The sequence below is a fragment of the Bubalus kerabau genome, chromosome 20 (genome assembly GCF_029407905.1).
Source record: "Bubalus kerabau isolate K-KA32 ecotype Philippines breed swamp buffalo chromosome 20, PCC_UOA_SB_1v2, whole genome shotgun sequence".
Lineage (NCBI taxonomy): Eukaryota > Metazoa > Chordata > Mammalia > Artiodactyla > Bovidae > Bubalus > Bubalus kerabau.
The window spans coordinates 1352479-1485805 of record NC_073643.1 but is presented as its reverse complement, the minus strand read 5'-3'; the positions used below and the strand labels follow the sequence as shown (position 1 = coordinate 1485805).

At 48.3% G+C, this 133327-nt stretch overlaps 3 long non-coding RNA genes across 4 annotated transcripts; 1 reads left to right on the top strand and 2 right to left on the bottom strand.

Annotated features, from left to right (window-relative positions):
• Positions 1–9256: 9256 nt before the first annotated feature.
• On the bottom strand, positions 9257–11805 carry LOC129634954 (uncharacterized). The gene is made up of 2 exons (XR_008706026.1): positions 11466–11805; positions 9257–10425 (listed from the first exon to the last, which is right to left on the bottom strand). It is a non-coding gene; the product is annotated as an uncharacterized LOC129634954 (long non-coding RNA).
• Positions 11806–45942: 34137 nt separating this feature from the next.
• Positions 45943–52380, bottom strand: LOC129634923 (uncharacterized). 2 transcript variants are annotated; one of them, XR_008705997.1, is made up of 5 exons: positions 52156–52380; positions 49576–49630; positions 48033–48121; positions 47323–47400; positions 45943–46693 (listed from the first exon to the last, which is right to left on the bottom strand). It is a non-coding gene; the product is annotated as an uncharacterized LOC129634923 (long non-coding RNA). The 2 variants fall into 2 exon arrangements; XR_008705996.1 differs by lacking the exon at positions 47323–47400 and having other exon boundaries at positions 52156–52379.
• A 166-nt stretch (positions 52381–52546) lies between these two features.
• Positions 52547–94909, top strand: LOC129635179 (uncharacterized). The gene is made up of 4 exons (XR_008706139.1): positions 52547–52746; positions 74456–74535; positions 93366–93517; positions 94360–94909. It is a non-coding gene; the product is annotated as an uncharacterized LOC129635179 (long non-coding RNA).
• The last annotated feature ends 38418 nt before the right edge of the window (positions 94910–133327 follow it).

Sequence of the window (133327 nt, the reverse complement as noted above, 5' to 3'; positions counted from 1 at the left end):
TGGCGCATCTCTGTGGAAGAAGAGGGACCCAGTTCACTGGAGACAGCAGTCATGGCTGAAGCAATTTCAGATTCAGTGAAAGCCTAAAGTAGGACTTTCCCCAGATTAATGGAAACCCTGTGTGTTGCAAACATATCCATCAGAGCATTAGAGGGAGGTAACGGATGACCTAACTCCTGGGGCCTGCCAGCTGAATATGGAGTCGGGAGGGGGACAATGTTCGGAGAGGCTCAGCCTCTGTACATCTGCTTGCTCTCCTGTGTTGCTCTGCCCAGTCGGGGCTGAGATAAGAATGCATGTGCCCCTTCCTGCTCCCTGTAAACTCAGCTCGTATGAGGTCTTTCTCTCACTCTCTCCCTTTCTCTGCCTTTTCTGCTCACGGCCAGATGTTGAGAAGTCCTTCCTCGCTGTGAGTTTTGGATGGAATGTCCACGTGCGACATCAGTCTTTAGTGCGCATGCCCAGATTAGCAGGGAGGGTAAACGATGGGAACTCTAGCAATACCCACCTGGTCTGAGGATCACGAGTCTCCAGGCCCAGCTCTAACACTTTTTAGCTCCTTGAATGCTGGCATTTCAACTACCTGCTCTTCAGTTTCATTTATTTGTAAAATGGAGACATTAATACCTCCCTATCTACCTCACACAGTTTCCTTGAGGCTCACATGAAATATGGGTGTGAAAGTGCTTTGGAGACAAAGAAATGTATTTATTAGGAGTGACTCAATAGTTGAGGGGTGAATGAGGGGGAAGGTGGTAAAACTGGGACATCTCAATAAATCCCATCCCGTCCTATGATTTTATAAAATTGTTTTACACTACTTTGTCGTTGGTCAGTAACTAGGTTGTGTCCGCCTTTGGCCAACCAGCCTCTCTGTCCATGGAATTCTCCGGGCAAGAATACTGGAGTGCAATGCCATTCCTTTCTCCCAGGGATTTTCCCAACCCAGGAATTAAACCCACATCTCCTGCTTGGCAGGTGGATCCTTTACCACTGAGCCACTAGGGAAGCCCTTTATATTCCTTCAATAAGTTGAATTAGATAGCTTTTCCTGCTGTTCTAACAACTCTCACTGTAGCGGTATCTTTTCTTCCTCCCTAGATCTCCTTACATGCAGAACCCAGGGCCTCCCTACATGTTCCAGCTCACCTTGCTCAGCTTCCTCACCAGCCACTGGGTCTCCCAGCCACTGAAGCAGCAACAAAAACTCTCACACAGCATCTCCAAAAGCTCTCTGGACTTCAGTCATCACCCCAGGCCTTCCAGCAGCAGCTGATGTAAAAAATGTGAAAAGAGTTTTCCAAAAACGACAAGATGCTCCACACAGAGACTTGGATGTCACTTGGCTCCTCGCTTAGAAACAGCTTAGGAACCTTATTGTGAAAGTAAGTCCTGCAGTATTTCAGGAACAGGCATTCACAACACAAACGTTGACATATTTACAAACTTAGGGATGTGATGATAGACACCGTGGAGTGGATAAAGGGACATATGATAAGTGTCCTTGGTGAGGTTGGCTGTGTGAGACCAGGTCCGAGAAGGATATAACCAGCACATCCCCAGGGCTCCACAAGTGGTTTAGTGATGGGACGATTGACCATGGTGTCATAGTTTGCTGGGGCTGCTGTAACAGAACCTTAGCCCGTTTAGGCTGCTGTAACAAAAGTGCCATTGATAAGTGGGCCTCCCTGATGTCTCAGAGGTAAAGAAACAGTATGCAATGCAGGAGACTTGGGTTTGATCCCTGGGTTAGGAAGATGCCCTGGAGAAGGAAATGGAAACCCACTCCAGTATTCTTGCCTGGGAAATCCCATGGACAGAGGAGCCTGGTGGGCTACAGCCCACAGGGTCACAAAGAGTTGGACACGACTGAGTGACTAAGCCACCACCACAATTGATGAGTGGCTTAAAAACAACAGACATTTATTTTCTGGAGGCTGGGAAGTCCAAGATTAAGATGTGGGCAGGGTTGATTTCTTTTGAGGCCTCTCTCTTTGGCTTGCAGACGGCTGCCTTGCCCACAGACTGTCTTCCTTCTCTGCTCGCCGATGTCCTAATCTTCTCTTACTGTGTATATGCTAAGTTGCTCAGTCATGTCCGACTCTTTGGCACCCCATGGACTGTAGCCCGCCAGGCTCCTCTGTCCATGGGATTCTCCAGGCAAGAACACTTGAGTGGGTTGCCATGCCCTCCTCCAAGGTGATCTTCCAGACCCAGGGATTGAACCCACATCTCTTATGTCTCCTGCATTGGCAAGCGGGTTCTTTCCCACTAGTGCCACCTGGGCCTCTTATTATATGGACACAAGTCAGATTGGATTAGGGTCCACCTGTATGACTTTGTTTAACTTTAATTACCTTTTTGAAGACACTCTCCTAAGACAGTCACTTTCTGAGGTCTTGGGGGTTAGAACTTCAACATAGGAATTGGGGGCGGGGGTTACAACTCAACCCTTAACTCACACTGTGGGCAAGGTAAAGAGAATCAAGATGAATGGAGAAGCCACTGGGAACTATTAACAGCAGAAGCTTCCATCATCCTTGGGCCTGGAGAAACAAAAGAGAAAGGGTGTGCTATTCCTAGAACCCATCCAGAGCTGTGGTCATAGGAGAGGGGCCGCCCAGCGTGGGTGCTATATGACAGAGGAAGGCACCCATGGTGGAGACCAGGCTCTGGCAGGGAGGGAGGGAGGGGGAAGACCCACCCCTCTCTCTCCCCGCCCTTCACACTCCTCTCTTCACACTCTTCTTCTACTCAAAGTGCTTCCCTTTGGTCAAGAGCCGAGAAAGAGGCACTGAGAACAGCAAAGCCTGGGGGCTGCAGCTTGTAGATGTCAGGCTTTGAGGCAGGGAACGGGATGACAAGTGTGGCCAGGGGTGGGAGGGGAGTGGTAGGATTTGAGTGGGACGATGAAGAATCACCAGCTCAGTGGAGAAAACAAAGACATTTCCAAAGGAGGAATTAATTATGCATACTCAGTAACATAAATGGGCTTTAAAGTATCATTGGAAAACAGAAAATGCTACTTAGCTGCAAAAAATATTAGTCATCCATTTGAAACTGAACCACGTATTCATGTAACCATTTCCAGTCCCAGAAGTTACTATTCTAAGATACTTGTTTGCAGAAGTAAAGCCGAATGATAGAAAAATAGGTTTGTCAATCTTGTCATGTTGAACACTTATGTTTTTAAAGTGGGATGGGAAGTATTATTGGAACGGTTTTGGAATAGAAAGCAGCTCTCTGACTCAGGAGGGTGTCTGTATGACCACACCCATCAATCGTCACAGCATGGTTATATGAACTGGGTACGACCCCTGTGTTATCGCGCTGGGTGCACCATAACAAAATACCATAGGCTGGTGGCTTTGACTACAGAAATTTGTTTTCTCACCACTCTGGAGGCTGGAAGCCTGAGACCCAGTGTTGACAGGGTGGACGTCTGCTGAGAGCTCCCTTTGGGAGCTCCTTTTCAGTGTGTGCTCACACGGTCTTTCCTAGGTGACTCTGCAGGGGGAAAAAGTGAGGGGGATGGAGGGAGGGGGAGAAAGAGCCGTCTCTTGGTGTCTCTCCTTTTTTTTTTTTTTCCTTGCTGCTGCTGCTGCTAAGTCGCTTCCGTTGTGTCCGACTGGGCGACCCCATAGACGGTAGCCCACCAGGCTCCCCTGTCCCTGGGATTCTCCAGGTAAAAACACTGGGTGGGTTGCCATTTCCTTCTCCACTTCTTTTTTTTTTTTACCTAAGTTCAAATCATCCTGACTTTATGATCACAGAAATACTATAAATATCCACAGTTGGTGAACACCGTTATAACAAATACAGATAGAAGGATGGATAGAGAGCTGCATAGATAGAGTGACTGTAACAGGAATAGGCTCAATCTGCACATGCTGTTTTTAAAGTATAGTGTTGAATTTAGTGTTACTTGAATTTTTTAAAAAATTTATTTAATCACACCAGGGCTTAGTTGCGGCAGGTACAATCTAGTTTGCTGACCAGGGATCAAACCCAGGCCCCCTGCATTGGGACACAGGCTTGATCCCTGAGTCAGGAAGATCCCCTGGAGGAGGAAATGGCAACCCACTCCAGTATCCTTGTCTGGAAAATCCCATGGACAGAGGAGCATGGCAGGCTACAGTCCATGTGGTCGCAGAGAGTTGGAGACGACTGAGCGACTTAGCACACACTCATGCATTTCCCTAAAGGCTCCACGTCCAAATACAGCTGCTCTGGGGGTTAAGACTTCAACATATGAGTTTTGGAGGGGACCCAAACATTCAGTCCATAACATCCCACGTAGTGATATGAAATAGATGACACTTGATATGTTGATACTGATAGTCATTAAATCAATAAAACTTCATTGCACACCTACTGTGCACCAGAATCTCTGCTAGGCTCTGAGATTATAGGTAGAAGGAAAAAAAAAAAAACCTGCCTCAGTCTTTAATGAGTTTATAACTTGAAGAGAGACAGAGAAGCTGTTAGAACACAGTGGTCACTGCCAGGAGAGCCTGAGCATTTGTGCTAAGTCACTCGGTCATGTTTGGCTCTTTGAGACCCCTTGGACTGTAGCCCACCAGGCTCCTCTATCAATGGGATTCTCCAGACAAGAATACTGGAGTGGGTTGCCATTTCCTTCTCCAGACCCAGGGACCGAACCCACATCTCTTGGGTCTCCTGAACTGGCAGCGGGTTCTTTTCCACTAGCACCCCTGGTGACTCAGATGGTAAAGATTTCACCTGCAATGCGGGAGACCTGGGTTCTATCCCCAGGTCAGGAAGATCTCCTGGAGGAGGGCATAGGTACCAGTATTCTCGCCTGGGATTTCCATGGACAGAGGAGTCTGGCGGGCTGCAGTCCATGGGGTCGCAAAAGAGTCGGGACATGACTGAGCGACTAACACTTTCACTTTCTGTTCAGTGCCTCCTGGGAAGCCCCAGAGCTCCTAGACAGGACGAATAAACCACTCCCTGGGGGCAGCAGAAGTGATGTGCAAGCAGAAACGGAGGATGAGGAGTATTGGATAGTAAACACGGGGTGGGACAGACAAGGGGGAGCATTCAGGATTGAGGAAGACGATACACAGAACTAGGGTGACCAGGATCCTGGTTTGCCCGGGGCTGTCCTGGTTTTAGCACTAAAAATCCCACATCTGGGAAAGCTCGGGGTCGCTGAGCCTTATATGCTGCTGCTGCTGCTAAGTCGCTTCAGTCGTGTCCAACTCTATGTGACCCCATAGAAGGCAGCCCACTCAAATGAACTCGAAATGAAAAAGGAGACGTTTCAACAGACAACACAGAAAGAGAAAGGATCATAAGAGACAATTAGAAACAACTGCATGACAATAAAATGGATAACCTGGAACAAATGGACAAATTCTTAGAAAAGTACAATCTTCTAAGACTGAACCAGGAAGAAAGAGAAAATATGAATAAGTCAAGCACCAACACCAGTCACAAGCTCTAACTATGAACAGATCAATCACAAGCACTACTAACTGGGATCAAAAGTCTCCAACAAAGAAATGCCTGGGACTTCACAGATGAATGCTCTCAAATGGTAGAGATGTGATAATACCTATGCTGGTCAAACTGTTCCAGAAAAATGTGGAGGGAGGAGCATTCCCAACTCATTCTGCGAGGCCACCATCACCATGAACCAAAAGGAAGCAGAAATGCCACACAGAAAAGAAAGTTACAGGCTAACATCACTGATGAACATCAACGCAAAAATCCTGGGGAAAATTGCAGCAAAAACCAAACAAAAACACATGAAAAGGATCATACACCAAGTTCAAGTGGGGTTTATCCCAGGGATTCAAAGATTCTTCGCTATCTGCAAATCAATCAATGTGATACACTATATTGACAAACTGAAAGATAAAAAGCATACGATAATCTTGATCGACGCAGAGAAAGGTTTTGACAAAACTAAATACCAGTTTAAAAAGCACTCCATAAATGGGCATGGAAGATACCTACCTCAACATAAGAAAGGTCATATAGGAAAATCTCTCAGCAAACATTATTCTCAATGGTGTCAAAATGTAAGCATTTCCTCTAAGATCAGCATCAAGATCATGGTGCCCACTCTATTTCTATTAATCAATAGAGTTTTTAAAGTCATAGACACAGCAATCAGAGAAGAAAATGAGAAAGAACGCATATTGGAAAAGAAGAAGTCCATCTGTCATTGATTGCAGATGACCTGTTTCTATTCATAGAAGACCCTATAGGTAGAACCAGAAAATTACTAGAGCTAATCAATGAATTTAGTAAAGCCCAGGATACAAAATTAATACACAGAAATCCTTTGCAGACTTACAGCACAACAAGAAAAATCAGAAAGAGAAACTAAGAAAAAAGTGCCATTCCCCACTGCAACAAGAAGAATAGCATAGCTAGGAATGCTGCTGCTGCTAAGTCACGTCAGTCACGTCCGACTCTGTGCGGCCCCATAGATGGGAGCCCACCAGGCTCCCCCATCCCTGGGATTCTCCAGGCAAGAACACTGGAGTGGGTTGATATTTCCTTCTCCAATGCATCAAAGTGAAATGTGAAAGTGAAGTCGCTCAGTCGTGTCCGACTCTTCGGGACCTCATGGACTGTAGCCTATCAGGCTCCTTGTACATGGGATTTTCCAGGCAAGAGTACTGGAGTGGGTTTCCATTTTTCTTCCCCAATAGCTAGGATTAAAGTTACCTAAACAGACAAAACACATGTATGCAGAAAGACAGGCTGTATGATGAAAGATAGCCAAGTTGAAACAAACAGATAGAAAGATATGCCTTGTTCTTGACTTGAAAGAAATCAATGTTGTGAAAATGACTATACTACCCAAAGCAAGCTGAAGATTCAATTCATCCCTATCAAACAACCAATGACTTTTTTTTTTTTAAAGAACTAGGACGAACAATTTTACAATTTACATGGGGGGAAAAAAGACCCAGAAGGGCCAAAGCAATCTTGGAAAGAAAGGTGGAACTGGAGGAATCAACCTTCTGACTTCAGACTATACTATCAAGACACTATGGTACAGGCACAAAAGCAGAAACAGAGGGCAATGGAACAAGACACAAAGCTGAGAGATAAACCCACACCCCTATAGGCATCTTTTCTTTGACAAGGGAGGCAAGAATGTACAATGGAAAAAGGACAGAAAAGAGAGCCTCTTCAGTAAGTGGTGCTGGGAAACTGGACAACTACATGTAAAAGAATGAAATTAGAACGCTTCTTCATACTATACACAAAAATAATTCACAATGGGTTAAAGACCAAAAGTAAGGCCAGAAACTATAAAATTCTTAGAGGAAAACATAGGCAGAACACTCTTTGCCATTTATCACAGCAAGACCTCCGAGAATGACTGAAATAAAAATAAAAATAAATGGCATCTAGAGAAACTTCAAAGTATATAAGCAGCAAAGAAAACTATAAACAAGATGAAAGGACAACCCTCAGAATAGGAGAAAGTAATTGTAAATGAAGCAATTGACAAAGGATTATCTACAAAGTACACAAGTAGATCATCGAGCCTAATATCAGATAAAAAGCAACCAATTGAAAAGTGACCAGAAGACATGAACAAATTTATCCAAAGACGACATTAAGAAGGCCACCAAACACAGGCGAAGATGCTCCACATCACTCATTACTAATGAAACACTAATCAAAACTACATGAGGTATCACCTCACACCAGTCAGAATGGCCATCATCAACAATTCTACAAATAATAAATGCTGGACAGGACATGGAAGAAAGGGAACCCTCTTGCACTGTTGGTAGACATGTAAATGGATACAGCCACTATGGAGAGGGAATGTAGGTTTCTTTAAAAAGTAGGAATAAAGCTACCATATGATGCAACAATCCCCTACTGGCCATATAGCCGGAGAAAACCATACCTCTAAAAAGACACATGCACCCCAATGTCCACTGCAGCACTATTTAAAATAGCCAGGGCATGGAAGCAACCTAATATCTATCAAGAGAACAATGTATAAAGAAGTCGTGGAACATATACACAATGGAATATTACTCAGCCACGAAAAGGAACAATACGAGTCAGTTTAACTGAGGTAGATGAACCTAGAAACTGTGATACAGAGTGAAGTAAGTCAGAAAGAGAAAAACAAATATAGTATACGAATGCATACACATGGAATCTTGTAAAATGGTACTGGTGAATATTTGAAGGGCAGAAATAGATACACAGATGTAGAGGAAGGACTTGTGAACTCAGCTGGAGAAGGAGAGGGTGGGATGAATTGAGAGAGTAGCACTGAAACATCACCTACTACCATATGTAAAATAGCTAGCTAGTGGGAAGTTGCTATATAACATGGGGAGCCCAGCATTGTCCTCTGTGACGACCTAGAGGGTGGGATGGCGGGAAGTGGGAGGCAGGCTCACCAAAGAGTGGATAATATACTTATGGCCTATTCGTGTTGTTGTATGAGGAAAACAAACCAAACAATGTAAAGCAGTTATCCTTCAATTAAAAATTAATAAATACAATCTGAAAACTATCATTCAACACTTTTGTACTGTCGTCTAAAGCTATATGGGATCATCGTCTATTCCTAGCTATTTTTCCACTATAAGTGCTTATAAATGTCATTAAAGGTTTTGAAAATATGATTTTAATAGCTACACAGTATTGCTTAATATCTCACACATAAATAACAACATTTCAGTCTCAACATAGAAACATAATACCAAAAAAGGTTTCCATTTTAAACTAAAGCTTGCATTTTAATTCAGTTCAGTGAGAATTCCTCTGAAGGCCTAAAATTCTTATGAAAAGTACATTATGTGGAGTCCTTCTTGCTTTCATCTGTTATGCCGTATCCTCATTTACTTCTAAGGACTCTTGGACTTTTGACATTTTTGCCTGAGGCTGTAATTTTTGACTGAGATAAAATCTTAAATTTAGATATTAAGAATGTCAAGAAGCACTCTTGTAAGTGTGAGTCACTCAGTCATGTCCAGTTATTCGTGACCCATGGACTGTAGCCCACCAGGTCCTCTGTCCACAGAATTTTCCAGGCAAGAATATTGGAGTGTGTAGCCATTCCTTTCTCAAGGGGCTCTTCCTGACCCAGGGGTCAAACCCTGGTCTCCCGCATTGCAGGCCGATTCTTTACCATATGAACCACCAGAGAACCCTGACCCGGGTGTACACGGATGTAAAAATCCTCAAAAGAATATTAGCAAACCAAATTGAAGACACATTAAAAAGAATCATACACTATGATCAAATGGAATTTATTCTGTGCCTGCAAGCATGATTTAGTATTTGCACATCAATCACTGTGATACACAATATGAGCAAAATTAAGAATGAAATCATGTGATCTTCTCAATAATTGCAGAAAAAGCTTTCAACAAAGTGTAACATCAATTTTGGTACAATCTCTCAATACAGTGGTTAAACATGGAACATCCTAAAGGGTATATAAGACAAGCCCACAGCTAACATCCAAGTCAGTGGTAAAGAGGTGAAAGATTTTCCTAAAAGATCAGGAATAGTACAAGGATGCCCACTCTCACCAATCTTGTTCAACATAGTAGTGGAAGTGTCCTACCCAGAATAACTAGGCAAGAAAAGGAAATAAAAGCATCCCCATTGGAACAAAGGAAGTTACACTGCCACTATTCGATTATGACAGAATTTATATGAAACCATAAAAACTCCACCAAGTAACAAGTATTAAAACTAATAAACTCAGCAATGTAGCAGGATATGAGCCATCAGAGCGAGAACAGAACAGTACCATATACAAATGCATCAAAAAAAAAAAAACAACATGAAATAAATTTTACCGACGAGCAGAAACACCTGTACAATCACAGGCTCCAAGACATAGAGTCTGGATTCAAATCCCACCTTACACTGACCTGCAGAGTGACCCAGGGCAAATCACACAATGATCTGAGGCTCAACATATTCAACTGTAAAATGGACACAAACCCAGTATCTCCTCCCAGGGCTGTGAAACTCCAAGGAAATGCTTATTTAGGCCCGGGCATTGGAGTGTCTCCGGGAGCCTCTCCTTGTATGAAACTCCTCTAGAACTGGGCTCTTCTGATCCTGTGGGTGAGGGTCAAGTGTAGAGCCTGGGAGCCAAATGGGACTGGACAATGACAAGGACAAAAAAATATACTAGTTCTGTGTCAGGGAGGGAAGCCACCTCCTTTCCAGATCTCAGAGTGGGGCCTGCACCGAAGGCCCGGGGGATGTACAATCAGATGTGAACCCCGAACCGCCCCCCCACCCCCAGCAGGGATGGAGCCTTCCTGGCAAGAAGCTTCTCTCTGGTCCGGGCTTCAGTGTGATGTGGTGCTGCTCCCTGAGTTCTCCAGGTCTCCACCAGGCAAAGAGCTCTTGGGACTTGGAGGTCTATTAAACCACAGGTGCCTGAGAGTCAGAATGACACAAGGGCTAACAACATTGAAAATTAGCTATATTTAAAAAAATGACAGAAGTACAGACAGGGCAGGGTATGAGAAGCAGAAGGATTGACTACCTCGCAAGCCTTTAGCAGAAATATCTCCACACCAGCTCAGCAGAGCCCACAGGAGGAAAATATAATGGAAAAGCAGGCTATGGGTATATCTCTACACTGCTGGACCCAGGGACCCAAGTCCCAATCCACCAACATCATTTTGCATATCCAGACAGCAAGAGGGAGAAACACAGACCTTGCCTTAGGAAGTCTCAGCCAGACTTAATATTGGGGTTGCTGAGCATGGTTACATGGTCACTAGGGTCACCCAGTCCCTCCTCTCTGCTCACATCCTCTGTCCTCACAGAAACATACATGGTTCACTACAGAGAACCCTCTGAGGGTACTTGTGTATACTAGAAACAGGCAATGGTGAAGTGTGAAGAGAAGACACAGAAACGGAAACATGCTTCTGGGGTGCTGTACAAATTTCCAAAGATCTGAAGTTCTTGATACTTGGCATTTTTAAAAGAAGCTTCTTAATGTGTAAACGCAGAAAGGATATTTCCAGGAGAAAGGACAAAGGAATCGTCCCATTGGGACAATTTGGTGTCCATGTGGGAAAGTAAGTTGGATCCCTACCTCAAAAGACAGCACCAAATCAATTAGACACATAGTAAAAACCAACAATTGAAGGAAAAACTTGACAAAATTTCGAACCATTTTTGATGAGGGAATATCTTTTCTTTAAATTGAGGTATTGTTGATTTACAATTTGTTTAAGGTTTACAGCAAAGTGATTCAGTGATTCAGCCTCTCAGGTACTTCCTTGGACAAAATTCATTCCCTTTGGGAGGCCCCTAGGCCACGCCCTCTACTCAGAACAGCTAAGAATCCTGAATAGGCAAAGCAGCATGTCGTGGTGCTCAGTGAGGGTTTTTAGACTGAATAAACTATTCTAACACGATACAAGGAACAAGCCCAGAGTTTAAGAGAGGATCTCCAAACCTACCTTCCAAAAGGAGGTCTTGCTCCCTTGAATGTCAGTGCGTGAAACAGCGCTTGGGAAGGGAAAAGGTGTGTCATGAATATTTGGTCTGCAGAGGAGACAAAGTGGTGTGTAGAGATGATGTGCAGGCATGTCCCAGGACACTGAACACACGGACAGAGTGACCGGACTCTCAGCCCTGCTCTGGGGGCATTGCACTCTCTCCATCCCTGACAGAGCGTGAGCAGCTCACACGTGTCTTGGCGAGTATGGTCACATGACCTGGACCTGGCCAATCAGTGTGCTCCATCCCTGGGCACCATGATTGGCACTGACCAATCGGGACCCAGGACCAGGCCTCAAGCTGGATTCAAAGGAAGAGGAGGGCTGGCTCTGCCGGAAGGGGTGGGGGCCTGTGAGGTCAGGCTGCAGCAGTGGGAGGGGGTGTGAGTTCACCTGGGGCAGTTGGTGACCTTCTTGCGCCCGTTAGGGCAGAGCCGCTGGCCTGAGAAGGAGGGCGCTGCTGAGCCCAGGGGTTGAGAGCGCCGGTTCCTGCTGTGGTCCCTGGGCTCCACCTGAGACCGGAGGGAAGCCGCCTGCCCGTGAGTCCTCTCCTGCTTGACTGTCAGCTTGTTTGGACTACGCTGGGTTTTCTGTCCAGCTGGCTACGTGAAGACCCTGGAAATGCACCTGTGTGGGTTTTGGCTGGCTTCAGGGAAGAAATGCCAGATGACACTGGGAGACTCCAGTTTAATCCGGATTCAGGTCATATCTCTTGAAAGTGAAGAGAAAGTCCCTCAGTCGTGTCCACCTCTTGGCGACCCTGTGGGCTATACAGTCCATGGAATTCTGCAGGCCAGAATACTGGAGTGGGTAGCCTTTCCCTTCTCCAGGGGATCTTCCCAGTCCAGGGATTGAACCCAGGTTTCCCGCATTGCAGGCAGATTCTTTACCAGCTGAGTCACAAGAGAAGCCCAAGAATACTGCAGTGGGTAGTCTGTCCCTTGTGTAGCGGATCAGCATTCCCGACCCAGGAATCAAACCGGGGTCTCATGCATGGCAGGAGAATCCTTTACCAGCTGAGCTATCAGGGAAGCCCAGTATCTCTTAAGGCCAGCTATTCATTGTAGTATCAACCATATTAGTCTTCATGGGATTTAGGTAGCAACCTGCTAAGGTAGCAATCGATGTCCTTTTTCTAGAGGACAAAACTGGGGCTCAGAGAAGGGGGTAACACAGCTAGAGCAAGGAAGTGTGTACCTAGACAAAACCCCCCGATCCTGCTGTTAGAACTCAGGGAAGCCATACGGTGGCTTGTCCATGTGACGGGGGCTAAGACACCCAGCCCACACCGGATACTGTGGGGACCTGACTTGGTAACTGCCTTCTCGCAGCTCTGAGACTCAAAAAAGCGATTTTCACTGGAGAGAGGAAGGATACGTCCCTCCATCCAACCCACCACATCCTCCAGGTACTCCCACACCCTGCCCCCTTTCTCTTTCTTTGTGAGGGAATAAGCGTCACGCTCATGTGACCACATTGGCTGTTCACTGTTCACGAGCTACCACCTGGAGCTGCTACCGGAGAGGCCAAGAGCCTTTGCCCCCGAGTACCCCTCTTTCCTTTGCACCGTGGGGGCCCTTCTCGACACCTGCACACCAGAGGCCGTTTCTGAGGCATGCAGGGACCCTCCTTCAGTTTGCAACAGACTGCATCCATCACTGTCCTTTCAATGCTTCCCTTGACACTCAGCTCCTGAGCTCCTTTGTCTGCATTGCGACCCACCTGGCTGCCACAGGAGGGACAGAGCTGACCATGAATCCAAAGCTCAGATCTGACAGGCAGGAATCTGTGTATAAAGGGCCTGATTAATCATGCCGTAGAGGCTGTAGTGGGCTCCAAGGATCCGTAAGTAGCACTTGGGCCAAAGTGATTCCACAGCTGTTTTAATGCCTGGGGAGGGTCTGGCTGTAGTGGGGGTGGGGTGAGTCTCCTGAGGTTCTGAAGGCCCACTGTGTGCAGATTCATGGCACATAGAGAAGAGAAGGCGGAGTCCTTCCCTGGAGGTGGTCAAAACTCATGGATGAGCCAGACAGGCAGGCAGGGCACGAAAGCACCTGAGCTGCCATTATGAGTGAATGGTGTGGGGGCAGAGGAAGAGAACCAGGTCTGCTCGCTTATTGGCGCCCAGGGCAGGTTGTCCCCAGACTAAACACTTACTATGGTGATGACCGTCACTGCTGTCTGCAAAGGGTTTACATTGGTGTGTGTCTTCATCGAGTGGTCAGGCCTTCTCTAAGCTACACTGGCCATGGGCATTGCCTCTCCTTGGAACTTGACATGATTCGTCTCTTCCTTATGGAACATTCATTTCTAAGAGGGTTTTTGGGCCACAAGGATGTTGGGTTTTTCTCTAGCTTTGTCTCATGAGGAACGCTTTTCCACTTGTTGATGTGGTTTGTTTTCCCAGCTCTCTTTCTTGCTTTATTTTGTCAATTTGTTTCTGCCAGAGGAAGAGCTCAGAATTTGCCTCTGGCTGATATGTGACACTTACAACAGCGACACCCACCTGGGTATTATGACCACATTTGCCGAAAGGGCTTTGTTTTGCAGAAGACATCTTGAAAGTACCTACACTGTCCTTTCAGATTCCCAAAGGCTATTTGAAATGAAAGAAAAACAAGAATTCTCAAGTTTAGTCTTACAATATGTGGGGAGTCAGAAAAATCCCCTGGAGAAGGGAAACACCATCCACTCCAGTATTCTGGCCTAGAGAATTCCATGGAGTGTCTACTCCGTGGGGTCACAAAGAATCAGACAAAATCTGATGACTAATCAACAACACCGAAGCTTCACCATATGTCAGAGATAACAACAGTATTTACACGACCATGTGCATGTTCAGTGGCTCATACGTGTCAAACTCTTTGCAGCCCTGTAGCCCCTAAGATCCTCTCTCTGTGGAATTTTTCAGGCAAGAATACTGAAATGGGTTGCCATTTCCTCCTCCAGGGGATCTTCCCAACCCAGGAATTGAACCCAGGTCTCCTGCATCTCCTACATTCGCTGTCGGGTTCTTTTCTGCTGAACCACCTGGGAAACAAGTCATTACATCACTGGGTTATCCTAAAGTACTTAACTTGGAGTCTGGCACTGGGGAAGTTCTCACTGGTGATGTGAATATTCAGTCATATATCATTATTGCTCATATGATAATGAAATGGCCATGCTCATAAAGGAGAAAGAAGAGCCTTTCCAAGTCCAATTAAATCCTTTGCCACACATATGTTTTTAAAAACTTCTTGACTTTGAAATGAACATCAAACATAAAGACATTGGTTATGGCCTCCAGAAAAGATTGAGCTGTACCAATAAGTGACGAGGATTCTTCTCCCAGTTCCAAAATGCATGCGTTGTTTCCCGGGCACCACCGAGCACTTCTCCGGTGGGCTCAGAGAGGCTGAGTCACTCACCAGAGACCACACAGCAGCAGACCAGGACTCCGACCCAGGTTGCTGAAACCACGGCTCCCTCCTGTGCCCATCTGACCTGCCCCTTGAGGGCAGCAGGAAGATCTGGGCTCCCCTGGCCTGAGCCCCTGGGCCTGCCTCCCCTCGTCCGTGCTGGGATGTGTCCATTCCCGAATCATGCACTGTGTCCCCCAGCCCTGGGCCGTCATGTCAGGCTCCAGGCTCCCTGCAGGTGAGCCCCATGCCCACCAGCACACCTCCGAGCCCTGCCCATCTGGTCTCTGTGCCCGAGTGTCCTGATCCTAACTGTTTTCTTGAGGCAGCCCCAGGACTGGGCCCTGCTTCCTCGAAGCTCCCTTCACCAAGCCCAGTGAGGCTCTGCCCTGTGGCTTCATGACAAGTATGTTGGGCTGAGTGGTGGCTCCGAAAGCCATCCATCCTTCTGCAGCCTCCAGAGGTGGCCTTATTCCGATGAAAGGTCTCAGCAGATGGAAGTAAGTTCCTGACCCCTGCACCAGATCACCCGGGATGCATGTGGACCCTAAATCCAACGACAGGTGTCCTTGGAAGAAAAGAGGGGGTGATCTGAGGCACAGAGCCACCCAGGGGAGAAGGTTTGTGCAGATGGACGCAGAGGTCGGGGTGATGTGGCCAGAAGCCCAGGGAGGCCTGGCGTCCCCCAAGGACTGGACCAGGCCAGAGGGACCCTCCTCTGGAGCCTCTGGAGGGAGCTCAGCCCTGCCCACACCTTGATCACAGGTTTCTGACTCCAGAACTGGAGGGGGGGGAAATGAATTTGTGTTAAAGCTGTCCAGTCTGTGGCCAGTGGCTGCAGCCACCCCTGGACACCGAGAGTGAACTTGCTGGCTCCAAGGTGAGAACAGTGGCAGGACCCACCCCCTACCCCCCAACCCCAACACACAATCTTGTCATGAGGTTAAATGAGTTCATACACACAGATGGCTGAATCAGGGACTGACACTTGGATCTCAGCCCGCTTCACTTCCTCCTCCTCGTCACCATCACCGTCATTGTGAGGGGCCCTCATCCACTCATTCAGTGGACATACAAGGGCCTGATGTGGGCAGCGAGGCCAGCGAGCTGGGAGGCTCCGCACAGGACTCACCCTGTCTGCTGGGGCCGCATGGACGAGGCTTGTGCGGTGACACGGAGGCCCCGGGAGAGGCTGGATCCTCCGGTCGTGGGAGGCATGGGCGCCTCAGCATCAGAGGTGGAGGGTTGAGCTGGGTTCATCCTGGGGGGGTGCAGCCCTTCACTCAAAGTGAGGGAAGAACCCCATTTGGCACCCAGTGTCCGGTAGCCTCCCCTTGCCATGGCAGGCTGCGGGCAGAGCCATGGATGACCAGGAGTCTGCATCTCACTAGGAGCCGAGGCTGGCACTGAGGGAATCCTCAGTGAGGATTTTTTTTAAAAAAAACCATCCTAAGTGACTTCAGCTCCATTGCTTTTTGCCAAAAACCTGCAATGATCCCAAGAGCTTTGTACACTCCAAGGGTGGTGACTGGACGTGGAGCCCAGCACAGACCCAAGTCAGTCCTGCCCTGAGTCCCACGGGCCGGCCACACCCTCCCCCTTCCTTGGCCTGGCTTTCTTCTGCCAGGACCCCCAGAATGGTGGAAAGGCAAGTGTGGCCTCAAGCTGAGGGGCCCAGCCTGGGCTCCAAGCCCCTGGGGGTCCCCTTGGGACGTCTGGTGGACCTAGTTCCCCCTGCCGTGGGGCAGCTCTCTCGCGGGGACTGTTGTGTTTCTTTGCTTTCTGTTGTGATGGGGCACCCCAGTTATCTCGGGGCGATGGGAAGTCTGGTGGTGTTACATGCTCCCGCCTTAGATGGGGAAACGTTATTGCTGCATTGACACTGCTCACTCGATACAGGGAATCGGTTAAACACAAATGGCAAGGGGAACAGAGCAAAACAGAGAAAGAAAAATAGAGAGTTGCTGGGTTGCTTCAGGTCTCACCTGTGATTAAGAGTGTGTACAGCCTGCACGTGAACTTGGGTTCCCACACCTGCCAACTACCAGGTGCCAGGCCCTGATTTTAGACCCCCAGCTTCACTAAGGAGTCATTGACAGATACAGTTTATGTGTATTTAAAGTCTACATTGTGATGACTTGATGCCCACAGATGTCATGGAATGATTGCCTTACATACGCATCACCTCACACGGTTAACTCTGTGTGTGTGTGTCTTTATGTTGTTCTTATAATCCGTGAACACAATATAGATAGCTCTCCATTTTTTAAGATCTTCTTTAATTTATCTTAGAAGTTTATAGTTTGCTGTATGTCTTACAAATGTTTAATTAGATATCTTGATATTTTCAGTGCCATTATAAATTCCTAATAGATACAGAATTTACTTTTCTATATTCACTTGGTAAATCCATATATTTCAAATCATTCTAATTGTATTTATTTATGTATACACAATTATGTCTGCAAATAAGTTCTTTTTTCCCCTTTGCAACTGTGATAACCCTTTACTTTTTCTTGCCTTATTGTATGGACTAGGATCTCCAGTACATTGGTGAACAGAAGTAGTGAGAATAAGTATCCTTGTCTCTTTCACATTATCAGAGGAAAAGCTTTCAGTATTTCACCATCACACATGATATTAGCTTTTCTGTAGACAGTTTAATCAAAATATGTAAATTCTTCTCTGTTAGTTTACTAAGAGTTTTTTCTTAGTCGTGCACTAAAATTATTACATTAAATTTTCTTGTTTATTTTCTGCAGATTTTGAAACAGGTAATTTTTCTTGTATGTGATTATTTTTCTTTTATGTGATTTAACTTTTAAAAAATTTTGTGATTCTAAAACGACCTCAACCTGATCTCAATGTATTCTCCTTCAGTTGGACTTTATTTCTTAGTGTTTTATTTAGGATTATTTCATCTATACTCAGAGTCTGTAATTTTACTTTCTTGTACTTCTTCCTGGTTGGATTTAGCATCAAGGTTATGCTAGTCTTATAAAACAAGGTTGGAGAGTGTTCCTTGTTTACTGCAAGAATTCCTGTGAGATGACTGTTTTCTTCCCTAGAATTTTGGAAGAATTGATTGGCAAAACCAGTTGGTTTTATTGTGGGGAGGCTTTTAATTTCAGATGTAATTTTTTTCATGCAAATAAAATTTTCTGATTTTGTATGTCTTCTTGGGTCTATTTCAGTAAAGCATTTCCCTCCTGCTAGGAAGTTATTGAGGCGAGCAGACTCTCCAGTTAGTAAGTGAACTGTGGTTCATAATATTTTTCTTATCTGCAAGATGTGTTGTCTCCCCTTTTAAAAACCCCTGATGCTGGTGATTTGAGCTTTGTCTCTTTCTCTTAATAAGTCTCTCTAGGGGTTTATCAGTTCTTTCAAAGAGCAAACTTTTGGCTTTGTTTTTAAAAAACTTCATATTTGCTTTCTGTTTCCTTGTTTTCTGCTCCCTTTTTTCCCCATCTATGTTGTGTTTCATTTGCTATGTTTTTTCCCTGGTTTCTTGGGAGAGAGGCTTAATTGATTTTTAGCCTTCCTTCTTTTCCAGTGTATGTGTTTAAGGCTTTAAGTTACCCTCTAGACACAGTCGCTGTGTCCCACAGGTTTGAATAAGCCAGATTTTCATTATCTTTTATGGAAAAGTATTTTCTAATTTTCATTGTGTTTTTCAAAATCATTATCCATGAAATTCTTCAAGCAGTATGTCATTTAACTTCGCAATGTTTGGGGAGCTTTTTCCAGTGATCCTTTTTTGATTTCTAGCTTAATTCCATGAAGAGCCCCGTCATAGGCTTTTGGGGTTACTGTTATAAATCCCATAGACTAGCTGATAAACAACAGAAAGTTGTTTCTTGTAGTCCTGAGGCTGGGGAGTCCCAAGATCACCAGCAGGTGCCACATCTGGTGAGGCCTGTTTCCTGGTTCCTAGACTGCCTCCTGCTTCTCCCTGTCCTCGCAGCACAGGAGCCCATTCCCTCCTGGCCTGACCCTTCCCAGAGTGCCTGCCTCCTCAGATCATCACCACGTGCTGGGTGAAGTTTGAGGGCCCATAAACCGTCAGCCCATTGCAATCCCTAAATATACTCTGCATTATTTCAGTCCTTTGAAATAATTCAAGCTTTCCTAATGGCTCAATACATATTCTTTCTGTTATATGTTCCTTGGGCTCTTGAATATGTATCAGTGGGAATGCAATGTTCCATGTGTATCAGTCAGATCAGGCTTGTCACTCATGTAATTCAGATTCCGGTAGCCACATTGAATAAAAGCAGAAGTAGGTGAAATTACCTGTAATATATTTTATTTTAACACACCCCAAATATTATCATTTCCGTGTGTCATCAACATGATAAAACCTAATGAAATAGTTCACTGCCGGGGTCCAGCCCCGGCTGATCCAGGGTATTCGAAGGAGAGACGGCTAGGCGACCTATTCAAATGTTAATTAGAGATAATAAAGAGGAATAGAATGAGGATAGCTCAGTAGGAAAATTCAGTGGAGAAAAGAAGCTGAGTGGCTTGGTTTATGCGGAAAATCAATATAACCCGTGACACCAGGTTAGCTCTGACCACGGAGGCCGCAGGCGCCCTCTCGAATAGCGGAAGGTGCCCCACCTTAGACACCTTCTCGAGTGGGTCTTAGAAGCCCAGGCAAATAAATGGTCGCAGAGGACATCCACGCTCCAGATGGACACTCAGCTGGAAGTTAAAGGGAAGAATGACATGGGGAGACCAAGCGTTGGTGAGCAAGGCCCATAGCTTTATTTTCAACAGGGGCTTTTATACCCTAAGTTACACATAGAGGACAATAGGGGATGCAAAATCAGCAGTCTTTGATGCTTATCAAAAACCAGGGTTTCTTTCCTGCAGATTTATCGTATACAAATGGTTTAGGTGATTTACATCATCTTCTGGCCAGAGGCCTATTAACATTTCATGACTCTTGACAAGCACTTATCAACAAAGACTTATTTTCTCTAAGAGTAATTATTTTAAGGTTTGGCGCCATCTTCCGAAGATAAGATTACGTTCCTATAGGGTGGATGTGTAATGGGTTTACAAAGGAAAGAATTTAGTACCTTAAGGGTCTAAAGTTACTAACACCAGGCCACTACTTATTTTTTCTAGATACCAACTATATTAATTAATGCACATTCAAGGATACAATTCAGGGGATGTGAAAACTTGGCAACAAACATTGGCTCATCAATGAAATCTTTTACTAGTTTTATTCTGACAGTTTCTAATTCTCTGAGAGGCTCTAAGCTATTTGAATATCTTAAGCTTCCCGTGCCTCTGGAGGCTGGGAGACTGTAAACAATCGTATGCATAGCTGTAGGTGTCCGGGTAAACTTGTCAGGCGAGTTAGAGAGCCATCTGAGGGGTTTGGATTTAAACACTCCTAATTGCCCAGGAACTTTATTAATTGGAGCTGTAAGTTAACTCTTTGACAGAGAGAGTGAGATGGTGGTGGGGGACAGCCCCCAGTAAAGTCAGAGGTGAGAGCACAAAGCAATAAAGTAGGCAGACTCTGGTTTTTTGGGGGGTAGATGCTCGAGAATATCCGGGGGCACTCCCGAGGCTCGATCCCGCCTTTGCGTATGCCGAGCCCCCTTCCTCATGACCTTTGTCACGAGTGGAATGTCTCTCGCCGGCTCCCGGCAGTTCACGTTCTTTTTTTCACACTAAGTCTTTAAAATCCAGTGTGTGTTTCATGCCTGCAGCGTATCTGATTGTAGAGCAGCCACATTTCAGGTACTTCATGGCTGCAGGTGACTACATACCAGGGGGCCCAGTTCCACGAGAGATGTGTCTTTAACGTCTCCCACTGGGATTATGAACTCGGCTGTTACTCCTTTTCTATTTCTGTTGGTTTTTATGTATTGATATTTTGAAGTTATGTTATTAGGTACATTCAAATTTAGAATCCTCATCTTCTTGCTAGACTGAACTTGTATCAGTATGAGATGCTTCTTTTTATCGCTAGAAATGCTTCTTTTTTAGAGACTATTTGACAGTGATATTGCCACATCGGTTTTCTGTCCTTGTTGGCCTGGGTATCTTTTAGGTTCACCTGTCTAAAAGATATTCCATCTTAACATGTAGCTCTGTGAATAGTGTGTAGTTTTCATTGGAATCAGTTTGACACTTTATCTTTTAATGAGAGTATTTGCTCTGTTTATAATGTTGATATTCAGTGTGTAGACACCATGTTGCTGTGTGTTTTCTGTTTGTCCCACCTAGTCTGTGTTCTTTGCTCTTGCCTTCTTTTAGAAGTTTGAAATGTTTCTCTAGTTCTGTGCTCCTCTGTCAGATTGTTGGGTGCACATTCAGAGACACAGCGTGTGTTTTACATTGAAGTCTAACTTAGTACTTTTACTGCCTCCCTGACACGACTGTTTCCTCCTTGTCACTGTTACACTTTGAACTGTTAGATATATATTTGGCGTTAACATCATTGTTTTGTAAAGTTAGTATTTACCCTCACAGTTACCTCATTGTTGGTCTCTACTTGTTTTTTATATTTCCATCAGAGACTACTTTTTTTTTTTCCCAAAGCACTGCCTTAATATTTTTTTAGTGCATGTGTGTGGGTGATGAGTTGTCTCATTTCCATTTGCCCTAAAAGTCTTTATTTTGCTTTCATTTTCAAAGAGTGTTTTTCTTGGGTATAGAATTCCAGGTTGGTGGTTATTTGTTTTTCAGCATTTTACAGATGCCAGTCCATTATTTTCTGACTTCCTTGCTCTTGGAAAGTCAGCTCTCAGTGTTGCTGTGCCATTAAAAGCCACACCATTTTTCCTCTGAGCACTTGAACATGTTCTTCTAGCCTTAGGCACCCACAGAGCTGCTGAAACCAATGGGTGATTTTCATTTTTGAGTCAGTGGTCTGAGTCTTGAACCAAATCTTGCCACTGTCCCTGTCAGCCAGTTCAGTCGCTCAGTATCTGCCCCGTTGCGACCCCATGGACTGCAGCACACCAGGCTTCTCTGTCCATCACCAACTCCGGAGTTTGCTCAGGCTCATGACCATCAAGTCGGTGATGCCATCCAACCATCTCATCCTCTGTTGTCCCCTTCTCCTCCTGCCCTCAGCCTTCCCCAGCATCAGGTTCTTTTCCAATGAGTCAGTTCTTCGCATCAGGTGGCCAAAGTATTGGAGCTTCGGCATCAGTCTTTGCAGTGAATATTCAGGTCTGATTTGCTTTAGGAGTGACTTGTTGGCTCTCCTGGCAGTCCAAGGAGCTCTCAAGAGTCTTCTCCAACTCCCCAGTTCAGAAGCATTGATTCTTCGGCATTCAGCCTTCTTCATGGGGCAACTCTTACGTCCATACCTGACTACTGGAAAAACCATAGCTTTGACTCAGTGAACCTTTGTCGGCAAAGTAATGTCTCTGCTTTTTAATATGCTGTCTAGGTTTGTCATAGGTTTCCTTCCAAGAAGCAAGCATCTCTTAATTTCACCATCTGCAGTAATTTTGGAGCCCAAGAAAATAAAGTCTGTCACTGTTTCCATTGTTTCTCCATTTATTTGCCATGAAGTGATGGGGCCGAATGCCATGATTTTCATTTTTTGAATGTTGAGTTTTATGCCAGCTTTTTCACTCTCCTCTTTCACTTTCATTAAGAGGCTCTTTAGTTTCAACCCCTGGAGGCATTTCTTATTCCCCTTTCTGTCTTTTCTCCACCATGAGAGTCCCCATTTATACTTTTTAACAACGTAGTTTAACAAGGGGCTCCTTCAATATATTCTATCCTTTTTTTCTCTCTCTCTTATATATATTTTTACCTGACCAATCCTTCAGTTCACTGATCCTCTCTTCAGCTACGTCCAATTTGATGTTAAGCCCAGAGACTGAGTTCTTAAATTCAGTCACTGTTATTGTAAAGTTCTAGAGTTGGTTTTGATTCTCAGAAATTTTTCCTTTTGTCAAGTATATTTTTGAACAGGTGACATTTGCATCTGATACCTCTAGCACACTTCTGATATGCTGATATACATCTGATACCTCTGGATCTGGTTCAGCTCTTTTTCTCTTGGTCCTGTTTGTTGTTACACCCTTTTTTGCTTCTTTGGTTGCATGTTGGACATTATGTTTGGAAAACCCTAGAGGTTCTGAGTGATGCTGCCTTCTCCAGAGTTTCCTCTGACACACACGTCCAGTGGGAACAGAGCTGTCTGTTCACTTAGGGCCTGAGGGACTTGAGGCTGGGGAGGGGGCGGTGTCCTTGTAAGCTCAGTCTCAGCAGCCTTCACCCACCTTCCACCACCACCCCAGGGAGGAGCTTTCCAGCGTCTCGGTCTGGAAGCCTGGGCTGCCCCATAGGGCGCCCTCCTTCTCGGCAGGTCCTGAAGTGGGGGGCTGACCCCATCCGCGAGGCTGTGTAACAGAAGGGCCCGCCTGTGGGCACTTTTTCAGTGTTGCAACCCCAAGGCAAAGACCAAGACCAGGAAGAACTTGGCCTCGGCCCAAGTCCTGGAAGCAGAGTGGCCTGAGGTGAGAGCAGCCGGGGGCTGGGCCCGTCAGATTGGGCCTCACCCAGCGAAGCGTTGGGGTTGTGTTTCATTTTGTTAGCATGGTTGTGGGCCCTGCCGGCCAGGGCGCTTTGGCCTTAGTGGGCAGGATCGACCCCAGCAGGATTACCTTGTAAGAGGTTGTGCAGGTGCCACGTGGAGGATGGGCAGGGGGCCCCACAAGAAGGGAAACACTGGCTGGAGGAGTCACTGGGGCACGTGGACTAAGCTATAAAGTCAGTCCTTGAAGCAGAAAGGCTAAGCCCCTTAACGTCTCCCTTCTTCCAAAGAAAGGATACACTGGCTGGAGGAGTCTCTGGGCATGAGGATCGAGCTCGAGAGTCAGTCCTTGAAGCAGAAAGGCTAAGCCTGTTAATGTCTCCCATCTTACAAAGCACAGACCAGTGTGTCCAGTATTTTAATGATGGGTACCTACTGCTTACATGTATGACATACACCCTCATAGCTACACATGTCTACTACATGCCTCTTACAAGTGCTGGGCACTGTTCTGGGTGCTGGACACTCAGTATGTAGTAGGGGATACGTAGCCCAGGATTTTTTTATTTCTGCAAAGAAAAATAGAACGAAAGATTCCATGTGGTTCAGTTTGAGAAAGTTCACCATGTGGAGGGCCCCATGTGCACGCAAATTGTGGTAAAATACATATAACATAAATTTAACATTTTAACCACTTGATTGAATGACTGGGTGGCTTCAGTGGAGTCAGGCTAACAGATGGCCCTGAGGTGCCATCCGCCTTTCTCCCAGAGGAACACTCCAAAGCTTGGTGGCCCTGTAGACCTTCCCTTTATTCTTCACTCTCCCCAGTGGCTCTAGGTCATTGGTCTGTGTGTCATTTAAGAATCTCTTTATCCACTTTGTTGTTAGATTTATGTTTTGGAAAGCTTCTCAGACCTCCCTGGGTCTTGAGAAGGCAGGCTTGGATTCCAGGTGCTCCCTTGCCACGTGCCTGCCAGGTCGAGGTGGAGGCCGAAGGCTGGTCTGAGTTGTGGTGGTCTGTGTGGTCGTGGGGTCAGTGGACCGCCTCTTCTGTGGAGGGGCAAGGAGATCCTTTGTGTGGAGCCTGGAGAGACTTGACAGGGTCAGTCTTCACAGTCTCGCTCTCATTTTTAATTTATGTTTGCATTTAGTTTCTCATTTAACTGTTTTCTAGGAGTTTCCAACTGCTACTGAAGAACTAAAAATATGCAGGGAGCAGCTTCTTGAAAGATTAAGAAGAAATCACTGAGCTTAGAGTGGAAAGAAGCAATACCAGGGTCAGTAAGGGGATTCTCAAGTGTTGACATTTGCCCCACGGGGGGTCACCACTGGCCTCCGTTTTGGTGTCTTTAAACTCTGTCTGATTTTCAAGTCATTTTTCACACCTTCCCACTGAGCAGACCAGGGTGGATCAGTTCGGGATTCTCATACCTTGCTTCAAATTTATGATGAGAGCTAATGTAATTTTAGAACATTTGAGGGGGGAGTTCTCTTAACTTACATTTTTGTCCATGCTACACTTTGTGTGGGATCTTAGTTCCCTGATCAGGGATTAAAACCAATGACCCCTGCAGAAGTGTGGAGTCTTAACTACTGGGCCCCTGGGAAAGTCCACTCTAACTTTAGCTTGAACTGGCGGGATTCCGATGTGCCTTAGCATGCTTTCCGCTATAGGGTGAGTCTGAGAGGAGTTATTGGCCCTGAATCAAGCATGAGGTTGATGGTGCTCCTTTGGCCCTGCCCTGCAGCTGCTGCTGGAGCACCTGGAGTGCCTGGTTTCCTGGTATGTGCCGTCCCTCCAGATGACGGTGGGCAAGCAGCAGGTGCAGCTGCTGCTGGAGCTCCTGGAGTGCCTGGTTTCCTGGTATGTGCCGTCCCTCCAGATGACGGTGGGCATGCAGCAGGCGCAAATAGCAGCAAGCTAGCCAGCATTACCAGCGACGTGGAGGTGCTCAGGGCACCAAAATTGCTGTTTGAGCACCACAAGACCCTGGACGAGAAGGTACCAGCCACCCAACCATCCTGGATTTGTACACTTGCTGTCTTGTTAGGTGGATGATGCATGTATTTATGTAACTACTTGACTTTTGAGCTTCTTGAATTCTTGTATATATATTTTTTTCTGTAAGAAGTCAGAGTTTTATATAGTTAAAAAGCATTGCCTGTGTACATGCTCAGTCATGTCCAAATCTTTGTGACGCTGTGGACTGTAGCCCACCACGCTCCTCTCTTCATGGGGCTTCCCAGGCGTGAATACTGGAGTGGGTGTCCATCTTCCACTCCAGGCAATCTTCCCGACCCAGAGATCGAACCTGCCCTCTTGTATTGGCAAGCGGATTCTTTACCACTGAGCCACCTGGGAAACCTCCAGTTAAAAAGTATTCGTTGGCATGAATGTCTCAAGATTTATTATATTCTGTATATCAACTTGCAGTTAAAAACTGGGTAATAGAATTAATTTAGGATAACATTTTGTTCTCTCAAATTTAGAATTTAAAGCTGTTAACAAGCAGATTCTCTTGACGTTAAGATCAATGAGAGACATTAAAGGTATTCTGTGACAGTATCTATGTATTAGGGTGAGTATACACTAAGAAGTGTACTAACGTATATACACACATCAACACAAAGTGACTTGGCCCCTTTTATTTGAGTTGAGAGCGTGATTACAAGTAGCACTCGAAAGGTGTAGTTTGTTAGAAGAAGAATTAGGTGCCACACATAAAGAGGTAAGTTTGATCAGTCATTGTGTAATTTCCGTGAAGGGTTTGTCATTTGAATCCTTTGATTTTAAAAAAGAATGAAAGCTGTAGTGGTGGACATCAGATGTTATTTATCGTTCTGATTGAGAACCTGCCCACCTGGGTTATTTTAATGACTAGTAAACTAGACTTGTGGCTCAGAGCTGCAGGATCTCTTAAGTACCCCCTTTGTCCAGCAGAAGACAAATTCTGACTCTAATCACCTGGTGGTATTCGGGATGGATAGCATCACCATGTATTTTCTTTATATGTTGCATTTTCAGTTTAGACTTGAATATTTCCAGGTGTTTTGCTGTCTTTACTTATTTCTTTACTCTAATTCAACTTTTTGGTTTTAGCAGATGATTCTTAAAGAGGAGAATAACCAGGAAAAGCTACTAACGCACAGGGTGCTAGATGTAAATCATGAGCAAGAAAACATGCCAAGCGCCAATGGAAAGGCAAGTCCTTGGTCTCACCCTCTGTCTGGTTCTTGTCTTACCATCCAGTCTGTGTGGGGCTGTCGGGACCTCTCACCAACATACCATGTAGGTCTGAGTGGCTGTGAGGGTCTTGTGAGCTCCCAGAGCGCAGAAGGCAGTTTTGACCTCACCGATTGCCCGGAAGTGCTGTGGTCCCTCCCTCTCAAAACAAGGCTGTCTAAGGCTTCCTTTCCCCCTTAGAGACCCTCTAAGCCACGAGGAGGACCTGGCTAAGGTGATCAACCTCCAGGAAGTCATAGACAAGCAGGAGCAGAGCCAGATGGAGGAGCGCCTGGCAGCCCTCTTTGCCCATGTGACAGAGCTGAAGGAGGACCTGGACACGGCCAGGAAGGACCTCCTCAAGTCCGAGGACGTGAACAGGAAACTGCAGCAGGATGTTCACGAAGTAAGTGACGGCAGCTGTGTCTGTTGTCCTGAGGTGGACTGTGGGTCCCTTGTTCCCCGGTGATCTCAGCCTTGGCATGGCTGCGTGAGCAAGAGCAGAGCTCTGGCGAGACCGCAACTGGCTGCCTCCCCGCCTCTGCGTTGAGATCTCTGGGGTAGAAGAGGCCTGGTCCAGGCAGTCCGTTGGCAGTGAACCAACATGAGGGCAGCCCTAGCGCTGTGCTGCACCCTGGGTGTGGACTCCTCATTTCTACAAGTTCTAGGGTGCCCAGTGTGTTCCTTTTCTAAAAATTCATTCATCCATTCATTCATTTATTGGCGTATAGTTGCTTTACACTGCTGTGTCAATTTCTGCTGTACAGCAAAGTGAATCAGTCATCTATCTATCTATCTATCTATCTATCTACGTATCTCCCTCTCTTTTAGATTTCCTGCCCATTTACTTCACCACAGAGCACTGAGTAGATTTCCCTGTGCTATGCACTAGGTCCTTACTCGTTGACTTTATGTGTAGTATCGGTGCTGTATATATGTCAACCTGAGTCTCCCGGTTCATCCTCCCCCACCCCCACCCCCACCCCTCTGCAACTCCCTGTCAAATGTGTTCCTGATGATGCTGAAATTTCCTTCTGATTCACTCAGGCGAGTCTGGTGACGTCTGTGGAGCCCGTTCTCTCGGAGAGATGGGAGCATGCTGTGTGGGCTCTGCTGAGGCAGCTTGCCTGGCCATCTTCTCTAGTTTTCTGAGGTTCCGCTCCTTGAAGGGATGTGTGACAGTGATACCGGCAGCCAGACAAGTCAAGTGGCATTTGCTCACCCTCAGATCCTCAGGCCCGAGCTGTGTGACCATGTGGAATCATGATGTTTCTGGAGGTCGTGTCTGCGGGTGTCATGATTTATGAGAAACTACCTATAACGGTCACTGTGAAAACAGAAGAGTGCTGGGGGTTCAGGCCTCTTCCTGTGAGCCTCGCCTCTCCTCTGTGCACAGACAGACAGCGCCCACCCTGCCCACCCCTCCCCCGTGAGACCATCTCAGAGAGAACCCCTCCAACATGTGGTACAGCAAGTGTCCTTGTTTAGTAGCTTGGTGTGAGTAATTCTGTGTGAGAACTCAAAACAGAAATATTTGCACAGGTTTGTATAAGCTATTCACACTACTCTTTGGCAACAGGAGATTAGGTGGCAGAGTTTAATACATACAGAATTCTGGGAAAAGCGTTTTTAAGACCTTTCACTTTTAATGTTAGGACTTTGCCCACATTGGTTACTTAATGACCAGGGAGGGACCTGAAATGGATTTTGAACTGGCGCACAGGAGTTGTACCAGCAGCAAGTTCTGGTCCTGGTTTGAGCGTTTCATACATATGGTGTAACTCTGCTTTAGAAGAACTAGGCTTGAGAAATCTGCGCCCAGTTGTGTTACACTTTGATCTGCTTGCCTCATTCACAAGCCAGGTGATTCCTCCCACCGTAGTCAAGGACAAGTCATGTCTCAGTCTCCATTCACGTAAAAAAGACTACAGGTTATTAACCTTCTGCGACTCTTAAGAAATAGCACTGTCACAGTCTGTCAGGCCCCTCAAATGAATACGCCCAAATATCAACTTGTCGCCCCCCCCCCCACCCCCAGCTCCAAACCTCTGCCTGTGCTTTTGAGTGTTGTCAATCCTGTGACTACCACTCCGTGGTACCATGTTTGACCCTAAGGAACAATGTTTGTCTCTTCTCTCTCGCTGGCCACGAAGCTACAGGCTCCTTGAGGTGCGACCATGAGCAACACCCAGTCATACTGTCCACACACCAGACAGGCCCTTGTCACACTTGACAGCACTGAGGGGAGCTGCTTGGGGGAGCGGCCTACCCATGGTGGAAGGGAGCCCCTCGTAGCCTCGTCTGGTCCAGTTCGGCTCTCAGGGTTTCCAGGCTGGTCCTATGAAACAGCAAATGACACAGCCTGCACTGCTTGCTTTCTGGATGTAAAATGACTTGCACCAAAATGTGCAGAACAGGTTACAGGAGTAGTTATCAACTCCGAATATTTTCATTGTGAGAAAATATTCTCTAAGTGTCCCATAGCAAATAGAAGCACTCAGAACAATAGTAAACCCTATAAACCATAATGAATAAGAAGTTCCATCTCAGGTGTAGAAAAGCTTCTGGAGGAAACACGGCAAGCCATTAACAATGATGAAGTCTGTAGAGAGAAGCTGGACTTGGGGCGGGGGTTCGGGTAGGGGGGCAGGACTCACTCTATTGCCCTCACTCCTCTCATTGCTTTAAACTGTATCCATGGAGCTCACCTGCATTCCTGGGCATTCCTCACATTCATTCCTCTACACCCCCCTTCTTCACGGGGTAAAACAAGTCAAACGGGCCAAGTTTCTGAGTCACTTGACTCAACCTGGCAGCTCTGTGCTGTCGGCCACGGCAGTCACTCGCCTCGTGCAGCCCCTGAGCACGTGAGACAGGCTGGTGCAAACCTCGATGAGGAAATCACACAGGATTTCAAGACTCGTAGTGAAAAAAGGACGTCAAATAGCCTGTTGGTTTTTAAGAAAGTTTAGATTGCATATGTGGCTCATATTATCTTTCTAACGGACAGCACAGTCCACGTGAAAGGCTCACGCTTTGTCTCAGCTTTCGGGTGAACCCAGAAAGGACTACTCAGAATTCTGAACCACACACAAACAGAATTTAGCCACACACTCTAAATCCATCTACAATGCAAACACATTCAGTGTTCAAAGCCAGAAATGCTATACGTGTTACAGCAGTGGATTAGCCATAAGGAAAATGTAACTCGACATCTGCTAAGCATCTTTAGTGACTGGAACAACGAACCCAGCTCAATTCAGCTCTTAGCAAATTTCTAAACGATTTAGAGATTTATGTAGCTTGTTGTTTTGCATTTCTTCTAATTGCTTTTTAGCATTTTCAGCTTCCCATAGGAGAGAATTCTGAAAAAGATACAAACAGCTTTAGTGTCCATTCTTAACGGACGTTGCATGGACTGTGGGATGGCTACTCTTCTGTCTGAAAGTATAAAGCACCTCGGGATGAGTGGCGGACCTCGCGCCCAGAGTGAAGTGCCAGCACGAGGCTGGATGACAACTTTTAACATCAACTTGTACGCAGACAATCTCCTCCTTCCCCGACTGATCTTCTAGATACAAGGAGGCCAGGTCCTGGGAGAAGTGAAACTGCTTATAGCTTTTTGCAGTTCAGTGGTCACTCAGGAAACTGGCGCAGGTTTCACATGCCAAATTCAAACCTGAGACAAAACTATCCCACCTCAGGGCCAGCCCACAGGTCAGGGTGAAGTGAGGGGACCACACTGTGTGGTCTCTAGTGAGGTGTGTGTTTCATCTTGGGTTTTGTGGGGGGAAAACATGCCACAGAACTTGTAGTGACCATTGGTCTCTCTCAGACAATCGTTGCCCAAACGCCAACCTCAGGGAAGGTTCTGGGCCTTGTCTTTAGGGCACTGGTGCAGCTGGGACAGGTTTTCACCGAACCTGAACCAGAGTGTTGCCCACTGAGCTGCTCTGGTGGAGGTTCTCAGCCATTTTTCAAAGCAAATGAAAAGAGAGAAGGCTGGAGTTGGAATATGAGAATACTTGCTTTTAGTTGATTCAGTCTTTTCTATCACTTTATGTAAAAGATCCTGAACTAAACTTATTGATTTGACTGTGTCAGGCCTTAGCTTAGCTGCGTCATGCGGGATTCCTTTGTCGCGGTTGCCACGTGGTCTGTGGGATCTTAGCTCCCCAACCAGCCATTGAACCTGCGTCCCTGACCTTGCAAGGCAGACTCTCAGTCACTGGACTGCCAGCAAAGCCCCAGAAGTAAACTTCTAAGAAAGAAACGAAAGGGTGAGGGTGGACCTAGAAGAAAGTTCTAGCATGGTGGCTGGTAACACTGGGGCCATCAGTGGATCCGGCTCTCTGGTGCTTTCTGTAAAGGTTGCAGGCACACATCTATGTCTGTTCCTTTACACACTGCCTGTGGATGCTGTCACGCTTATTCACTAGCATGAAATGCTGCTACTCAATTATTCATACCAGTAAAGACATTCACTCCGGGGCCCTCTATGGGAAGAGTTTTCCAACTCCTATCCTGGAGATTTCCCACACACAGACCAGGCCAGGCCAGGCCAGGCCAGGCCAGATGCGCCTCTTTCTAAAGAGGCCGTGGGGCTGGCTCACCTTATCCTCCAAAGCTGCCATTCTCTCCTTCAGATGAAGCTGAAGCTTCTCATCTGATTCGGATAGAAGCTTATCCACGGTATCTGATAAGTGTTTATTGTGCTCTTCATTTTTAATCTCTGCATCGCCCAAAACAGGAAAAACACAAACTCATAAACTTCAAGAGCAAATATGGTCTTTCTTTTAAAACACCAGGGAGCCGTGACGTGAGCGGCCTATGTCCTGGTTCCCGAGGCGGTCCCCTCCCATGGCCACCTCTGGTGGGCTCTTAAGCATCACCAGAGCAGACAGGCAGGTGCAGAGGGAGGCAGGGACTTCACTTGTCAAAGGTCACTCCCAATGCTTCTCTTTGGCAGAGCACCTGGTGGACCTTACTGTCACCAGACATTACTCGTCACAGGGGCTTGGGGAGCAAGCAGATTTACACTCAGAAACAAACAGACTTTAAAGGGGATCAGCTTACACACATGTTGGTGGAGGAATTTCCCAGTATACAAACAGAAGCTTGAGTCTGGATTAAGGGGGTAAAATGAATTCAATTTATAAAGCAAAAGGTGAGAAAATTCATTTTGGAAAAAAAGCCAGTGGAGATAGGCTTTCACATATTTTTCTTTACATACAACATCACTTGAATTCTTTGAAATAATTGCTGTTGTTCAGTTGCTCAGTCATGTCTGACCCTTTGTGACCCCATGGACTGCAGCACGCCAGGCTTCCCTGTCCTTCACTATTTCCCAGAAGTTGCTCAAACTCATGTCCATCGAGTCAGTGATGCCATCCAACCATCTCGTCCTCTGTCGCACCTTCTTCTCCTGCCTTCGCTCTTTCCCAGCATCAGGATCTTTTCCAAGGAGTGTGTTCTTCACATCAGGTGCCCAAGTATTGAATCTGCAGCTTCAGCATCAGTCCTTCCAATGAATATTCAGGACTGATTTCCTTTAGGATTCATTGGTTTGATTGCCATACAGTCCAGGGGACTCTCAAGAGTCTTTTCCAACACCTCAGTTGAAAAGCATCAATTCTTTGATGCTCAGCCTTCTTCACGGTCCAACTCTCACATCCATACATGACTACTGGAAAATCCGTTTCTTTAAGTAGGTGGACCTTTGATGGCAAAATAATGATCTTAGTTTTTTTTTTAATGTTCAGTTTAAAGCCATCTTTTTCACTCTTTTTCACCTTCATCAAGAGGCTCTTCATCAAGGTCCTCGTGGCTTTCTGCCATAAGGGTGGTGTTATCTGCATATCTGAGGTTAATGATATTTCTCCTGATCATCTTGATTCTAGCTTTTTCTTCATCCAGTCCAGCATTTCTCATGATGTACTCTGGATGTAAGTTAAATAAGGAGGACGATAATATACAGCCTTGACTTACTCCTTTCCTGATTTTGAACCCGTCTGTTGTTCCATATCCAGTTCTATCTGTTGCTTCTTGACCTGCATACAAATTTCTTAGGAGGCAGGTCAGGTGGTCTGGTATTCCCATCTCTTGATGAATTTTCCACAGTTTTTTTGTGATACACACAGTCAAAGGCTCTGGTGTAGTCAATTAAGCAGAAGTATGTGCTTTTCTGTAAGTCTCTTGCTTTTTCAATGACCCAATGTATGTTGGAAATTTGATCTCTGATTCCTCTGCCTTTTCTAAATCCAGCTTGAACATCTGGAAGTTCATAGTTCACATACTACTGAAACCTGCCTTGGAGAATTTTGAGCATTACTTTGCCACCGTGTGAGATGAATGCAATTGTGCAGTAGTTTGAGCATTCTTTGTCATTGCCTTTCTTTGGGATTGGAATGAAAACGGACCTTTTCCAGTCCGGTGGCCACTGCTGAGTTTTCCAAATTTGTTGGCATATTGAGTTCAGCACTTTCATAGCATCATCTTTCAGGATTTGAAATAGCTCAACTGGAATTCCATCACCTCCACTAGCTTTGTTTGTAGTGATGCTTCCTAAGGCCCACTTGACTTCACACTCCAGGATGTCTGGCTCTAGGTGAGTGATCACACCATCGTGAATATCTTGGTTGTGAAGATCTTTTTTGTACAGTTCTTCTGTGTATTCTTGCCACCTCTTCTTAATATCTTCTTCTTTTGTTAGGTCTATACCATGTCTGTCCTTTACTGTGCTATCTTTGCAGGAAAAGTTCCCTTGGTGTCTCTAATTTTCTTGGAGAGATCTCTAGTCTTTCCCATTCTATTGCTTTCCTCTATTTCTTAGGATTGATCACTGAGGAAGGCTTTCTTATCTCTCCTTGCTATTCTTTGGAACTCTGCATTCAAATGGGTATATCTTTCCTTTTCTCTTTGCCTTTCGCTTCTCTTCTTTTCACAGCTATTTGTGTGGCCTCCTCAGAAAACCATTTTGCCTTTTTTGCATTTCTTTTTTTGGGGGGACGGTCTTGATGATCTTTTCCTGTACAATGTCACCAACTTCCGCCCATAATTCTTCAGGCATTCTATCAGATTTATTCCCTTGAATCTCTTTTATCACTTCCACTACATAACTGTAAGGGATTTGATTTAGGTCATATCTGAATTGTCTAGTGGTTTTCCCGACTTTCTTCAATAGAAGTCTGAATTTAGCAATAAAGAGTTCACGATCTGAGCCACAGTCAGCTTCCGGTCTTGTTTTTGCTGACTGTATAGAGCTTCTCTATCTTTGGCTGCAAAGAGTATAATCTGTCTGATTGTGGTGTTGACCATCTGGTGATGTCCATGTGTAGAGTCTTCTCCTGTGTTGTTGGAAGAGGGTGTTTGCTATGACCAGCGTGTTCTCCTGGCAAAACTCTATTAGTCTATGCCCTGCTTCATTCTGTACTCCAAGGCTAAATTTGCTGTTACTCCAGCTATTTCTTGACAAATTAAGGTGCGTGAGTGTAAAGTCACTTCATTCGTGTCCCACTCTGTGCGACCCTATGTGCTGTAGCCTGCCAGGCTCCTCTATCCATGGTATTCTCCAGGCAAGAACAATGGAGTGGATTGCCATGCCCTCCTCCAGGGGATCTTCCTGACCCTCATAGTGGCACCTGTGAAGCTGCACAAATTAGGGGGGGGGTCATATGTATTTTCATTTTGTAATCTATGGCTTTGTACTATTAAAAGACTCTTAGTTCTTGGAGGATCTCTTCAGTATTGAAATGTTGCTGCGATGAGCTGTGACAGATGCCAGGATTCTTGGCCTCTGGAGGAAAGGAATTCGATCCAGGGCCAGTGATGAGGCTTGATTGCTCAGAGCTTTTTATATATAAAGTTTTATATATATAAAGTTTATATATATATATATAAAGCTTTTTATATATAAAGTTATAAATAAAGTTTTATTAAAGTATAAAGGAGATAGAGAAAGCTTCTGATGTATGTCGGGAGCCACCATGAGAGATCCCAACCATGACAAACGTCATGTGGAGAGGACCTGACAGACAAAGGCGAAACAGGACTCAAGGGATTCCCTGGATCTGCTCCAGCATCTACCCCAAAACTAAAATCTGTCTGTCTACTGTTTATTATATTATGCTTTTCACCAACTTTTTTGACATTTACAGGGGGCTATCCCTGACCACCTTTTTCTGAAACAAATCAACTTAAGGCTCTAGTTACTAAGTCTCCTGGGCTTGAAAGGAACATTTTTACTTTAACCCCTCTGTTACTATTTTAGCTTGTTTGGCAGGTTTATCCACATTCTTACAACTAATGCACATGATTGTTCACAACACCCCAAGCATAACCTTCGAGCAATAAAAAAGCTTTATTAAAATAATACTGCATTGTTGAGCCAATGTTTGCTGCTGAGTTTCCTTGTCCTTTACCCAATGTGTGCCTGGGAGTACATTAACAAAAATAGTTGGTATGCAAGAAAAACAAGCAGTAGCCTTGGCATTAGCAACAGAAAACCCTTGAGTTGGTAAGTTCTTTCTTTGTTGTAACCCACTGTGCCTTTGTTCCATAAGAATGTATCTCTGTTTCTTGAGGGGGACTGCAGACTAAAAAGATAAAGGGAAAACAGGTTTTCTGGGCGACCAACCTTTATCACAAAAGAGTTACAAAATGTTAACAGGCCACAGGGCCAGAAGATGGTGTGCACAACATAAGACCCTTGTTTATAAAAAGCTATGCAAAAAATGTCCTGCTTTTGATAAGGGTGAAACTGATGTAATGTTGAGCTGACTCGATATAACTCTGTATCTTTCACTTCTGGAAATGTGTAACTTAGGGTATAAAAGCTCCTTTTGAAAATAAAGCTACAGACCCGGCTTCATCAGAGCTTGGTCTCCCTGTGTCATTTTTTTTTTCCTTTTCACTCTTTTTTTCTCTCTGTTCTTTTTTTAGGATGACTACTTAAAACACAGGGGCTCTCTGTTCACTTTTTGCCTGGGCTTCTAAGACCCTATCGGGAAGGCGCCCTGCGTCTTCACCAGGGAGAGGGCATCCTGCGTCCTAACCCCATCTGAGAGGGCGCCTGCAGACTCCGTGAACAGAACAAGTTCTGTGTCAAGAACTTTATTGGCTTTCTGTGTAAACCAAGGAAGATTAAGCCTATTTTTTTCCCCTTTTATCTCTCTTCTTTACTTTCTCCATTTGCCGACACCGTTCTCCTGAGAGAATCCCTGGATCCAACTGGGGCTGGACCCCGCAAAGTGGCACCCGAAACAGGGTCCCGAAGGTAAGTCTCCCCCATTGTACAGTTTTTCGGACGGCTAGGACCCCACTCAGGATGCCGCAGACCCCCCTGCATAAAATAGGTAGAGTAAAAAACAGTGGGAAGTAAAAATCTTTTTGACAAAGAGGTAAAAAAGATAATTTTCTGATACGGGTAACAGTGAGTCAAAAGAATGACAACTCTTTATAGGAGTAATCTTACAACTGTTAAACAAAAGAGGAATTAAGTTTAAGAAAGCTAATGTTCAATCGTTTTTACATTTGTACAAGAGCAATGTCCTTGGTTTCCAGAAGAGGGCACTGTTAACCTAGATATCTGGGAAAAGGTAGGGAAGCCCCTAAAAACTTACTACACTTTACATGGCCCAGAAAAGGTCCCCACTGACACCTTTTCTCTTTGAAATATGATTAGAGACGCTTTAGACCCTGCTCATGAATCTGGTTAATCCACTACATTAATTGCCAACGTGATTTAGTAATAAAATATATAAATAATTTACATTAATTTATTAAAATGTATTGTTATTATTTTGTAATTAAATAATATAATTTTAATATTAATAAGTGTTTATGAATCTAATAATATATAAATGTATTACATTTATTAAATAATGCTATTATTACATTATTATATATATATTCATTATACTTATGTATATACATATACATTATATATGATTAATATTTAATAATAGCTATGAATTACATTGTAATCATTTACATTACATACATAATATTACAAAAATTTATTGTAAATACTTATATTTACAGTATATTACTTTAATTAATTAAAATGTACAATTATATAAATACATATATTTATGACAATGCATAAATAATTATAAATTATTAATAAAAGCAATTTGTTAATTGTTTATAATTAATATACTTCACCTCAAGATGAAAAAGATTTAAAAGAGGCAGCAGCCCGATACCATTCTAATAAAGATTGGTCTTTTTAAGCTAAAAATGCTCCTAAGAGCTTAAGAGAAACATCCCCAATCAGACCATCCATAAGATTCAGTCACCAAACAGTTAAAAGATCTCCGGAACAGGGAAAGAGAAACATGGGCCAAAAAGGGTTCCTGTAGATGCTTTTGCTCTGTGGAATGTGATTAGAAATGTCCTGGACCCCCGTCATGAGGCTGTTAGAGAGCCTGTGGGGGAGGCTATGGCGGTGGATGGTGGTGGGTCTCCACTTTCTGCGCAGATCATATTTTTCTGCCATTGATGAAGAAAAGGAGGGAGACAGTGCTTTACCTCCTGAGAAAGGAGGGGGCTTACAGGGCACTGCAGCTGGGTGCCCTGGCGAGCCCCCTGCCCCTCTGCGCAAACCTTTAAAAACTTATCCACCACTTTCTGATTTAAGGCGATCGCCGCCGCCTCCGTTTGCGCCTCCCAGGGCCCTCCCAATCTCTGAATCGGGAGGCACCTAACAAGTCAAGAGTCTTCGGAATAGTGTTTTATGTAGTGGTATCCGAGCCAATAACGAAACTTGTAACAGTAGTGGCCTGGATTCTTCAAAAAAAATGATAATAATCCTGCCTTTAAAAATCTGTCTTATCTCCTGGTAGGCCTTATCACACCTCATCACTGGACCTGGCTTTTTCCCCTCAGGCTTTCCTAGGTATTCTTGCTCATTTTTCATGTGAAACTTAGAATCAGTTTATCCTGAAAATCAGTCTGAATGGCTGTTAATTAGGATTGCATTAGATGTTAGACTAACGAGAAGTGACATTTATATGACATTCAATCTGATCATTAAGAACACTGCGTGTCTTCACAATGACCCAAGTGCTTGCATGTGTGTAGTTTCCTCCAGATGGTGTTGAAGTTTCCTTTATGTTCCCTCTGGAAACACTGGGCATCTATACTGGAGATGCGGCATGAACGCAGCAGACACAAATTCCTGCCCTTGGACTTTTGGCTACCTGAGGTCATGAAGATATTCCCCTATGTCATCTACCGGTTTTTCTTTCCTTTCCACTTAGGTTCACTATTCACTTGGAACTGACTTTTGTTGGATCGATTTTATTCCATCTAGATGGGCAGTTAATTAAGCAGCATTTACTTTAAATCTACTTGCCTGCTCACTGGTACTGAGTCAGTGAGTGAATGAATGAAAGTCACTTAGTCGTGTCTGACTCTTTTCAACCACCTGGACTGTACACTCCATGGAATTCTCTAGGCCAGAATACTGGAGTGGGTAGCCTATCCCTTCTCTAGCGGATCTTCCCAAGCCAGGAATCGAACTGGGGTCTCCTACATGGCATGCAGATTCTTGACCATCTGAGCTATCAGGGAAGTCACTGGTACCAGTAGTGTAGTAAAGCAAGTACTAGTGTATGGGCAGAACTAGATATGTCTCAAAGACAGAATCAACTTTGTTTTCTTCAATTCATGTCTGGAGCTGGTGGAAGGAAGGAGCCAAGAATGGAATCGTTGTTTGGGCCGGAGAAACAGTAAGCAGTGACTACTATGGGGGGAGGTGTGGGGGTGGGGGCACCTGCAGGAACAGAGTAGAGGCGGAAAGTCATGGCTGTGGCCCTGCTGATACTGAGGCAGATCTTAGACTTCAGAATGAAGGTGGGAGGTAGGCAGGTGGAGATGAAAGTATCAAGTTATATCTCTGAGCACCATTCCCTTTACAAAATTAGTTCTCTGAAAGCAAAAAAGTATTAAGATCCTCCATGTAGTCAAAAATCTGTGTACACTTTACTGTCAGCCCTCTATAACCTCGGTTTAATGTCTGTGGATTCAAAAACCATGGGACATGCCATAGATATATTTATTGAAAAAAATACAGGTGTAAGTGGACCTGTGCAGTTCAAATCTGTGTTGTTTGAGGGGTAACTGTGTTTGTAAAGCATTTTGATTATCCATTGCCCATGGATGAACGTTTGGGTTGCATCTCCCTTTTGTCTGTTGTGAATGGTGCTGGTATGAATATTCGTGTACAAGTGTCTGTTGGAGTCCCTACTGGCAATTCTTTGGGGTTTAGACCTAGAGTAGTTTTGTTTCAGGAAGGAGGACCCCTTCCGGGGCCCGAAACTGGGCTCTTGTCTAACACTCAGAAATGAATTGTCCAAGGAGACACATGTGCTGACAAAGCAAGAGATTTTATTGGGAAAGGGCACCCGGGTGGAGAGCAGTAGGGTAAGGGAACCCAGGAGAACTGCTCTGCCGCGTGGCTCGCAGTCTTGGGGTTTATGGTGATGGGATTAGTTTCTGGGTGGTCTTTGGCCAATCATTCTAATTCAGAGTCTTTCCTGGTGGCACACGCATCGCTCAGCCAAGATGGATGCTAGCGAGAGGGATTCTGGCAAGTGGACGGACACACGGTGTCTCCTTTTAACCCTTCCCGAACTCTTCCTGTTGGTGGTGGCTTATTAGTTTCGTATTCCTTATCAGGATCTCCTGTCATAAAACAACTCATGCAAATTGTTACTATGGTGCCTGGCCAGGGTGGGCAGTTTCAATTAGTGTGCTTCCCCTAACAGTTTTGCCAGCTCATAGGTCAATTTTAACTTTTTGAGGAATGTGTGAACTTTTTTCCACAGTGGCCACATCATCTTCCATTCTCCCCAGCAAGATACAGGGTTCCTGTGTCTCCACGTTCTCCCACCACTTGTTAATCCTGTGCACTCTTGTCATATTCTGTTGTTTCTGATCTTTACATTGAAGCTATCTTAGATGTGAGATAGTTTCTCATTGTGGTTTTAACTTGCATTTCTCTAGTGACAAATCATGTTAAGTATCATTTCATGACCTTAGTATAATCCACATGCAGTAAAATTTAAGGGTATAGTTTTATGATTTCTGACAGATAAATACACCCATGTACAGCCACCACAAGCAAGATACAGAATGTTTCCATCACCACAAATCTTCTCTTGTCCTTTTCCCAACCATTTTGATCAACACCAGGCAGCCAATGATTTGCTGGTTTCGAGAGATTAGATCTATTGTCTAGGATTTCATAAAAACCGGATCATGGGTTTGCATTTGTGTCAGACTTCTTTTGTTTGGCATAATAGGTTTTCTGTTGTTGCTTTTTGTTTGTTTTTAAATTTCCTTAATTTATTTCTAATAACCATCAGGACTTTTCCTGAAAAGGAAATGTCCCCATTTTTTACAACATTTATCAGAAATATATGGATACTATTTTATTTTTTATGCTGTCTGTGGCATTCGTAATTTTTCATTTTTTTTTTTTTAAATTTGGCTACGCTGGGTCTCAGTTGCAGTTTGTGGGATACAGTTCCCTGACTATGAATCAAATCTGGGCTCCCTGCTTTGGGAGTGCAGAGTCGTAGCACCAGGACCACCTATTTGTTTTCTCTCTTTTTTAAATTGTGTTATAGTCATTTTACAATGTTACATTATTCTCTGCTGTACAATGAAGTAAATCATTTATATGTGCATATATATCTGCTCCCCTTTGAGCTTCCCACCCACCCCCTCATTCTTCTTCTTTAGGTCAATGGAGAGCACCAAGCTGAGCTCCGTATATTAGACAGCTGCTCTCCACTAGCTGTCTGGTTAAAGACCTGAGGATTATTAGAAATAAATAAAGGAAATTTAAAAACAAACAAAAGCAACAACAGGAAACGTACATCCTAGCAGGGCATGCATGTCCCTGCTGGCCTCTCACTTTGCCCCTCCTCCCTCCCCTGCTGCGTCGTCGAGGTCCTTCTCTGTGTCTGTGCCTCTATGTGGGCTCTGGAGATAAGAGCCTCAGCACCATTTTCCATATACGCTGTGCTTAGCTGCTCAATCCTGTTCATTCTGTTGCCTGCAAGGCTCCTCTGCCAAAGGGGATTCTCCACACAAGGATACTAGAGTGGGTTGCCATGCCCTTTTCCAGGGTGTCTTCCCAAACCAGGGATCAAACTCAGGTTTCCCACACTGCAGGCAGATTCTTTACTCTCTGAGCCACAAGGGAAGCCCAACAATAGTGGAACGGGTAGCTTATCCTTTCTTAGGGGATATTGCCAACCCAGGAATTGAACCAGGGTCTGAGGCATTACAGGAAGATTCTTTACCAGCTGAGCTACTATGGAAGCCTATAGATAGACAGATAAACATATAAATTCATATATACGAATATATATATATGTGTGTGTGTATATATATATATATATATATATATATATATATATATATATGAAGATACAATATATGTTTTTGTTTTTCTGTCTCATTTCACTTTATGACTGACCGTCCATCCACATTTCTTCAGAGGACCCACTTTCATTCCTTTAATGCTTACATAATATCACACTGTATATATGTAGCACTCTCCCTTACCCATTTCGCAGTTGCTGGACATTTAGGTTGATTCCATGTCCTGCTGCTGCTAAGTCACTTCAGTCGTGTCTGATTCTGTGCAACCCCATAGACGGCAGCCCACCAGGTTCCCCCGTCTCTGGGATTCTCCAGGCAAGAATACTGGAGTGGGTTCCCATTTCCTTCTCCAATGCATGAAAGTGAAAAGTGAAAGTGAACTCACTCAGTCCTGTCTGGCTCTTCCTGTCCCCATGGACTGTAATCTACCAGGCTCCTGCATCCATGGGATTTTCCAGGCAAGAGTACTGGAGTGGGCTGCCATTTCCTTCTCCAGATTTCATGTCCTAGTTATTGTAAATAGGGCTGCAATGAACATGAGCGTGCATATGTCTTTTTGAATTATGGCAGTCTCAGCAAACCCAGTGGGATTACCGGGTGGTATGGTAGTTCTCTTTTCAGTTTTTTAAGGAACCTACATACTGCCCCCCAAAGTGGCTATGTCAATTTACATTCCCACCAACAATTCATGGGGTCACAAAGAGTCGGACATGACTGAGCGACTGAACTGAACTGAACTGAATAGTGATAGAATAGTGAGTGATGTTGAGATGCTGTTGTGTTTGGTATTCCATCCTATGACTTATTTATACAATGAGTAAGTACATTTGAATAGATTCTGATTGACCCTTTGCACTACATAAAGTGACAGGCTTCGACAAATGCATATTGACAGGTATCCATCCTAAACGATCACTTCCAATTCCCCACTCCGTGATCTGCTTATCATCTATGTAGCTTTACCTTTCCAAGAATGTCACAATGGGGTCATACTGGGTGCAGCCTTTTCAACTGGATTCTTTCACTTAGCCATGTGCATCTAAGGTTTATCCCTTTCAAGGGTTGATGTTTCATTCCTTTCCACTGTTGAGTGTTATTCCTTTGCATGTATATAGGAGGAAAATAAATTTCCCTCTCCACTTCCAGGTTCTTGGTTGAGCCCTCCTTCTCCATCATTAAACACAAATTATCAGGAGAAAGAAGTTTAATGAACATGTATACCTTTTGCATAGAGAGGAGATGCCAAGGAAAACTGAGTCCTCCCTGAAATGACCAAAGACTTCACCATAAATAGCTCTTCAACCCCAAACAGAAGAAAGACCTTGAGGGGAAGGCAGAGGCCATTTATGGCAGGTTATCATGCAAAGCACAGTAAACAAACAGATGATTGTTTGCAGATTTAAGTCCTGACTTCTTCACTGATAAGTGTTCCTTCCTTGAGATGTAATTATTCCTCTCCTAGGTTCAAAGGGGGACACCCTTACAAATGGAGATTTCTCTCATAAATGTAAATGTACCTCACAAAAGGGTAACCTCAGTCTTCCCTGGTGAGCTAGCTGCTAAAACTCTGCCTGCTAATGCGGTGGACACAGGTTCTATCCCTGATCCAGGAGTATCCCACATGCCTCAGAGCAGCTGAGCTCATGCACCACAACTACTGAGCCAGCGCTCTAGAGCTGGGGAGCCACAACTACTACATGCAGGCACCACAACTACTGAAGCCTGCACACCTAGAGCCCATGCTCTGCAACAAGAGCAGAACTAGCTCTCCACAACCAGAGAAAGCCCTCTCAAAGCAACGAAGACACAGCATGGCCATAAAGAAATGAACACATTTAAAAAAAAAATAGGGGGCAACCTCTACTCAGATTCTTTTATTATTATTATTATTTTAAATTAAACTAAACTAACTCATGTCAGACATAATTCGGGGTGGTGTGTTCTGGTCCCCTTGATATCTGTGTACACCAATTTGCTTGCACATTCATCTACTGAAAGATATCCTGATTTCTTCAAGTTTGTAGCCATTGTGAATAGAACTGCTGTGCAAAACTGCATCCTCGTTTGCATTTGGATGTACAATTTCAGAGCAACTGCGTAAATACTGAAAGCATGATTGTTGGATCCCAAGGTGAAACCTGTTGAGCTTTGGGGAAAACTACCAGACTGTCTCTCATGGGGGCTGTACATGCATTCCACCAGCAATGAGGAATTGCTGTTGTTCCTCACCCTCCAGCAATTAGTATTATCTTATATTTGGAGTTTAGCAGTCCTAAGAGGTGTGGTGTGATAGATCACGATTTTAATTTGTAATTCCCCGATTGTACATGATGGTGAGCCTGTGTGCTGTTTATTTTTAACAACTAAGGAAATTCTGACATGTGTTGCAAATTGAGTAAAGTTTGAAGTCATATGCAAGTGAAACAAGCTAAACAGTAATGGACAAATAATCTATGATTCCACTGTGAGATGTCCAGATAAGTCCACTGCAAACACAAAGTAGAATAAGGCTGCCAGGGGATAAGGGGAGTTGGACCTGTTGGACTTGAACAAGGGCCAGTGACCGTGCACGATGATGGTGGTGGTCAGTCAGTCAGTCAGTCAGTTCAGTCGCTCAGTCGAATCTGACTCTGCGACCCCATGAATCACAGCACACCAGGCCTCCCTGTCCATCACCAACTCCTGGAGTTTACCCAAAGCATGTCCATTGAGTCAGTGATGCCATCTAACCATCTCACCCTCTGTGGTCCCCTTTTCCTCCAGCCTTCAATCTTTCCCAACATCAGGGTCTTTTCAAATGAGTCAGCTCTTTGCATCAGGTGGCCAAAATGTTGGAGTTTCAGCTTCCACATCAGTCCTTCCAATGAACACCCAGGACTGATTTCCTTTAGGGTGGACTGGTTGGATCTCCTTGTAGTCCAAGGGACACTCAAGAGTCTTCTCCAACACCACAGTTCAAAAGCATCAGTTTTTCTGCGCTCAGCATGAGACACAGGACACAGCCAGCAGTAACACCTTCTCACACAGATTTCCAGTCAGTGCCTGTCAACCTTCTACACCCTTGGTTTCTCTCCTTTGGGTCTGAGAGCTCAAGGCCTCATGAAATTGAGGTGTTCTCCTTCTCAGAAAATGGAACCTAGCACACAGCCCCATGCCTCATTCTGCCAGCCAAGGCTATCAGCTCCTCTTACTGAAGCGCCATGTGTCACACGTGTCCTATAGAAATCCTCAAATTAACAACAATGCCAACAAGAAGACCTAGGGTGGGGGAGGGCTGAGCTTAATGAAATTATCACCAGATGCACCAGACTGCCAGCTGCTAAGGTATGTGGCATCAACTTCCCACTGGCCTGACATCTTGGAGGTCATGCCCTCAAACTGGTGACAAGACACCTATGAGGGACACTCTGGCAACATGATCAGCAGGTAGTGAGACCTGCAGGGAAAAGTGGAAGTGGACAGAAGGTGGATCCTGCAGCAAGAGCAGGTTCTCCGAGTTGCTGTGCTTGGCATGTGCTACGCTTAGTTGCTCAGTCATGTCTGACTCTTTGCGACCCCATGAACTGTAGCCCTCCATGCTCCTCTATCCATGGGGATTCTCCAGGCAAGAATACTGGAGTAGGGGATCTTCCCAACCCAGGGATCGAACCCACATCTCCTGCATTGTAGGCAGATTCTTTTACCGTCCAAGCCTTCCCAGAAGAGAGATTGTAAATGGAACTGAGTAAAGGTCAGGTTATTTGACCAGAGACCAAGCCCTTGGCCTCTGAAAGCTCTTGAATTTTCATTTGCTTTGCTCTCACTACTGTTTCTTGACTTTCCAAGAACTTCAGAAGGTTAGGGGGTAGGGAGAGGAAAGCAGTGAATCATCAAGGAGAATTGTAGTCCTACAACTAAACTATGATCCTAAGATATTGTCTTATATCTTATATAAGACTTATATAAAAAGACTTCCACCTCCACGAACCCAACTCAGGAGATATTCAGAGTTTGAATGTTGCCAAAGAAATTTTCATTTCCTTCTTTCATATTGCATAATGCATCCTCCTTAATTTTCAGTCTCTAAAATCTAAATTAATGGGGACATCTGCTTCTAGCAAATGCAGTCAGTGTTGTCTTGCCACCACCAGTATGCAATCATAAAACCAAAAGAAGAAAAAGAGGAGTAAAAAGGACAACACGGCACAGCTTCCAGAAACCAGACCCTTTCCCAAACCACCCCCTTTCCACACCCATCTTGCTTCTTCCCATGTGTCGCAATCTGCTGTCATAATTCAACTGCAAATACACGTGTGTGCTCAGTCATTTCAGGCATGTCCGACTCAGTGCATCCCTATGGACTGTAGCCCACCAGGATTCTCTGTCCATGGGATTCTCCATGCAACAATACTGGAGTGGGTTGTCTTGCCCTCCTCCAGGCGATCTTCCTGACCTAGGGATCAAAGTTTTATCCCTAGTCTTCGGTGTGTCCTAAATTGGCAGATGGGTTCTATACCACCAGAGTCACCTGGGAAGCACCCTGCTACAAATATACTTAACAGGAAATGCACTCCAGGCCTGTTTGGTCTCTCGTCAATCAAAAACCACCAAGATTTGGTCAGAACTGAAAAATTCAAACAATAAAATCTTTGTAAAGACAAACTACACTCAAGGAATCTGTATGCCCCCGACCAGTTCAGCCACAAACGACTCCAAAGGGGAGAGTCTAACTCTTTCTGGGGAGAGGGGTGCCCCACTCCCAGCCCGATGGTCGTTAGGTCCCCCAGCATGGCTTTTGCTCTAGGCCAAAGCTGTCCAGTGAAGTGTACTATGGACTACAAACTCAAGCTCCATATAATACCTTAAATTTTCTAGCAACCACATTTAAAAACATAAAGAAGCAGATGAAATTAATTTTCAAATTATATTTTAATCCAGTAAACAAAAAGTATTATCATTTCAACATGTGATCAATATGTCACAAGTCATGGCTGGCGTGCAGGTAAGTCTGACCTTATTTTGATGACTAAATACATTCCTTTCTAAGACAAAGTGCCACTCCTAGGATGGGAAGCTAAAATGGGAACCCCTTTACCTTGGGAGTAAGCCTGTCAGGTAAAACACAAGACATCTAGTTAAATTTGGTTCTCAGTGAATAATTTTTTAGTATAAATACATCCCAAGTATTGCAGGAGATGGACTTCTACTAAAAAAAGAAAAAGAAAGTTTTCATTGTTTCCCAAAAATTCAAATTTAACTGGGATTCGTGTATTTCTGTTTGGTAAATCCAGCCACCTAAAAAGCATGATTAGAACGGATTCCTTCTTTAGCTAAAAGAGAGTACAACAGTGGTGAGTGAACACAGCTCTCTCCCATCAGGGCCAGAGTTAACGATCACGGGAGGATGACGTGTCATCAGGTGGCCAGTAGGGTTCAGAAGTGCAAACGTGCGTCTTCCTTGGCCCAGCACAGACCACAAGGTACTGGCAACCCCACAAAAGACGAGGCGATAAAGGCAGAGGAGATGAAGGCAGAGGGAGAAAACATGGCCAGTTCAGGAAGCAGCAGAAGGTGATGGTGCCCAGGAGGTCACAGGCCAGCCTGCTGGGGAGCCTCACAGTTCAAGGTGTGAAGCGCTCTTCCCAGGGTTCAGTGGTGATCACACCTGCAGGAAGGTGCACAGCTAAGCAGTAGGGGGTCACTGAAGCCCAGTGGCTACTCTGCTCCACCCTTGTTTCTTTTCCATGAAGTTTACAAAATATCTGTACATCCTGTACTCCCATGAACCTTGTACAAGACCTTGATCTTAATGCAGCATCTTCACCTTTCCAACCTGCTGTAGGATTTTCTTTACCAATCAAATTGTTCTTTATTTTTACTTTATGTACTAAGAACTCTCACAATGGGTGACGAGAGAGAAGTATCGTGTCCAACTTATTAGATATTCCTTAGTATCTTCCAAGTGAGAGTGGTGAAACATGCCCCCCAAATTCCTAAAATTCCTCAGAATTGCAGAACAGTAGTGCCTGGTTAAAGCTAAGGGGCACGGTGGGCCCAGAACCTTGGGGGAGATGTGTTTCAGGTTAATTTAGGATTGAGCATGTGTATGGCTTGGAGGAATGATTCAGAGCATCTCATACAGTAGATCAGGGTGGACCTTAAGAAACTCCAGTTTTAACCACTTCCCAGGTGATGCTAACACGGCTGGTCCAGTGATGACACTTTGAGAACCACTGACTTACACAAGGAGACAGCTTCCACAGAAACTGAAACGGCACTTTTTGAGACACTTACTCTATTTTATTCTGAGAGCTTCCTCACATGGAAAACCCAGATGCCAACTTGAAAATTAGCAGAGTAGCTCTTCCACAACTAAGGTTGTAAAGAAAAAACAATATGGAGATGCATTGGAAGGGAGAGATAGAGTCTAGTCAGGACCCATACTCCTGATGGGTGACCCAGAATTAGGAGGGGACATTACCAACTTGGTATCTTCCCTGGGAGGACATGCTGAGCACCTGAGCCCCGGTGACCTGAATGAGGAAGACAAGCCCCCATATCTTGATTTGAAACCAGCAGAGCTACGTCTGGGAGAGAGCTGGGGGCTGTGGTAAGCCAAGACCCCATGCTTAATAGGTTAGTGCCAAACTTACTGACGCTGAATGTTGCCGGTAATGATGCTCAATGTAGCCACAGGTCACATGGGAAAGAGAATTATATACTAATTTTAGGACACGTGCCAAAGGGGCAAGGATTTCTTGAAACTTTATCCAGGGATGAAATCACTTGACATTTAAAAAAATCCTCCCTGTACCCAGCTGTCCCAGTGCTAGAAGGAGACTTTTCTGACATTCCTCACTTACCTTGCTAGCACTGCTTGCCCTGCTATGTCTCTGTGTTCCCTGTGGAACAGACATACCCAGCCCAGCCACGCCCACAACGCTCCTCCAAAATGGCTTTGCCCTCAAGGGCCTGGATTCCCACACAATCGCCTCCTTTCCTACCATTCACGGTGGGTGGACTCAGCCGTGACTTGCATCCCCTCAAGGTGAGTCCCACTCCAGGTCAGCTCCAGCCAGAAGTACACCTGCAACTGTTGAGGTGGGGCTTACATTCAGCTGCACTGGGGGCCAGCCAGACCCACCAGCATGCCCAAAGCAAATGCAGGTCCATCTAACAGAACACCAAACTCAGCCTACACAGGAGACACCCTGGATTTCCTGTCTCTGGTGACCTGGGGGAGCTGTTCCTTTGGGCCGCCTAGGAGACACTCTACAAACATCCACTTATTCAACATGGAGACATAGTTCATCTACCTAATATTAATGCATCGAAACAAAAAGGCAAAATAAAGAGACAAAGAATCTATGCTAAATGAACAGCTAAGACATAAACTCAGAAAAAGAACTAAACAAGATGGAGATAAATAATCTACATCAAATGACTGCAAAGTAAGGGTCATAAAGATATTTACTGGGTCTTCCCTGCTGGTTCATTTGTTAAGATTTTCCGGACAATGTAGGCAACAAGGGTTCAACCCGTGGTCTGGGAACTAAGATCCCAGGCTGCGGGGCAAGTAAAGCTGCATGTCACAGCTGTTGAACTCATGTACCCTAGAGCCTGTGCTCCACAAGAGAAGACAGAACGATGGGAAGCCCACGCACCAAAACTGAGTGCAGCCCCCACTCTATGCAACTAGAGAAAGCCAATGACACAGCAAGCCCCAGTGGACCCATTAAATAAACGAATAAAAGATATTGACTTCTATCAGGGGAAGCATGAAAGAACAGAGTGAGAACTCCACAAAGAGGCAATAAGTATAAAAAAGAACTGATTATAATGGAAGAATACAATAACTGACACGAAAAATACAGCAGATGAGTCAAGAGATTGGATGATTCAGAGGACAGATCAGTAAGCTGACACACAGAGCAGTGCCGGTGCACTGGGCTGACCCAGAAGGAGGGGGCGGGGCCTCAAGACGGGGAGCACATGTGCACCCGTGGCGGATTCATGTCAATGTACGGCAGAACCACTACCGTACTGTAAAGTAATTAGCCTCCAATTAAAATAAATATTTATATTTTAAAAAAAGACAAAGAAATACAGAGTAGTGGAAATCACCTGATCTGAGCACCAAAAAGAAGAAAATAAGCCAAAAAATTGAGGATAATTTAAGGCCATTTGGTGGATATCAAACATACTAACATTCACATTATAGGAATTCAAGGAGAAGAGAGAAAGATAAACTCTCCCTTGAAGAAACAATGACTGAAAATTTCCCTATATTGTTGAAGGAAACACACCCAGGTCCAAGAAGCACAGAGAGTCCAACACAGGGTAAACCAAAGGAGAAACATGCCAAGACATATACTGATCAAACTAAGAAAAACTTAGCAAAAAGAGAAAATGGTAAAAGCAGAAAGGGAAAAGCAACAAATAACAAGGGAATCCCCATAAGTTTAACAGCTGATCTTTCTGAAGAAACGCTGCAGGCCAGAAGGGTGTGGCATGATATACTTAAAGTTATGAAAGGGAAAAACTTACCAGCAAGACTACTCCAACCAGCTACGACCTCACTCAGATTCAAAGAACTCAGTACCTTTACAAATAAGCAAAAGTTAAAAAATTCAGCACCACCAAAGTAGCTTTACAACAAATATTAAAGGATGCTCTCTAGGCAGGAAATAGAAGGGAGTGAATAGACATGGAAAAAAAACAGAATAATAAAGTAAATAATAGTATCATGCATAGCAATAATTACCTTACCTATAAATGGATAAAATGGTCCAACTGAAACACAGACTGGCTGAATGGAAACAAAAACAAGCCCCATATAAATGGTGTCCATAATACATCCACCTCAGACCTAGGGACACACACGGACTAAAACGGAGGGCCTGGAAAAAAGGTATTCCATGCAAATAGAAATCAAAAGAAAGCTGGAGTAGCAATTCTCATCTCAGATAAAATAGACTTTTAAATAAAGACTATTACAAGAGACAAGGAAAGACACTACATAATGATAAAGAGATCGATCCAGGAAGAGGATAGTGCAATAATAATACACACACATCCAACACAGGAGCACCTAAATACGTAAGACAAATACAAATAACCATAAAACAGGGAATCGACAGTAAGAAAATAATACTAGGGGACTTTACCACCCCACTTATACCAATGGACAGATCATCCACAAAGAAGATTAATATAGAAACATAAGCCTTAAATCACACATTAGACTAGATGGACCTTATTGATATCTTTAGCATATTCCATCACCAAACAGCAGAATACATTTTTTTTTCCTCAAGTGCACATGAAACACTCTCTGGAATGGATCACATCTTGGGTCACAAATCAAGCCTTGCAAAATTTAAGAAACTGAAATCACAGCAAGCATCTTTTCTGATCACAATGATACATGATTAGGGATCATTTATAGGAAAATTTGTAAAAAACACAAACACATGGAGAAATCAAACAGGTCACTGAAGAAATCAAAGAGGAAATTTAAAAATACCTAAAAACAAATGGCAATGAATAAATGACAACCCAAAACCTATGTGATGCAATAAATCAATGCTAAGAGGGAAGTTTATAGCAATACAAGAAGCCTACCTCAAGAAATGAAAAGAACATCAAATAAACAACCTAATCTAACACCTAAAGAACCTAGAAAAAGAGGAAAATGGCCACAAAACTTCCAAAGTTAGCAGAAGGAAAGAAATCATAAAGATCAGAGCAGAAATAAATGGAAATGAAGGAAACACGAGCAAAGATGAATAAAACAATAAGATACGTCTTGGAGAACATAAACAAACTTGACAAATCATTAGCCGGACTCATCAAGAAAAACAAGGAGAAGACTCAAAGCAACTTGAAATGAAAAAGGAGACGTTACAACAGACCACAAAGAAAGACAAAGGGTCATAAGAGACAATTAGAAATAACTGCATGACAAGAAAATGGATATCCTGGAACAAAAGGACAAATTCTTAGAAAAGTACAATCTTCTAAAGACTGAACCAGGAACAAATAGAAAATATGAATAAATCAAGCACAATAATTGAAATATTATTTAAATTAAAATAAATTAAATATTAATTTAAATAAATTAATTCAATAGCTAATTTAATCAATATAATAGATTACTTTATAATATTAATATAATACATAATTTAATATTTAATGATTAAATTAATTCAATAATTTAATTTAATAATTTCCATTATTAAATTAAAAAATATTCAATTATTCAAGGACAAAGGAATCGTCCCATTGGGACAATCTGGTATCCATGTGGGAAGGTAAGTTGGATCCCTACCTCACAAAACACCACCAAACCAATTAGACACATATTAAAAACCAACAATTGAAGGAAGAACTTTACAAAATTTGGAACAATTTTTGATGAGGGAATATCTTTTCTTTAAATTGAGGTATTGTTGATTTATAATAATTTGTTTGTTTAAGGTGTACAGCAAAGTGATTCAGTGATTCAGCCTCTCAGGTGCTTCCTTGGACAAAATGCATTCCCTTTGGGAGGTCCCTGGGCCATGCCCTCAGAACAGCTGCTGCTGCTAAGTTGCTTCAGTCATGTCGGACTCTGTGCGACCCCATAGACCCACCAGGCTCCCCTGTCCCTGGGATTCTCCAGGCAAGAACACTGGAGTGGGTTGCCATTTCCTTCTCCAATGCATGAAAGAGAAAAGTGAAAGGGAAGTCTCTCAGTCCTGTCCGACTCTCCGCGACCCAATGGACTGCAGCCTACAAGGCTCCTCTGCCCATGGGACTTTCCAGGCAAGAGTACTGGAGTGGGTTGCCATTGCCTTCTCTGTCAGAACAGCTAAGAATCCTGAATAGGCAAAGCAGCAAGCATATGGTGGTGCTTGTGGGGGGTTTTTAGACTGAATAAATTATTCTAACAGTATAAGAAACTGGAGAAGGCAATGGCACCCCACTCCAGTGTTCTTGCCTGGAGAATCCCAGGGACAGGGGAGCCTGGTGGGCTGCCGTCTATGGGGTCGCACAGAGTCAGACACGACTGAAGTGACTTGGCAGTAGCAGTGGTAGCAATACAAGAAACAAGTCCAGAGGTTAAGAGAGGATCTCCAAACCTACCTTCAAACAGGAGGTCTTGCTCCCTTGAATGTGGGTGTGTGAAACAGCGCTTGGGAAAGGAAGAGGTGTGTCATGAATATTTTGTCTGCAGAGGACAAAGCGGTGTGTAGAGAGGATGTGCAGGCACGTCCCAGGACACTGAGCACACGGACACATGGACTGGAGTCTCAGCTCTGCTCTGGAGGCATCACACTCTCTCTACCCCGGACACAGGGTGAGCAGCTCGCACGTATCCTGGAGAGTATGGTCACATGACCTGGACCTGGCCAATCGGTGTGTTCCATCCTCCCTGGCCACCGTGAGTGGCTCAGGACTGGGGCGGTGACCAATCAGGGCCCAGGGCCGGGCCTCACACTGGAATCAAGGGAAGAGGAGGGCTGGTTCTGCCGGAAGGGGTGAGGCCGGGTGAGGTCAGGCTACAGCCGTGGGAGGGGAGTGAGTTCAGCCTGGGGCAGTTGGTGGCCTTCCTGCGCCCGTCAGGGCAGAGCCGCCGGCCTGAAAAGGAGGGCGCTGCTGAGCCCGGGGGTTGAGAGCGCCGGTTCCTGCTGTGGTCCCGGAGCTCCCCTGAGACCGGAGGGAGGCCATCTGCCCGTGAGTCCTCTCCTGCTTGTCTGTCAGCTTGTTTGAACCACACTGGATTTTCTGTCCAGCTGGCTACGTGGAGACCCTGGAAATGCTCCTATGTGAATTTTGGCTGGCTTCAGGGAAGAAATGCCAGATGACACTGGGAGACTCCAGTTTAATCTGGATTCAGGTCATGTCTCTTGAAAGTGAAGTGAAAGTCCCTCAGTCGTGTCTAACTCTTGGCAACCCCATGGGCTATACAGTCCATGGAATTCTGCAGGCTAGAATACTGGAGTGGGTAGCCTTTCCCTTCTCCAGGGGATCTTCCCAGTCCAGGGATTGAACCCAGGTTTCCTGCAATGCAGGAAGATTCTTTACCAGCTGAGCCCCAAGAGAAGTCCAAGAATACTGAAGTGGGTAGCCTGTCCCTTCTGTAGCGGCTCAGCGTTCCCAGCCCAGGAATCAAACCAGGGTCTCCTCATGGCAGGAGGATTCGTTACCAGCTGAGCTATCAGGGAAGCCCAGTATCTCTTAAGGCCAGCTATTCATTGATATCTCTTAAGGCCAGCTATTCATTGATATCTCTTAAGGCCAGATATTAATTGTAGAATTAATTAATTGTAGACCCTAATTAGTCTTCATGGGATTAAGCTGGCAACCTGCTAAGGTAGCAATTGATGTCCTTTATCTAGAGGACAAAACGGGGGCTCACAGAAGTGGGTAACACAGCTACAGTAAGGAAGTGTGTACCTAGACAAACCCCCCAGATCTTCTGTTAGAACTCAGGGAAGCCATGTGGTGTGGCTTGTCCATGTGACGGGGGCTAAGGCACCCAGCCCACACTGGATACTGTGGGGACCTGACTTGGTAACTGCCTTCTGGCAGCTCTGAGACTCACAAAAGCAATTTGCACTGAAGAGAGGAGGGACACCTCTCTTCATCCCCCCCACCACACCCTCCGGGTACTCCCACACCCTGCCCCCTTTCTCTTTCTTTGTAAGGGAATAAGTGTCACGCTCATGTGACCACATTGGCTGTCCACTGTTCACCAGCTACCACCTGGAGCTGCTACCGGAGAGGCCAAGAGCCTTTGCCCCTGAGTACCTCTCTTTGCTTTGCACTGTGGGGGCCCTCCTCCACACCTGCACACCAGAGGCCGTTTCTGAGGCATGCAGGGACCCTCCTTCAGTTTGCAACAGGTTGCATCCATCGCTGTCCTTTCAGTGCTTCCCTTGACACTCAGCTCCTGAGCTCCTTTGTCTGCATTGCGGCCCACCTGGCTGCCACGGGAGGGACAGAGCTGACCATGAATCCAAAGCTCAGATCTGACAGGCAGGAATCTGTGTATAAAGGGCCTGATTAATCATGCTGTAGAGGCTGTAGTGGGCTCCAGGGATCCGTAACCAGGGCTTGGGCCAAAGTGACTCCACAGCTGTTTTAATGCCTGGGGAGGGTTCTGGCTACAGTGGGGGTGGGGTGAGTCTCCTGAGGTTCTGAAGGCCCACTGTGCAGGTTCATGGCACACAGAGAAGAGAAGGCGGAATCCTTTCCTGGAGCTGGTGGGCTGCGGGCACAGCCATGGATGACCAGGAGTCTGCATCTCCCTAGGGGCCGAGGCTGGCGCTGAGGGAATCCTCAGTGAGGATTTTTTTCCTTAAAAGCCATCCTAAGTGACTTCAGCTCCATTGCTTTTTGCCAAAAACCTGCAATGATCCCAAGAGCTTTGTACACTCCAAGGGTGGTGACTGGACATGGAGCCCAGCACAGACCCAAGTCAGTCCTGCCCTGAGTCCCACGGGCCGGCCACACCCTCCCCCTTCCTTGGCCTGGCTTTCTTCTGCCAGGACCCCCAGAATGGTGGAAAGGCAAGTGTGGCCTCAAGCTGAGGGGCCCAGCCTGGGCTCCAAGCCCCTGGGGGTCCCCTTGGGACGTCTGGTGGACCTAGTTCCCCCTGCCGTGGGGCAGCTCTCTCTCGGGGACTGTCGTGTTTCTTTGCTTTCTGTTGTGATGGGGCACCCCAGTTATCTCGGGGCGATGGGAAGTCTGTTGGTGTTACATGCTCCCGCCTTAGATGGGGAAACATTATTGCTGCATTGACGCTGCTCACTCGATACTGGGTATCTGTTAAACACAAATGGCAAGGGGAACAGAGCAAAACAGAAAAAAATGGAGAGTTGCTGGGTTGCCTCAAGTCTCACCTGTGATTAAGAGTGTGTACAGCCTGCACGTGAACCCGGGTTCCCACACCTGCCAGCTACCAGGTGCCAGGCGCTGATTTTAGACCCCCAGCTTCACTAAGGAGTCATTGACAGATACATTTTTTGTGTATTTCAAGTCTACATTGTGATGACTTGATGCCCATAGACGTCGTGGAATGAGTGCCCCACATACGCATCGCCTCACACGATTAACTCTGTGTGTGTGTGTGCCTTTTATGTTATTCTTATAATCCATGAACACAATACAGATAGCTCTCCATTTTTTTAGATCTTATTTATCTTAGAAGTTTATAGTTTGCTGTATGTCTTGCACATGTTTAATTAGATAACTTGATATTTTCAGTGCCATTATAAATTCCTAATAGAGATAGAATTGACTTTTCTATATTCCCTTGGTAAATCCACTTACTTCAAATCATTCTAATTGTATTTTTTTATGTATACACAATTATGTCTGCAAATAAGTTCTTTTTTTCCCCTTTGCAACTGTGATAACCCTTTCCTTTTTCTTGACTTATTGTATGGACTAGGATCTCCAGTACAGTGGTGAACAGAAGTAGTGAGAATAAGTATCCTTGTCTCTGTCCAATTATCAGAGGAAAAGCTTTCACTATTTCACCATCACACAGGATATTAGCTTCTTTGTAGATATTTTTATCAAAATATGTAAATTCTTCTCTGTTAGTTTACTAAGCAGTTTTTTCTTAGTCATGAGCTAAAATTATTACATTAAAAATTCTTAAGTTTATCTTCTGCAGATTTTGAAACAGGTGATTTTTCTTTTATGTGGTGATTTAACTTTTAAAAATTTTGTGATTCTAAAACAACCCCAACCTGATTCAATGTATTCTCCTTCAGTTGGACTTTATTTCTTAGTGTTTTATTTAGGATTATTTCATCTATACTCAGAGTCTGTAATTTTACTTTCTTGTACTTCTTCCTGGTTGGATTTAGTATCAAGGTTATGCTAGTCTTATAAAACAAGGTTGGAGAGTGTTCCTTGTTTACTGCAAGAATTCCTGTGAGATGACTGTTTTCTTCCCTAGAATTTTGGAAGAGTTGATTGGCAAAACCGGTTGGTTTCATTGTGGGGAGGCTTTTAATTTCAGATGTAATTTTTTTATGCAAATAAAATTTTCTCATATTGTATGTCTTCTTGGGTCTATTTCAGTAAAGCATTTCCCCCCTGCTAGGAATTTATTGAGATGAGCAGACTCTCCAATTAGTAAGTGAACTGTGGTTCATAATATCTTTCTTATCTGCAAGATGTGTTGTCTCCCCTTTTAAAAATCCTTGATGCTGGTGATTTGTGCTTTGTCTCTTTTTCTTAATAAGTCTTTCTAGGGGTTTATCAGTTTTATCATTCCTTTCAAAGTGCCAACTTTTGGCTTTCTTTTTAAAGAAACTTCATATTTGCTTTCTGTTTCCTTGTTTTCTGCTCTTTTTTTTTTTTTTTCCCATCTGCCTTGTGTTTCATTCGCTATGGTGTTTTTTCTGGTTTCTTGGGAGAGAGGCTTAATTGATTTTTAGCCGTCCTTCTTTTCCAGTATACGTGTTTAAGGCTTTAAGTTACCCTCTAAACATAGTTCGCTGCATCCCACAAGTTTGAATAAGCCAGATTTTCATTATCTTTTAAGGAAAAGTATTTTCTAATTTTCATTGTGTTTTTTAAAATTATTAATCAGGAAATTCTTCAAGCAGTATGTCATTTAACTTCGGAATGTTTGGGGAGGTTTTTCTAGTGACCCTTTTTTGATTTCTAGCTTAATTCCATGAAAAGCCCTGTCTTCGTCTTTTTGGGCTACTGTTATAAATCCCGTAGACTAGCTGATAAACAACAGAAAGTTGTTTCTTGTAGGCCTGGAGGCTGGGGAGTCCCAAGCTCACCAGCAGGTGCCTCGTCTGGTGAGGCCTGTTTCCTGGTTCCTAGACTGCCTGCTTCTTCTCCCTGTTCTCGCAGCACAGGAGCCCATTCCCCCCTGGCCTGACCCCTCCCAGAGTGCCTGCCTCCTAGGATCATCACCACCTGCCGGGTGAAGTTTGAGGGCCCATAAACCGTCAGCCCGTTGCAGTCCCTAAGTATACCCTGCATTATTTCAGTCCTTTGAAATAATTTGAGCTTTCCTAATGGCCCAATATATATTCTTTTTGTTATATGTTCGTTGGGCTCTTGAAAATAATATGTATCAGTGGGATGCAATGTTCCATGTGTATCAGTCAGATCAGGCTTGTCACTCATGTAATTCAGATTCCAGTAGCCACGTTGAGTAAAAGCAGAAGTAGGTGAAATTACCTGTATATATTTTATTTTAGCACACATAAAATATCATTTCAGTGTGTAATCAACATGATAAAACCTAATGAAATAGTTCACATTCTTTTTTTCATGCTAAGTCTTTAAAATCCAGTGTGTGTTTCAGGCTTGCAGCGCATCTCATTGTAGAGCCAGCCGCATTTCAGGTACTTCATGGCTGCAGGTGACTACATACCAGGGGGCCGTTCCACGAGAGATGTGTCTTTAACGTCTCCCACTGGGATTATGAACTCGGCTGTTACTCCTTTTCTATTTCTGTCAGTTTTTATGTATTGATATTTTGAGGTTATGTTATTAGGTACATTCAAATTTAGAATCCTCATCTTCTTTCTAGACTGAACTTGTGTCAGTATGAGATGCTCCTTTTTATCACTAATAATGCTTCTTTCTTTAGAGACTATTTGACAGTGATATTGCCACATCAGTTTTCTGTCCTTGTTGGCCTAGGTATCTTTTAGGTTCACCTGTCTAAAAGATATTCCATCTTAACATGTAGCTCTGTGAATAGTGTACAGTCTTCATTGGAATCAGTTTGACACTTTATCTTTTAATGAGAGTATTTGCTCTGTTTATAATGTTGATATTCAGTGAGTAGACACCATGCTGCTGTGTGTTTTTTGTTTGTCCCACCTAGTCTGTGTTCTTTGCTCTTGCCTTCTTTTAAAGCTATGAAGTGTTTCTCTAGTTCTGTGCTCCTCTGTCAGGTTGTTAGGTGCGCATTTGCAGACACAGCGTGTGTTTTACACTCAAGACTAACTTAGTACTTTTACTGCCTCCCTGACTCGACTGTTTCCTCCTGTCACTGTTACACTTTGAACTGTTAGATATATATTTGGCGTTAACATCATTGTTTTGTAGAGTTAATATTTACCCTCACAGTTACCTCGTTGTTGGTCTCTACTTGTTTTTTATATTTCCGTCAGAGACTACTTTTCTTTTTCCCAAAGCACTGCCTGAATATTTTTTTAGTGCATGTGTGTGGGTGATGAGTTGTCTCATTTCCATTTGCCCTCAAAGTCTCTATTTTGCTTTCACTTTCGAAGAGTATTTTTGTTGAGTATAGAATTCCAGGTTGGTGGTTATTTGTTTTTCAGCATTTTACAGATGCCAGTCCATTATCTTCTGACTTCCTTGTTCTTGGAAAGTCAGCTCTCAGTGTTGCTGTGCCACTAAAAGCCACACCTTTTTTCCTCTGAGCGCTTGAACATGCTCTTCTTGCCTTAGGCACCTGCAGAGCTGCTGAAACCAATGTGTGGTTTCATCTTTGAGTCAGTGGTCTGATTCTTGAACCAACTCTTGCCACTGTCCCTGTCAGCCAGTTGAGTCGCTCAGTATCTGACCCATTGCGACCCCATGGACTGCAGCACACCAGGCTTCTCTGTCCATCACCAACTCCGGAGTTTGCTCAGGCTCATGACCATCGAGTCATTGATGCCATCCAACCATCTCATCCTCTGTCGTCCCCTTCTCCTCCTGCCTTCAGTCTTCCCCAGCATCAGGTTCTTTTCCAATGAGTCAGTCCTTCACATCAGGTGGCCAAAGTATTGGAGCTTCGGCATCAGTCTTTGCAGTGAATATTCAGGTCTGATTTGCTTTAGGAGTGACTTGTTGGCTCTCCTGGCAGTCCACGGGGCTCTCAAGAGTCTTCTCCAACTCCCCAGTTCAGAAGCATCGATTCTTTGGCGTTCAGCCTTCTTCATGGGCCAACTCTCACATCCATACATGACTACTGGAAAAACCATAGCTTTGACTAAATGACCTTTGTCGGCAAAATAATGTCTCTGCTTTTTAATATGCTGTCTAGGTTTGTCATAGCTTTCCTTCCAAGGAGCAAGCATCTTCTAATTTTACTGTCTACAGTAATTTTGGAGCCCCCAAAATAAAGTCTGTCACTGTTTCCATTGTTGCCCCATTTATTTGCCACGTAGTGATGGGGCCGGATGCCATGATCTTCATTTTTTTGAATGTTGAGTTTTGCCAGCTTTTTTACTCTCCTCTTTCACTTTCATCAAGAGGGTCTTTCGTTTCAACCCCTGGAGGCATTTCTTATTCCCCTTTCTCTTTTCTCCACCATGAGAGTCCCCATTTATACTTTTTAACAACGTAGTTTAACAAGGGGCTCCTTCACTATATTCTATCCTTTTTTTCTCTCTTATATATATTTTTTACCTGACCCATCTTTCAGTTCACTGATCATCTCTTCAGCTATGTCCAATGTGATGTTAAGGCCAGAGACTGAGTTCTTAAATTCAGTCACTGTTATTGTAAAGTTCGAGAGTTGATTTTGATTCTCAGAAATTTTTCCTTTTGTCAAGTATATTTTTCAACAGGTGACATTTGCATCTGATACCTCTAGCACACTTCTGATATGCTGATATACATCTGATACCTCTGGATCTGGTTCAGTTTTTTTTTTCTCTTGGTCCTGTTTGTTGTTACACCCTCTTTTGGTTTTTTGATTGCATGTTGGACATTATGTTTGGAAAACCCTAGAGGTTCTGAGTGATGCTGTCTTCGCCAGAGTCTCCTCTGACACAGACCTCCAGTGGGGACAGAGCTGTCTGTTTACTCAGGGCCTGATGGACTTGAGGCTGGGGGTTCCTTGTAAGCTCAGTCTCAGCAGCCTTCACCCACCTTTCCCCCCGAGCCCAGGGAGGAGCTTTCCCGCGTCTCCATCTGGAAGCCTGGGCTGCCTCCCAGGGCCGCCCTCTTCTCAGCAGGTCCTGAAGCCCACCATCTGTCTCCTGAGCACCACGAGGTGACAGATAGTGCTCAACCAGTTTGGGCAGAGTGTTGGGTCCATTTTCTGACATCCGAACTGATTCACTAGGCCTGCACTCAAATTTTTGTCTTCCCAGCCCAAGGAACCGTCCAGAGCTGTGTTATCCAGTCCCCTCCGCTTGACTTTTTTCCTGCCTTTTCTTTGCAGAGACGGCTTTGTTCAGATGGCCTGAGGGAAGGAGCGGGCCTCTCAGTCTTCAGCTCCCTCACTGGGCTTCCGTTCTGTTTGAAATCTTGGATTGTGGCTGCCTAAGGACCTCTTTTTAAACTGTGTTTAGCTTTTCTAGTTCTCGGTAGGCTGATCTACAAGCTGCTTGCATCTGTCACTGGAAGTGGGGACACCCTGGGTGTATTCTGTCATCTGAAGCCGCATGTAACAGTCACAGTACTTGTATTGATCAACTTTGATACTGGGGAAAACAAGAACCAGGGGTCCTTGCTTAGTACCCACGGTTGTGTTTCTGGTCAGAATCCCCAGCTTGCCCGGGCTGTTTCAGTGCCACGTGAACTTGGGAAGGAGGTGGAGCAAGCAGCCCACACGGCCTGGACACAGAGGAGCCGGTCTCCCCTCTTCCCTTGCCCCTGCCGGCCCAGGGCAGGCCTTGCGATGACGGGCTGCTGGCGGTGGAGGCCAAGGCTGAGGAGGGAGGGGTTACATGACCTGTATTCTGTGACATGGTCACATGTGGGTTTTCTATTTCAGTTTGGAAAAATGACTGCTTTTAGTCTTCCCTCCAGTTTCACTTTAAGGTGGAAAATGAAGATTTTATTCTTAAAGTTGAGCACAGTGATTTTACAGTCTTTTTGAAAGCAACAGTTGAGGTTTTAAAAACACATCTCAGAGAACTCCAGTAGATAAAGCCAAAAAGAGAGAACGTGTTCAGGGTGAACTGCAGGCGGGACCCCAAACTGTACTCTGTCTCTCCCAGAGTGTGTAATTCGTGAGATGGGTGGATATAGGACCCCAAGCACCCTGGGGACCGAGGTCCTCAAATGACAGCAGAGGTCCAGGCTGAGCCAGGAGCAAGTGGCCTGTGCTCTGGCTAGTGGAGAGCCACGAGGGTGGGAGTGGGGCCAGGAGAGGGGTGGGAGACTCGGGGGCGGAGGGTGGTGCAGCACCTGGTGGGCTCTGGGAGGCGCTGGCTGTCGCGGCTCGAGGCAGGGACACCCCTGAACCTCCACCTTGCAGCCCCCACGGGGCAGAATCGTCTGACAGCCCAGGGTCGAAGTTAAAAGGGCGAGTTCACAGCAGGTTGAATGAACCCCTGTACCCACTGTGGGTTCATTTTAAGTGCCTGGAGCGAGGTTGGTCAAGCCCTTGCTGAGCTCGAGTGAGGGAGTCAGTCAGGGAGGACCGAGCTCAGGGTGAGAGTGAGGGGCAGCTAGCGTGGTGAGTTCTCCTCAGCCGGGTGGGTTCTGGGGACGCCCTTGAGTTCATGGGTGCCCTTTCAGTAGCCTCACTGGAGGCTTGTTTGGGGCTTAAAGGGGGGCAGAAGCCCACTTAGAAGATGTGCTCATTCCCAGGGGTGGTGGTTTCTGAAGGAGTTCATACTGGTCGGTTCGACTGTGACCCAGTACCTTGCAGGGTCATGTTTGACTGGGGGCCTGAGCCACGGGCACGGCCTTCCTTCTCCCACACCCCACACTCACCTGTCGTCTTTTTGGCAGCCCGTCCCCCCTCTCTGCACCCTTGACGGTGGGCCTGAGCCCAGCCCCCCTGTTACCACAGAGCCCCTTGTGACTGAGTGGGTTCCAGTTCCGGGCTCGTAGGAGACGTGCTGGAGGCAGAGCCTTCATGCCATTTCTCCTTGAGACAGTGGTGCTAGTGGTCATAGTGTGAGAGCAGCGGGCATAGTGTGGGAGCGGTGTGTGTGAGAGTGGTGTGTGAGAGCAGTGTGTGTGAGAGCGGTGGTCATAGTGTGAATAGCAGTGGTTGTAGTGTGAGATTGGTGGTTTTAGCTCAGGAGCAGAGGTATCCTGCCATGAAACAGCAGTTGCCCCCTAGTGGGGGGCTGCCCCCATCCGCGAGGATGGGTTGCAGCAGGGCCCGCCTGTGGGTGCTTTTTCAGTGCTGCAACCCCAAGGCAAAGGCCAAGACAAGGAAGAACTTGGCCTCGGCCCAAGTCCTGTAAGGAGAGTGGCCTGAGGGGATGTCAGGATGCATTTAACAGGAGGCTTCCTGTGTGCTGTTTTAGATCTGTCAGGAATTCTCTGCTCCTTATTAATTCCTGAATACTCAGGAATTAAGAGGAGAGGCAAGCCTCTCCCGCGGGCTGAAGAATCCAGGCATTTCCTTCATTAATTTTTCTATACAGTGATAAGTACCCTCTTCCTTCTTGTGAACCATACGGTAAAAGTGACTGCTTACAACTCTCTCTGTCTTTAATATGGATCGCCTATGTTTTGTAAGTCTGGAATTTTAATTTTTATCTTTGCTGAGAATAACTACCTTGTAAGACAGTATATATTTCCACATCATGTTGATTAAAACACCTTTGTTCCATCAGAGCTCTGGTCCCCGTGTCTTTCTCTCTCTCTCTCTCTCTCTCTTTTTCAGGCTGATCCCTTGGAGCTCTGCAAAGGCTCTCTGAGTTCACTTTCCTGCCCGGGCTTCTAAGACCCTCTCGAGAAGGCACTCTGTGTGTTCACTCCATTGAGAGGGCACATGAGGCCTCCGTGAACAGAGCAAGTCCCGTGTCGGGGGCTTTATTGGCTTTCTGCATAAGCCAAGGACTATCAGCCTCTTTCTGTCCCTTACCTTCTTATCATCAACTCCGGACCACCAAGTTCTGGTCCATTAAAGGACCTCAACAAGTGGCACCCAGAACAGGGACTTGGTACACGTAGGCAGATTCTTGGACGGAGTGACCGCAGGGCCTATTGAGGCCAGTAAGTACTAAGACATGGGTAAAAAGGCTGGAAAGCCCCATCACTTTTCTACTTTACTTCATCACTTATTTAAAGTTCAGGGATCTAAGGAAATGCATGCTGATTTTTTAGCTAGATTAGAAACTGCTATTTCCCGTAGTGTATTTGGAGAAGCCAAAAGGCAACTAGAGAAATTATTTGCTTTACAACTCTCTCTCTCTTTAATATGGATCGCCTATGTTTTGTAAGTCTGGAATTTTAATCTTTATCTTTGCTGAGAATAACTACCTTGTAAGACAGTATATATGCCCACACCATGTTGATTAAAACACCTTTAATTACTTGCAAATTACTTGCATTATGTGATAATGCAAATCAGGGATGTCAAAAAGCTATAGCTCCAATTCGTGAGAAAGGGACTATTGATTATTTCAAGGCTTGTCGCAATCTAGGATTAGAAACTCAAAAGATGCAAATGGTAGCTGAAACAATAGCTGCTGCCTTAAGAAAGGGAAATAAAGGATGCTTTACATGTGGAAATAAGAACCATTTAAAAAGGGATGGCCCTAAGAAAGCTTAAAAAAAAAAGAAAAGAAAAATATATAAAGATAAAAGACCTCCAAAAATCTGCCCTTGCTACAGTAGAGGAATGCATTGGGCTAAAGATTGTAAGTCTAAATCTGGCATTGAAAGGAAACCTATTCCAGAAAACTGCAAGCAGGGACCCCCCAGGTCCCCTTCAGCAAAAACCTGAGACAAATTCCATCTTTTACCTGAAACCCTCAACATCTGGCAGTGTTGCCATCGATATACCAGCTTTGGTTTTAGATACTATGAAGTTAACGAGCTCTACTTAAATTCAAATTCACGTGAACTGAAAAATATTAAATATATATAATTATTTAAATATGAATATAATTTAAATATAATTGTTTGCTAATCTAATTAAGACATGTCTTAAGTCATCAACATTATATAATACTTTTCTTATGCCTAGGTTTAAGGTAAACTAAATTTGTCAACAAAAAGGTAACTCTTTATATAGATATATATATATATGTATGAGATAAAAACTTTTGGATAAACTGTTAAAAGTAATTATAGTTTTAATAGAATAATCTATTATTATAATCTGTTATTATAATCTAAAATAGTCTCTTAGGATTAGAATAACTTAAATTTCTAGAGTTGTACTAAAACTAAATAATAAAAGTTTATTAAACAGCTAGGTCATTTCCAAATAAAATAAGATTTTAAAACATTAATTACTAAATATTAAATTCCTCTTACAAAAAGTTTTTCTTACAGAAAAACTAAAGAGATTTTAAACTATTAATAAATATATTTTATAATGTATAATATATTGATATATATAAATATAAATATATTCACCAATCTATAAAATGCTAATATACAAGACACTTCATAGTTGCTAAGGAAAAGTGAGATATATGCTTTTAATAAAAAGATATAAGATATGACATACTGAGATATACATCCCACATTTTCCCTGTGGGCCACTGCTCATTTAACAAACAATACAATTATTAAAATAACTTGGAAGAATGACGAGCCTATTTGGACAGAGCAGTGGCCCCTCACGAAAGAGAAATTACAGGCGGCTAAGGAACTTATAGATGCACAACTAGAATTAAAACATATTGAAGAATCTTGTTCTCCTTGGAACTCTCCTATTTTTGTCATTAAAAAAAAAAAAAAAAATCTAACAAATGGCGTCTCCTAACAGACCTTAGAAAAGTTAGTGCATCTGTGAAACCTATGGGTGCATTGCAACCAGGACAAGATTGCTTTTTTAATATACCTTTACACCCTTTAGACGAATAGAGATTCGCTTTCTCTCTCTCTTCTCCTAATCATATTAGACCTCATGAACGGTACCAATAGACTGTACTGCCACAAGAGATGATGAATTCTCCCACCATGTGTCAGTACTACGTAGCCAAAACCCTTGAGCCTGTGAGAAAGCAATTTCCTAACTTTCTTGTTATTCACTATATGGATGATATATTGTTTTCGGCTCCATCTATCTTAAACACTGAACACATGTTTGATGTAGCTCAACTATGCTTTAAAAACTCTAGATTAATCATTGCCCCTGAAAAAATTCAAACCTCTATACCTTACTATTACTTGGGGTTCGTTGTTAATAGGCAACACATTACTCCCGAACTCACTCAGATCCGTGCTGATAAATTATCAACCTTAAATGATTTTCAAAAGCTCTTAGGTGATATTAATTGGATTAGACCTTCTTTAGGCATTGCTAATTATCAACTGAATAGTCTATTTAGTACTTTAAAAGGAGATCCTGATTTAAATAGCCCTCATTCACTTTCTCAAGAGGCACGAGAAGAACTCTGTTTGGTGCAAAATAAATTACAAAAACAATTTCTTACTCGCATCAAAATAGATTTACCTCTAGAATTGTTTATACTCCCCTCTAATTCTCCCACAGGACTTATTGCCCAACAAGAACACCCAGTAAAATGGATCTATACCCGTTTTATGGAAATAAAGTCACTTACACCCGACCTTGATTTAATTGCTCTAATCGTTATCAGTGGAAGAATTAGGACTAAAACTCTAATTGGCTCTGATCCTCATAAAATTGTAATACCTATCAATAAATACATATTACAGGTATTCCTTATAATCCACAGACACAAGACATAGTCAAAACAAACACATCACACACTAAAGTTACAAATAAAAAAAATTTTTAAAAGGGGAATACACAGGTACACTACTGTCTTCCTTATCTAAAGCAGACTTTACTAGGTTCTAACATTTTCTAAACCTATAACTATTGTTACTACAGCTTTATTTGTTTTAAAATTTTTAACCTCTTCTTAAGATTCGACCCAAGGGGGCCCCCGGCATTCAAAATGGAGATGAAATAAGAACCCCAGGAAGAAGAAATTCCAATACGGGCCATGTCTGCTCCAAAAATCTCCAGAAAGCACCACCCTCGGCGGCATCACCCCGATGATCTCCTCACTTGGAGACAAATAAAAGCCCTACTAATCAAGCTGAAAATTTGGTCTCTCAACAAGGGTTGCCTCCGAGTCCTGAATACATTCTCCTGGCAATGCTCAGTCTTTTGGCTTGTGCCTCCCCCTGCTCAAGCTCAGACTAACACCCAACCCCCCTCTATTACAGGTGGTCTAATGGACAGAGAGAGGACCAATCATTTCAACTAATGACTCTATACATATGCTTTCTCCCCTAGTACATGAAAGGGCCTTCACACCCTGGGCAGGAAAGAAAACTAATTAATATTTCTTTAGGCTATGAAGTCCTTCCCTTGTGCATGGGCCCAGCAAAATTGTGCATAAACGTCAGCCGACAAATTTGGGCTGACAAACTTGGGCTTTCGTCCTGCCTCCAAAAGAAGACTTTCAGACACTGCTTGGATTATTTACTGCCCTTTCTTCGTCTGTAAACCATGTTTATACTACTGAAACTTTAGGGAAAGAGTTAGGGAAAGAACAAAGAACTTTATGCAAAGGGTTTACGTATAAAAACTTTACTTACACTCCCATTCCTTGGGACAAATGTCAAACCAAATCAAGAAAATCAATGTTTGTGGCTAATCATACAATTGTTGATTGGGGACCCCATGGTATGTGGTTATCTGACTGCTCAGATGATATTAACAACACTGTGTGTGATATGGAAGGTCACTGACACTATGATGGAACATTACTATGACAAACGACTTCTTGAGTGGCTTGACCGTGGATTAGCCCCACCTCCTCCTAAGATCGTCCTCGATAAACAGAGTGGGTCTGAACAATGGGCCATTTGGAAACTTGCTGCGAGCATCAGAGCACCGAAGAACTTGGAACTTGGACCGGACATTTCATAGGGACCAGTCGTCATAGTAACTATTTCTTTTGCTACAGTCAGTCATATTTTATACAGGCCTGTGTCCCACTTCCTTTTGTTATAGCCATAGAAAATTTACAATTTAATAAGACTTTTACGTTCTGTAACTTGTATTAATTGCAAACTATATACTTGTATTAACTCCTCTATTTCTTTAAGCTTTTTGTGTTATTCCTGTTCACGTCAATCATAGTGCCTACAACTGGGAACAAATCAAATTTCATTTACAAAATATACGTGATAATGCCTCTCTGAATGTACAATTACTATAAAAGAAAATCTTTAAAACCTTTTCTAAAAATCTGCCCTCTTCCCCTAATTTGGAAACCTTAGCTGAACAAATTACCTGGGCTAGACCCACGAGGATGGTTTCAAAGTATTACCCACAGTATCGGGTCTGGAACTGTAGCTTTGGTGATTGTCTTGATAATTATATTTGTTGTTTACCATCGCCTTTCTATAAGGTTGGTTAATACTAACCAAACTCATTTGGTCAAGATCTTTTTTTTTTACAAATTTAATAAAATAGAGGGAATTGTCAGGAAGCATTTAACAAGAGGCTTCCTGTGTGCTGTTTTGGATCTGTCAGGAATTCTCTGCTCCTTATTAATTCCTGAAGAGGAGAGGCAAGCCTCTCCCGCGGGCTGAAGAATCCAGGCATTTCCTTCATTAGTTTTTCTATACAGTGATAAGTACCCTCTTCCTTCCTGTGAACCATACGGTAAAAGTGATTGTATACAACTCTCTCTCCCTTTAATATGGATCACCTATGTTTTGTAAGTCTGGAATTTTAATCTTTATCTTTGCTGAGAACAACTACCTTGTAAGACAGTCTATATGCCCACACCATGTTTGATTAAAACACCTTTGCTCCATCAGAGCTCTGGTCCCCATGTATTTCTCTCTCTCTCTCTCTCTCTCTCTCTCTCTCTCTCTCAGGCTGATCACTTGGAGTGCAGAGGCTCTCTGAGTTCACTTTCCTACCCGGGCTTCTAAGACCCTCTCGAGAAGGCGCTCTCCATCTTCACTCCATCGAGAGGGCACCTGAGGCCTCCGTGAACAGAGCAAGTCCCGTCTCAGGGGCTTTACTGGCTTTCTGCATAAATCAAGGAATATCAGCCTTTTTCTCTCCTTTACCTTCTTATCGTCGACTCTAGACCACCAGGTTCCAGTCCATTAAAGGACTTCAACAAGGTGAGAGCAGCCAGGGACTACGCCCATCGGATTGGCCCTCACCCAGTGAAGCATTGGGGTTGTGTTTCATTTTGTTAGCATAGTTGTGGGCCCTGCTGGCCAGGGCATTTTGGCCTTAGTGGGCAGGATCGACCCCAGCAGTTTACCTTGTAAGAGGTTGTCCAGCTGCCACGTAGAGGATGGGCGGGGGCCCCACAAGAAGGGAAACACTGGCTGGAGGAGTCACGGGGGCATGTGGACTGAGCTATCAAGTCAGTCCTTGAAGCAGAAAGGCTAAGCCCCTTAATGTCTCCCTTCTTCCAAGGAAAGTATACACTGGCTGGAGGAGACTCTGGGGCATGAGGATCGAGCTAGAGAGTCAGTCCTTGAAGCAGAAAGGCTAAGCCCGTTAATGTCTCCCATCTTACAAACCACAGAGCAATGTGTCCAGTGTTTTAATGACGGGTACCTACTGCTTACGTGTATGACATACACCCTCATAGCTTCACATGTCTACTACATGCCTCTTACAAGTGCTGGGCACTGTTCTGGGTGCTGGACACCCAGTATATAGTAGGGGATACGTAGCCCAGGATCTTTCTGTTTCTGCAAAGAAAAACAGAAGAACGAAAGACTCCGTGTGGTTCAGCTTGAGCAAGTTCACCACGTGGATGGCCCTGCGTGCATGTAAATTGTGGTAAAATACATATAACATAAATTTTACATTTTACCCAGTTGACTGAATGACTGGGTGGCTTCAGTGGAGTCAGGCTAACAGATGGCCTTGGGGTGCCATCTGCCTTTGTCCCAGAGGAACACTCCAAAGCTTGGTGGCCTTGTAGACCTTCCCTTTATTCTTCACTCTCCCCAGTGGCTCTAGGTCATTGGTCTGTGTGTCATTTAAGAATCTCTTTATCCACTTTGTTGTTAGGTTTATGTTTTGGAAAGCTTCTCAGGCGTCCCTGGGTCTTGAGAAGGCAGGCTTGGATTCCGGGTTCTCCCCTGCTGCGTGCCTGCCAGGTCGAGGTGGAGGCCAAAGGCCAGTCTGAGTTGTGGTGGTCTGTGTGGTCTTGGGGTCAGTGGACCCCCTCTTCTCTGGAGGGGCGAGGAGATCCTTTGTGTGAAGCCTGGAGAGACTTGACAGGGTCAGTCTTCACAGTCTTGCTCTCTTTTTAATTTATGTTTGCATTTAGTTTCTCATTTAAGTGTTTTCTAGGAGTTTCCAACTCCTAGTGTAGAGCTCAAAATATGCAGGGACCAGCTTCTTAAAAGAGAAGGAGAAATTGCTGAACTGAAAGCAGAAAGAAGCAACTCCAGGGTCAGCAGGGGGATTCTCACGTGTTGACATTTGCCCCACGTGGGTCACCGCTAGCCTCTGTGTTGCTGTCTTTAAACTCTGTCTGATTTTCAAGTCATTTTTCACATCTTCCCACTGAGAAGACCAGGGTGGATCAGTTTGTGGTTCTCATACCTTACTTCAAATTTATGATGAGAGCTAATGTAATTTTAGTACCTTTGAGAGGGGAGTTCTCAACTTACATTTTTGTCCATGCTACACTTTGTGCGGGATCTTAGTTCCCCAATCAGGGATTAAAACCCATGACCCCTGCAGAAGGGTGGAGTCTTAACTACTGGGCCCCTGGGGAAGTCCACTCTTAACTTTAGACTGAACTGGCAGGATTCCAACGTGCCTTAGCATGTTTCCAGCTGTAGCGTGAGGCTGAAAGGAGTTATCGGCCCTGAAGTCAAGCATGAGGTTGAAAGTGCCCCTTTGGCCCTGCCCTGCAGCTGCTGTTGGAGCACCTGGGGTTACTGGTTGCCCGGTACATTCCATCCTTCCGGATTACAGTGGGCAAGCGGCAGGCAAAGTCCCCAGCTAACATGACCAGCGAGGTGGAGGTGCTCAGGGCACTGAAACTGCTGTTTGAGCACCACAAGGCCCTGGACGAGAAGGTACCAGCCACCCATCCATCCTGGATTTGTACACTTAGTGCCTTGTTTTGACCTCACCGATTGCCTGGAAGTGCTGTGTTCCTTCCCTCTCAAAACAGGGCTAAGGCTTCCTTTCCCCCTTAGAGACTCTCCTACGGTTCTCTAAGCCACGAGGAAGACCTGACTAAGGTGATTGCACTCAGGAAGTCATAGAAAAGCAGTCACAGGAGGAGAGCCAGTTGAAGGAGCGCCTGGCAGCCCTCTCTTTCCACGTTACAGATCTGGAGGAAGACCTGGACATGGCCAGGAAGGACCTCCTCAAGTCTAAGGACACGAACACGAAACTGCAGTGGGACATCCGCGAAGTGAGTGACGGCGGTCGTGTCTGCCTGAGGTGGACTGTGGGTCCCTTCTTCTCCCGGTGATCTCAGCCTTGGGATGGCTGCGTGAGTAAGAGCAGAGCACTGCAGAGACCACAACTGGCTGCCTCCCCACCTCTGCGTCGAGCTCTCTGGGGTAGAAGAGGCCTGGTCCAGGCAGTCCGTTGGCAGCGGACTAACACGAGGGCAGCCCTGGCACTGTGCTGCACCCTGGGTGTGGACTCCTCCTTTCCACAAGTTCTAGGGGGCCCAGTGTGCTCCTTTTGTAAAAAGTCATTCATCCATTCATTCATTTCTTGGCGTATAGTGGCTTTACACTGCTATGCCAATTTCTGCTGTACAGCAAAGTGAATCAATCATCTATCTATCTATCTCTCTGCCTCTCTTTTAGATTTCCTGCCCATTTACTTCACCACAGAGCACTGAGTAGACTTCCCTGTGCTGTACACTAGGTCCTTACTCATGGACTTTATGTGTAGTATCAGTACTGTATATATGTCAACCTCAGTCTCCCAGTTCATCCCCGCCTCCACCTGCCTGTTGAATGCTGAAATTTCCTTCTGATTCCCTCAGACGAGTCTGGTGACATCTGTGGAGCCCGTTCTCTCAGAGAGATGGGAGCATGCTGTGTGGGCTCTGCTGAGGCAGCTTGCCTGGCCATCTTCTCTAGTTTTCTGAGGTTCCGCTCCTTGAAGGGATGTGTGCCAGTGATACCGGCGGTCAGACAAGTCGTGGCGTCTGCTCACCCTGGGATACTCAGGCCCGAGCTGTGTGACCGTGTGGAGTCATAATGTTTCTGGTGGTCGTGTCTGCGGGGGTCATGATTTATGAGAAACATCCCGGGGATGTGGCGCTGCTGGGGGAATCGTCCCCACTGCCAGCCAGCCAGCCAGCCAGCCACCCTGTCCTTCTGGTGGGAAAGTGTTGCCCCGCGCTGCCAGTGGGCAGTGGCTGGGGATGGAGAGTCAGGCGGGGTTGTGCTGGCGCGGCTGTTGGGAGCGTTGCCCGGAGCTCCGTGAGCAGCTGTGGGGCCGTCCGTTGGTGGGCGGCCTGCGGTGTCAGGTGCGCTCGCAAACCCTCCCAGAGCAGGGTCACTAACAGCCGCCAGGGGGCGCCCTTCGCCCGTGATCTTCCTCTTCAGGCTTGGTTTCTCCTCTCCCCTGGCATGTCTGCTGTCCCTCCCAGGTTGGCCTTGTAGTCTGACCTTTCGTCTTCGGAAGCTCTGCCTCTAAGGAGGCTAAATGGTTCGAACTTCCCTCCCAGCTTAGGAAGGTAGAATGTGTGCCTCGTGCGTCCCGCACTTGGCGCTGCCTGCTGCCTGTGCTGGCTTGCCACAGGCAGTCCGAGGAGGGGGCGCAGAGGCCGCGGTTGCAGGGCCGGGGCAGGGGGAGTACGTCTCCTCTCACCAGCCGGTCACCAGCACCCTCCGTGATCCAGGCGTCACACACAAAGCCACACAGGCTGCGTGAGCAGGCATGCGGGCATGCCCCCCACGAGCCCGGGGCCAGTGGTCCGCACAGAGCACGGCCCACTTGCCGCCCGTACAGTCCCAGCCCGCGTGCCGTCAGGACAGGGTCGTTGCGAGCGGAGCTGACGCTGTTCTTGGCCAACAGGTGGGAGAGAGTCACGGCAGCATCGAGGATAGGCTGTACCAGATGGAGGCCCAACTGGAGGAGAAGAACAAGGAGCTGCAGCGGGTGCCTGTGCTGATGGGGAGGCAGCGTCTGGGCGGGAGATGAGGCTTGGGTGGGGGCCAGTGCTGCCTTTCTTCGCTGCTCCCTTCTCTGCCTCCAAGTGTGTGCCTGTGTGGCCCCATCTGCTGATCCGGGCACCCACCTCCTCGGGAGCAGGGCCAGAGGTGGTCGCCCATAGGCAGTGGGCAGGAGCCAGGGCCTCCCCACATTCAAAGAGGCTGCTTGTTGCTCTGACCAGCCAGTCCGGGGAGCTGCTTGGGATACAGGTGGACCTCACGACTGCCCCTCAGACAAACCTGGGGTGCCAGCCCGGGGCCCATGAAACTGAAGGCATGGCGCCCAGGTGTGGAGCCTGCTTGCCTCGGATGTGGCGCTGGAGTCCCACATGCCAAACCGCTGGTCCAGACACGGTGTGTGTGTAGGATGGCTGCCTCTAGACAGGAGAACCGCAGTTGCGCTGCAACAGAAGGCGCGTCAGGAAAGGGTGATGGTGGAGGCTCGCGTCACCAAGTCCTGAGAGAGGTTTCCTGGAAAGGTTGGCCACACGGCGATACAGACCATTCAGGAAATGGAGTGGGGATCCCGGGTCCAGCCTCACATGTCAGTACTGTCCCCACCATGCCTGTGTTCTTGGGCCTGGACTGCAGAGCCTCAAAGATGGACTCCCAGGGGGCAATGGTTCTGACTCCCATAGTGAGCTCTGTGGTGAGGCGCCCTCCCGGCTTAGGCAGAGAGCTCAATGGCTCCCGATCAGGGGTGCTCTTCCTTACTTTCAGAACTGCTGTTCAGAGGCTGTTGAGATCAGGATGCTGTTTATGACTAAGCCAATTCAAAGTCAACTTTTGTTTTGCTTTAAAAATCTTTGAATGCCAATGCCTTATTGTGGAAGCTGTGACAGGTTTTGTTTCCTTGGGCTCAAAAATCACTGCAGACAGTGACTGCAGCCATGAGATTAAAAAATGCTTGCTCCTTGGAAAGCCATGACAAGACATAGACAGCATATTGAAAAGTAGAGACATCACTTTGCCGACAAAGATCCATATAGTCAAAGCTATGGTTTTTCCAGTAGTCACGGATGGGTGTGAGAATTGGACCATAAAGAAGGCTGAGCCCTGAAGAACTGATGCTTTCGAATTGTGTTGCTGGAGAAGACTCTGTTCTAACAGAAAATAAACTGTTTTTAAATGTATTATAATGGAAAATTTCAAACAGGCACAAAAGTGGATGGAGTAGTATAATAAATACCCATGACCCGTCAATTAGTCTCAGCAATTTTTAACACAAAGCCAATCTCAAGTAGATCATTCTTCTGTCTTCTCTCCATTTTTTTTTATACGGTAGGTTCTAAAACAGCTTTTTAAACCTTGAAATTGATGCTCATTTTATAAAACACAGCCTTGCCAACTTTGTTATTACTTTAAAAATTGCTTGAGGTAATTATTTCCAGTTTTTTAATATGAATTTTCATATTGGAAAAGACCCTGATGCTGGGAAAGATTGAAGGCAGGAAGAGAGTGGATGACAGAGGATGAGATGGTTGGACGGCATCACCAACTCAATGGACATGAGTTTGAGCAGATGCTTAGCAATAGTCGAGTTACATTTTCCTTATGGCTAATCCACTGCTGTAACACGTATAGCATTTCTGGTTTTGAGCACTGAATGTGTTTGCATTATATTTGGGTTTAGAGTGTGTGGCCATTATGTGTGGTTCAGAATTCTGAGTAGTCCTTTCTGGGATCACCCGAAAGCTGAGACAAAGCATGAGCCCTTCACGTGGACTGTGCTGTGCATCAGGAAGATAATACGAGCCACCTACACAATCTAAAATTTCCTAAAACCCATCGGGCTACTTGACATCCTTCTTTCACTGTGAGTCTTGAAATCTTCTGTGTGATTTCCACATCTAGTGTTGCACCAGCCTGTCTCACGTGCCCAGGGGCGGCACGAGGCGAGTGACTGCCATGGCCGACAGCACAGAGCTGCCAGGTTGATTCGAGTGACTCGGAAACTTGGCCCGTTTGACTTGTTTTACCCCATGAGCAAGTGAAGTGGGCGTAGAGGAATGAATGTGAGGAATGCCCAGGAATGCAGGTGAGCTCCATGGAGACCGTTTAAAGTGATGAGAGGAGTGAGGGCAATAGAGTGAGTCGTGTCCCCCTGACCCGAACCCCCCGCCTGAAGTCCAGCTTCTCTCTACAGACTTCGTCGTTGTTAATGGCTTGCCATGTTTCCTCCAGAGAAACCTTTTCTACACCTGAGAGGGAATTTCCTCCTCATTATGGTTTATGGGTGAATATTGTTCTGAGTGTTTATATTTTCTAGGGACACCTAGAGAACATTTTCTCAGAATTAAAATGTTCGGAGTTGATACCTACTCACGTAACCTGTTCTGCACATTTCGGTGCAAGTCATTTTGCATCCGGAAAGCAAGCGGTGCAGGCTGTGTCATTTGCTGTTTCGTAGGGCCAGCTGATTCTAAACCTGGAAACCCTGAGAGCCGAAGTGGACCAGACGAGACTGCGAGGGGCTCCCTTCCACCACAGGTAGGCTGCTCCCCCGGGCAGCTCCCCTCAGCGCTGTCGAGTGTGACAAGGGCCTGTCTGGTGTGTGGACAGTATGACTGGGTGTTGCTCATGGTCACACCTCAAGGAACCTGTAGCTTCGTGGCCAGCGAGAGGGAAGAGACAAGCATCGTTCCTTAGGGTCAAACTTGGTACCATGGAGTGGTAGTCACAGGATTGAGAACACTCAAAACCACAGGCAGAGGTTTGGAAGTGTGGGGGCGATCAGTTGATATTTGGGCGTATTCATTTGAGGGGCCTGACAGACTGTGACACTGATGTTTCTGAAGAGTCGCAGAAGGTTAATGACCTGTAGTCATTTTTACATGAATGGAGACTGAGACATGACTTGCCGTTGACTGTGGTGGGAGGAATCACCTGGCTTGTGAATGAGGCGAGCAGATTACTGAGCATTCTGATTTTTTCTTACTCGTTGTTCTAGGGGCGATAATTCTTATTAAGTATTTAAATGTTTCTTTGGCTTCTTAATGGAAAATGGTCACAAGTGAGAGATAAACTTTAGCAAAGGTCATTAAGTGCTTAACTGGTGACATTCATTCATCTGTAGGAAATCGACTACTGCTTGAAGCCTGACTTAGGAGACAGTTTGGAGCCCATATGCATATTTCTGTGTTTGTGTGCTTAGGGGATCCTCGAAGTCCAGGGCCCCAACCCAGCTTTCTTCTAGAGTAAGGGGATATCATTTGAGACAAAGGCAGAGCCAGAAACTGGCAGGTGGAGTCCGAAACCACAGTGGGTGGGGTTCAAGGAGAGCCCGTGCCCTGCAGAACGGATAGGGGACATGGCCGGACTTGCTGGTAGAGCTCCCCCAATGTGAGGGGCTGGTGCTGTCAGAAGTGGGGAACCCCTGCTCCCGGGGTGGACAACGTGAGTGTGAGGCGGACTGTGTAGACAGTGGAGAAAGAGGAGGTGGACATGCCCTCCTGCTCTTGGGGGGTTTTGGGTAAAGAGGAGGGCCCGGGTGCCAGGACCCGAGGCCTGGCATGGTTGGGGGGCTCAGATGGAGAAGCCTGGGGCCTGGTCACCAGTCCCCTGTGTGTCAGTGAGAGTGAGAGACGAGAAGAGGAAGCAATGGGCCACAGCGGCTGGTGCGAGGGAGGGGTGTCTCCAGGAGGCAGCTCTCGAGGGGTCATGGCAGTGACTTAGCAGCACAGGTGGGGCCTCGGAGTGGGGCTTGTGGGCACTGTGGGCTGGGTGGGGGGCACTATGCTGGCTCAGGAGAAAGGGAGTGGGGACTGAAAACCTGGCTCACAGGCAGGGCAGGCACGGCGTATTTGGTGGGACCTCCCAGAGGAATTGGTCACCTTGTCTCTGAAACCTTCTCCTGGAGATCAGAGCAGGCGCAGGCCGAAGAGGAGGTGGGGTGCCAAGGAGAAAGCAGAGCAGGTGCAGGCCCCGCCCTGGGACCTGAGGGTGGGCTCTGGGGCGACCCTGGATGCCCCATCCCAGATAGCCGATCCTGTCCTAGTCAGCTCCACACCCTCGCATCAGCGCTGCCTTCCCCACATACAGAAGTTTTCCAGCTGGTGGGGCTGAGCCCTCAGTGTATGTGGGGCAGTGGGCAGCCTGTTGCTGTTGGAGCCAGGAGGGCCCTCCCAGGGGCCCTTTTGCTGTGAAATTGCCGATCTTCCAAATGGACAGGCTCTGGCTCGACTGACAGAGTGAACTCTTTTCTTCTAACAGTGCTATTCTTTCCCGTGTGTTTCAGCCGACTGCCGGGGTCCAGCCCCGGTGGATCCAGGGAATTCGAAGCGCGGACGGCGTCAGCGAGGATCAGGAAACAACTGCTTAATTAAACTTTAATTAAGGATATAGAGTAATAGAATAAGGATAGCTCAGTGAGGAAATTCAGTGGAGAAAAGAGGCTGAAATAAGAATAGCTCAGTGAGGAAATTCAGTGGAGAAAAGAGGCTGAATAATTCAGCCAGAAGGTGAGAGAAAAAACGACATGGGGAGACCAAGTTTTGGTGAACAAGGCCCGCACTTTATTTTCCAAAGTAGTTTTTATACCTTAAGTTATGCATAGAGGATAATGGGGGAAGGGGTAGAGTCATGCAGCAAGCCAGGCTTTCTTCCTGCATACTTATCATATGCAAAAGCTTAGGTGATTTGCATCACCTTCTGGCCAGGAGGCCTGTTAACATTTTAAGACCCTTTCTTCAGAAGGCTTATTTTTCTCTAAAGGTGATTGGTCAGGAGCCACCCTCCAAAAGCATTAAAGTTGCATTCCTACAGAGCAAAGGTGTGGTGGGCTATAACAAGAAAAAGAATTAACTCAAGGGTCCCAGGTTACAAACATTAAAGCTACTACTTACACCAATTTTATTAATCAATACACTGCCAGGGACACAGCAGGTAAGGGATATGGAAACTTAGCAGCAAACATTGGCCCAACAAGTGAAAATCCCTTCACCAATACAATTTCTAATCAATCTTGTAACTGCTCAAAGGAATCTGTGTTTAGACAGTTTAGAACATCTCATGGCTCTCACAGTTGGGAGGCTCTGAGCAATCACATGTGGCTGGAAAAACCTATTCAGGCAGGCTAGAGGATTTCCAAAGGAGTTTGTAGGTTGAAACACTGTCACACCCAGGAATTGTTAACTGGAGCTGTAAGCCAACTCTTTTTTCAGAGAGAGGTAGTGGGGGACAGCCCCCCATAAAGTCAGAGGTGCAGGTGAAAGCACAAAGCAGAAAGTAGGCAGACTCTGGTTTTGGGGGGTAGAAGCTCGAGAATTTCCAGGGGGACTCCTGAGGCTCGATCCCGCCTTTGCGTATGCCGAGCCTCCTTCCTCATGTCCTTTGTCATGGGTGGAGCTCCTCACGCTGGCTCCCGACAGTGATAGAATTCCAGTTGAGCTATTCCAGATCCTGAAAGATGATGCTGTGGAAAGTGCTGCACTCAATATGCAATATGCACTCAATATGCAATATGCCGGCTCCCGGCATCTCCCCCTTTTTTATTTCTTAAAACAGCCAGATGCAGCTCAGTCACAAGCTTCTGAATGTTCTGCCGAAGAATCCTGACAATACAAGGAAAAATGATTATGAGAAGATTAGACAGAATGTTTTTTTCCAGAAATAAAGTTATAGAAGGTGTGAAAAAAGTCATTAGCTGCTCCAGCGGCGGTAAAATCCAGTCGAGAGTGTTCCAGGGTCTGTATTTGATTATGAAGTTTCCCTAAGTCCAGGCCAATGTCAGAGCTGTTCCAAACACCTGAGATATGATTTTTTATTTTCTCCCATTCATAATCTGTCTCATTTACCTTTAAAGATGTCACACATATCCACCGCTAATCAGCGTGGCAAGACAAAGCCATTTTCACTTTTAAAGCCTGTAACTCAGTCCCAATATGCATTATTGCCTCTTTTAAGGCGTCTACTCTCATCTCTAATTTCCTATCTATAGCTTCCTGTGTTGCTAGAGTTAAAGAAACATTTTTAGACATGGTATCAACATATTGGGCAGTATGCACTTGTTGAGTCAATGATATTGCTGCTACTAAAGCTGCTATTAAAGCTGATATTCCTAAAATAAGTAGACCCACAAACTGTCACGATCGCATTAAATCCTGTAGTTGTTGTAATACAGCAAGATCAAAATTATCATATCAATAAGTGGTTACATCATAAGATAAGGTGGACGTTGTAATACTACAAAGGAGCAAACATTATATTGAGGGTTTAAACAAGATGAGAGCATGCATTGTTCACAAGTCACTACATTGGGTCCACCAGTGAAAGTCATATGTAGATTAAGTTTTCCAGAATCGTTGGTAAAGAGAAAAACATAAGAAGAGGGTAGACAAGCCAAAACAGAATAAGTAGAATTATTTTTTGGCTGGAGTTCGCGCTGCAGCAGCCCTGTCGGTCTCGCCGGGATCTCGATGTTTATCTTGCCTCCCCTTCTGGCGGGCTCCTCTTTTGTGATCGAAGCAGTGGGGGAACTGGATGTCTGGGGGACTGCAACATGGCGAATCAGCCTGTCCCGGATGTAAATTGGAGAATCTGCATCCTGTGGAAAAATACAAGCACATCCTCGACCGCTAGTTAATAATGGGTCAGGACCCTTCCATTGTCCTGAGAGGAGGTCCTTCCATTTGACTAATGGTTTTGCATTTAATTGCTCCAGGCACCAATGACAAAGCACTGCAGTAGTTCCAGCCAGATCAGTATTTAGAATATTTATTATGAAAAGAGCATGTTGCAAGATTTGATGGGGAGAGCTATACTTAAACTCCCCTTCTTTTAATTTTTGAATTTGGATTTTTAATGTTTGATGTGCTCTTTCCACAATGGCTTGTCCCTGTGGATAATAAGGGATGCCTGTATTATGTTTAATTTGAAACTTTATACAAAATTCCTGAAAAGACTTAGAAGTGTAAGCAGGAGCACTGTCAGTTTTCAGAGCTTTTGGCAGGCCCAAATATGAAAAACAAGTAAAGAGATGTTGTATCACATCTTTAACTGCCTCTCCGGTACAAGCAGTTGCAATAATAACGTGAGAAAAGGTATCTACAGTTACATGAACAAAGGACAGTTTTCCAAATGAAGAAACATGAGTTACATCCATTTGCCAGAGTACGTTAGGTTTGAGACCATGAGGATTAACTCCCATAGGTAGACTATTAGAAACAGTAGGGCAGTGTAAGCAAGAACGCACAATCTCTTGAGCAGTCTCTCTGGGAACTTGGAATTGATACCTTAAGGCAGTAGCGTATTGATGATGAAGTGAGTGAGAGGCTCTGGCCTCCTCGATCACAGCAGCCACTGTATTTCTGGTTAACAAGTCAGCCAAATCATTAAAGGCATTTAAAGGGCCGGGCAATCCGGAATGAGCCCAAATGTGTCCAATGAAAAATATTTTATTTCTTTTCCAAATTTGTTGTTGTAATTTAGTTAACAAATGAAATATGGTAGTTTTATTTTCAGGCAAAACCGCAGTTTCAATATGTGGAAACAACCTGACAATATACTGAGAATCAGAATAAAGGTTAAATTCCTCATCTGCAAACATAGCAAAAGCCTCTATGACTGCTGTTATTTCAGCTCTTTGAGCTGAAGTTTCCTGTGTTTCTAAAACCTTTTGGTGATTTTTAGTCACTATGGAAGCTTTACTATTTGCTAACCTGTCAGTAAAGGCTATCTGAGCATTTGGAATAGGAGACTGTTTACATCTGACAGGAAAAATAACTGGATGTCTGGATATAAAATTCAGCAAAACATGCGAAGGTAAATGATGCAGAATTTGACCACAATAATTTCCTACGGCAATCTGCCAGTCCTCATCAAACATTAGAAGAGCATCAAGTTGTTCTTTATTATATGGAATTACAATTTCTGATGGCTCTTTAACAAGTAATTTAATGTTCCGCTTTTTTCCTTTAGTATCAAAGTAGCTATCAATCCTGGATAAGAAGCCGCTACTTTTTTAGTTTGAGCGGGAAGATGGACCCACTCTAGGGGGCCGTTTTGCCATAAAACCAATTTTTTGTCTGGTTACCCAAATTACACCTATGGGGGTTTTATGGCAAAGGAATTGTCAAGCAGTTGTCAATTTAATTTTTAAAATTTACATTTTAACAACATAAATTTAGAGATATGTTAATTTAGGTCTAATGCTTAGTTTAGGTCTCTGTATAAATTTAAATAATAAATGTATAACCTCCTTATCTCATTTTAGTATACAGATATACCTAAATGCAAAATGTATTTATATAGTTTATACTTGTTGCCATATAATATATATAAATCGATATACTTGAATTAATCTTTATAATTAATATATTAATTAATATATATATTACAGCAATACAACACGTACACAGCTAATACCAACCAACACAAACCAATGTACTGCAATAATACATGTCACACATATATAATTATACAGTATATAGAACATATATCATCACAGCACATCAATCTATACCAATTAATATCAGCCACACACACACATTATATTACTGCAATATACATTTAATTATACAGTATATATATAATATGCATATATAGCATACATATTAATTTATATACAAATTAATTAAGTATAGATCTAGAAATAGAATTAGGTATACATTTATTATATTTTATTTATACCCATACCTAATTAGGCAAACTGTAATTATGCAAATATATTTATATTATGTATTTATAACAACATATAAAGTCTTGTTAATTGTACCTCCTGTTGATAACTAAGAAACTGAGAAAACTCCTTCTCTGAATATCTCTTATTTGAGATAGCATGTCCCTCCCCCATAGGGTAAAGGGGAGCGTAGGAACTACATAGGGTTGGAAAGCTCCACAGGTATCCTCAAACTGCCAATCTAACATTTTTGCACTTTTAACTACTGTGGGGGCTTGAGTGCAAATGAAACAAAATTTGACCCCTGAAATCTATCAGGGCAACTTGCCAATTATCACTATTTTGTAAAAGACTTGCAGTTGATCCTTATTGAGTGAAATGATTATATTTGCTACTTCTTTTCTAAAAAGTTCCACACTTTTTTCCTCTTTTTATAATTAATTGTGCCACCGAGCTGGGATAAGATAAAACTATTTTTCTTGGAGTCACTGGTAGATGGAACCAATGGGCCTTTTTGTCACAAGCACCTTGTAGGTGTATGTTTTGTGGAAAGAATAATTTAATCTCATCTTTTGGTAATATTAATCCTAATTAACTGATCATTTAAAGTCTCATCTACTTTAACAAGAGCCGATTCTGTCTCATTAGTCAACTTTCTCTTAGAACTGGAATTAGGATCCCTTTTTAAGCAATCAAACAAAGGCTTTAAATCTGCAGTAGTCAGTTTTAAATGTAGGCGTATCCAATTAATGTCCCCTAATAATTTTTGGAAATCATTTAAAGTTAGTAAACAATCTCTCCGCAGCTTCAAAGGGGCATTATCAGTTTTTAAAACTTTTGGCAGACCTAAATATGAGAAGCAAGTAAAGAGGTGTTGCACAACATCTTTATAAGTTTCTCCAGTTATCGTTTTGTAACCTAAATCTGGTCTATAGCTTTTTAGATAACAAGCAACCATTTAATCTTTGCTTGAATACTTCCAGCAACGGGGAACTCACTACTCTTCAAGGTTTTAAACTCTCCCTCACCTTTTTCTCTACAGCATTCCCACCCTGCATACCACTTTCTCTAATCCTACCAACTCATTTTCAGTAGTATGTGTTGGCCAGGAGCTGGGTCAGTCTTTCCCAGAAATGTTAAGAGACGTCTGTTCCTGTGTCTAATAGCCCTGACATTTTATTTTCTTGAATTAAAAGATCTTTTAAAGGCCTTGGAGCTGTAATTTCCTGCACCCAAAAGGCTAGATCACTAGATCTAAACGCTCTGTGGCTCTTAGCTTGAGAAGTCAAATTTTTTCCTGTCTGATAAGGTAAAAGCAAAAACTGTGTTATTCTTTGACCTTTATTAATTTGCACAGTTTTGGTAGGCGGCGAGATCAAAACTTTAATTTCTCCAATATAATCAGAATCTCCCACACCATACACCACCAAAATTTCTTGAAAAGAAAGCGAGCTACGCCCTAGCACAAGTCCTACAATGCCCTCAGGCAGGGGGCCAGCCACTCCCATTGGAATCGGGGCATGTCAGGGGTTAATATTGTTGCTAAATCCCCTTAGCCTGGGTGAGACCCCCCTGAGGGGGTTTTCTCCAAGGAGCACGCTCTGCATATTGTGCACGCAATCTATTTTAAAAGCTCCACTGTTCAAAAACTTTTTATCTTCCTCAGGCTTAGGCAACACTTTGAGAGGCTTTGGGGGCAAAGTGGGGAACTCTTGAGCCCTGAAAGGCGCAAACGGAGGTGGCGGCGATGGCCTTAAATCAGAAAGTGGTGGATAAGTTTTTGTGTGTTTTTTTTTTAAAGGTTTGCGCAGAGCGGGAGGGAGCTCGCCAGGGCACAAAGCAGAAAGTAGGCAGACTCTGGTTTTGGGGGGTAGATGCTCGAGAATTTCCAGGGGGACTCCTGAGGCTCGATCCCGCCTTTGCGTATGCCGAGCCTCCTTCCTCATGACCTTTGTCATGGGTGGAGCTCCTCACGCTGGCTCCCGGCAGTGATAGAATTCCAGTTGAGCTATTCCAGATCCTGAAAGATGATGCTGTGGAAAGTGCTGCACTCAATATGCAATATGCACTCAATATGCAATATGCCGGCTCCCGGCAGCCGACCCTACTTGGGCAGTGCCCCAAACCTCAGATTCCCTGTGGCGGACCGGCCGGCAGACTCCTCGGGCAACAGGGCGCTGCTGCGGTGCCCCCCAGAAAGGCCAGCTGGCAGCGCTGCAGAACGAGCCATCCAAGGCAAGGACCCCGCCGCCCCCTTCCCATCCCTGGTGGGCACCTTGTGAGGCACCTGCCCCCTCACACTGTGGTCCTGAGGTGGGTTTGGAACAAAGCACTGATAGATCGCTTTACATTTTCCCATTTTCCTTTTTCTGGCTAAGAGTTTGCTTTTAAGGCATGCTTTTTTTTCTTAACCAATTTTGATAATTTGTGGCCTACTGTGAGGCTCAGCATGGTACTAATTAGCACAGTTTTGAAATCGTCCTACGAGTAAATGGATACACATATCCATCAGCTTTATAGTGAGAAGAATTCTCATTGGAAGTTTAAGTGCCTTTATCTTTTCACCTCATTCATGGCATGTATTTGTTCATACATGTCTGTGTTTTGAGCTTCTATATTGTTGAACAGTTAGTTTGGGCCAGACATGGTCAGAAGTAGGACTCCAACAGTGAATTAAAAACTGTGTGTGTTCTTTATCCACTGCTATGTAATGGATCACGGCAAACTTAGTGACTTCCCAGGGAGCAGCTCACAGTCCACAGTGCCTGTGCATTGTAGCAGGCGGGCCTGGTTCAGGGCCTCCTGAGGGCACAGACAGCCTGGATGGCAGGCTTTCAGACTCACCTGGCTGCTGGGGACAGGCCCAGGTCCCTGCTGGGTGGACCTCTTCATGGCCTGGCTTTCCTTGGAACACCCTCTGAGAGCAAGATTGTGGGGTGTAGCCCGGGGCCTTTCGCTCCCCAGTCTCGAAGCCACACACCTTCACTTCTGTTTGCGAGAGTGAGCTGCGAAGTCCTGCCTCGCTCAGGGCCTGAGCAGGAGTCGCCCCTTCTGCCTCTTGAAAGGAGGAGGATGGAAGAATTTGTGGACCCCCTTTTAAGCCCGTTGCAGCCTGTCGAACAGTAATGAGCAGGGAAAGGAGACCAGAGTGCCCGAGTTGTCTGAGGAGGAGGGGATGATTGTGTGTGAAGAGTGGCCAGTGAGGTGACACCAGGAGGATGACCTTGAACCAGAGACCCGGAGGCAGGAAAAGAAGTAGCCACTCGGAGATAGAAAAAGGGTCATGTCAACCAGCGGGGAGAAGGGAGAGAGCGGGCCGCATCAGGGAGGAGCCCGGGCTCAGGCCTCAGCAGCTCGAGGCCGGAGCCTGTTTCCTGAGGTGAGGAGGGCTGCCAGGGCGGGGAGCTAAGAGCCGGGCCTCAGCCCTGTTGAGGTGGACGAGCCCATGGGATGTCCAGGGGACGTGTCAGGAGAGCAGCTGAGTGTTCCGGCCTGCATCCGGGAGAGGACTCACTCAGCTCAGGGTGGACTGAGGTCATGGGCATACAGATGGCATTTAAAGGTACGAGCACGGTAAAGTCACCAGGCGGGTGCTGGTGGAGAGAGATGGGGTGCAAGGGTAGAGCCGTGGGGTGCCCCACATTCCAAGGTTGAGAAGGGGTGCAAGGGACTGAGGAATAACCCCAGGGAGGGCGGGGCCTGGAGCCCAGGGAGAGACATGCTGGGGCAGGCGTGGGGGAGGGCAACAGGGGAGGGGGGGTTTGGTAACGTGGGTTCCTAGAGCCCCCAGGGAGCTGCCCTGCAGGGCGGGGCACACTGCCTGCTGGCAGAGACTTGGAGACTGGGTGGGGAGGGGGACCGTAGAGGCTGCTCCCAGGGAGCTTTCAGAGACCCGCAGTGGGCGCTGCAGGGAGCCCTGGACGAGGAATCTGCTGGTTCCCCTTGGTTGATCAGAAGGCAAGAGAAGGGAGAGGACGTGCTGACCGGGCTGATGGGGGTGAACTCATAGGCAGCTGGTTCTCTGGAGTGGAGCAGGAATGATGGCAGGTGGTCCTGGAGCCAGTGATGGGGTGGCCCCGCCCTGGGGCGGGGTCGTGATGAAGACAGGAGGCGAGGGTACTGGCCATAGGGGACAGGGAGCCAACAAGCCAGCACCTTAAGGCTGCCCTTCAGTTGCTTTGAGGTCATGTCTGGGAAAAGAAGACAGGACCTGGGTTGAGATTGTGGCAGGGGGGAGATTTGCAGAGAGAAGGGTGTGAGGTGTGAGAATGGGAGACCAGCACGGGGCACTGTGGGCACTGCCCTGTGTGCCTCTGACGACAGAGCCACCCTTGTGGTGCGAGGGGCCGTCCCCCAGAACAGCCCGAGGGCCTGTGCCCTGAGAGGAGAGCCACAGTGGGGCTGGCCCTCCCATCCCCCGGCTGCCCCTGCTCGATCCTGTCTGTGGGTGTTCAGACCAGCCTGGGAAACGGAGGATGGCACTCTCCAGTGAACAAGGACCAGTGATGACCACTGAAGGGGACCCAGCAGCTGCCGAGCTGAAGGGTTCTTTTTTCCTATTTTCCTCCAGCCTGGCTGATGGAGGCAGGGATGTATTTTTGTAATTTATGGTTTCTGTCTCTGACTCCATCAGCCCACCCACGTGAAAAACCTCATAGGATTGCCTGCCGTCCACGATGAGACCTGAGTGTCACCAGGCCATATAGGAACTGGATTCTTGCCCTGCCCGTTTCTTCAGTCCTGCTCGCTTAAGAGATGGCAGTATCTCATGAGCATGGCACATTTATCCACAGTCAGGGCTTCCATGTAAAATTGGGTTCAGTTCCTGATAGACTTGAGCTGCCCTGAATGTCGCTGACGAGACCTGGTCCTCTCGTGCCCAGGTGCAGACCCCAAAGGAGCAGGACTGGGAGCGCACGCAGCAAGCCAGCATGCTGGCCGATGTGGCCCAGGCGTTTGAGAGTGACGAGGGCGTGTCTGACGGTGAGGGCGACAGGGTCACCCTCTTCAGCTTGGCCACTCAACTGTCACCCAGCGGGCAGGCCGATGCCAAGACTCTGACTGTGTTGCTTCAGGAGCAGCTGGACGCCATCAACGAAGAGATCCAGTGGGTGATCGCGAACTCAGGTCCCCAGAAACTCGGTTTCTCTGAGGAGCTGTCTTCTCCTAGGGACACCTGAGTGTTCCATAGTAAGAAACCTGACCTCAGGTCTGCTTCAAGAATTTTCAGTTTTGAGATGGCCCTTGATTACACAGCTCGGTGAGCCGGGGCGTTCTGTCCACGGTGTGGTGTCAGCGCTCTGTGGGGGCGGGGGGGGCGGCGTTGTGGGGTGTCCCCCCTCAGCTCTGAGCCCCAAGGTAGGTGAGGTGCCGAGGCGGTGTCCCCTGCGGCCCATGCACCCTCCTGTGTCCCTTAGAGCCCCCCACGTTCTGCTGAAAAGCCACCTGGTGAAAGCTGGGGTTTTGGGGTTGGCAAATTCCCACTCAGATCTGCCTTTTCCTTTTTAACTTAATGCAGTGTGAAGATTGGCTTGTTGTAAGACAGTGGTCCAAGGACATGTGTTTGAGTTTTTCTCATCTCATCAGTATATTTAAGATGTTTTCTTTAGACACCGTCTTGGCAGTTATAACAATTTTCAAAATGGGATAGAATCCAAAGGCCCGCCTGGTGGTAAGCAGGGGGCCTTGGGTCTGGGTGCAGCTGGGTGGCTGGGGGCCCCGAGGCCTGCCTGATGCCACACCCGCACAGCTATGCCCGTGTCCCGAGTCCATGTTCAGAGTGGCCGCAGGCCGGTGACCCTGCACAGGACCAGACAGAGTGGCTGCTCAGACTGTTCTCGTCACGTCAGCCCAGGCCAAGGTGCCCGTTTCTGTCGGCCGAGCGTGGGGGCTAGGGGAAAGGCAGGGGGTGAATGGGACAGCCAGCAAACGCAGGTGGTGCCGCCTGCCCGTTTGACGCCGAGACACACAGCTTTGTGGGCCGTGTTTGAGCACAGATGAGCTCAGAAAGATGGTCTTTCCACGTTCCCGCAGGAAATATGGAACGGTTATATATTATTTTTATTTTACAGCAAGTTGTCAGGTAAAAGTGATTTTTCCTTATGCGACAAGTTGACTTGATGTAAATGGTCAATTCTGTCCTTCAACTTGTTATCAACAGTGAAAAACTTTCCAGATGTATGAGTAGAAGTGAAGCTGGAGAGTTTACTTCCTGTAAGAATCTTGTATTTTAATTTGAAAATCATTTTATTCGCATAATCGTGTATTTAAACTGCTATATAAAAACATCCACCACACATTAGGGGAGAAGAGCAGAAACTGTGAATTCTAGGTTAATGCAGCACATTGACATGAATCCAGAAACTCACACAAAGCTGGTGGAGAACTTCATCGAGTGATGCATTTGTATATATACAACCTTAAAAAAAAAAATGATCAACTCAGCACTTCATCTGGTCTGGAGACTTGTGTTTAGAAACTGCAGCTTGTTTGTGAATTGCTGTTTTGATTATACAGAGTTCCTGATTCCCAGTGGAAAAGACTTGAGGCACTGACGTGCATCTCTGCCCTGAGAGCAGGGGAGGCAAGGGTTGTCAACTTGAGGTTTCTCTTCACAGGAAAGAGAGTTGCCACCGGGGCCCCTTCAGAATGTTAGAGTAAATAAGTGAAATCAAGCGTGAATGATCAGGGCCAGTTTGTAAGACTCAAGGCTAAGTTATTCTAAGTTTGAGAATATTCAAAAGAGGAAAGGTAGAACCTTTTGGCTGAGATGTTAATTGAGCAACTGTTTCTGGAATTTGCTAATCATGACACAGAATGCCAGCCCAAATTTATTGTCCAGACAGGTTCCTCTGCTGACAGAGGCAGGTGACGCCTTTTATTCTATTTTAGGTTGATCGAAGAAGAGAAGGAGAACACAGAGCAGTGGGCCGAGGAGACTGAGAGCAGGGAGGGCAGGGGGAGCTTAGGCAGCCTCCGTCGTTTTAAATCAGTGAGCTCCCTCAACCTGCTTCCCACCTCCTCGCATGCTGGCTCCTGCCCTCCCCTGCCCAAGCCCAGAAAGAGGCAGCACAGCCTCGCACAGGAGGGAGACCAGCTGGGCATCATGACTCTGGTATGTGACTGCCTCCTCCCTGCCGCATCCCTCCCCCAGCATGCTGTTTTTTGTTTTTTCTCTTTATACCCAGAAGAAAATCAGGTACATTTGCTATGCTCAGAGGTCTAAAAGTTTTTAAACTGCCTCGTCTTTAATCATTCCACAATGGCACAGCAACAAATTAGTCTTGATATTTGGACCACTACTTAGCACGTCATCATGAACTCAGCCAGAGCCTGCCTCTGTAACGTTGGGCCTGGCCTTGTGCAGGGCACAGCAGTTTCTGTGAGAACAGGAAGTTTCTGTTCTCAGGGAGCAGACAGCTTCGTGAAAGTAACCATAGGCAGCTCTCATGGCATGGGAAAGCCGTGCAGCAGATTTTCCACTGGGGATGCCTGGCTACAGGGTGCAGGGCATGCGGTGGGAACAAAACCAAGAATCTACACTGGTCTGCTTGCTGATGAACCTGGCCACGCACTCCGGCCAGCTCTGCATGTGAAACCAGGTTAAAAGCCCAGGGCCCCAGGGCCCCAGGGAAGACGTCGGGCTGCCTCACTTTTCCGAGTCTAAAAGTGGGATGACGACCTAGGGCTTTTGGTGACAAAGTGTGCAGCCCTAAAGCACATATTCCAGCTTTCTTGCGTGTTTAGCTTAGGTGTTGTGAGTGCATTGCTGTTTATCCCATGAAATCACGTGTACAACATTCTGCTTTGTAACTGGACTTGTACTGTCTCTTTTTTCTGTTACCACCCATTGCATGTTAGCTGCATTGTTAGTCAGCTTATAATTAAATTAACCGTGAATCATTTTAGCGGCCTGTGAAGTGGTAACTAGTCCATTTTGTGGTATTTTGACACTGTTTTTATAATTTGCATCATTGGCTAATTAGTTGATATTTAAAATTCTTTGATGATTTCTCTGTGGTTTCATGCTTGATTTCTTTCTGAATATTTATGAAAAGAACAGTTCTGTATGTTTTCCTTGCTGTTGGACTTCTCTGACAGTGTGTCTGCTTTCATCATTGGTTTTGATTTCCTGTCTCATCCTGTTGTCTGCTAAGTCGTCGTCAATCCAGACCCCCCCGCCCCCAGCCCCCGAGGCTGTTGTTTACCCATCCATCTCCCCTCCCCCGTCCCCCCACTGCCTCTGGTCATAGCAGTGCTGTGGTCCACAGCGTGAGTCCCCTTAGTCGGGTTTGTGCTTTGTCCTCATGTCTCATTAAATGGTGTTTTTCCCCCATAGCAGTAATTTGGATTGGTGTATCACTATGCAGTTACAGGAGAAGGCAATGGCAACCCACTCCAGTACTCTTGCCTGGAAAATCCCATGGACGGAGGAACCTGGTAGGCTGCAGTCCATGGGGTCACACAGAGTTGGACAGGACTGAAGGGACTTAGCAGCAGCAGCATGCAGTTATAAGCATAATGTAGATGGATCCTAAACTACATATTATGTGTAATTCATAAATGAGATTGTGCTTACATAAAGAAATGATCCTCTTAAGTGTAGAATTAATGGACTTTTAGATATGCAAATGACACCACCCTTATGGCAGAAAGTGAAGAGGAACTAGAAAGCCTCTTGATGAAAGTGAAAAAGGAGAGTGAAACAGTTGGCTTAAAGCTCACCATTCAGAAAACTAAGATCATGGCATCTGGTCCCATCACTTCATGGGAAATAGATGGGGAAACAGTGTCAGACTTTATTTTTGCGGGCTCCAAAATCACGGCACATGGTGATTGCAGCCATGAAATTAAAAAGACGCTTACTCCTTGGAAGGAAAGTTAATGACCAACCAAGATAGGGTATTAAAAAGCAGAGACATTACTTTGCCAACAAAGGTCCATCTAGTCAAGGCTATGGTTTTTCCAGTGGTCATGTATGGATATGAAAGTTGGGATGTGAAGAAAGCCGAGTGCCGAAGAATTGATGCTTTTGAGCTGTGGTGTTGCAGAAGACTCTTGAGAGTGAGTCCCTTGGACTGCAGGGAGATGCAACCAGTCCATTCTAAAGGAGATCAGTCCTGGGTGTTGATTGGAAGGACCGATGCTAAAGCTGAAACTCCAGTACTTTGGCCACCTCAAGTGAAGAGTTGACTCATTGGAAAAGACTCTGATGCTGGGAGGGATTGGGGGAAGGAGGAGAAGGGGACGACAGAGGATGAGATGGCTGGATGGCATCACCGACTCGATGGACATGAGTTTGGTTGAACTCAGAGAGTTGGTGATAGACAGGGGGGCCTGGTGTGCTGCGATTCATGGGGTCACAAAGAGTCGGACACGACAGAGCGACTGAACTGAACTGAACTGACACAATATCCTTTCTGTGTTGGTGCTTGTATTTAAGACTGTAAATCTCATCAGCTTTTACACAGTTAATGTCTCTATTAGACTCGTTAAAAAAGTATCTTCTATGGTTAATAAAATGTAAAGACTGCACCTGCTATTATGCTAGCTTTCATTCTTATGTATTTTCACAGGGAACTTGCTTTAATGAATTTATTGTGAGAAGTTTTAAATCAAATTCTATGTCAGGATTTTACATTAATGTCCAAGAGGTGGTTAGATTTGTTCAACGTTAAACTAGGTATTATGGTAACTTCCTCATCAGTTAAATTACTAAAGTATAACATGTTTTTGATTAAGAGAAACTAACTTATAGAGAGATTTGGCTGAGAATAGACACCTGTTAAGGCCCTTTGTTGTACAGAATGCTGTGCTTTAATAAATCATGATGTTGTAATAGAATGGTATCTTCCTGAGCAATAATTTATAGTGTTCCTCTAGTAAATCTTGAATAGCTTATTTAACTTCTGTGGTCAAAAAAAATGTTCTGTTTCCAGTCACATTTCTCTGAATCTTCATGTCACTTACATGTTTGCCATCATTTTTGCTTTACTGTATTTGCCTCTACGGATTATTGAAATTTTAGCTTCAAAGTCGCAATGAATCTGGTTTCTCTTCATTTCTTTGCATGCATCTGTCAGCCTAGTGATTTAAGGAAGCAGCGTCAAAAGGTAAACTATTGAGTAATTTAGCAGGCCTTTGTTTCTCTGTGAAGTATTGAAGAGTCCTTATCGTTTAACGTGAATGAACACTGTGTGGTTATGTCCTGGTGAATAATTGACGGTTTAATGGAAGTGATGAAACTCACCCACCACTTAAAATGTGCTGATGGTTCTGTTGGAAATTGGTCATTCGTTGGGACAATTGTAACAGTGTGCCTTTCTCCCACTTGTTGGCCTTCTGGTCATCTCATGCTTGTTTATAATAGACATAGTATTATTTATTATTTTTAAAAATTTCTGTACTTATGTTTTTGGCCGTGCTGCACAGCTTATGGGATCTTAGTTCCCCAACCAGGGATCAGACCAGTGTCCCGGCAGTGAAAGTGCCAAGTCTTAACCTCTGGACCACCATGGAATTTCCACTTAGTGTTTTCTTATAAGAAATGACTGAATCAGAGCCATAGATGTTAGATTTGCGGGAAGCCAATTTAATGATGGTGGGTAGCAGTGTGCAGGAGACTCTGTGTGCCGGGCACGTGCTTTCCGAGTCTGTCATCTCATCCCCAGGTGAGGTCCAGTCTACTGCTATCCCCATTCAGCAGACATAGACACTGAGGCTTAGGGAGGCTGGGCACCCTGCCCAGGCTCTCACACCCAGCAGCGTGTGCAGACTGGTCTGATCAGAGCCTGGACACTTAAACATGGTGCCATCCAGCCACCTTTCCTCCAGAGGCTCTCGTGTCCATCACGGCATCCCTGATGGAGGGAGCATCAGGAGGGAGCTCTCTGCCTCTCCCCTCGGGTCACTTGGATGAGCCCCTGTTGTTGGAGTCCAGTGCCCCAAGGGCTGGCCTTCCTTGTCCCTCTCCTGCTCCCAGCCCGCTGACCGAGCACTCCTGGGCCTTCCCGCAGGACTGGGGTGGCTGTGCTCCAGTTCAGGCAGCTCAGTGCCGGGGAGCCCTTCTGCTGGGCACATCAGACCAGCGCCGTCTCCCTGGGGTTGGTGACCTGGGTGTGCCGCTCGCCTGCTCTGTGGCCTGCTTTGCCCTCCTGTTAAGTGGACACGGTGCTGCCCGTCCTGGCCACGTGGGCACCAGTGGTGTGGCTCCCATCCTGGGGGAGGGCAGCCAGGCTGTGGACCCAGAGGCCTTCCTCAGGAGGAGGCCCGGGGGAAGGGGCTGGCCAAAGTCCCTGACTTTGAGGCAGGTGTTTGTCTCCACTGAGTCCATAGTCAACCCAGGTGTGTCACTTCCCTGCTCTGTTCGATGCTGTTTTCTGATTTTTATAAATGCTTATTTTAACTTTAATTTGAGATTGATCCCTGTTCAGTTCCATGTGGAAAATTTCTAGCCTTTGTAGCCTTCTGTTGTCTGAGGGTTCTTGTTAGAGCTCAGGGGAGGGAGCCCAGTTTATCCAGCTGCTGTTAAACGAGTTCAGCTGCATTTTGCACTGTCACTTTGTTGTCACCAAGTTCCCGTGGGACTGCACAGGATCAGTATTCTTTACAGAATCCCACTAAAAAGGCACAGGTTAGTTGGTTAAAACAGCACACTCATTGTTTATAAAAATACATGCCATGCATGTCTCCTAAAACCTCCCCTGGCTTAACCACACACCCAGATGTATGAGTGAGACCTGTCTGGACCCTGAGGGGTTAATCTGTCCCCACACTCTTGCCACCACTGTCTTTCCTGTCCTCACACCCAGGACCAGCAGAAAAGCTGGGAGTCCAGGAGAGATCATCTCTCTTTTTGTTTTTTTAATTCGTTTGTTTTTTAGCTGAAAGATAATTGCTTTACAGAATTTTCTTTTCTGTCAAACCTCAACATGAATCAGCCATAGGTACCCATATATCTCCTCCCTTTTGAACCTCCCACCCCTCTAGGGTGATACAAGATCATCTCTTAGTGAAGACCAGGGGGTGCTTTATGGAAACCACTGTGAGCGAATGACACTCAAACTGCCTGTAAGTACTTCAGTGGGGAGCCCCGAGTCTGTATGTTACTGAGAAATATGATCCAGGCACATGGTGTTGGTGTGGAGGGGTTAGGTACCTTTTCTGTGTTTCTCTTGTTGTCATGGGTTCCAGTAACCTGCATCATCACTACAAATGATCTTGGGTGGTGGCACAAGCTGTGTCTTTTTCTCCTTCAAACAGAAAGGTCTGGACGGCTTTGCTGAGAGGTTTCGTACTCTAGCTGTGGTGCTTCTGAGCAGCATCTGGCGATGAGCACAGTCCTGTCATCAGGGCAGTTCATGCCATGCAGGGTCCACGGTGCCAGGGTTGCTCTGCTGTCTTGCCCGGCAGGGCCATCTGGTCGCTGGATTCCAGAGAGGGCAGAGCCCGGCTGCAGGGAGGCTCCCGTCCAGGGTCTCTGCACTCAGTCGGATGCTCTCGCTGCCCCATAGCCCTGCTTCTCTTGAACAAGACAGTCCTTTAAGATGGCATTAAGCTAGAACAAGGGGGTTTTTTGTACTTGGGGGAAAGCATAGCTAATAGATTTTCAAATAAGTTTCTGGTTATAATGTAACGCCTGTGTGATTGCCATTTTCAAAACAGTCTATTGTTAGCCAATTTGACACTTACCTCACTCCCTCAGCTGCCAGCTTTACGGGAAGAGGTAGGAGATGACAAGACCGCCATCAAATGTGAAACCTCGACCCCCGCCTCGCCGCAGTCCCTTCGGCTGAGCCGCCTGCACACGGGGGCGCTGCACACAGCCACCCACGAGGACCTCAGGGACGCCCACAAGTAAGCGGCCTGTGTGCGCGTCGTCAGTTTCAGGAGCCCTACGCCTCTTGTCTTGAAGGAGTTGCAAGGATGATTTTAAAGGAATACCATTGGGTTCAGTGCCTGTATTTAGTGGTGAACTTCAGGTGCTGGGGAAGAAGAGCTCAGTGACCTCAGTGATTTTAGAAAACGTCCTTCTCTACAGATTGACTCCTGTGGGAGCTTTCTTCCTGATCTTGGTAGAGGTCTGCCCGGCCCGGGGCACGTTCCTGACAGTGACGGCCCTGTGCCTCTCAGGTTCGCTCTTGAGTGTCCCTCCTGTTTCCTCAGGGGTCTCCTCTCAGGAGACTCCGTCCCCTCCTGTGACTGACACTGTCCTCATTGAGACCACCACCTAAGCTCCGGTCCTGAGCCAGGCAGCACTCGATGGACGACACATGTGGTCACTTGGCCAGCTGACCTGCATGGTGACCGTCGCTCTCCTGCCATGGCCGGGGACAGTCACCCTGCAGGAGGTGGGGGGAACTGCCCAGAGCAGGGGAGCTTGCCTTCTGCTGGAGCGTTTTCACCTGCTGAGCAGCGACCCTGATGGAGGGTCGGAGTGCCCTCTGCACCAGCTGGCCTGGAGTCAAGCCCTCCTCAGGGGAGAGCTCAAGGCAGAGAATCTCAACTTCCTGGGGTGGTTCTCTGTGTCTCGGAGCCTGCATTGCTCGTGTGGAGTGTGTTTGGTGAAGGAGACTCCACTGTCTGCTGCGAGGTTGAGGCGCGGGTGTTGCTGGGTGCCTGTTTCTATCAGTAGCTCTTGTGGAGGGCTGTGTGTTTGCACGAGGGTGCCAGTTAAAGGTCCTTTTCTCTCCCTAAAGCTTGACAGGCTCTCAGGACAACCCCGGGAACAACCCCAGCAGCAGCACCAGCAGGCAGGACTCGCTGCACAAAGCCCCAAAGAAAAAGGGCATCAATCAAGTCCTCCATCAGCTGCTTGTTTCGCAAGAAGGAAAAGGGCCGGCTGAACACCCCAACAAGGAGGCATTAGGACCAGGTGGGTGCTTCACCGTTCAGAGGGAGGAGGGCCTGCAGGCATCTCCCTTCTGTGTCTCCCCTGTTGTCCCCACGAGGCTCCAGTCACTCACGCTGGGAGTCCTCCTGGGAGCAGGAGCGGAAGAGGGGTCTGTCTTCTCAATGAGTCTGAGATGATCAGATGAGTTAACAAGTGGATGGATGGATTGATTAGTGAGTGGTGGATGGATGAACAGATGGCTGGCTGGCTGGGTGGATGGACGGAGCATGGAATGAATAAAGCAGATGATTGTACTCCAATGCTAGAAACATATTGTACGAAATTGATTGAATAGGAGCTGGGCAATGATTGTTTTCTCCTAACAGTGACACGTGTTTGGAAACTGCCTAAGTGCTCATCAGTGAGGGGTGAAGTACAATCTGTGGACACCCCAAAAGGAATAGCCTGCCCTCCTTCCTGCCACCTTCCCCATCCCAGGAGCTCATCAGGGGTTCTGCCCATGCCCCCACCCCACCCCACAGCCACACAGGTCCTCCTGGGGTCCCCTCATCACACAGGGTTATCACTAGGCCCTCATCTCACTTGGCTTCATCTTCTTGAAGACAGGATATGTTCCTGCCTCTTCAGCCACAAATTTGTTGAGTCTTGTTTGTGCTGGGTGTGGGATTTACAGGGGTAAGTAAAGCAGATGTGATCTGGAGCACAGTTAAGTGACAAGAGAGAAAAAGGAGCAGGTTATTAAATGCGATCCCTATTATTAATATATACAACGCTGCGATGGATGGTGCATTGATTATATACCAGATGCTGTGTGTGCCCCTTCCCAAGCAGGTGTTGCCCCCTCACAATTTACAGAGGAGGACACGGTGAACGGTCACACGGTCAGGGAGTGGTGAGGGCAGGTTCACACCCACGCAGCGGGACCAGGCATTTTGCCAAACCACAGCCACCTCTCTGGTGGATGCCACCGGAATGAGATGGTTCTATGGCATGATGATTCAATGGACTTAAGTTGGAGCAAATTCCAGGAGATAGTGAAGGACAGGAAAGCCTGGAGTGCTGCAATCCAAGGAGTGACAAGAGTCAGACACAACCGTACCTCTCCTCGGGGCCCTGCTGTACTTGAGCCGCACGACCCGCGATCGCACTCCAGCCTGCTGACGCCGGCTCGGCCCCCGAACACCGCCAACACCAGACCAGCAACCGCCTGGCCGGGCCCGGGGGCCCGATGGGCTTCCAGGACCCCCCAGTGACCAGGAGGCCATGCGTGCGTGCGCGGGGGGCCTGGGGGTTGGGCTGAGGGGTGCGTAGGTCTTGGCGCCCTCCCACCCCCGGCCACTCCAGACCCGGCCGCGCTGGCTGAGCGGGGCCTCCCCCCCCCCATCCCGTTCGCTGCTCAGGGCCGCGCGACCCCGGAGGTGTCGGTCTTCGGGGCCCGCCGCCTCCCGACCCCCGCGGCCCGGGGGCCTCTGGACCTCCTGCGGGCCTAGGCGCAGCGAATCTTGAGCGCCCAACTTGCCCGGCACCTGCCCGCTGCCCAAACCCACCGGGAGCCACGGAGGCGCGGTCGACCGGAGCGCCTCAAACCCGCCCCTTTGCCCTACCGAGGCCCCCCCACCCTTGTCCCCACGCCGCCCGCCAAGCACCCGACCTTCCTGAGAGAGCAGACGAACCACAGGCAGGCACACAGACAGACAGACAGACACACACACACACACACACACACACACTTGAGTGTGGTCTTTGGAAATACTTCTGTTCCTAGTTGCTGGGTTGAGCCCAACTCTTATAGGACCCATGGAGTGCAGCCCATCAGGCTCCTCTGTCCGTGGCATTTCACAGGCGAGAATACTGGAGTGGGTTGCCATTACCTTCTCCAGGGGATCTTCCCGACCCAGGGATCAAACCCGAGTCTCCTGCGGGCGGATGCCTTGCCATCTGAACCAGCACATTGCGAATTCCCTAGGCAAAATACAAAAAAAAGAGCTCGTGTGCTACTAAGTGGAAAGATGATTGAAGAAACAGACGGTGTCCTTTGTTGGCATCTTTGAATCTTTCTTTAGTTTTCGTTGATTTTTACTCTTAAGGCTACTTGAACAAGGCAAGAGAGAAACCCCAGAATTGAAAAGCAATTGACTTTTTTGAAAGAAACCTGTGCAGGTTAAGCACTCTTCGTTTTTGAGAGATGGTGAAATGCAAAATCTTGATTCAACACATATGACTTTGGTGAACTTTATTTCAAATCTCCATGATGAACCCCTAAGGCGTCCAGGAAGAAAGGAGTAGAGCGGGAGACAAAAAGAGCAACCTTTCCCCTTGGCGCCATCCCAACGAGCTGCTTAGTTCCTTCATCTCATGAACTACCATCTGGGCTTATCTGGTTTGTCTGATTCTTGTTTCGGGGCCCGTTTCTAGTCACAAGGCTGTCAAGAGTGGGGTGGGTGTTTGGGAGGGGGGGGAAGCCCTTCTTTCCATTCCACATGAGACCCAGTGGACAATCCAGGCCCTGGCCACTGCATTGAGTATGCAGCAGCAATATCAACGGTGATGCTGGTTAACAACGCATATTCCTGGAATCCACTCCTTTGGCTACTGACTGTGTGTGGTGGTGGTCTGGAACCTATATCTGGAAGCTTTCTTTATGATTGCAAATGACACCAAAGTCTGAGGACGAAGGTAGATCTTCACATTTCTGCAAGAGCCACACACCTCTAGAAGGAACCACAAGACTTGCTTGAAATGGTCAAGGTATAAGTATTGGACTAAACGTTGGAAGGTCTCCACCTTTGCTATGGAAATCAAAATATCTTTCTTTGAAGTGAAAATGAATCATACTCAACGTTCACGTTCTTGTAGAGCTTTTGAGAAGCCCTAAATTGTAGAAATCTGCTGTACGAGTTCCTTGAAAGCAAGAACCTATATTTATGGATATGTCTTAGTGCCTTAGATTGTGCCTTGATTATAGTGTACACATCAACCCAGGAAATAAAGAATTGAATCGCCAAATATACAAAGAGATCAAAAGTGCCGAGCCAAGTGACACCTTGAGGCTTCCAAGAACTTTTCTGTCTTGCACACACTAAGTAAATCCTGAGCACCTACGATGAGCTGGGAGGCATGTAATAAGTTTCTGGAACTAGAATGCGGAGAGAAGAAGAAACAGAGTTCCTGCTTTCACTGAGACGAATCTAATGATACATCACAGGCAGATCCTTTGAGAACTTATCGAGGGGCCTCTACCCTCACCAAAACCTGGGTGTCAGGGAAGGCTTTTCAGAGTAACAATTGAGTTGAGGTCCATAGGTTGAACCTACGTAAACCAGGGTTAAGATGCAGGACGAATTTCTGGCAGGGAAAATAGCATCTTGGAAGGCTATGTGACCAGGGAAACTTAGAACATTCAAGAAATGAAAATGCCCTATGGGATGGAAGCCAAAGAGTACAGAGGGCATTCCAGTTAAAAGACATCAGAGACTAACGTGGGGAACAAGCATGAAGGGATGTGATCATATATTCAATATGATGGGAAAATACAAGAGCAGTTGGGGCAGGGAGATGATAGAATTTCTCTGCATTTCCAAAATGTCATCTTGCTCCATAACACTAATGTTTGGAGCGACTCAACTCCAAGTTACAAGGAGGGACCACTTCCACGAGTTCGAATAGTCCTCATTGCAAAGTCTGTCAATAACGAATGCTAGAGAAGACGTGGACCAAAGGAACTCGACTCCACATGCCGATTGTGTGGGTGAATTCTCTAAGAAATTAAAGGAAGGAGTGCTACATCTTGTTTATTGTATTGTGTTTGGGGGGAACTATTTTGGAATTAGAGGAGCCCATTTCTCAGTATATGATTTCCAAACTAGGCAAGTATAATTACAGTCTGATAAGATGTAACTCAAATAACTTCTGAATGTTAATTGATTTTGAAAGAGGAAATAATCTTGCAAGAGAAATATAGACAAACAGGAAAAGCATAGTTGTCAATATATTGACCTAGAGATGCTACAAATATTGTTTAAGAAATATGAAAGTTTCATGGAGTATTTCACCTGAAGGAATTATTTCCTCTTAAAAGTCAAAAGGGCTTCCCTGGTGGCTCAGAGGTTAAAGCATCTGCCTGCAATGCAGAAGACCTGGGTTTGATCCCTGAGTCAGAAAGATCCCCTGGAGAAGGAAATGGCAACCCACTCCAGTATTCTTGCCTGGAGAATCCCATGGATGGAGGAGCCTGGTGGGCTACAGTCCACTGGGTCGCGAAGAGTCAGATACTACTGAGCAACTTAACTAACTTAAAAGTCAAAAAGGATCATGAGTCCACTCATAAAAATGATTTGTTCTTCAGTTTTATTATGAATTACCTGACTAAAGGATGATTATGTATTGTATTATTCCTTCAAAATTATAGCACATTGTTCACTTTCCAGATTTTTATTTAATTGATATTTATTTAACATTGACTCTGTGCCAGCACTGCAAAACCCACCCACACACCCTACACCAATTTTGTGACTTCATTAGAAACCACTTAATCAAGCAAATTCTATAGTTGCCTCTATTTTACATCCTAAATTGGCACATTATATGTCGCCCTACTTAACACTATTAAGATTATCTCTTTTTTTAAAAATTCTTGATAAATATAATTCCTGGCTTCCTCACAAAATAATTTAAATTATATAAAAACTGGAACTTTGTCTAATTTATCACTGTATTCTTAGCTCTTCGAGGAATATTAGTACTAGATATTCAAAGGACTCGTATTAAATGAAAATGATTTCAGTGGGTCTCAAAAGAACTTGGCTTTAAAAGGCATTGGTGTGGGGAGCTGCCCGTCAGAACGGGGTCCTTTGTCCGAAGGACACAGCTCTGGGAGCTGCCTCAGTCCTTGAGGGTTTGCTTGCAAACATAGCTCTCTGTCCCGCCACCCCAGAGATTAGGCGCTTATTTACTGCAGGCACCTGGAGTTCTGTGCAAACTTCTCACGCACAGAGAAATATTATCTGGTGTAAGAAATAATAACAGGGTGCCATTCCCATGCTCTCAAGATTTCTTGTGACTGTTTGTAAGATGTGTAGGTCAAACAAAGAAAATGTTAACTGTCTTGTCTTTCTCACGCTCTTCTGTATAAATATGAGATGCTGAATAAAGTTGGTGTCAGACTGCGTCCCTTCGTGGAGACGTGTCTGAACCTCTCGACCCCATCTTTGTTGGAGATTTCTCTTGCTTTCGTTTCTTTTCTCAGCCCCGCCGTGCACGTTCTCGGGACCTGATCGACTTTGCCGTCTAGCACCGGCACATTGGTGCCATTTAAAGTAGATATTAGGTTTCCATTTTCTCATCAATGATTCGTTTCATTGGTTTTGTCATTTCAGATAACTTTCTTGAACATCAGATCATGGAAGATAGAAATAATGTTACTGAATTTATCCTCTTAGAACTTTCTATGGACAAGAAAGTCCAGATCCTCTGCTTTTTATTTTTCTTATTCTGTTACCTGGCTATTTGGTTGGGGAATTTGATCATTGTGATTTCTATTACATGCAGTCAGCTAATCACCCAGCCCATGTACTTCTTCCTTAACTGCCTTGCACTCTCAGATCTCTTCTACACCTCCACTGTGACACCCAAACTCATGACTGACTTACTGATGGAGAAAAAGGCCATTTCCTATAAAAACTGCATGACACAGCTTTTCACCACCCACTTCTTTGGGGAGGGGGGAATGAGGTCTTCACCCTCACAGGGATGGCCTGTGACTGCTATGTGGTCATCAGCAAACCTCTCCACGACGCCATCACCATGAACAGGCAAAAACGTCACTCAATTCTCATAGCATCGTGTGCAGGGGGACTTCTTCATTCTCTTGGTCTCTTTCTTCTTGCGATTGTTTTACCTTTCCGTGGCCCCAGTGAAATAGACCACTATTTCTGTGATGCATATCTTTTGTTGAAACTAGCCTGCACTGATACACACAAAATTGGCTTTTTTGTCATTGCCAATTCTGGCTTGATGGGACTGGTGCTCTTTGTGGTTTTGATGGCCTCCTACATTTTGATTCTGTATAATGTGTGCACATATTCTGCAGAAAGCCACCATAAAGCACTTTCCACCTGTAGTTCCCACATCACAGTCCGTGATCCTCTTTTTCACACCTGTCATCTTTGTTTACATTAGACCTGCCACAACATTACCAGAGGATAAAGTGTTTATGCTCTTCTACACAATTATTGTCCCCATGCTCAACCCGCTTATCTACACACTTAGAAACATGGAGATGAAAAATTCCATAAGAAGAGTTTGGTGCAATAAAAGGTTCTGGGAAGGGAGCTTAATGATCTGAAGGTCATTCATCTCTGACGCCAGTGACTGTCTTCTCATCACTCCCTCTGTTGCTGAGTCTCTCCTGCTAATGGGAAAATCAGTCAGAATGTGTAAAAGCCAAGCCTCCAACAACAGCTTGCCTTCAGTGGTTCCTTCTTTATTTTCCTCTCAATGCGTTTTCCTTGATTTCACTTTTCACTAATAATCCCCTTTGTTTAAAAAAAAAGAAAAGGAAACTTTTTACAGAGTAAAAACACACTGAAAAATCTGGAGGGAGAGTGATCCTGCCTGTATTGAAGGCTAAACCTGGGGGAGACTTCGCTCTCAAAATACTTGGCCTCAAGGTATAAAAGGTAATAATATGTTACAAGGTAAAAGACAGTTAAAGAATCCACCTGCTAATGCAGGAGACACATGTTCAATCCTTGGGCCAGGAAGATCCTCTGGAGAAGGAAATGGCTACCCACTCCAGTGTTTTTGCCCGGGAAATCCCATGGAGAGAGGAATCTGGTGGGCTACAGCCCATGGGGATGCAAAACAGCTGGACATGATTCAGCGACTAAACAAAAACAAAAAGGCAGTTATAGGAAAATAAGAACAATCACATACTGCAAACTCCTTTCAGAACTATATACCTAGCCTCGTATCCTACAACTCTAGATTTCTTTTAATCAAGTACCTAGAGATTTTTTTGTGTGTATTTGTCAACTGCTATTATTTTACTTACGTGAAAAGAATATATAGATCTAAATACAACATAGTGTAAAGTCCAGCCTTATAGTCGACATGGCAAGTCTTACAGTCTGAAGAGCAAGTCACTGTGTGATCTGTTTGTGAAGTAACATTGTAAGTATTGGGGGAAATATATGTGTATGTATGTATGCATATATATATATATATATACATATATATATATATATATATATACACACACAAACTCATGCTATTTGAACTGGGTTTGACATTAAGTATACATGATCAAGGAATAAATAAACTACAACTGACTTTGCTACAAAAAAGAAGAAAATATAAATCCTTTAGTTCCTCAAAACAGATGATTTATCTCAAAGTAAAAGACTTTCACTTACTATCTAAATTCAAGTGTAGAATAATCCTAAAATAATATTTGACAAAATATAGATCAGACTCAGTGATGGGAATATATATATATATATATATATATATATATATATATATATATATATTCTGCTGCTGTGCTTAGGTGTTTCTGACTCTGTGGCCACATGGACTGTAGCCCACCAGGCTTCTCTGTCCATGGGGATTCTCCAGGCACAAATATCGGAGTGGGTTGCCATGTTCTCCTCCAGGGGATCTTCCCAAGCCAGGGACTGAACCCAGGTCTCCCACATTGCAGGCAGACTCTTTACCAACTGAGCCATCAGGGAAGCCCAAGTATACTGGAGTGGGTATCCTATCTCTTCCCCAGGGGATTTTCTCGACCCAGGAATCAACCAGAGGTCTCCTGCATTGCAGGTGGATTCTTTACCAGTTGAGCTACCAGGGAAGTCTAATGTGTATACATCCATACCTATAGGATTTTCATGATTTTCTAGGGCAAAGTATACATTTTGTTTGAAATACATTTTTAAGATTGCTGCATTTTCTTATGAAAATGTGCATAGTTTTGGATATAAAATGTAACTATTAATAGTATAGATTTGTATTCTATATAATGAGTTAAACTATATTTAATACTATAGATTTATTTTAGGTAATAGGATATTTTCTAATGTTTCTCTCTCAAATAATGTAATATTTTTTAGAATTAATAGGACAGATGATGGATTTTAAAGAATCATATTATTACTATGTCATAAAAATGTTGTTAACTGTTCTCCACACAAAGATAGGCCATATTAATATTTGGCTATATTATGTGTGTGTCTCCAGGGATTTCTCTCCAGGCCATGCAGGAAAAGAAGGCCCTCAGCTCGCGAGGACGGGGGCGTCTCAGGGGTTTCCTCGAGCTGCGGCGCCCGAGGGGGTGTTCTCCCGAGGCACGACGAGGATCTCAGGGAGCCTCTTGTGCGGGCGCCAGGGAAGTCAGGTCTCCATGTGCATGGCGAGGGGGAGCGCGTCATGGCTCTCGAGTCACGGGAGGGGACTAGGGCCTCAAGACGCGTTGAAGAAGGACTCTCGAGGTCTTTCTCGGGGGGCGGCGGGAAACCCTCGTTTCCCTCGCCTTCTGCCAGGGACCTTAGGGAACTTCCCAGGCTGCCTCTGAGAGGCGAGGGATCCTGTGGAGGTGGTGGGGCCCCTCGGGACTCCGCTGGGTCTGGCGCAACGGAAGAGGGCCTCACCTCGAGGGGAGGCAGGAACCTCAGGCTTCCTGTCCGTTTCGGACTCCGACCGCAGGGTCCCTGCAGAGTTGGGACAGGAGAGTCAGGCCTCGTCTTGTCTGAGGAAGGGAACCCCGCTTGCCTCTCGAGTTGCTCAGGGGGTCTCAGGCCCCTCGTCGAGCTGTGTGTGGAACCCGCGGGTCTTTGCGGACGATGCACGGGAGTGTCAGTGCCCCTTCGTGTTGTGCCTTCACCCACAGGGTTGCCTTCGAAGAGGGGTCCGGGCCTCGGGTCCTTCTCAAGAGCGGACCGGGGAATCGGGGTCGTTCGGCATGTGGCACCACCCACGTGGCTCGTCTCGAATTTCCTCGTGAGACCGGCCTCCTCCTGAGGTGCGCCGGGATGGCCGGGAACCCCTTCCAGACCACGCAGGGGAATCGACTCTCCTGTCGCGATCAGGAGGGGAGAAGGGGATCAGATGAAGCGGTGCCGGGACCCTCGGTGTTCCCGTCAATGGAACCCGGCATGTCGGGGAACTTTTGGGGGTCGCATGAAGGCTGTCAGGTCCCGTTTCGCACTTCAGGGCGGAACAGGGGACTTCCCTTGAGACGCCGTCGGGGACAAGGGCCTCATCTTGGGAAGATGTGGGAACCACGTGGTTTTTCTCGAGTTGCGGCGGGATACTCGAGTTACGACGGGGATCTCAGGCTTCCTCTTGGGTTGGCCCTGGGAAGCCCAATCTTCCCCTCGAGTTGCGAGGGAAAGCTGGGGGTTGCGCTCGAGTCACTGCAGGGCCCAAGAGACCTCATCTAGGCGTGTGTCCGGGACCTAACATTCCACTCCAGGGAAGGCAGGGATCTCGGGGTGGCATTCCAGGCTCCCCCAGGGAGTCAGGCCTCATCTCGAGGGCAAGCCAAGGACTCCGCTCTCCTCTCGAGTCGCGACGCGGATCTCTAGGAGCCCACTGAGTGGCCTCAAGGGAGTCCAGCCTCCTCTTCAGTTTGGAGAGAGGACCCGGGATTGCTCTCCAGGCCATGCAGGAAAAGAAGGCCCTCAGCTCGCGAGGACGGGGGCGTCTCAGGGGTTTCCTCGAGCTGCGGCGCCCGTGGGGGTGTTCTCCCGAGGCACGACGAGGATCTCAGGGAGCCTCTCGTGCGGGCGCCAGGGAAGTCAGGTCTCCATGCGCGTGGCGAGGGGGAGCGCGTCCTGGCTCTCGAGTCACGGGAGGGGACTAGGGCCTCGAGACGCGTTGAAGAAGGACTCTCGAGGTCTTTCTCGGGGGGCGGCGGGAAACCCTCGTTTCCCTCGCCTTCTGCCGGGGACCTTAGGGAACTTCCCAGGCTGCCTCTGAGAGGCGAGGGATGCTGTGGAGTTGGCGGGGCCCCTAGGGACTCCGCTGGGTCTGGCGCAACGGAAGAGGGCCTCACCTCAAGGGGAGGCAGGAACCTCAGGCTTCCTGTCCGTTTCGGACTCCGACCGCAGGGTCCCTGCAGAGTTGGGACAGGAGAGTCAGGTCTCGTCTTGTCTGAGGAAGGGAACTCCGCTTGCCTCTCGAGCTGTTCAGGGGGTCTCAGGCCCCTCGTCGAGCTGTGTGTGGAACCCGCGGGTCTTTCCAGACGATGCACGGGGGTGTCAGTGCCCCTTCGTGTTGTGCCTTCACCCACAGGGTTGCCTTCGAAGAGGGGTCCGGGCCTCGGGTCCTTCTCAAGAGCGGACCGGGGAATCGGGGTCGTTCGGCATGTGGCACCACCCACGTGGCTCGTCTCGAATTTCCTCGTGAGACCGGCCTCCTCCTGAGGTGCGCCGGGAAGGCCGGGAACCCCTTCCAGACCACGCAGTGGAATCGACTCTCCTGTCGCAATCAGGAGGGGAGAAGGGGCTCAGATGAAGAGGTGCCGGGACCCTCGGTGTTCCCCTCGAGGGAACCCGGAGTGTCGGGGAAATTTTGGGGGTCACATGAAGGCTGTCAGGTCCCGTTTCGCACTTCAGGGCGGAACAGGGGACTTCCCTTGAGACGCCTTCATGGCCAAGGGACTCATCTTGCGAAGACGTGTGCACCACGTGGTTTTTCTCGAGTTGCGGAGGGATTCTCGAGTTTCGTCGGGGATCTCAGGCTTCCTCTTGGGTTGGCCCTGGGAAGCCCAATCTTCCCCTCGAGTTGCGAGGGAAAGCTGGGGGTTGCGCTCGAGTCACTGCAGGGCCCAAGAGACCTCATCTAGGCGTGTGTCCGGGACCTAACATTCCTCTCCAGGGAAGGCAGGGATCTCGGGGTGGCATTCCAGGCTCCCCCAGGGAGTCAGGCCTCATCTCGAGGGCAAGCCAAGGACTCCGCTCTCCTCTCGAGTCGCGACGCGGATATCTAGGAGCCCACTGAGTGGCCTCAAGGGAGTCAAACCTCCTCTTAAGTTTGGAGAGAGGACTCGGGTTGCTCTCCAGCCCAGGCAGGAAAAGAAGGCCCTCACCTCGCGATGACGGAGGCTTCTCAGGGGTTTCCTCGAGCTGCGGCGCCCGTGGGGGTTTTCTCACGAGGCACGACGAGGATGTCAGGGAGCCTCTCGTGCGGCGCCAGGGAAGTCAGGTCTCCATGCACGTGGCGAGGGGGAGTGCCTCATGGCTCTCGAGTCATGGGAGGGGATAGGGCTTCAAGACGCGTTGAAGAAGGACTCTCGAGGTCTTTGTCGGGGGGCGGCGGGAAACCCTCGTTTCCCTCGACTTCTGCCGGGAACCTTAGGGAACTTCCCCGGGTGCCTCTGAGAGGTGAGGGATACTGTGGAGTTGGCGTGGCCTCTCCTGACTCCACTGGGTTTGGGCAGTGGCAGAGGGCCTCATGTCGAGGGGAGGCAGGAAGCTCAGGCTTCCTCTCTGTTTCGGACTCCGACCGCAGGGTCCCTGCAGAGTTGGTACAGGAGAGTCAGGCCTCGTCTTGTGTGGAGGAATGTATCTCCGCTTGCCTCCCGAGTTGTTCACGGGGTGACAGGCCACTTGTCGAGCTCTATGTGGATCCTGAGCTTTTATCCGGATGATGCATGGGGGTGTCAGTACCCCTTCGTGTTGGTACTTCGTCCACAGGTTTGCCTTCGAAGAGGTGTCCCATCATCGGGTTCTTATCAAGAGCGGATCGGCAAAACGGGGTCTTTCTGCATGTTGAACGACCAACGAGGCTACGTCTCTAATTTCCTGGTGAGACTGGCCTCATCCTGAAGTGTGCCAGGAAGGTGGGGAACCCCTTCCAGACAAAGCAGGGTAATCGACCCTCCTGACGCGATCAGGAGAGGAGAAGGGGCTCAGATGAAGTGGTTCCCAGAACCTCAGTGTTCCCCTCCAGTGAGACCGGTATGTCGGGGAACTTTTGGGGTCGCATCAGGGTGTCAAGTACCATTTCAAACCTCAGGATGGAACGTGGGACTTCACTTGAGACGCTGTAGCGGTCAAGGGCCTCATCTTGTGATGACGCGGAAACCACGTGGTCTTTCTCGAGTTGCGGCGGTATTTCCAAGTTTCGACGGGTAATTCAGCCTCCTCTTGTGTTGGCCCAGGGAAGTGCAATCTTCCATTCGAGATGCGAGGGAGAGCTGGGGGTTGCGCTCGAGTCACTGCAGGGCAAAATAGACCTCATCTAGGCTTGTGTCCAGGACATAATGTTCCTCTCCATGGGCGACCGGCATCTCGGGGATGCATTCCAGACTCACCCGGGGAATCAGGCCTCGTCTCGAGGGGAAGCAAAGGACTCCGCTCTCCTCTCGAGTTGCGACAGGTATCTCTTGGAACCCACAGAGTGGCCTAAAGCGAGTCAAGCCTCCTGTGAAGTTTAGAGAGAGGACTCGGGATTGCTCTCCAAGCCATGCAGGAAAAGAAGGCCCTCATCTCGCGATGACAGGGGCGTCTCGTGGGTTTTCTCGAGCTGGGGCGCCAGTGTGGGATTTCTCACGAGGTATGACGGGGAGCTCAGGGAGCCTCTCATGTGGCGCCAGGGAAGTCAATTCTCCATCCGCGTGGCGAGGGGCAACCCGTCATTGCTCTCGAGTCATGGTTGGGGAAGAGGGATTCAAGACGCGTTGAAGGACGATTTTCGGGGTCTTTCTCGGGTTGCGTAAGGAAACCCTGGGTTCCCTTGACTTGTGCCGGTGACTTCAGGGAGCTTCTAAGGGTGCCTCTGAGAAGTCAGGGATACTGTGGATTTGGGAGGGGCCTCTCGGGACTCCACTGTTTTTGGTGTAATGGAAGAGGGCCTCATCTCGAGTGGAGTCAGGAAGCTCAGAGTTCCTCTCAATTTCTGACTCCGATTGCAGGGTCCCTTCAGAGTTGGGACAGGAGAGTCAGGCCTCGTCTTGAGTGGAGGAATGGAACTCTGCTTTCCTCTCGAGTTGTTCATGGGATGACAGGCCTCTTGTCGAGCTGTGTGTGGAACCTGTGGGTTTTACCAAATGATGCACGGGGGTATCAGTGACCCTTCGTTTTGTGCCTTCATCTACAGGGTTGCTTTCAAAGAGGTGTCCGGGCATCAGGTTCTTCTCAAGAGTGAGCCCAGAAAACGGGGTCTTTCGGCATGTGACACCACCCACGAGTCTACGTCTCGAATTTCCTCGTGAGACCGGCCTCATCCTGAGGTGTGCCGTGAATGTGGGGAACCCCTTCCAAACAAAGCAGGGGAATAGACCCTCCAGTCGCAAACAGGAGGGGAGAAGGTGCTCAGATGAAGTGGTGTGGGAACCTCGGTGTTCCCGTCGAGTGAGACCGGCGTGTCCGGGAACATTTGGTGTCGCATCAATGGTGCAAAGTACCATTTCGCACTTCAAGACGGAACGTGGGTCTTTTCTTGAGACGCCATAGCAGGCAAGGGCCTCATCTTGGGATGATGTTGGAAACACGTGGTTTTTCTCGAGTTGCAGCAGGATTCTTGAGTTACAAAGGGGATTTCTGGCTTCCTCTTGTGTTGGCCCAGGGAAGCCCAATCTTCCATTCGAGTTGCAAGGGAGAGCTGGAGGTTGCGCTCGAGTCACTGCAGGGCAAAAGAGACTTCATCCAGGATTGTGTCCAGGACCTAATGTTCCTCTCAAGGGATGACTGGGATCTCGGGGTTGCATTCCAGACTCACCCGGGAGTCAGGCGTCTTCTCGAGGGGAAACAAAGGACTTCTCTCTCTTCTCGAGTCACAACGGGTATTTCTTGGAGCCCACTGAGTGGACTAAAGGGAGTCAAGCCTCCTGTGGAGTCTGGAGAGAGGACTCGGGATTGCACTCCAGGACATACAGGAAAAGAAGGCCCTCATCTCACGATGACGGGGGGTCTTGGTGGTTTTACCGAGCTGCAGCGCCTGTGTGGGTTTCTCAGGAGGTACGACGGGGAGCTCAGGGAGCCTCTTGTGTGGCGCCAGGGAAGTCAGGTCTGGATGCGCGAGGCGAGGGGGAGCGCGTCATTGCTCTCGAGTCATGGTAGGGGAATCGGGCCTCTAGACGCATTGAAGAAGGACTCTCAAGGTCTTTCTCGGGTCGCGACAAGAATACCTGGGATCCCTAGACTTTTGCCGGTGATCTCAGGGAGATTCTCTGGGTGCCTCTGAGAAGTCAGGGATACTGTGGAGTTGGGAACGACCTCTCGGGACTCCACTGGGTTTGGTGAAATGGAAGAGGGCCTCATCACGAGTGTAGGCAGGAACCTCAGTGTTCCTCTACATTTCTGATTCCAATCGCAGCGTCCCTGCATAGTTGGGAGAGGTGAGTCAGGCCTCATCTTGTGTGCAGGAATGGACCTCCGCTTGCCTCTCGAGTTGTTCACTGGGTGACAGGCACTTGTTGAGCTGTATGAGTAACCTGCGGTCTTTTCCGGACGATGCATGGGGGTATCAGTGCCCCTTCGTGTTGTTCTTTTATCCACACTATCTTCGAAAAGGTGTCTGGGCATCGGGTTCTTATCAAGAGCGGATCGGGAAATCGCGGTCTTTCGGCATGTGGAACCACCATCAAGGCTACGTCTCGAATTTCTTCGTGAGACAGCCTCATCTGAGGTGCGCGGGGAAGGTCGGGAACCCCTTGCAGACAAAGCAGGGGAATCGACCCTCCTGTCGCGATCAGGAGGGGATAAGGGGCTCAGATGATGTGGTGCCGGGAACCTAGGTGTTCCCCTCAAGTGCGACCCGTATGTCGGGGAACTTTTGGGGTAGCATTAAGGGTGCCAAATATCATTTTGCACTTCAAGACAGAACGTGGGACTTCTCTTGAGACGCTGGAGCGGGCAAGGGCCTCATCTTGCGATGACGGGGGAACCACGTGGTTTTTCTCGAGTTGGGGCGGAATTCTCGAGTTACTACTAGGAATTCAGGCTTCCTCTTGTGTTGGCCCAGGGAGCTCCAATCTTCTATTCGAGTTGCGAGGGAGAGCTGGGGATTGCTCTCGAGTCACTGCAGGGCAAAAGACACCTCATCTAGCCTTGTGTTCAGCACCCAATGGTCCTCTCCAGGGGCGACAGGTATCTCGGGGTTGCATTACAGACTCCCCCGGGGAGTTAGGCCTCGTCTCGAGGGGAAGCAAAGGACTCCGCTGTCCTCTTGAGTCGCGACGCGGATCTCTTGGAGCCCACTGAGTGGCCTAAAGGGAGTCAAGCCTCCTCTTCAGTTTGGAGAGAGGACTCAGGATTGCTCTCCAGGCCATACAGGAAATGGAGGCCCTCATCTCGAGATGACGGGGACGTCTCGTGGGTTATCTCGAGCTGAGGCGCCAGTGTGGGGTTTCTCACGAGGTACGACGGGGAGCTCAGGTAGCCTCTCGTGTGGCAATAGGGAAGTCAGGTCTCCGTGGGCGGGGCAAGGGGGAGCGCGTCATTGCTCTCGAGTCAGGGTAGGGGAATCAGGCCTCAAGACGGGTTGAAGAAGGATTCTCGAGGTCTTTCTAGGGTTGCAGCAGGAAACCCTGGGTTCCCTTTACTTGTGCCGGTGACATCAGGGAGCTTCTCAGGGTGCCTCTGAGAAGTCAGGGATACTGTGGAGTTGGGTGGGGCCTCTCGGGACTCCTCTGGGTTTGGTGCAATGGAAGAGGGCCTCATCTCGAGTTGAGGCAGGAACCTCAGGGTTCCGCTCCTGACTTCCTGGCGCTGGATCTGACTCGGATCACAGGGTCCCTGCTGAGTTGGCTCAGGAGACTCAGGCCTCGTGTTCTGCAGAGGAATGGAACTCCGCTTACCTCTCAAGTTTTTCAAGGATGACACCTCTTTTCGTGCTGTGTGTGGAACCTGCATGTTTTTCAGAGATGCACGGGGGCGTCAGTGCTCCTCCGTGTTGTGCCTTCATCCACAGGTTTGCCTTGGAAGAGGTGTCTGGGCATCGGGTTCTCCTCAAGTGTGGACCAGGAAATCGGGGTCTTTCAGCATGTTGCACCACCCACGAGGCTACGTCTCGAATTTCCTCGTGAGACCGGCCTCACCCTGAGGTGCGCAGGAAAGGTCGGGAACCCTTTCCAGACAAAGCAGGGGAATCGACCCTCCTTTCGGGATCAGGAGGAGAGAAGGGGCTCAGATGAAGTCGTGCCGGGAACCTCGGTGTTCCCCTTGAGTGAAACTGGTAAGTCGGGTAACTTTTCAAGTTGCATCAAGGGTGCCAAGTACCGTTTCGTACTTCAAGACGGAACCTGGGACTTCTCTGGAGACGCTGTTGGGCAAGGGCCTCATCTAGCGCTGACGGGGGACCCACGTGTTTTTTCTCGAGTTGCGGCGGGATTCTCGACTTACGACGGGGAATACAGGTTTCCTCTTGTGTTGGCCCAGGGAAGTCCAATCTTCCATTCGAGTTGCAAGTGAGAGCTGGGGATTGCTCTCGAGTCACTGCAGGGCAAAATAGAGCTCATCTAGGTTTGTGTCCAGGACCGAGTTTTTCTCTCCAGGGGCGACAGGGATCTCGGGGTTGCATTCCAGACTCACCCGGGGAGTCAGGTCTCGTCTCGAAGCGAATGAATGGACTCCGCTCTCCTCTCGAGTCGCGACGGGTATCCCTTGGAGCCCAAAAGTGGCCTAAATGGAGTCAAGCCTCCTGTGGATTTTGGAGAGAGGATTCTGGATTGCTCTCTAGGCCATGCAGGCAAAGAAGGCCCTCATCTGGCGATGACGGGGGCATCTCGTGGGTTTTCTCAAGGTGCAGTGCCTGGTTGGGGTTTCTCACGAGATAGGACGGGGAGCTGAGCGAGTCTCCTGTGGTGCCACGGAAGTCAGGTCTCCATGGGCGTGGCGAGGGGGAGCTCCTCATTGCTCCCGAGTCATGGTAGGGGAATCGAGCCTCAAGACGCTTTGAAGAAGAGCTCTCGAGGTCTTTCTTGGGGTGTGGCAGGAAACCCTGGGTTCCCTCGACTTGTGCCCGTGACCTCAGGGAGCTTAGCAGGGTGCCTCTGAGAAGTCAGGGATACTGTGGAGTTGAGAGGGGCTTCTTGGAACTTCACAGGGACTGGTGCAATTGAAGAGGACCTAATCTCAGATTGAGGCAGTAATGTCAGGGTTCCTCTCCATTTCTGACTCAGATCACGGGGTCCCTGCAGAGTTGGGACAGGAGAGTCAGACCTCGTCTTGTGTGGAGTAATGGAACTCCGCTTTCCTCTCGAGTTGTTCACGGGATGACAGGCCACCTGTCGAGTTGTATGTGGAACCTACGGTTTTGGGGGACGATGCACGGGGGTGTCAGTGCCCCTTCGTGTTGTGCCTTCATCCACAGGTTTGCCTTCAAAGAGGTGACCGGGCATCGGGATCTTATCAATAGCGGACCAGGAAAACGGGGTCTTTCGGCATGTGGCACAACCCACGAGGCTACGTCTCGAATTCCCTCCTGAGACTGGCCTCATCCTGAGGTTCGCCGGGAAGTCTGGGAACCCCTTCCAGACAAAGCAGGGGAATCGACCCTCCTGACACCATCAGGAGGGGAGAAGAGGCTCAGCTGAAGCAGTGCTGGGAACCTCCATGTTCTCCTCCAGTGAGACCGGGGTGGTGGGGAAATTTTGGGGTCGCATCAAGGGTGCCAAGTACCGTTTCACACTTCAAGACGGAACATGGGACTTCCCTTGAGACGCTGTAGCTGACAGGGGCCTCATATTTCGATGACGGAGGAACCACGTTGTTTTTCTCCAGTTGCCGCGGGATTCTCGAATTACGACGGGGAATAAAGGCTTCCTCTTGTGTTGGCCCAGGGAAGTCCAATCATCCATTTGAGTTGCGAGGGAAAGCTGGGGATTGCACTTGAGTCAATGCAGGACAAAAAAGACCTCATTTAGGCTTGTGTCCAGGACCGAGTTTTCCTCTACAGGGGCGACACGGATCTCGGGATCGCATTCCAGACTCACCCAAGTAGTCAGGCCTCGGCTCGAGGGGAAGCAACGGACTCCGCTCTCCTCTAGAGTAGCGACGTGTATCTCTTGGAGGCTACTGAGTGGCCTAAAGGGAGTCAGGCCTTCAGTGGAGTTTGGAGAGTGGACTCGGGATTGCTCTCTAGGTCATGTAGGAAAGAAGGCCCTCATCTTACGATGACGGGGGCGTCTCGTGAGTTTTCTCGAGCGGAGGTGCCAGTGTGGGTTTTTCACGAGGTACGATGGGGAGCGCAGGGAGCCTCTCGTGTGGCGCCAGGGAAGTTAGGTTTCCATGGGCGTGGCGAGGGGAACGCGTCATTGCTCTCCAGTCATGGTAGGGTATCAGGCCTCAAGACACGTTAAAGAAGGACTCTCGAGGTCTTTCTCGGAATGCAGCAGGAAACCCTGGGTTCCCTCGACTTGTGCCGGTGACCACAGAGAGCTTCTGAGGGTGCCTCTGAGAAGTCAGGGATACTGTGGAGTTGGGAGGGGCCTCTCGGGACTCCACTGGGTATGGCGCAATGGAAGAGGGCCTCATCTCGAGTTGAGGCAGGAACCTCAGGGTTCATCTACATTTCTGTCTCCGATCGCACGGTCCCTGCAGAGTTGTGACAGGAGAGTCAGGCCTTCTCTTGTGTGGAGGAACGGAACTCCGCATGCCTCTCTAGTTCTTCAAGGGATGACAGGCCACTTTTCGATCTGTGTTTGGAATCTGCGTGTTTTTCTGTACTATGCATGGGGGTGTCAGTACCCCTTCATGTTGTGCATTCATCCACAGGTTTGCTTTCGAAGAGGTGTCCTGGCATCGGGTTCTTATTAAGAGTGGACCGGGAAATCGGGGTCTTTCTGCATGTGGCATCACCCACCAGTCTACGTCTCGAATTTCCTAGTGAGACCGGCCTCATCCTGAGGTGAGCCGGGCATGTCAGAACCCCTTGCAGACAAAGCAGGGGAATAGACCCTCCTGTGGCGATCAGGAGGGGAGAAGGGGCACAGATGAGGTGGTGCCGGGAACCTCGGTGTTCCCCTCCAGTGAGACCAGTGTGTCGGGGAACTTTTGGGGTCGCATCAAAGGTGCAAAGTACTGTATCGCACTTCAAGATGGAACGTAAGACTTCTTTAGAGACGCTGTAGAGGCAATGGCCGCATCTTGCGATGAAGAGGGAACAACGTGGTTTTTCTCGAGTTGTGGCGGGATTTCGAGTTACAACGGGAAATTCAGGCTTCCTCTTCTGTTGGCCCAGGGAAGCCCAATCTTCCATTCGAGTTGCGAGGGAGAGTTGGGGATTGCTCTCGAGTCACTGCAGGAAAAAAGAGACCTCATCTAGGCTTGTGTCCAGGACCCAATGTTTCTCACCAGGGGCGACAGGGATCTCTGGTTCGCAAGCAGACTCACCCGGGGAGTCAGGCGTCGCCTCGAGGGGAAGCAAAAGACTCCATTCTCCTCTCGAATCGCGACGGGTAAGTCTTGGAGTCCACTGAGTGACCAAAAGGGATTCAAGCCTACTGTGGAGTTTGGAGAGAGGACTCGGGATTGCTCTCCAACCCATGCTAGAAAAGAAGGCCGTCATGTCACAAAAATGGGGGAGTCTCGTGGGTTTTCTCTATCTGCGGCGCCAGTGTTTGGTTTCTCACGAGGTACGACGGGGAGCTCAGGGAGCCTCTCGTGTGGTGCCAGGGAAGTCAGGGCTTCATGAGTGTAGCAGAGGGAGCGCGTCATTGCCCTCGAGTCATGGTAGGGGAATCGGGCCTCAAAACGTGTTGAAGAAGGACTCTTGAGTTCTTTCTAGGGTGGCAGCAGTAAACCCTGGATTCACTCGAATTGTGCCGGTGACCTCAGGGAACTTCTCAGGGTGCCTCTGAGAAGTCAGGGATACTGTGGAGCTGGGACGCGTCTCTCGGGACTCCACTAGGTTTCGTGCAATGGAAGAGGTCCTAATCTCGAGTGGAGGCAGGAACCTCAGCGTTCCTCTCGTGACTTCACTGGTGCTGGTCTGATTCGGATCGCAAAGTCCCTGCAGAGTTGGGACAGGAGAGTCAGGCCTCATCTTGTGTAGAAGAATGAAACTCCGCTTGCCTCTTGAGTTCTTCATGGGGTGACAGGCCACTTATGGAGCTGTATGTGGAACCTGAGGGTTTTCCAGACGATGCACGAGGGTGTCAGTGCCCCTTTGTGTTGTGCCTTCATCCACAGGGTTGCCTTCGAAGAGGTGTCCGGGCATCGGGTTCTTATCAAGAGCGGACTGGGAAATCGTGGTCTTTCAGCATGTGGCACCACCCGCGAGCTACGTCTCGAATTTCCTGGTGAGACCGGCCTCATCCTGAAGTGCCCCGTGAAGGTCGGGAACCCCTTACAAACAAAGCAGGGCAAGCGACCCTCCTATCGCGAACAGGAGGGGAGAAGGGGCTCAGATAAACTGGTGCCGGGAACCTCGGTGTTCACCTCGAGTGAGACTGATATTTCGGGGAACTTTTGGGGTCACATCAAGGATGTCAAGTATCATTTCGCACTTCAAGACGGAACGTGGGACTTTTCTTGAGACGCTGTAGCGGGCAAGGGCCTCATCTTGCGGTGACGAGGGAACCAAGTGGTTTTTCTCGAGTTGAGGTGGGATTCTTGAGTTACGAAGGGGAATTCATGCTTCCTCTTGTGTTGGCCCAGGGAAGTCCAATCTTCCATTCGAGTTGTGAGGGAGAGCGGGGGATTGCTCTCGAGTTACAGCAGGGAAAAAGAGACCTCATCTAGGCGTGTGTCCAGGACCTAATATTCCTCTCCAGGGGCGACAGGGATCTCGGGGTTTCATTCCAGACCCACCTGGTGAGTCAGGCCTTGTCTCGAGGGGAAGCAAAGAACTCCATTCTCCTCTCGAGTCGCCACGGGTATCTCTTGGAGCCCACTAAGTGGCCTAAAGGGAGTCAAGCCTCCTGTGGAGTTTGGAGAGAGGATTCGGGATTGCTCTCCAGGCCATGCAGGAAAAGAAGGCCCTCATCTCGCGAAGACGGGGGTGTCTCATGGGTTTTCTAGAGCTGCGGCGTCAGTGTGGGGTTTCTTACGAGGTACGACGGGGAGCTCAGGGAGCCTCTTTTATGGCGCCAGGGAAGTCAGGTCTCCATGTGTGTGGTGAGGGGTTGTGCGTCATTGCTATCGAGTCATGGAAGCAGAATCGGGCTTCAAGACGCGTTGAAGAAGGACTCTCTAGGTCTTTTTCGGGTTGCGGCAGGAAACCCTGGGTTCCCTCGACATGTGCCGGTGGCCTCAGGGAGCTTCTCAGGGTGCCTCTGAGAAGTCAGGGATACTGTGGAGTTGGGAGGGGCCTCTCGGGACTCCACTGGGTTTCGTGCAATGGATGAGAGCCTCATCATCGAGTGGAGGCAGGAACCTCATGGTTCCTCTCCTGGGTTTCCTGCCACCGGTACTGACTCGAATCACAGTTTCCCTGCAGAGTTGGTACAGAAAGTCAGGCCTCGTCTTGTGTGGAGGAATGGAACTCCGCTTGCCTCTCGGGTTGTTCACGGGGTGACAGACCACTTGTCGAACTGTGTTTGTAACCTGCGGGTTTTTACGGACGATGCACGGGGGTGTCAGTGCCCCTTCGTGTTGTGCTTTCATCCACAGGTTTGCCTTCATAAAGGTGTCAGGGCATCGCGTTCTTATCAAGAGCAGACCGGGAAATCCGGGTCTTTCGGCTTGTGGCTCCACCCACGAGGCTACGTCTCGAATTTCCTCATGAGACCTGCCTCATCCATAGGCGCACCAGAAAGGTTGGGAACCCCTTCCAGACGTAGCAGGGGAATCGACACTCCTGTCGCGATCACGAGGGGAGAAGGAGCTCAAATGAAGTGGTTCCGGGAACCTTGGTGTTCCTTTCGAGTGAGACCGGTATGTCGGGGAATTTTGGGATTGCATCAAGTGTGCCAAGTACCGTTTTGCACTTCAAGACAGAACGTGAGACTTCTCTTGAGTCGCTGTAGCAGGAAAGGGCCTCATCTAGCGCTGACGGGGGAACCACGTGGATTTTCTCGAGTTTCGGTGGGATTCTCGAGTTACGATGTCGAATTCAGGCTTCCAATTGTATTGGCCCAGGGAAGTCCAATCTTCCATTCGATTTGCGAGGGAGAGCTGGCGATTGCTCTCTAGTAACTGCAGTGCAAAATAGACCTCATCTAGGCTTGTGTCCAGGACCAAGTTTTCCTCTCCAGGTGAGACAGGAACTCGGGGTTCCATTCCAGACTCACACGGGGAGTCAGGCCTCGTCTCGAGGGGAAGCAAAGGACTCCGCTCTCCCTTGGAGTCCTAACAGGTATCTCTTGGAGCCAACTGAGAGGCCTAAAGGGAGTCAAGCCTCCTGTGGAGTTTGGAGAGAGGACTCGGTTTTGCTCTCCATGCCAGGCAGGAAAGTAGTCCCTCATCTCGTGATGACGGGGGTGTCTCGTGGGTTTTCTCGAGCTGCGGCGCCTGAATGGGGTTTCCGAAGAGGTACGATGGGGAGCTCAGGGAGACTCTCTTCAGGCGCCAGGGAAGTCAGGTCTCCATGTGCATGGCGATGGGGAGCGGGTCATTGCTCTCGAGTCATGGTAGGGGAATCGGGCCTCAAGACGCGCCGAAGGACTCTCAAGGTCTTTCTCGGGTCGCAGCAGGAAACCCTGGGTTCCCTCGACCTGTGCCGGTGACCTCAGGGAGCTTCTCAGGGTGCCTCTGAGAATTCAGGGATACTGTGGAGTTGGGAGGGGCCTCTCGCGACTCATCTGGGTTTGGTGCAATGGAAGAGGGCCTCATCTCGAGTTGAGGCAGGAACCTCAGGTTTCCTCTCCATTTCTGACTCGGATGGCAGGGTCCCTACGGAGTTGGGACAGGAGAGTCAGGCCTCGTCTTGTGTGGAGGAATCGAACTCTGCTTGCCTATCGAGTTGTTCATGGGGTGACATTCCACTTGTCGAGCTGTGTGTAGAACCTGCGGGTTTTTCTGGACAATGCACGGGAGTGTTAGCGCCCCTTCTGTTGTGCCTTCATCCACAGGGTTGCCTTCGAAGGGGTGTCCCGGCATCGGGTTCTTATCCAGAGCGGACCGCGCAATCGGGGTCTTTCAGCATGTGGCACCATCCACGAGGCTACGTCTCGAATTTCCTCTTGAGAAAGGCCTCATCCTGAGGTGCGCCGGGATGGGCGGGACTCCTTCCAGACAAAGCAGGGGAATCGACCCTCCTGTCGTGATCAGGAGGGGAGAAAGTGATCAGATGAAGTGGTGCGTGGAAGTTCGGTGTTCCCCTCGAGTGAGAACGGTGTGTCGGGGAACTTTTGGTGTCGCATCAAGGGTGAAAAGTAGCATTTCACACTTCAAGATGGAACGTGGGACTTCACTTGAGATGCTGTAGCGGGCCAGGGCCTCATCTTGGGATGACGAGTGAACCACGTGGTTTTTCTCGCATTGCGGCGGGAGTCTCGAGTTTCGACGGGGAATTCAGATTTCCTCCTGTGTTGGCCCATGGAAGTCCAATCTTCCATTCGAGTTGCGAGGGTGAGCTGGGAATCCCACCCGAGTCACTGCGGGGCAAAATAGACCATATCTAGGCTTGTGTCCTGGACCGAATATTCCTCTCCAGGGGCGACAGGGATCTCGAGGTGGCATGCCAGACTCACCCGGGAAGTCTGGCCTTGTCTCTAGGGGAAGCAAAGGACTCCGCTTTCCTCTCGAGTCGCGACAGGTACCTCTTGAGCCCACTGAGTGGCCTTAGTGAGTCAAGCCTCCCGTGGAGTTTGGAGAGAGGACTCGGGATTGCCCTCCAGGCCATGCAGTTAATGATGGCCCTCATCTCACGATAACGGGGGCGTCTCCTGAGTTTTCTCGAGCTGCAGCGCCAGTGTGGGGTTTCTCACGAGGTACGACGGGGAGCTCAGGGAGCCTCTCGTGAGGTGCCAGGGAAGTCAAGTCTCCATGCGCGTGGCTACTGGGAGCGCTTCATTGCTCTTGAGCCATGGTAGGGGAATCGGGCCTCAAGACGCATCAAAGAAGGACTCTCCAGTCCTTCTCGGGTTGTGGCAGGAAACCCTGGGTTCCCTCGACTTGTGCCGGCGTTCTCAGGGAGCTTGTAAGGGTGCCTCTGAGAAGTTAGTGACACGGTGGGGTGGGAGGGGCCTCTCGGGACTCCAGTGGTTTTGGTGCTATGGAAGAGGGCCTCATCTCGTGTTGAGGCAGGAACCTAAGGGTTCCTCTCCATTTCTGATTCGGATCGCAGGGACCCTGCAGATTTGGGACAGGACAGTCAGGCCACATCTTGTGTGGAGGAATGGAACTCACCTTGCCTCTCGAGTTGTACACGGGGTGACAGGCCACGTGTCGAGCTGTGTGTGGAACCTGTAGGTTTTTCCGGATGATGCATGGGTGTGTCTGTGCCCCTTGGTATTGTGCATTCATCCACAGGGTTGCCTTCTAAGGGGTGTCCAGGCATCGGGGTCTTATCCAGAGCGGACCGGGCAATCAGAGTCTTTCGGCATGTGGCACCACCCACGAGGCTACGTCTCGAACTTCCTCGTGTGACCGGCCTCATCCTGAGGTGCGCCGGGAAGGTCGGGAACCCCTTGCAGACAAAGCAGGGGAATCGACCCTCCTGTCGTGATCAGGAGGGGAGAAGGGGCTCAAAAGAAATGGTGCTGGGATCTTCGGTGTTCCCCTTGAGTGAGACCGGTATGTCGGGGAACTTCTGGGGTCACATCAAGGGTGCCAAGTACTGTTTTGCACTTCAAGACAGAACGTGGGACTACACTTGAGACGCTGTAGCGGGCAAGTGTCTCATATTGCGATGATGGGGGAACCATTTGGTTTTTCTCGAGTTGCGGTGGGATTCTCGAGTTACGACTGGGAATTCAGGCTTCCTCTTGGGTTGGCCCAGGGAAGTCCAATCTTCAATTCGAGTTTTGAGGGAGAGCTGGGGATTGCGCACGAGTCACTGCAGGGAAAAAGAGACCTCATCTAGGCTTCTGTCCAGGACCTAATGTTCCTCTCCCGGAGCGGCAGGGATCTCGGGGTTGCATTCCAGACTCACCCGGGGAGTCAGGCCTCATCTCGAGGGGAAGCAAAGGACTCCACTCTCCTCTCGAGTCGCAACGGATATCTCTTGGAGCCCACTGAGTGGCCTACAGGGAGCCAAGCTTCCTGTGGATTTTGGAGATAGGACTCAGTATTGCTCTCCAGGCCATGCAGAAAAAGAAGGCCCTCTTCTCGCGATGACAGGGGCATTCGTGGGTTTTCTCGAGCTGCGGCACAAGTGTGGTGTTTCCCACGTGGTACGACTGGGAGCTCAAGAGCCTCTCGTGTGGCGCCAGGGAAGTCAGTTCTCCATGCGCGTGGCGAGGGGGAGTGCATCATTGCTCTCTTGTCATGATACGGGAATCGGGCCTCAAGACGCGTTTAAGAAGGACTCTCGAGGTCTTTCTCATGTCGCGGCAGGAAAACCTGGATTCCCTCGACTTGGGCTGGTGAATTCAGGGAGCTTCTCAGGGTGCCTCTGAGAAGTCAGGGATACTGTGGAGTTGGGAGTGGCCTCTCGGAACTCCACTGGGTTTGGTGAAATGGAAAAACGCATCATCTTGAGATAAAGCAGGAACCTCAGGTTTCCTCTGCATTTCTGCCTCGGATCGCATGTTCCTGCAGAGTTGGGAGAGGAGAGTCAGGACTCATCTTGTGTGGAGGAATGGAAATCCGCTTGCATCTCGAGTTGTTCACGGGATGACACGCCGCTTGTCGAGCTGTATGTGGAACCTGCGGGTTTTTCCGGACAATGCACGGGGGTGTCAGTGCCCCTTTTGTTGTGCCTTCATCCACAGGGTTGCCTTCAAAGAGGTGTCTGGTCATCCGGTTCTTCTCAAGAGCATACCGGAAAATCGGGGTCTTTCAGCATGTGGCATCCCCCACGAGGCTACGTCTCGAAATTTCCCATGAGTCCGGCCTCATCCTGAGGTGCGCTGTGAATGTCGGGAACCCCTTTAAGTCAAAGCAGGGGAATCGACCCTCTTGTCGCTATCAGGAGGGGAGAGGGGGCTGAAAAGAAGTGGTGCCGGGAAACTCGGTGTTCCCCTCAAATGAGACCGGTGTGTCGGGGAACATTTGGGGTCGCATCAAGGGTGCCAAGTAACGTTTCGCACTTCAACACGGGACGTGGGACTTCTCTTGAGACGCTGTAGCGAGCACGGGCCCCATCTTGCGATGACGGGGGAACCACGTGGTTTTTCTCGAGTTGCGGCGGGATTCTCGAGTTACGGCGGGGAATTCAGGCTTCCTCTTGTGTTGGCCCAGGGAAGTCCAAATTTCCATACGAGTTGAGAGCTAGAGCTGGGGGTTGGCTCGAGTCATTGCAGGGCAAAAGAGACCTCATCTAGGCTTGTGTCTAGGACCTAATGTTCCTTTCAAGGAGCAACAGGGATGTCGGAGTTGCATTCCAGATCCTGCCGAGGAGTCAGGCCTCTTCACGAAGGGAATGAATGGACTCCGCTTTCCTCTCGAGTCGCGAGGGGTATCTCTTAGAGCCCATTGAGTGGCCTAAAGGGAGTCAAGCCTCCTGTGGAGTTTGGAGAGAGGACTCGGGATTGCTCTCCAGGCCATGCAGGAAACGAAGGCCTTCATATCGCGATGACGGGGGCGTCTCGTGCGTTTTCTCGAGGTGCGGTGCCAGGATGGGGTTTCTCACAAGATACGACGGGGAGCTCAGGGAGTCTCTCGTGTGGTGACAGGAAAGTCAGGTCTCCATGCACGTGTGGAGTGGGAGCGCGTCATTGATCTCGAGTCATGGTAGGGGAATCGGGCCTCAAGAGGCGTTGAAGAACGACTCTCAAAGTCTTTCTCCTGTTGCGGCAGGAAACCCTGGGTTTTCTCGACTGTTGCCGGTGACCTCAGGGAGCTTAACATGGTGCCTCTGAGAAGTCAGGGATTCTGTGGAGTTGGGAGGGGCCCCTCGGGACTCCACTGGGTGTGGTGTAATGGAAGAGGGCCTCATCTCGTGTTGAGGAAGGAACCTCAGGCTTCCTCTCCATTTCTGACTCGGTGCGCAAGGTCCCTAGAGTTGTGACCGGAGAGTCAGGCATCGTCTTGTGTGGAGGAATGGAACTCCGCTTGCTTCTCGAGTTGTTCACGAGGTGACAGACCACTTGTGGAGCTGTGTGAGGAACCTGCGGGTTTTTCCGGAAGATGCACGGGGTGTCAGTGCCCCTACGTGTTGTGCCTTCATCCACAGGCTTGCCTTCGAAGAGGTGTCCAGGAGTCTGGTTTTGATCAAAAGTGGACCATGGAATCGGGGTCTTTCGGCATGTAGTATGGCCCTCGAGGCTACCTCTCGAATTTCCTCGTGAGACCGGCCTCATCCTGAGGTGTGCCGGGAAGGTCGGGAATCCCTTCGAGACAAAGCAGTGGAATCGACCCTCCTATCGCGATCAGGAGAGGAGAAAGGCCTCAGATGAAGTGGTGCCGGAAACTTCAGTGTCCCCTCTAGTGAGATCGGTATATAGGGGAACTTTTGGGGTCGCATCAAGGGTGCCAAGTACTGTTTTGCACTTCAAGACGGAATGTGAGACTTCTCTTGAGACGCTGTAGGGGGCAAGGGCCTCATCTTGCAATACGGGGAACCACGTGATTTTTCTCGAGTTGCGGCGGGTTTCTCAAATTACAACTGGAAATTCAGGCTTCCTCTTGTGTTGGCTCAGAAAGGCCAATCTTCCATTCGAGTTGCAAGGGAAAGCTAGGGCTTGCGCTTGAGTCACTGCAGGGCCAAAGAGACCTCATCTAGGCTTTTGTCCAGGACCTAAGGTTCCTCTCCAGGGGCGACAGGGATCCAGGGTTGCATTCCAGACTCACCCTCGTAGTCAGGCCTCATCTCGAGGGGAAGCAAAGGACACCGCTCTCCTCCTGAGTATCGACGGGTATCTCTTGGAGCCCACTGAGTGACCTAAAGGGAGTCAAGCCTCCTTTGGAGTTTGGAGAGAGGATTCGGGATTGCTCTTCAGGTCATGCAGGAAAGGCCCTCATTTCACCATGACAGGGGCGTCTCGTGGGTTTTCTCGAGCTGCGGCGCCAGTGTGGGGTTTCTCACGAGGTACGATGGGGAGCTCAGGGAGCCTCTCATGTGGTGCCGGGGAAGTCAGATCTTCATGCGCGTGGCGAGGGGGAGCGCGTCATTTTTCTCCAGTCATGGTAGGGGAATCGGGCATCAAGACGCGTGAAGAAGGACTCGCGAGGTTTTTCTCAGGTTACGGCAGGAAACCCTGGGTTCCGTCGACTTATGCCCGTGACCTCAGGGAGCTTTTCAGGGTGCCTCTGAGAAGTCAGGGATACTGTGCAGTTGGGAGGGGCCGCTCCGAACTCCACTGGGTTTGGTGCAGTAGAAGAGGGCCTTATCTCGAGTTGAGGCAGGAACCTCATGGTTCCTCTCCATTTCTGAATCGGATCTCAGTGTCCATGCAGAGTTGGGACAGGAGAGTCAGGCCTCGTCTTGTGTGGAGGAATTTAACTCCTCTTGCCTCTCGAGTTGTTCACGGGGTGACAGGCCACTTGTCGATCTGTATGTGGAACTTGCGGGCTTTTCCAACGATGCAGGAGGGTGTCAGACCCCTTCGTTTTGTGCCTTCGTCCACAGGATTGCCTTCGAAGAGGTGTCCTAGCATTGGGTTCTTATCAAGAGCAGACAGGGAAATCGGGGTCTTTCGGCGTGTGGCACCAACCACAAGGCTACGTCTCGAATTTCCTCGTGAGACCGGCCTCATCCTGAGGTGCGCCGGGAAGGTCCGGAACCCCTTCCAGACAAAGCAGGGTAATCGACCCTCCCGTCGCGATCAGGAGGGCATAAGGGGCTCAGAACAAGCGGTGCACCGAACCTTGGTGTTCCCCTCGAGTGAGACCAGGGTGTCGGGGAACTTTTGTGTTAACATCAAGGTTGCCAATTATCGTTTTAAACTTCAAGATGGAACGTAGGGCTTCTACTGAGACGCTGTAGCTGGCAAGGGCCTCATCTTGCGATGACGGGGGAACCACGTGGTTTTCCTCGAGTTGCAGCGGGATTTTCGAATTACGATGGGGAATTCAGGTTTCCTCTTGTGTTGTCCCAGGGAAGTCCATTCTTCCATTCGAGGTGCGAGGGAGAGCAGGGGATTGCTCTCGAGTCACTTCAGGGCAAATGAGACCTCATCTATGCTTGTGTCTAGGACCTAATGTTCCTCTCCAGGGGCGACAGGGATCTCGGGGTTGCATTCCAGACTCACCTGAGGAGTCAGGCCTGGTATATAGGGGAAGCAAAGAATTCCGCTCTCCTCTCGAGTCCCAATGGGTATCTCTTGGAGCCCACAGAGTGGCCTAAAGGGAGTCAGGCCTCCTGTAGAGTTTGAAGAGAGGCCTCGAGATTGCTCTCCAGGCCATGCAGGAAAAGAAGGCCTTCATCTCGCGATGATGGAGGCGTCTCGTGGGTTTTCTCGAGCTGGGGAGCCAGTGTGGGATTTCTCACGAGGTATGACGGGGAGCTCAGGGAGCCTCTCGTGTGGCGCCAGGGAAGTCAAGTCTCCATGCGAGTGGCGAGGGGGAATGCGTCATTGCTCTCGAGTCATGGTAGGGGAATCGGGATTCAAGATGCGTTGAAGGAGGATTTTCGAGGTCTTTCTCGGGTTGCGTCAGGAAACCCTGTGTTCCCTCGACTTGTGCCGGTGACCTCAGGGAGCTTCTAAGGGTGCCTCTGAGAAGTCGCGATACTGTGGATTTGGGAGGGGCCTCTCGGGCCTCCACTGTTTTTGGTGTAATGGAAGAGGGCCTCATCTCGAGTGGAGTCAGGAACCTCAGGGTTCCTCTCCATTTCGGACTCCGATCGCAGGGTCCCTTCAGAGTTGGGACCGGAGAGTCAGGCCTCGTCTTGAGTGGAGGAATGGAACTCTGCTTGCCTCTCGAGTTGTTCATGGGATGACAGGCCTCTTGTCGAGCTGTGTGTGGAACCTGCGGCTTTTACCGAATGATGCACGGGAGTGTCAGTGACCCTTCGTTTTGTGCCTTCGTCCACAGGGTTGCCTTCGAAGAGGTGTCCGGGCATCGGGTTCTTCTCAAGAGTGGGCCGGGAAATCGGGGTCTTTCCGCATGTGGCACCACCCACCAGGCTACGTCTCGAATTTCCTAGTGAGACCGGCCTCATCCTGAGGTGCGCCGGGAAGGTCGGAACCTCTTGCAGACAAAGCAGGGGAATCGACCCTCCTGTCTCGATCAGGAGGGGAGAAGGGGCACAGATGAGGTGATGCCGGGAACCTCGGTGTTCCCCTCCAGTGAGACCAGTGTGTTGGGGAACTTTTGGGGTCGCATCAAAGGTGCCAAGTACCGTATCGCACTTCAAGATGGAACGTAAGACTTCTTTTGAGACGCTGTAGCGGCAATGGCCGCATCTTGCGATGAAGAGGGAACGACGTGGTTTTTCTCGAGTTGTGGCGGGATTCTTGAGTTACAACGGGAAATTCAGGCTTCCTCTTCTGTTGGCCCAGGGAAGTCCAGTCTTCCATTCGAGTTGCGAGGGAGAGTTGGGGATTGCTCTCGAGTCACTGCAGGAAAAAAGAGACCTCATCTAGGCTTGTGTCCAGGACCTAATGTTTCTCTCCAGGGGCGACAGGGATCTCCGGTTCACATATCAGACACACCCGAGGAGTCAGGCCTCGCCTCGAGGGGAAGGAAAAGACTCCGCTCTCCTCTCGAGTCGCGATGGGTATGTCTTGGAGTCCACTGAGTGACCAAAAGGGAGTCAAGCCTACTGTGGAGTTTGGAGAGAGGACTCGGGATTGCTCTCCAGGCCATGCTAGAAAAGAAGGCCGTCATGTCGCGAAAATGGGGGCGTCTCGTGGGTTTTCTCTATCTGTGGCGCCAGTGTTTGGTTTCTCACGAGGTATGACGGGGAGCTCAGGGAGCCTCTCGTGTGGCGCCAGGGAAGTCAGGGCTTCATGAGTGTAGCAGAGGGAGCGTGTCATTGCCCTCGAGTCATGGTAGGGGAATCAGGCCTCAAAATGCGTTGAAGAAGGACTCTTGAGTTCTTTCTATGGTGGCGGCAGTAAACCCTGGGTTCACTCGAATTGTGCTGGTGACCTCAGGGAGCTTCTCAGGGTGCCTCTGAGAAGTCAGGGATACTGTGGAGCTGGGACGCGTCTCTCGGGACTCCACTGGGTTTCGTGCAATGGAAGAGGTCCTAATCTCGAGTGGAGGCAGGAACCTCAGCGTTCCTCTCGTGACTTCACTGGCGCTGGTCTGATTCGGATCGCAAAGTCCCTGCAGAGTTGGGACAGGAGAGTCAGGCATCGTCTTGTGTAGAGGAATGAAACCCCACTTGCCTCTCGAGTTCTTCAGGGGTGACAAGCCACTTGTTGAGCTGTATGTGGAACCTGCGGGTTTTTCCGGACGATGCACGAGGGTGTCAGTGCCCCTTTGTGTTGTGCCTTCATCCACAGGGTTGCCTTCGAAGAGGTGTCCAGGCATCGGGTTCTTATCAAGAGCGTACCGGGAAATCATAGTCTTTTGGCATGTGGTACCACCCGCGAGCTACGTCTCGAATTTCCTCGTGAGACTGGCCTCATCCTGAAGTGCCCCGTGAAGGTCGGGAACCCCTTACAAACAAAGCAGGGGAAGTGACCCTCCTATCACGAACAGGAGGGGAGAAGGGGCTCAGATAAACTGGTGCCGGGAACCTCGGTGTTCACCTCGAGTGAGACCGATATTTCGGGGAACTTTTGGGGTCACATCAAGGGTGTCAAGTATCGTTTTGCACTTCAAGACGGAACGTGGGACTTTTCTTGAGAAGCTGTAGCGGGCAAGGGCCTCATCTTGTGATGACGAGGGAACCAAGTGCTTTTTCTCGAGTTGCGGCGGGATTCTCGAGTTACGAAGGGGAATTCAGGCTTCCTCTTGTGTTGGCCCAGGGAAGTCCAATCTTCCATTCCAGTTGTCAGGGAGAGCGGGGGATTGCTCTCGAGTTACAGAAGGGCAAAAGAGACCTCATCTAGGCTTGTTTCCAGGACCTAATGTTCCTCTCCAGGGGAGACAGGGATCTCGGGGTTGCATTCCAGACCCACCTGGTGAGTCAGGCCTTGTCTCGAGGGGAAGCAAAGGACTCAATTCTCCTCTCGAGTCGCGACGGGTATCTCTTGGAGCCCACTAAGTGGCCTAAAGGGAGTCAAGCCTCCTGTGGAGTTTGGAAAGAGGATTCGGGATTCCTCTCCAGGCCATGCAGGAAAAGAAGGCCCTCATCTCGCGATGACAGGGGCGTATGGTGAGTTTTCTCAAGCTGCGGCGTCAGTGTGGGGTTTCTCACGAGGTACGACAAGGAGCTCAGGGAGCCTCTCTTATGGCGCCAGGGAAGTCAGGTCTCCATGTGCGTGGCGAGGGGGTGCGTGTCATTTCTATAGAGCCATGGAAGCAGATTCGGGCTTCAAGACACGTTGAAGTAGGACTCTCGAGGTCTTTTTCCCATTGTGGCAGGAAACCCTGGGTTCCCTCGACATGTGCCGGTGACCTCATGGAGCTTCTCCGGGTGCCTCTGAGAAGTCAGGGGTACTGTGGAGTTGGGAGGGGCCTCTCTGGACTCCACTGGGTTTGGTGCAATGGATGAGAGCCTCATCTCGAGTGGAGGCAGGAACCTCATGTTTCCTCTCCTGGGTTTCCTGTCGCTGGTACTGACTCGGATCGCAGTTTCCCTGCAGAGTTGGTACAGAAAATCAGGTCTCGTCTTGTGTGGAGGAATGGAACTCCACTTGCCTGTCGAGTTGTTCACGGGGTGACAGACCACTTGTTGAACTGTGTTTGTAACCTGCGGGTTTTTCTGGACGATGCACGGTGTCAGTGCCCCTTCGTGTTGTGCTTTCATCCACAGGTTTTCCTTCGTAAAGGTGTCACGGCATCACGTTCTTATCAAGAGCAGACCGGGAAATCGGGGTCTTTCGGCTTGTGGCACCACCCACGAGGCTATGTCTCGAATTTCCTCGTGAGACCTGCCTCATCCTTAGGCGCGCTGGAAAGCTCGGGAACCCCTTCCAGACATAGCAGGGGAATCGACACTCCTGTCGCGATCACGAGGGGAGAAGGAGCTCAAATGAAGTGGTTCCGGGAACCTCGGTGTTCCTTTCGAGTGAGACCGGTATGTCGGGGAATTTTGAGATTGCATCAAGGGTGCCAAGTACCGTTTCCCACTTCAAGACAGAAAATGGGACTTCTCTTGAGTCGCTGTAGTGGGCAAGGGCCTCATCTAGCGTTGATGGGGGAACCACGTGGATTTTCTCGAGTTTCGGCGGGATTCTCGAGTTACGATGTCGAATTCAGGCTTCCAATTCTATTGGCCCAGGGAAGTCCAATCTTCAATTCAATTAGCGAGGGAGAGCTGGCGATTGCTCTCTAGTAACTGCAGTGCAAAATAGACCTCATCTAGGCTTGTGTCCAGGACAGAGTTTTCCTCTCAAGGTGTGACAGGAACTCGGGGTTGCATTCCAGACTCACACGGGGAGTCAGGCCTCGTCTCGAGGGGAAGCAAAGGACTCTGCTCTCCCTTCAGGTCCTGACAGGTATCTCTTGGAGCCAACTGAGAGGCCTAAAGAGAGTCAAGCCACCTGTGGAGTCTGGAGAGAGGACTCGGTTTTGCTCTCCATGCCAGGCAGGAAACAAGTCCCTCATCTCGTGATGACGGGGGCGTATCGTGGGTTTTCTCGAGCTGCGGTGCCTGAATGGGGTTTCCGAAGAGGTACGACGGGGAGCTCAGGGAGACTCTCTTCAGGAGTCAGGGAAGTCAGGTCTCCATGCGCATGGCGATGGGGAGCGTGTCTTTGCTCTCGAGTCATAGTAGGGGAATCGGGCCTCAAGACGCGCCGAAGGACTCTCAAGGTCTTTCTCGGGTCGCAGCAGGAAACCCTGGGTTCCCTGGACTTGAGCCGGTGACCTCAGGTAGATTCTCAAGGTGCCTCTGAGAATTCAGGGATACTGTGGAGTTGGGAGGGGCCTCTCGCGACTCATCTGGGTTTGGTGCAATGGAAGAGGGCCTCACCTCGAGGGGAGACAGGAACCTCAGGATTCCTCTCCGTTTCGGACTCCGACCGCAGGGTCCCTGCAGAGTTGGGACAGGAGAGTCAGGCCTCGTCTTGTCTGAGGAAGGGAACCCCGCTGGCCTCTCGAGTTGCTCAGGGGGTCTCAGGCCCCTCGTCGAGCTGTGTGTGGAACCCGCGGGTCGTTGCGGACGATGCACGGGGGTGGCAGTGCCCCTTCGTGTTGTGCCTTCACCCACAGGGTTGCCTTCGAAGAGGGGTCCGGGCCTCGGGTCCTTCTCAAGAGCGGACCGGGGAATCGGGGGCGTTCGGCATGTGGCACCACCCACGTGGCTCGTCTCGAATTTCTTCGTGAGACCGGCCTCATCCTGAGGTGCGCCGGGAAGGCGGGGAACCCCTTCCAGACCACGCGGGGGAATCGCCTCTCCTGTCGCGATCAGGAGGGGAGAAGGAGCTCAGAGGAAGCGGTGCCGGGACCCTCGGTGTTGCCCTCGAGGGAACCCGGGGTGTCGGGGAACTTTTGGGGGTCGCAGGAAGGCTGTCAGGGACCGTTTCGCCCTTCAAGGCGGAACAGGGGACTTCCCTTGAGACGCCGTGGCGGGCAAGGGCCTCATCTTGCCAAGAGGTGGGAACCACGTGGTTTGTCTCGAGTTGCGGCGGCATTCTCGAGGTATGACGGGGATCTCAGCCTTCCCCTTGGGTTGGCCCTGGGAAGCCCAGTCTTCCCCTCGGGTTGCAAGGGAAAGCTGGGGGTTGCGCTCGAGTCACTGCAGGGCCGAAGAGACCTCACCTAGGCGTGTGTCCGGGACCTAATATTCCTCTCCAGGGAAGGCAGGGATCTCGGGGTTGAATTCCAGGCTCCCCCAGGGAGTCAGGCCTCGTCTCGAGGGGAAGCCAAGGACTCCGCTCTCCTCTCGAGTCGCGACGCGGGTCTCTTGGAGCCCCCTGAGCGGCATCAAGCGAATCCAGCCTCCTCTTCCGTTTGGAGAGAGGACCCGGGATTGCTCTCCAGGCATTGCAGGAAAAGAAGGCCCTCAGCTCGCGAGGACGGGGGTGTCTCCGGGGTTTCTTCGAGCTGCGGCGCCCGTGGGGGTTTTCTCCCGAGGCACGACGAGGACCTCAGGGAGCCTCTCGTGCGGCGCCAGGGAAGTCAGGTCTCCATGCGCGTGGCGAGGGGGAGCGCACCTGGCTCTCGAGTCACGCGAGGGGACTAGGGCCTCGAGACGCGTTGAAGAAGCACTCTCGAGGTCTTTGTCGGGGGGCGGCGGGAAACCCTCGTTTCCCTCGCCTTCTGCCGGGGACCTTAGGGCACTTGCCAGGGTGCCTCTGAGAGGCGAGGGATCCTGTGGAGGTGGCGGGGCCCCTCGGGACTCCGCTGGGTCTGGCGCAACGGAAGAGGGCCTCACCTCGAGGGGAGGCAGGAACCTCAGGCTTCCTCTCCGTTTCGGACTCCGACCGCAGGGTCCCTTCAGAGTTGGGACAGGAGAGTCAGGCCTCGTCTTGTCTGAGGAAGGGAACCCCGCTGGCCTCTCGAGTTGCTCAGGGGGTCTCAGGCCCCTCGTCGAGCTGTGTGTGGAACCCGCGGGTCTTTGCGGACGATGCACGGGGGTAGCAGTGCCCCTTCGTGTTGTGCCTTCACCCACAGGGTTGCCTTCGAAGAGGGGTCCGGGCCTCGGGTCCTTCTCAAGAGCGGACCGGGGAATCGGGGGCATTCGGCATGTGGCCCCACCCACGTGGCTCGTCGCGAATTTCCTCGTGAGACCGGCCTCATCCTGAGGTGCACCGGGAAGGCCGGGAACCCCTTCCAGACCACGCAGGGGAATCGCCTCTCCTGTCGCGATCAGGAGGGGAGAAGGGGCTCAGAGGAAGCGGTGCCGGGACCCTCGGTGTTCCCCTCGGGGGACCCCGGCGTGTCGGGGGACTTTTGGGGGTCGCAGGAAGGCTGTCAGGGACCGTTTTGCCCTTCAGGGTGGAACAGGGGACTTCCCTTGAGACGCCGTGGCGGGCAAGGGCCTCATCTTGCCAAGAGGTGGGAACCACGTGGTTTTTCTCGAGTTGCGGGGGCATTCTCCAGTTACGACGGGGATCTCAGCCTTCCCCTTGGGTTGGCCCTGGGAAGCCCAATCTTCCCCTCGGTTTGCAAGGGAAAGCTGGGGGTTGCGCTCGAGTCACTGCAGGGCCGAAGAGACCTCACCTAGGCGTGTGTCCGGGACCTAATATTCCTCTCCAGGGAAGGCAGGGATCTCGGGGTTGCATTCCAGGCTCCCCCGGGGAGTCAGGCCTCGTCTCGAGGGGAAGCCAAGGACTCCGCTCTCCTCTCGAGTCGCGACGCGGGTCTCTTGGAGCCCCCTGAGCGGCCTCAAGGGAGTCCAGCCTCCTCTTCCGTTTGGAGAGAGGACCCGGGATTGCTCTCCAGGCCATGCAGGAAAAGAAGGCCCTCAGCTCGCGAGGACGGGGGCGTCTCAGGGGTTTCCTCGAGCTGCGGCGCCCGTGGGGGTTTTCTCCCGAGGCACGACAAGGATCACAGGGAGCCTCTCGTGCGGCGCCAGGGAAGTCAGGTCTCCATGCGCGTGGCGAGGGGGAGCGCGTCCTGGCTCTCGAGTCACGCGAGGAGACTAGGGCCTCGAGACGGGTTGAAGAAGGACTCTCGAGGTCTTTGTCGGGGGGCGGCGGGAAACCCTCGTTTCCCTCGCCTTCTGCCGGGGACCTTAGGGAACTTGCCAGGGTGCCTCTGAGAGGCGAGGGATCCTGTGGAGGTGGCGGGGCCCCTCGGGACTCCGCTGGGTCTGGCGCAACGGAAGAGGGCCTCACCTCCAGGGGAGGCAGGAACCTCAGGCTTCGTCTCCGTTTCGGACTCCGACCGCAGGGTCCCTGCAGAGTTGGGACAGGAGAGTCAGGCCTCGTCTTGTCTGAGGAAGGGAAGCCCGCTGGCCTCTCGAGTTGCTCAGGGGGTCTCAGGCCCCTCGTCGAGCTGTGTGTGGAACCCGCGGGTCTTTGCGGACGATGCCCGGGGGTGGCAGTGCCCCTTCGTGTTGTGCCTTCACCCACAGGGTTGCCTTCGAAGAGGGGTCCGGGCCTCGGGTCCTTCTCAAGAGCGGACCGGGGAATCGGGGGCGTTCGGCATGTGGCCCCACCCACGTGGCTCGTCTCGAATTTCCTCGTGAGACCGGCCTCATCCTGAGGTGCGCCGGGACGGCCGGGAACCCCTTCCAGACCACGCAGGGGAATCGCCTCTCCTGTCGCGATCAGGAGGGGAGAAGGGGCTCAGAGGAAGCGGTGCCGGGACCCTCGGTGTTCCCCTCGGGGGACCCCGGCGTGTCGGGGGACTTTTGGGGGTCGCAGGAAGGCTGTCAGGGACCGTTTCGCCCTTCAGGGCGGAACAGGGGACTTCTCTGGAGACGCCGTCGCGGGCAAGGGCCTCATCTTGCCAAGAGGTGGGAACCACGTGGTTTTTCTCGAGTTGCGGTGGCATTCTCGAGTTACGACGGGGATGTCAGCCTTCCCCTTGGGTTGGCCCTGGGAAGCCCAATCTTCCCCTCGGGTTGCGAGGGAAAGCTGGGGGTTGCGCTCGAGTCACTGCAGGGCCGAAGAGACCTCACCTAGGCGTGTGTCCGGGACCTAATATTCCTCTCCAGGGAAGGCAGGGATCTCGGGGTTGCATTCCAGGCTCCCCCGGGGAGTCAGGCCTGGTCTCTAGGGGAAGTCAAGGACTCCGCTCTCCTCTCGAGTCGCGACGCGGGTCTCTTGGAGCCCCCTGAGCGGCCTCAAAGGAGTCCAGCCTCCTCTTCCGTTTGGAGAGAGGACCCGGGATTGCTCTCCAGGCCATGCAGGAAAAGAAGGCCCTCAGCTCGCGAGGACGGGGGCGTCTCCGGGGTTTCCTCGAGCTGCGGCGCCCGTGGGGGTTTTCTCCCGAGGCACGACGAGGATCTCAGGGAGCCTCTCGTGCGGCGCCAGGGAAGTCAGGTCTCCATGCGCGTGGCGAGGGGGAGCGCGTCCTGGCTCTCGAGTCATGGGAGGGGACTAGGGCCTCGAGACGCGTTGAAGAAGGACTCTCGAGGTCTTTCTCGGGGGCCGGCGGGAAACCCTCGTTTCCCTCGCCTTCTGCCGGGGACCTTAGGGAACTTCCCAGGGTGCCTCTGAGAGGCGAGGGATCCTGTGGAGGTGGCGGGGCCCCTCGGGACTCCGCTGGGTCTGGCGCAACGGAAGAGGGCCTCACCTTGAGGGGAGGCAGGAACCTCAGGCTTCCTCTGCGTTTCGGACTCCGACCGCAGGGTCCCTGCAGAGTTGGGACAGGAGAGTCAGGCCTCGTCTTGTCTGAGGAAGGGAACCCCGCTGGCCTCTCGAGTTGCTCAGGGGGTCTCAGGCCCCTCGTCGAGCTGTGTGTGGAACCCGCGGGTCTTTGCGGACGATGCACGGGGGTGGCAGTGCCCCTTCGTGTTGTGCCTTCCCCCACAGGGTTGCCTTCGAAGAGGGGTCCGGGCCTCGGGTCCTTCTCAAGAGCGGACTGGGGAATCGGGGGCGTTCGGCATGTGGCCCCATCCACGTGGCTCGTCTCGATTTTCCTCGTGAGACCGGCCTCATCCTGAGGTGCACCGGGAAGCCCGAGAACCCCTTCTGAACCACGCAGGGGAATCGACTCTCCTGTCGTGATCATGAGGGGAGAACGGGCTCAGATGAAGCTGTGCCGGGACTCTCGGTGTTCCCTCGAGGGTACCCGGCGTGTCGGGGAGCTTTTGAGGGTCGCACGAAGGGTGTCAGGTAGTGTTTTGCAATTCAGGGCGGAACATGGGACTTCCCCTGAAACGCTGTAGTGGGCAAGGGCCTCATCTTGCCAAGAGGTGGGAACCACGTGTTT